The sequence below is a fragment of the Canis aureus genome, chromosome 36, assembly GCF_053574225.1.
Source record: "Canis aureus isolate CA01 chromosome 36, VMU_Caureus_v.1.0, whole genome shotgun sequence".
In the NCBI taxonomy this organism is placed as follows: Eukaryota; Metazoa; Chordata; class Mammalia; order Carnivora; family Canidae; genus Canis; species Canis aureus.
The window spans coordinates 18,213,657-18,335,552 of record NC_135646.1 but is presented as its reverse complement, the minus strand read 5'-3'; the positions used below and the strand labels follow the sequence as shown (position 1 = coordinate 18,335,552).

General features: G+C 38.2%; 2 protein-coding genes across 2 annotated transcripts; both read left to right on the top strand.

Moving 5' to 3' along the window:
* Positions 1-12,684: 12,684 nt before the first annotated feature.
* CTLA4 (cytotoxic T-lymphocyte associated protein 4) lies at positions 12,685-18,981 on the top strand. The gene is made up of 4 exons (XM_077885116.1): positions 12,685-12,971; positions 15,595-15,942; positions 16,415-16,524; positions 17,775-18,981. The coding sequence occupies exons 1-4, from the start codon at positions 12,863-12,865 to the stop codon at positions 17,877-17,879; spliced, it is 672 nt and encodes a 223-aa protein (XP_077741242.1). The 5' UTR covers positions 12,685-12,862; the 3' UTR covers positions 17,880-18,981.
* Positions 18,982-28,965: 9,984 nt separating this feature from the next.
* Positions 28,966-102,244, top strand: ICOS (inducible T cell costimulator). The gene is made up of 6 exons (XM_077884939.1): positions 28,966-29,147; positions 78,032-78,167; positions 93,844-94,179; positions 94,860-94,966; positions 95,969-96,053; positions 98,255-102,244. Exons 2-6 carry the CDS (start codon positions 78,110-78,112, stop codon positions 98,293-98,295), a joined length of 627 nt encoding a protein of 208 aa, XP_077741065.1. The 5' UTR covers positions 28,966-29,147; positions 78,032-78,109; the 3' UTR covers positions 98,296-102,244.
* The last annotated feature ends 19,652 nt before the right edge of the window (positions 102,245-121,896 follow it).

Here is a 121,896-nt window from a genome sequence, read left to right as displayed (position 1 = left end):
TGGGGCCTGAGGCTCATCAGTCTGTCGCACACCTTCTGAATAAATAAATATCAGGCTACTATCTACCTAGATTCCTACTTTTTGTACTCTACTCATTGTGTACAATCTCTTTTCTTTGACTCAGTGCTGTTACTTAAATCGTGTCTTGTGAAGGTTTGGCATAACTCACCATCTGATCCCTCAGGGGCCTGAAACTCAGCTGTAGTTCTGCCCTAGAAATGAATAATGAGAGAATCAGCCTTCTTCTCCACTTCCACTTACTTTGTGTGGCCATGGAGTAGGATCACATTGCCCACTCAAATCCAAGATGCCCATCCCTTGTTCTACTGCTGCCACCATTACTGAAAATGTTCTTGTATTCAAAGGCCTGTAGCACAATCCTTCCAACATCTTCAAAGGCAGTGCATATTTGTTGTTTGAGAATCTGATATCCCCACAACAACAATGTCCTCATTATCTGAGGAACGTTGGTCACCAAAACCAAGATATGATCATAAAGTAATAGGACACTGCATTTTTTCCCTCTTCCATAAAAATGAGAATTATTCCAAAGAGGCATCCCCAGGGATTTTCTGAATAATGTCAGTATCACTGGAAAAATACAGTCTTCCAAGATGACATATTTAAAGTGCTGCAGTTATTTGAATTTGCAGTTTTATGTATGCTCACATCCACATGAAGACAAAGCAATTGAACCTTTCACCACTGAAAGTTTTTGTTTTGTTTTGCTATTTAGCTATAATGGGCTGTGGGGAGTCAGTTAGCCTTACATTTTCTCGGGATTCTCCTTATGACACCTAGAGGCATCTTCTTTAGTGTAGAGCCTCATGTGGGAAAGTAAAGCTGAACTTCTTTCTCTTGTTTCTTTCTGCCAGGGAAGAGGCTGGGGTGGTTGGGAGCCTTCGACTGTACTCCTATAGCACAGAGAGAAAAGTACCTTGAAGTAGGAATATAATTCTGACAGAGAGGAATTGGCCAGATAATTTAAAAAATTTCTTAGAATTCATTCTTTGATTTTTCCGCCTCTGTACTCTCAAGAATGTATCTAATTTGTATTACTGAATATGGGAATTTCTAGGAATCTCTGATATCTGATTTCAACAGGGTTTCCCTGTGATGCCTGAAATCCATCTTAAACTGAGAGTGATCTGTTTGAATGATCTCCTTGGTGTGCCTTGTGTGATTTCTGTCAGTTAGAAACCAAGGACATGCATTTAGAGAATGCAAAGTCTGCAGTGGATATGAAGCCAGGCATATCTATCTGCATGTGAGGATCAGTTTCTCCTTTCTACAATGAATCAGAGGTCAAAAGATGGACCTTAAAGTCCTGATTCCCATATTCAAGATCTCAGTGAATTAGGGCCTGCATAGCTCAACAACATTAAATAAACTTATCTTCCTCTTCTAAAATTTACCCCCTAACATCTCCCTCCCATATTGATCACATAATCCATTTATTTGCATCTCCAATAACCATGCACATAATATTACTTATCTCTGGGGAAAGGAATGTTTTTCTTAATGTGTACAATATTTTTCACAGTATTCTAGGAAAATTAACAAAGAAGTGCTTCAGATTATTGTGATGCCAGTGAGGTAACAAAAGTAGAGAAGCTGATGGTACAATATGTTGCACTGGTAAAATTGCTTCTTTGGTTGATATTTCAGAAAACTAGAGTTCTTTTGTATACTCATCTTGGATTTCAAACCTCTGCTTGAGAAAGAAGAGGCTAAATTCATATCATATGGTCTTCAAACTTCCCCAAAACAGAAATGTTTAAGTTCTGATGAACTGATAGTGTTCTATAAATAAAAACACTTTAATGTTTATTGTTTGTAATATATATTTTTCTAATCACAAATCATACACATACATTTAAAAGATGGAAAGTAGAGGTAGATAAAATAAAAAAATAAAAATTCTATAATAATCATTGTTAGCATGCTACTATATTTAATTCTGCATGTATTTTCACTTTATTTTTACAAAATGAATCATATTCTAAATATAATTTTCTAACCTGCTTTTTCCATTTACATTTCACAAAGGGGAAAATATACAGATGAGAAAATTAAACTCTAGTGAGATTATATGATTATATGATGAAAGTGATTTCCATTTAGGTAGCATTAGAGCTACATCTACAATTCAAAACTCTGAAATCCCATGTAACCATTTTATGCATTTTACTCTTTATTTGCCATAACCAAATCTGAAACAATAAATCAGAATTAGAGTGTGAAGAAAATCTTATCTTCCCCTGATGTGTTTTAGCTTGGCTGAATGTTTGGTAGGAAACAAAGTAGTAAAGATCCAGAATTTACTGAAAATACCTCATAGAAAATGATTTGTAAATTTTACTGATTCGTTTTCAATCTTTAAAGCTTCAAATTGAAGTCTGCATGCAGGAAACAACCAGGTTTGAGGCATTGAATCTTGGTGACATCCCAAACTCCTATAAATCTATAAAAAAAAAATCACTGTCTAACCCAGTGTCATTGAAATATGGTTAAATCTAAGAGTTTCCTGGCTTAAGTTGGTGACTTAAAAATAAAAAACATTTATGCTGCAGTAACTTGAGTTAAAGACTTTTTAAAAAGGTTCTAGGAGTCTTATCAATCACAATCATTTTATTTGCTAAATTTAGTACTGAGTGACATTATCTGTACATTCTTTGTATAAAAACATCTAGTAGAGCATCTTTTTTGGGTTTTGTGATTTCAAGAGGTTTTTGGAATTTTATGAAAGTTCCACCCACAATCAGAACCAATGTTATCTTATGGCTGATTAATTCTGTCAGATGGGTCAGAATTGATATTTCTTTGAATATATGCAAATTATACTTCATTTAAAGTTTCTGTTTTGTCTTTCTCTCCTCTGTTTGCTTCTCATTTCCCTTCTTTCTTCTCATTTCCCTCTTTACTTCCATCCTCTTAAAATAAAAATCTTGACGATTTTCCCCCCAGTTTTTCTTTGCTATGGGAGATACTGAATTCAATGAATGTATTCGGATTTACAGAGTACATTCACTTACATAGACATTTTATGATGCTAATTAAAAGAAGGCCTGGATATCTAGAGAGAGTCAGAGAATTTGGAAGTAATTTATTTTTTCAAATAAAAACAGTGGTTACAAATGATAAGAAAAGAAATTGCATTTGCTCAACAATACTTATCACCATAAACTTACTGAATTTGTCCTGTAAATCAAAATAATAAATTCCAGTAACAAAGATTTAATTTTTTAAAAATCAACTTCCTTTAGCTTTTTTGTATCATGAATTAAAAATTTCTAACAACCTCATATGTTCTTCAGTACACATTTGTCTTTCTTATCCAAAGGGTGAAATGCAGGGCATGTAGTTAACTGATGCTTCTTGACCTGCTTATATTTTGTAAGAACAGGAAACAAATGTTTGTGGTATATTTTCCTTGTTGGTATTTTTTAACCAAATAACACAAATGGCCAGAATTAAGAAGTTTGCACGAAGGGTAGGAACCTCATATGATCTAATGAACTTAAATAATGTTGAGAAATAATCAAAATACAAGCAATGCATTTTTCAGGATTTTAAAGTCAATATCATTTCTGTAACATGATTCTCTTAGATAAGTACAGAAGCTGGGTTCTATGTATGTGCCAGACAAAAACGGAAGACCCGTTTTGTTTCAGTGCATTACTCTTACAGCCTTCAGCAGGTCCTGATGTGCTCATGTAAGTGAAATTATTTAGTTTCCTGCTCATGGTTGAGGCTCTGGGACAGAGATTTTCCTTTTAGAGCATAATCCATGATATGGGGCCTGCTAAGGAAAGCTGCTAAATGCAACCAGCTGCTCCTAAATTATATTCTCCTAAAACACACTTGAATAATACAGTTCACTGAGCCAAAATTTCCTACATGGCCTCTCTCCATCTCATTTAGTTATTCCACAACTGAGTAACCTGTTAGAAAATTGTGCCCAGGGAAAGGCAAAGCCAAATGATCCATATCTCAGATTCTGGCTGGTTATGATTCAGTGTGATGCGTGGTCAGAACTGTAGATGATGAGGAAAAACAAGAATGTTTCTCCCTTGCCTCAGCCAGTTAATGATGCATTTACCAGTTCATTCTTTTTATACTTGGAAAGAAGCCAACTTGGCTACAGACTTTGTCCAGATTACATTCAGAGAAGAGCAAAAAGCATGGCCAATACATATTGTAAGACCAACGGGATGCTTTCCAAGATTGCGAATGACAATTGAATCCATCAGTCTGACCATATTTGTGTGTGTGCATATACATATAACATAAAATTTACCATTTTAAACATTTTAAAGTATTTAATTTAGTGATATTTAGTATTCACTAAGTTGTACAACCATCATCACTACCTAATTCAAGAACATTTTTATCACCTGTACTCATCAAGTAGCCACTCACCATTCCTGCCCCTCCCCACAATACCTGGCAATCAATAGTCTGCTTTCTATCTCTAAGGACTGGCTTATTTTAGATATTTCAAATATATGGAATCATATAATATGTGGCCTTTCGTGTCTGGTTTCTTTCACACAGCACAATGTTTTTAAGATTCATCTGTATTGAAGCAGGCATCAGTACATTCATTCCCTTTTATGGCTGTGTGATATTTCATTGTGTGGATATAGCACATTCTGTTTATCCATTCGTCAGTTGATGGACCCTGGGGTTGTTTCCAGCTTTTGGCTCTTGTGATTGGTGCTGCTATGAGACCATAAGTTTTAATTTTTACTCAAAATTTTATTTGCTGATTTGTGTTTGTAGGCACCTAAAACCTACCAGGAAGTTTGGTAGCGCTGGGTTTCAAGTTGCAAACTTGCAGGAAATTAGAGCCAGAAGCCATGTTAGTTTAAGAGGTCTTGGGAAGATTGTGAAAGATGGTGAAGTCAAGTGAGAAGAGAATTTGAGTTAAGGACTCTAGAGCCTCGTCTTGGTTCTGCCACCAACAGGCTGTGCATGTGATTTTGCATAGATCATTTCACCCTCCAACTTGGGCCTTCGTTTCCTCATTTACAAATGGGAGAACAAAGCTCACTAATGTCTCTTTTAGGATTCAATGCTTGTAATAGGCTGTGTGAACATACTGTGTTCCTTCTTATCCACATTTCTCCACCATCACAACTGCTACTGCTACTGCTCACACTGCAAAGGGGTAAAGATGTTTCTTTTGTATGCTTAAGGTGTGAATATAACAGTTTCCTATGAAACGGAGGCGTGGAGAAGGTCATGGCCTGAAATCATTCAAATGCTGCAGTAGCAGTAGGTCTAGAAATAATACGGTTCAAAATATGAAAACAGTGATTGTCTCTGTAACCAAAAAACTGAAATAAGTGCTTGAGGCTGAGATTATACCAGTCACAAATATCATGGGGAAAATAGATCCTGTCAAATGTTTGACACTTCCAGTGCTACTCTGTAGAGAGAGCATGTAACTCTTTGGTCTTGGGTAGGTTATTCAGCATTAAAGAAAATTTGTAATCACACTCCAAGCTTTCCTACTGCTTGTGCTAAGGCGAGTAAACAGTGACTTGTGACATTTCTGCTTTTGTAAAGTAGAAATGATACTGGGCTAGCTCAACTTGTTCCAGATGGAAATCAGGTACACTCTGAGGGCACCATTCAAGTGGGGTGAGCTGGGGTGCGTCACAGGTCAAATATCAGACTATTTACCTTTCCTTTTCTATTTCTTCATGATGATAAAGAAATAAGATCTAGAAGCACAGGAATAAAATCGAAATGTGTGAAATGTGTGATTCTTGGCAAGTCAATGAACTTCTCAGCATCAGTTTTCTGGTCTGTAAAATAAAGAGGTCACCAATTTTGAAAACACTTATTCTCGTGTTTGATAAAGCTGCTCACCCCAATTATTCATGGCTGGCTACGTTGCAACAGGGGTGAAGGATTAAAGAATAAAATAGAATCCAACTTTAATTTTACTTTTACTTGTGGGAACCTAAGGAGATTGAGGGATAATGGCTAAAACAGAAATATAATAAGAAACCATTATAGATAAATAGAGATAAGATGTTCAAAAGATTTTAAATTATATAAAGTAAGGAACTTAGACAAATAGAACACAGATTCCCCCTACAAACTCCTTAGACCACAGTTGACTTTGTCATATATTCATTCAAAAATATTTATTTTCATCTCTACATAGGAAAAAAGCTCTGACAGGTGAGGATTAACCTTCAACTGAAACAGCTTCAACATTTCATTTTGTCATTCAGATCAGCAAATAAAATTTGGCTTCCCTGACACCTCTTTCCACTTTCCTCCCAGCGAGGGGACAATGTAGACTGAAAGGCCAACAGGAATTGATTCTATTTCCCCACAAAGGGGTTGTTGGAAGGTCTACAACTCAGAAGTATCCATTTTTACCTGATTTTATGATGTAGATGACAGTTCCTTAGGGATTGAAAATTAGTCTACCACGTTTATTTAAGTGAGTTCTTGTCCAGCCCATATTTTCACCCTTTAATGGTAATGAAGCTAAAATTTCTTTCCAGTCACTTTGCATATCATTTCCTTTCTCTTAGCTCTCTTTCGAAGTGAGATGATTGACAGGTCCTTCTTTAGCAATCACTTGGGTAGATGATTTTCTTTTTCCTTTGAAGTCGATTTTGAAAGGAGTTGTACTGTGATGAGCTAATTAGCACAAAAGCAGAGTATATAACCTTAATTAGGCATGATAATAGACTCAACGTAATGGGATGTCCTGAAACTGCATGCTATGCAAATATTAGACTTTTCATTCCTCCCATTACATCTGAAACCATCAAGCAAAGGATGTTTTGCAGTATGTACCACAGTCAATGCCAGGTGCATGTCTTTCAACAAAAGGTTGGTTTTTTGGGTGAACTAGCTGGGGAAAGGATAATATGAGGAGGTTTAGGGGGAAAATAAACTTAAAAAAACTGAAAAGTCCAATTAAGCTCAGAAAGAGCTTTAAAAATCCAGAGGAGTTATACAGTTAAGTAAAAATAATCCAATTACTCTACCCAAACTATTTCTCGTCTGGAATTCTAAACACACTTTACTGTAGGCATCACTGTAAATTATGCAAATCTCGAGAGATCATTCAAAGCCAGTAACCACTAAGAGTACTACAAAACCAGTCTGGGGTTTGCTCAAACTAGTAGGATATAGGAGGATAGCAATAGGAAGACAGTGAGGAAATGAAATCACAGTGAATCCTCAAGTCCTAATTTTAGCCAATTATTTTCATTTCCTTTACCACCAATCCCCTCCTTTTTTTTTTTTTTTCTTATTAGATTGGTAAAACTAAATAACAGAATTGACTTTCCCCTTTCTACCCTGAAATGAAAATATCCAAGGATGGAGTGCCCCTAGACATTTCAGAATTCAACCACTGAATAATTGAGAACTCACAATATATAATTCTCAGACTATGTCTAGAGTTGTGAGTTTTCAGAATCAAATAGCTTATTGGTAAGTTATTTGGTTTCAGATACTGATCGGAATACTGATAGTAGCAGATAGTGTGTATTAGAATTGTCAATCCCTAACTTCAGTCTGATGTACCATCCCTTCATTAGAAATGATAATGAAAGGGTTTATATAACAGCTGAAGTTTGAAATCCATAGTTTTCTCTGTATTTAATATATAAGTTAACATTTACTAAGCACACACTGCATTCTAGGCAGTTTTCAACATTTCATTGGCATAGTCTCATTGAATCATCACAGTAACTCTATAAGATAGCTAACCATAATTAGCTGTATTTTACAGAGGAGCAAGCTCGGGATCAGAGAAGTTCAAAAGCTATATCCAAGATCATATATCTAGTAAGCAGTAGAGTCAGGATTTGAACTCATGTCTGACTCCAGCCATGCTCTTCACCACTGTGCTGGGCAATTAGTGTCTCAGTCCCCTGATCGAATCCTTATCATTTTCCCCAGAGCTGGAAGTGAGATGGAAGAAAAAGAAAAAGGATTGAGACCTAAATTAAAATGGAGAAATTCTCCATCACCTGTTATGTACAAAGGAGACCCTAATTAGATGCTGTATGTGAGGGTGAAAGTATGAGTATTGTGGAAATAGAATTTGAAATAAGGGAGACAGAATTGCACACAGTTGACTGTAATTAATACAATATGTTATTACTGTACATGAGATAATAGGGAAAAAATAAGTACTAAAATGGGAAGGAGAGCAGGATTTAAATCCAGTTTTTGCCACTATCGGCTGTGGGGACTGGATCAATCAGGGACTTTGCAGGAAACAGGTAGTTCAAATAAGAGATTCAGCAAAAGGACTATTTTAACAGTTATAAGGAGGGTGAGGAACAGAAAACGTTAATGTACGCAGATGCTAGAAACACTGGAAGCTTGTCCACTCCCAGGGCTGAAAGGACCAAAGGAAGAAACAGTGAAAACTGGCTCATAGGAGGGGTAGGGGGTACCTGACAAGAGCTGTACTGTTACAGCCAGAGATAAGATCCTGGATCTGGGAGAGAGCAAGGAAGAAATACCCTGACCTCCTTCCCCTTGCCTTTGGATCTTCTTTGGGTACTTCCTATTTGCTGATCCCTCCCAGAAGCCAGTCTGCCAAGGAACCCAGTGGTCCACGGGGGTCTGTCTCCCAGGTGGAAAATGGATATAAGGAAGAGGGAATGGAGAATAGCCTTGAGCAAGTCACTTCTCTCTAAATTACATTTTGCTTATCTGTGGTATAGTGCCTACCATAACAATAGTGGCCTTATAATTTTTACTTTCAACTCTTTATTTCAATCTTAAAATAATTTATAAGAATAGTGCCATGAACACACAGATATACTCTTCACTTAGATTCATCAATTGTTAACATTTTGTCACTGTTAATTCTTTTTCTCTTTGTAATAACACAAACATACACACATAATCTTGCTGAGCCATTTGAGAGTTATTTGCTGACATCTTGTGACTTTATCCCTAAATACTTAAGTAAATATCATGTAAAAACAAGATGTTTCCCTATGTAACCCCAGTTACATGATCACACCCAGAAAATTTAACAGCATAATGTTATGTAATTGTCAAATATAGTCTATATTCAAATTTCCCAAGTGTCTCAATTAACAATTCTAAGTTGTTTATTTTTTTTAACTGAGGATCATACATTGCATTTTATTGTCGTGTCTCCTTAATTTCCTTTGATCTAGAACAATTTTTTAGGGTTTTTTCTTTTTTAATCTTTCATGATATTAACATTTTTGAAAAATTATAGGCCCATTCTAAAGGCCAGTTATTTTGCAGAATGATCCCAATATAGATTTGCCTAATTGTTTTTTCCATGATTAGACTCAGTTAATGAATGTTGTCAATCATACTACAGAGGTGTTGTATTCTCAGAATATTATATCTGGAGTCACATGACGTCAAAATGTCTCATCATGGGTGATCTTTAGCTTCAGCACTTGGTTAAGGAGGTATCTGCTAGATTTGTCTATTATCTTATCCCCTTTGTAATTATCAAGTAATCTATGGAATGATACATGTGAATATATCTTTGTCACCAACATTCTTTTTACCCTATGTTTTTCAAAATGAAAAATTTTTCTTGCTATTGCAGAAATAGTTTCATGGAAGTGTAATTAGGGTACCTGGCACTTCTTTGAAAGTTTCTATTTCAACCCTCATGCTTTCTTATATTAAACTGTTTTCATTCATTTAACAAATCTTTATACAGTGTTCATCTGTGAAGACTGGCCTGTGAAATTTTCATCAGTGGCTTTATGGTTGCCTAAACTAATGTCTTTCGCTTAGATCTTTCTCCTGTGTTCCAGACTATATTGGCAATTATTTTTGAGTCTTTTCATCTTACCATCCCTATAAACTCAATGTGCCCAAATGCAACTCATCATCTTCACTTCCTGATCTGCTCTTATTATGTTCCCTATTCTAGGAAACTGTACTTCTGTTTTCTCAATGACTCTAGAAATAAAAAGGACTCCTATTTCTTGAATGTCCAGATACTATAGTATATCTTTTATGCATGCTATATGAATTATCTCATTTAATCCTTGCAATAGCCTTGAGATATTGTCACTATTTTCTGTAGGACACTGGGCTCTGAGTCCTAGATCAACCTAGCAAAGCCTTCATGCTAGGCTTCAAATCTAGTTCTCCTTGATCTTAAATTTTTTGCTTTAGTGTAGTAATTAACAGCATCACTGGCTTCAAATCCTGGCTCTACCACTGACTATGGGGGATTGGATAGATCTCAAGTCTCAGTGCCTTGATTTTTTTCTTTCATAAATTGAGAAAAACCATAATCCCTGCCTTGTTGAGTTGTTTTGAGACTTGAGTGAGATAATATTGACAAACATTTGAACGATTCCTGGCAGCACCACAGTACCTTCCAAGCCATAAATCTGGTGTTCTCCATCTATTCATTTCTTTTGGATTAGTCCCCTCAGGGACTTTGTCATCACTGTTGTCATTGCCTTAGTTTTGACCAGGAATTGGCAAACCATGGTCTGCAGGCCAAATCCAGGCTTCACCTGTTTTTGTAAATAATGTTTTTTTAATTGGGGTATAATTGATATTGTGAATAATGTTTTATTGGAACAAAGCCATATCCGTTCATTATGTATTTTCTGTGGTTGTTTTCACGCTACAACAGCAGAGTTGAATAGTGGCAACAGGGACCATAAGACCTGCAAAGCCTAATATATTTACTGTCTGCCCTTTTATGGGCCAACTCCTGATTGCCTGGTTTTCCTGGTTCTATCTACTCCTTCTCCTGTGTAAGGGGGGGATTTTCCCTAGGATTTGAACTCAGACATGCTAATTTGCTCCTTTTGGTGCATTGGCCTTCAATGCTAAGAACATTAGCTTTCAACTATTGATTCCCATACTAGATTTGACCTCTGGCCACAACAAGTGCTTTATGCCCTTTCCAATCTTGACACATGTTATTCTTTTCGTCTCAATACCCACCCCTTGCTCTTGTCCTCATTTTTTTTTTTTAATTTTTATTTATTTATGATAGTCATACAGAGAGAGAGAGAGAGAGGCAGAGACATAGGCAGAGGGAGAAGCAGGCTCCATGCACCGGAAGCCTGACATGGGATTCGATCCCGGGTCTCCAGGATCGCGCCCGGGGCCAAAGGCAGGTGCCAAACCGCTGCGCCACCCAGGGATCCCCCGCTCTTGTCCTCATTAATAAGCTCAGGTTTTACTTTCTCTGAGACACACTTTCTGACTTCCACAGGCTAAACCAATGGCTTCTGCTCCTCTGTGGCTATGTGACATGCTTCAATTCCAGCATTTCTCTACTCTATCATGATCATGGGTTTACCTATCTTCCTCTGCTATTTCTGTAGGCTACTCTCAAAGGCCTGAACATACATTTTCCAGTTTTGTATCTTCAGTGCCCTCTCTGGGATCTGGCCCTTAGTAAGATCCCATGGGTTGCTTTTGCCTGCTAACATTTCAGCTGGGTTTGAAGGCTTATATAAGGTTGGGGGGAGGGGTATAAAAAAGGGCCTCAGGAGAAGCTCCCTGAGGAGCTGTCGTATTAGTTAACTGCTGGAGGAGAAGAAGGAGGATTGGATAAGATAAAGGGAGAAAATAGGCATTGGAACAACATGAGTAAAGTTGATGAGATCTGTAAGAGGTATGTTGGACAAAAAGAGGAAGGGGGCATGTGAAGAAATGCTGGAAGCCAGGCTAAAAAGAGAGGCATTAGGCCCGTATTCCACAGAGTGTCCTCTACTGTGCTGAGCTATATGGACAGTGGGAAATCATAAAGTGTGGGAATAGGCATGTTGTAACTGTCTGTTTGCCTGTCAGTCTCCTAGAAGTACCTTAAGGCATTAACTGCATTTTGTCCAGTCATCTTTCAATCTAAGTGCATATCCCATATCACTGGCATATCACAGGTTCTCAAGAAATGTCTCTTTCATTATTGAAGTACATGAAAACTCCTCAGTATTAAGCGAGGTGGTCCCCAATGTAGTATTCTCTTACAGTATGAACACTGGTCCTGTTTACAGTTTTCATAAATTTAAGAACTTCAGTCATATTTAACCTGAGCTCTTGGATTTTATGCTTGAAAAGTTCCCTTTAGAAAGAAAAACATGTCTCTCCTCATATGGAAGGTTTGAATCTCTTGGATCATTTTGGCTGACTTTTTTTGGACCTTTTCCAACTCTATTTTGTCTTTGTTAAGGCTTTTAAGAATACCTGAATTCTTTCCTAATCTGCAAGCCAGAGGCAAATTCATTTATTTCCCGTGATTTGGGTATTTTCTCTCAACAAAATGCTAAATGGAGCTTAGAGAAGTAAACTCTTATTTGTAAACCTGCCAGGGATGGTGAATGCAGGGCTTTTATTAATGATGTCTATGGACTAAACTGTCATGGGTCAAGGGCTCAGACCAGCAGCTTAGCAGCTTTGGAGATGTGAATGAAGTAAATTGGCTGGTTAAAGATGCCTAGATAATTGGACAAATTAGGACCTAGGAAGACTCCTGCACTCCAGGAAATTCTCCAAGTCTCCACTTATCCTCAAAGTGAACAAGAAGCTTCAGTTTCAAATTGAGTGCATTTTCCATCCATGGATTGGCTTGTTTTGTTCAGTTTTACTTTGAGTGTTTGAGGTTATCTTTTCGACGTAACAGCTAAACCCACGGCTTCCTTTCTCGTAAAACCAAAACAAAAAGGCTTTCTATTCAGGTGCCTTCTGTGTGTGCACATGTATAGTACATACCTGGGATCAAAGCCAGCTATATAAAGTCCTTGATTCTGTGTGGGTTCAAACACATTTCAAAGCTTCAGGATCCTGAAAGGTTTCACTCTGCTTCCTGAAGACCTGAACACTGCTCCATAAAGCCATGGCTGGCTTTGGATTCCGGAGGCATGGGGCTCAGCCGGACCTGGCTTCTAGGACCTGGCCCTGCACTGCTCTGTTTTCTCTTCTCTTTATCCCCGTCTTCTCCAAAGGTGAGTGAGGCTTTTGGAGGATGAAGGTGGAGGAGGTGTTTCTCCCACCTGTGTTTCATTTCTTTCAGCAGTCAAGGACAGTGATTTATAACCAAGCCAGAAGCCAAAGGTAAGACTCCAGTCTCCTAGCTCGGATAGCTCTGTATTCTAGGGCAGGCGGGGAACAGCTGGCAGCAGCAATAAGCAGAGATACATCTCATAGTGGAGCGCCAGGCATTGACGAGGAGCTTAATGAATATATCTGAGTTGGTTTGGGAGATGAGCAATTTCAGACATTTCTGTAAGATTGGAAGAAAATACTGTAAAGTTAAGTGACTTAAGAGAGGAAGGGTATCCGTAGCCCTTCACGTGTTTAAGTTTGGAATCAGGGTGAACTCAGGAATTTCCTTTTTGCAAAACATTGATTTAAGTGAATCATTTAAGTTTCTTTCCTACCCAATTTAAGATTTTAAGATCTTCTAATTCACTTTTATAAATGAATCGCTTGTTTAAAATTTAAGCCTTCTTTACCCGGTTCAAAGTTTTAAGGTCCTCAGTCAATTCTATAAAATAGTTGGCTAATTACTTAAAAAGAAAAGCAGTTTGAAATTGTAAAACAAACAAACAAACAAACAAACAAAAGAAATAAGGGGAGAAAGAAAGAAAAAGAAAGCCATCAGTCTGTTTGGCGTAGGACACTTAATTGCCATCTAACCTATCTGTGGACTTCAGATGCAGATTCCCCAGGTTTCAGATGAAATAAAACTCTTTAGAGGTTGATGCCAGGTTTGCTATAGGACATAAATGATGAGCATTCTCACTGAATTTCAACCTTTACCTCTCTCTAGACCATCTCCGTTAAGAAACCATGTAGTTTATATGAAATATCTTAGCTGCTCAAAAGATATTTGATGATTAAATTATTACCAGATAAGAAATATTCATATACACTTTCCTATTCTATATGTTTTGAGCATGTAAAGATTAAATACTCTTAGAAGTAATTATCTTTATTTTGTAGAAAATTTATCTCAACCTGTAACTTAGTTTCTCCCATTGAAAAATGAGTGTGACCAGATTTAGTGGTGATAACTGGGAAACTGCCTGAGGGGAGGACAGGATACTTGGGTCTTCAGGCTTAGCATCAATACAATAAAGACTATTGAGTGCTCTTATGGGCAGGTTCTAATGGAGGCTCCCAGGAGTTTATAAGCCAAAGGCAGATGTTGCAAGAGGTGTAATTAGTGCACAAAAAACTTTATTACTTTACTTGATTAAATACTGCAATGGAGTTATAACAGTGTGAAGAATGCTCAGAGGATGCTCAAAGGATCCTCTAATAGACAGGGATGATATTTGGGGAAAAGACTGTTACCTATCCAGCCAGGGCTGCTGGATTAACACTAGCAATGGCTGCTACCGTACTATTCTCTCTTCCAAGGACAGATGTTGTCCAGTGCAGGTACTTGGGAGAAAGGACTAGTGATAGAGTGATTTCTATAGAGTGATTTATACACTCTAGAAACTCAGACTGGAGTGATAGGTTGGGATTGGATCATGGAGGACATAAAAAAACACTTTGTTTTTGCAATCAATGGTATGTAAAGCATCAAAGGGTTTGAGCAGAATGAGTGACATGGTTCATCCGAGTTTTGAGTGTCACTGTGTGCTTGACTAGAGAGGGGCCAGGTTAGTTACAGGAAGGTAACTTGACACGAGGCCATCATTTTTTAGATGACACGAGCCTTTTTGAATGGAGAGCTGGCCTCCTTTGTCTTGTAAAAGCCAGAAGGAGAAAGAACAAAGGAGTATGAAGGTGTTCGAGTGAAGAAGGGAGAGTGGCGGAAGAGGTGGTGGCGGTGGCAGGGGAAGCCCACAGAAGTTAGCAGCAGGGTTGCCTCAGCCTACAGAGGAAACGACCTGGTACCCCCTGCTCTGTGGCTTCCTTCATTTATCAGCATCCCTCCCCCTGATAATAATGCCTGGGAATGTGGCAGCTGGCACAATGATCCAGGGTTCAGCCACTGTGGCTGATAGGGGTACAGGGCCAAGGAAAATGTAGGCAGAGGTTTGTGAGGTATGCATTGAGGGGTAAGGCAAGATTCTATACTTCAGCCTCTAAAATTTCCCTTACTACTCTTTTTAAATTTTATTTATTTATTTATTTATTTATTTATTTATTTATTTATTTATTTTTTTCCCCTACTACTCTTTATAGTTCCTGTAATTCTATGATAACCCTAGAATACCAGAGGTGGAAGGCACCCTGTTATCATCAAACCCTCCTTACTGTGTGTGAGGGAAAATGAAGGTTACAGGGGACGCATGACTTGCCCCCAAATCACATATTTCATGGGAGGGTCAGGCCTTCAGTTTGTCACATCAGTGTTCTTTCTGCTATAGGAAACTCTTGTCCAATAAGAAAACGCCTTTTGGAGTTTAGCTGGAAGATAGCCAAGAGATTGAGGGGACAGATGCGGGGAGAGGGAAAGGATGAGGAGTGCTTGTTGAAGGGAGAGAAGCGCTAAAGGTGAAGCTGGAGGGTACCCATCAAAGATGAACTTCTGCTAGCTGGAGATTTTGCTTGAGCCTGGTTGTGGGTGATCATGAATTTGCTGAGTTCCCTCTAATTTTCCTTTATTAGGGATGCATGTGGCTCAGCCTGCAGTGGTTCTGGCCAGCAGCCGGGGTGTTGCTAGCTTCGTGTGTGAATATGGGTCTTCAGGCAACGCAGCCGAGGTCCGGGTGACAGTGCTGCGGCAGGCTGGCAGCCAGATGACTGAAGTCTGTGCCGCGACATACACAGTGGAGGATGAGTTGGCCTTCCTGGATGATTCTACCTGCACCGGCACCTCCAGTGGAAACAAAGTGAACCTCACCATCCAAGGGTTGAGGGCCATGGACACGGGGCTCTACATCTGCAAGGTGGAGCTCATGTACCCACCACCCTACTATGTAGGCATGGGAAATGGAACCCAGATTTATGTCATCGGTGAGCAAAACCATATCACTAAGCTGACCATTTTGCTTTGCTGTCCTCTTTGCATGAATACAGTTTTGTTCCTTCAGGTGGTTCATTTTTAGGATTATGGAAATTCTTTTTAAGAATTCTTTGCCATACCACATATAGTCTGGTTAATATGGGTGTCAACCCAAACAGCATTCTGACTAAAAATAAAATGGTTTGGGGATAGTGTTTTTTCTACTAGAGGTTGGGGCCCTCATTCTGGAATGATAATCATCGTGAAGTTTATCAAGGCCTTGGGGCAATTGATAGGACATTCCTGGGGAAGTGACTCCCATTAGACAGACTTACCTGTGAACTAGCAATACTATTTAAAGGTGGACACCAAGGTTGGAAGCTCTTCTAGAACCTCTTCCTTTTCTCACCAATGGGGACGGGGAGTAGGGCCCTAAAGTTTAAAGAGTGTTTCAAGGAACTTCTGCTTTGTTTTCCGTCACAGATCCTGAACCTTGCCCAGATTCTGACTTCCTCCTCTGGATCCTTGCAGCAGTCAGTTCGGGCTTGTTTTTTTATAGCTTTCTTATCACAGCTGTTTCTTTGAGCAAAATGGTGAGTGCAGTGCTGACAACATACCACTTTGGGTGGGGATGCCTTCAGTGATAGCGACTGACCAAATGACGCTGTTGAGTTCAGTTTTCTTGAGATGAAGCAATAAATGAAGAACAGTGGTAAAGGAAGGACAGTGGTAAAGAACGCACTAGAACCCTTGGCATTGGCCTTTGAGGTTTCAGGATGACTAACATTTTAGATGAGTGTGTTTGACATTGAATGTTTGTGTGCTTCTGAACAGGGTTTCAGTTTGAGTAACCATTTGAATAACACAGGGCAGCTGTTTTGTTCTTTGTCTTCAAGACAATTGTACCTAATAACTCTGAAACATAAGATTAGGTTGGGCAAAATGCTGCTATAGAAGACCTCCTGGATGGATTTTATTCTCCCCCTTAACATCCCTCTACTTCCCCTGGAAGCCATCTCTTGGTGCTACCCTGCTTGTGCCACCATTATCAAAGCTATAGTTGTCCACACAACACCAGGCCGGGGCTTCCTGTTATCCAGTCTGCTCAAATGGGAAGTCTTGCTTTCCCCTCCAGCCCAGTTTTTATTTATTTGCAGTTGCTTGTGGAAGAGATGTAGGTATGGAGTTAGGGATCCTGTCAGGCTTTCTTTCTGATGGTCCCTTTCAACCGCCTCTGCCTATGGTTGTCTTTTTCACCACAAACTCTCCTTCCTTGCCTCTCTCCTTCTCTTCCTCCACCTCCCCTCTCCCCCAACTCAATTCCAAGATCCTCTGCTCAACTGTTCTATTGCTGTAGATTCTTCCTACATTTGCTAAAAATTGTCACAAAGAACAGTAGACTAGAATCTCAATTTACTGAGGTGATAAAAATTGGGAACTAAGGCAGACAGACAAAAAGTAATAAAGAGTATAGGAGGAGTGGAGATGAGAAATACAGCTCTAGAACAGAATAACTGAAGTTTATTATCTTATCAAGCTCTTCTCCTCACAGATAAGATGTAGTCATTTACCATCGATATTTTGGGTGTTCTTTCTAAAGCTTTCTCAAAGTCTCTTGCAGCAGTGAAAATGATTACTATTTTCCATCAATAGCACAGAGTGATTTATCTAAAGTGAATTATAAAAGCTAAATCAAGAAAATCTCCTGGGGCTTATAATTCTGTACATGTGCATTCATTTTTTTCCAACGGAGTGGGGACCAATATTTGTTGAGTCCTATTATAGCTAGAGACAGCTTCTGTATTTCTCAATAATAATTACTGCTTCTTTTTGTGTTTGGCAGCTAAAGAAAAGAAGCCCTCTTACCACAGGGGTCTATGTGAAAATGCCCCCAACTGAGCCAGAATGTGAAAAGCAATTTCAGCCTTATTTTATTCCCATCAATTGAGAGATCATTATGAAGAAGAAAGAATATTTTCCAATTTCCAGGAGCTGAGGCAATTCTAACTTTGTGCTATCCAGCTATGTGTACTTGTTTGTATATTTTGGGGGGGGTTTCATCTCTCTTTAATATAAAGCTGGATGCAGAACCCAAATGAAGTGTACTACAAATTCAAAGCAAAGGTGCAAGAAAACAGAGCCAGGATGTTTCTGTCACATCAGATCCAATTTTCGTAAAAGTATCACTTGGGAGCAATATGGGGATGCAGCATTAGGACATGCGCTCTAGGATATAGGTTAGGGAGTGGTGCGGTCCAAAGAAAGCAAAGGAGAGAGAGTCAGGGAGAGGATGATATTGTACACACTTTGTATTTACATGTGAGAAGTTTATAGCTGAAGTGACGTTTTCAAGTTAAATTTTTGTGCTATGTTATTTTTTCATAAATGTAAAATCACGTGAAGACTTTAAAAATACTCACATGGCTATATTTTAGCCAGTGATTCCAAAGGTTGTATTGTACCAATATATATTTTTTTATCTGATAGTATTATGCATGGGGGCCACATGTGCTTTTGTGTATTTGTTGATGGTTTCAATATAAACACTATATGGCAGTGTCTTCCCACCAGGGGCTCAGGGGAAGTTTTATGGAGGGATTCAGGACACTAATACGCCAGGTAAAATACAAGGTCACTTGGTAACTGGCTTGGAAACTGGATGAGGTCATAGTTGATTCTTGTAGACGTGTTGGGCTAAATTGGTGTTGACATGTGCTTTGGGCTTTTATGTTAGCTCCTTTCAAAGATTTGTAAGGGAGTCAAAACTGGTATATCTGATTTAACTCCATAGAACACCATCGTCAAGTAAACGGCTCATTCCAGGAGTCTTGGAGGTATGAACTTCAAGGAAGCTCTAGTTTCACAAGGGCCCCAATTCCTTGCTCATGGTTAATGCCATGGGCAGAAAACAGCAGCAGGTGGCAGAACAGGGTGATGAAGGTTTCCGAAAACAAACACTGTTGGTGTTTTTTTAACTCACTATTTTCTGTGAAAATGCAACAACATGTATAATATTTTTAATTAAATAAAAATCTGTGGTGGTCATTTTCCAGAGTTGTTGTTATCTTCCTTGTATTTGAATATTGTCTTTGAGGTTGCTTTTAATGGATTCATCCGGCAGTTGGTGGAGTCTCCATTATTATTAATACTGGGAACAAATTGACAAAAAGGCAAATAATGCTTCATGGGTCAGCTGCCACCAGCCATTACCTGCAAGCCATTTTTGGAAGGAACTGAACTCCTCCTCTGTCCTTTTGTTTCTTCACAACTATTTGAAATATAAAGCAGGTTTACTGCAGATAACAGCAGACCTTCAGAAGTCACAGAGCATTCTTTCTAGCACAAATTCTTCATCTCCTCTTTCTTGCCTACAGATTTCTCAGCTCAACTCCTGCAGTTGCCATGGCAACTCCTGTGTTGTCAATCACGTTCCTAGCAGCCATTTGATCTGCTTCCATGGTAAAAGGAGCTTTCCCTTACGGCTTCTCAATGGACTATTTCACACATGGGGGAGAAAAATATACCCATGGTCCTGTGTTGCTATCAGCTGACAGACCTGAGCCTGGCCCACTGAACCCTCTGTGATTCTTGGTTAACCAATGTGTGGCCTCAGTCTACTTGGTTTCCTCTCAAGTTTTCATATTCTTGACCTCTACATCCTGTTATTGTCTTGTGAAATGATTCTCAGTGTGGCCAGGGACCACCTATAACTGAATCAACTGGGTCACTTACTAAAAATGTTGATTCCAGTGCCTAACCTCAGATGCATTGAATCAGAAGCTTTGGGTTATGGGGCTCTCCCAACAAGTTTCCCAGTGCTTCTTATACTCATCAAATTTTGACAATCACTGGGTAGATAGCCCCCGCCCCTCTTGCTCACTATAGTGCACATGCACTCTCTCTCCCTTTTTTCCAGCGGGTGCTAACAAACAAATGAGACAGCACATAGTGAGCATTCCATAAAGATTTTTTAAATAAAAATGAATGTGTCTTTCAAAATACAGTAATCACAATTACCTAGAAGGAGCTCCTACTATGTTGAAGACTGTACCTCTTGCTCTCTTGGACTTTGATTAGAAGCCATGAAGAAACACACAATTTAGGAGCCCCAGTGGATAGTGTGATACTATTTCTACTTCTTTAAATATCTTTAGAGAGATAATCCTTTTCCATATTTGATGGAAAATTTAAATGACAGAGAGGGCCTTAGACAGAGGACCTCTCAGGTTTCTTTCAGACATCATTAGACAATGGACTACTTTGCATAAGGTTAATATCTCCTCTACTGCTACCTGAAATTCTACCATTAGCTATTGAGGTAAGCGTTGCCCTCTCTACTCATTATCAGTTTTGATTGTCTTGTTTTTTAAAAAGATTTTATTTATTTATTCATGAGAGAGAGAGAGAGAGAGAGAGAGAGAGAGAAGCAGGCTCTGTGCAGGGAGCCTGATGTGGGACTCGATCCTGGGACCCTGGGATCACGCCCTGGGCCAAAGGCAGGTGCTCAACTGTTGAGCCACCCAGGGATCCCCACATTATCAATTTTGAAAAAAATATAATCTTGCTTAAAAAAGTTTCCCCTGTGGCAGAAGAAAAGGGCAAGAACGACTGTGACTTGGGCTTCCACTCAAAAAGGAGAAAGCAAGTGGGGGAGTTTCTGGGTACCAAATGAAAGCCTGTTCTGATCCCCATTTTCTTATGAGGATAGATCCTTTACCTGCAGTAATCAGAGAGAATCACTGTTCCCAAATCAGAGGAGCAACTTTTTCAGGGCATGTCAAGCTTCATCATTATTGTCAATTCTGGCACCAGGGTCCTAGGGAAGCCCAAAGATCCCACTCATCTAAATAGGGCTTAGTTCACCACGGAGAGGAAGGCTGGGCACCATTACCCTTCTCTCTGGAACCACTGGTACCAGATAGGAATGTGGATGACAAAGGGAACATGGTAGAGTGACTAGTGCTGCCTGAGTCAGCCTCTACTCCTACCAGTTCCCAACACATATCTCTGCTCACCTCCCTTCTTCCAACATGGAACTCTCATTTCTGCCACTTTCTGTTTCCCTATTCCTCAGCTCCAAATATCTCCAGCCCTCATTTTCACATCCAACAAGACTCATCTCAAATTCTGCATCCAGCATCAGATCCACTGACATTTCAAGCCCACGTTGATCTCTCCCCTTCTGTTTCATAGCTATACTTGGTTTCATCCCTAATAATTTCAAATGTGCATGTCTTTTCTCTCTAGATTCAGTGGGAACTCCTCCAAAATAGGAATCATCACAGCTTTAGGCCCAGAGAAGATGCTCAAATAATGTATTGAAAAGTTGGGGAGCTAGGACGCCTGGGACTGACTGTCTTCTATGTAGAATCTGGCTGTGTTTTCTTGGTCTCAGTCTAATGTCTTGCTTATTTGATCAGCAGAACTATGTGTGGGTCAGTCTATCACTTGGCTGAAACCTTCAAGACTCTGGAATATGGACTCCAGCTGGCTACTCTACTTCACACATTTCGCTTTTATCTCAGTCCAGTCTTCCAATCTTTTTTTCTTTTATAATTTCTTTTGAGAAGGGAAAGGAGATGAATTCTCATTGTTACTCCCTTTCTCTTTTTTTTAAACCGTAGGTTGTTGCTAAAACTGACTATATTTTTACACTAAGGCTGAGCCTTCTTCCACCCTCACAGTGGATACCCAATTTACTTGAAACTGAACTTGCAAAATGTTGATGTCACTGTGCTGTAATTGGAGCCAAGCCAGTTAAGAAGTTTAAGAGTTTATAAATTTAAGTTATTGTTTTGGGAGGTCTCAAAGCAAAAGAGAAAATGGTTTTCTCTGGAAAGTTACTTCAATTGCCTCGCTTCTCTTTTGCACCTGGTTAGATATGTGACTCAGGTGCCTTGGGGGCCTTGTTTTATTTATTTATTTTTTCTTATCTTAGGTCAATTTTATCCAGTCTGACCAGCAAGATGACATACCCTGTTGAAGGAGAGAGAGGTAAGGTTTTTTTCCGTTCTCCTTTTTGTGACCTTGCCTGCAGGTTAGGATAGTAGTCTGTTGTAGGTAGGTTTGCCAAATTCAGCTTGCCACCCCCAAACAAAAAAAACCCCACAAAACCCAAAAAACAGGATGTCTTATATTTGATCTGACAACCCTATCAGCAAGAAAGTTAATACATCTAAAGTGGTGTGAATAAAACATTCTGGAGACCTCCCCAGAAGTTTCTGGGCAGGAATAGCCTGAGGGTTGCTGCTGTTTCCATTCTAACACATTTTCTAATTTTCCTGTTCCATTCCTGGGTGTGTGGGGGGCTGATACCCAGTGTTGCTGGGGGCTAATGGGTCCCACAAAAGGGACAGCCATTAATTTTCTAAATATTTTTCTTAGGAGATTTCAACCCCCTCTGGTCTATATGGTTAGAAGTCTGGCATTCAGACCCTTCTTGAAAACCTTTGCTTTCCAGGGTATACTCTAGTATAGCTATTTTTACATTTATTGTGTACAGTAATTATTTGGAGTATTTGGAAAAAATGCAGATTGAGGTGCCTCAGATCCAGAGCTTCTCATTTATAAAATTGGAAGCAAGATCTGGGGATTTAAATTCTCCAGTAAGTCTTTGGATCATATTTTTGGAAGCCCTGGTCTAACTCAGGAGCCTATCATCATAGACGATTAAGACTGGAGAAGGGATTTGGGAATTATTTTTACATTTTATAAGAAAATGAGGCTCAGAGACATTAGGTTTGATCAAGGCTGAGAATCAGGTCTCTAGATTTTCATATCAGGGCTGTGCAGTGGGTGACACTATGAAGCTTTCCACCCAGGGGCTGTCCTGCAATATCACCATTCCAGGCTACCCTAGAAAGTCTGCTTTTCTTCCCACCTCCACCCCAGCCACTTTGGGTGATCACTACCATTGTTTCTGGCCTGCTGTCAGCTGTATATCTTTTCTAGCTCTCCCTTAACTTTCCAGGACACTAGTGAGAGTTTCAGGTGATGTAGCCTGTCCTCAGCAAACCTACAGAAGAATGCTGCAGAGGAAAACAGAAAGCAAACCACTGCCAAGAGTTTGCCAGCAATACCAGCAGTATGCTGAGAAAGCTTCCAGATTCTGCGGGAAGTCATGTAACAACTCAGTGAAATGATATGTGCTCTTTTTTATCACACACAATCAGGTTGCCATAGCAACCAACAGTGTTTTAAAAACATGATATTAGTCCCACAAAAGAATATTATCTATTTGAACAAAAAGAGGAGACTCTCTCTGGGAGAAATTGTAGGAAATATGCTTCAGGAGACCATTTCAAATTTTAAAAAGCAAAACAAAATGATTTCTCGTGAACAGTATTTTTCCAAGGATGTTTCCTTTTTCTTCTTGCTTCACCTTGAAAATACTTTAGTCCATGCTGCAGTCATCCCACTTTAGCTTATTTTTTTCCAACTTGTTGAAAATGAGTCTTGCTTTCCTTCAAGTTAACTTGAAATGCAGACAAAGTTTCTAGCTTCCTAGAAACTTTTTTTTTTTCCCTCTGACACATCAAAGTTACCACTAACCATGACTGGACTTCGAAGACAGGAAGTTTGGATTTGTGAACGAAGAGCAGCATTCTTTAGTATTGCTCTCCTGTTGAGAAAGCTGCCCGTGGTGGATATGGTTCATAAGGTCCTTATTCTGAGTGAAGAGGGAAAAGAAACCAACTTTCATACTGCATAGGGGATACATCAGCTAAAGTGATTCTCACAGTGTCCCTGCAGAAGAGGTATTGCCATCATCCTCATTTTACAGATGAGAAAATTGAGGTTCATAAAGGTTTTATTATTTGCCCAAAGCCACATGCTAGTAAGTGGCAGAGTCAGGATCAGAAATGATGTTGAATTCCAAAGTCCACTTTCAAACAACCATACCTTAATTCTGGGGGTATAAAAGGAAAGGGACAGAATGGCAAGTGAGTGGGGATTGAGAGGTAGGTGAGTAAAGCATGTATCTTGGGGGCTACAAATAAGTGTTAGAATGAGTAAATACTCTTTGGACGAATGTTGTAAAAGGTTTTTGGGAGGTGATCATTATGAGATTAGCTGTAGCAGTTGAGTTGTAATCAGAGTGAGAGGAAAACAGGAAGTCGAAGACATTTAACACTGGACCTGTAGTTTCAAGCCACAGTTGTAGCAGTAGCTAATTTCCCATTCACCAGCACTGAAGTTAAGTGTAGCGACACAGCTGGCTGGTTTCAGGTATTATAGCTTCTCGCTCGGAAATGGGAGATGATGGGAACCATTCATTCATACAGCCCATGAGAAGAGTTGATCCTCATGCACCTGTAGTGTGCTCCCTGCAAATGGGGTCAATTCTGCATTCAAAACAGGCTGGTAATAGAAAGTAATGACCAGTGCAAGTCAGTAGGACCTACATAGTAGATACCTACTATGTATCTCTATGACCCTTGGAATGGGGCTAGTTTGTGAAAGAATACTAATCAGCCTGGAACAGAAGGGGAGGTTGGGGGTGGGAGTAAAGAGAAAGGAGAGTCTGAGTTGAGGTTGAGGGATGCTGGAAAATAGCAACAAGTCCCTTGAGAAAAACAACAGACAGAGGCCTAAGGATCGCCTCCACCCCAAACCAGATGGCAAATGAAGTGGGCCAATAATCTGGGGCCAAAATTATAGTGCAAGGCCCAAAGCCACAGGCCACATGGAAGATTGAGAGAAGCTCAGGTCAGAACAAGGGCACTGTCTAGCCACGATTGTGATGGAGGTGGCTACATAATTTCTACCAGAGGTCAGTGTGTGCGAAAGCCTGAGCCCCGAAACAGAAAAAGACTTTTCTTGCCAGGAGTGATATTAAGGGCAATGGTTCTACTCTGGATGGATGGTGATAGAGGCAGGTGTGTGTGGTGAGGGAGTAGGCACTGCACAGAGGTGAAAGCTTGTTATGGGAGAGCAGTGTCGGAGAGTATCACAAAGGAACTGCTAAGTGCTTTAAGCTTATACAAAGCTAAGTATCATGACTGTACTTGTGCCAATTTGAGTGTTTATAGTGTTTGTAATTTGTGCTTGAAGAGAAGGTTCAAGGAGGGCATGAGACATGTGTTCAAGATGTGAAGGGCTATTATATGAAAGAGGAATTAGATTTGCTGTATGGGCTTCCAGAACATTCAGTGCTAGTGTTCCACAAGGGCATAATGATAGAAAGGGAGATTAGCATGATTTTTCTTCCTATATGTAGACTTGGGTTCAGAGCCAGGCAAAGGACATTTTATTGGATCATATTGCGGATTAGCTCAAGGCAGGGCCACTGGATCCTCATCAACATTGGCTGGAGGGGAAGGGAAAGGATCAGGGCACTGGGTGGGGCAGGGGGTTGGGGATATAGACCTGATCGAGGGACTGTCTCCTGGCTGAGCAGACAGCTCTCCTATGGACTGCATCTGAGACTTGTGATGGGTGCAGGCTTCATTCAGGCAGGTGTCACTCCCCATGGAAGCTAACTTGGCAGGCGAGTGCCATAGCACAATGTGATATGGTAGGAAATATCCAAAGCCAGATGGTCATGGCTGTTCTGGAGGGTCAGTTCGTTCACAGTAAGATTCCTACAGCCATTTGGTAGCAGAGAGATCAAGATCCCAAGGCTGGGGGTGGAGGGCTAGGAAGGGTGTCAGGGAGAACTGGAATGCTGGGCAGGCAAACTGGGGCCAGAGTGCAGTTGAACTTCATAAATCAAGGAAGACCACATTCTTGTGGAATATTCTGCCTAGAAGAATGGCCATAGATTAGGTCTGGGATTAACCCTACACTGCTGAATGTTTTTCAGCACAGTTTCCCACGGCAATCACAGTCATGACACATGGCGCTCAAAACGTCAATGATAATCCCAGGGTTTGTAGCCTCTTCTCCCTTTTCTAAGACCCAGCTCCAATGTTCCTTCCTCTGTAAAGCCTTCCTAAACCCTGGCTTCACCATCACCATACTAGTCCTTCCCCATTAGCTCTCACCTCTCTTCAGTATCAACACTTGTGTCTTCTCCAGATTGAGCTCAGAGGGAGCAGTGGGAGAGATTCCTTCTTACATCTGTCTACCTCAACTTTATATGATTTCCACTTTTTCCAAATAACTTGCCCAGTATTTCATCACAACAAGTGGCGGAGATGGATTTGAATTCAAGTCAGTTCAAGGTGTTCCTTTCAGCACCTTGGCACTGGTTTAGGAGAACAAAGCTGCCTTTGTGAGCCTAGACAGACCTATGATCAATTTCATGGCTGCTCTGGAAGTGGAGTTCCCAGCTCCACCCTCAGAAATACATCTCTGTTGGTGTATTATATACACTGGGATCAAAGAAGTTTGGATGAATTTGACTTCTGACAATCATCCTAATACCTTTATTCAGTCACAGCTGAACTATCTCTAATTGGCTGCCTAGCCTTCAAATTTTTGCAAATCAGTTGTGTTTATGCCTAGTGAAACTGAAGAATTATTTTATAATCACACTCTCTGGAAAAAAAACTCAATGGAAATGTTTAATAAAAAAGAACGTGGTAGAAACACAATTTAAAGTCATGAGTTGGAAAACATGTGGCAAAATTTTTATCCACAGAACTCTACAATAGTCTGTGACCGTATGTGGAGATTTATAGTATTAAATTAGATAAATGCTGGTTTTTCTGTTTGCAGAACATAATAGAAACCTAATTGAAAACCACACAGCAATATCCTAAGACCAAATGTGATGTCTCTTCAAGGTCAAAATGCACGTGCAATGTAAAGAAAATCCTTTGCTTTGTCCTTGAACAAAAAGACCTCTCTGTTAATATTTGTATTAAGTACTGCATGTTTCTAAGAAAGTAAACATAATCATCCACTGTAAGTCTAACTTATATTCAAAACTGATGATAGAGACAAATGTGTAATGTACAAGGTTAGCCTAACTTTGCTTATATTCTGTTGTTTGAATGTTGTTCTGTACCTAGATTTACAAGTCTGTGTTCAGTCCCTTAAAAATACCAGTCACTGGTTTTTCCACAGAATCATGAAGATGAGTGAAGAAAAATTGCTTCATTCAAGAAAAGAGCATATCAACTTATTGTGGTCTGGAAATGAGAAGCTGGCTAAGGGTGACCTCCTGGGGTCCTGTGGAGTGAAGAACCACATCTGTACTTTGGAGTCCTGTTCCCAAGGAAATGTTTATGGAGGCCCAAAAGGCAAATTGTCAAGGGCAAGGGGAGCTGGGAGGCCCAGGTTCTGCTCTTGGCTCTGCCCCAGCAGGTTTACAGTCGCTGGAAGCCATTTCAGGGTTAGGTGCTGTTTAATAGTCACCAGGTTGCTCCAGCCCCAGCTGAACCCCTATCCCTAGAACTCATTCTTGTGCTGTTTTGTACTGATGTAATTTATGATGTAATTGTTGGTTAGCTCATGTAATTAAGTTTTCGTACATTAATATTCCTATCTCCCCAAATATATAATGAATTCTCTCAGGGATTTCTTTTACCGCATAGAGGCAGTGTGGAGCAGTGGTGAAAGTACACGCTCTGCTGCCAGGCAACTGGGCCAATCCTACTCAATACTGAATGTCCCTGTTTCCTCACTTATAGAACAAGGTTGCAGATTCAATGAGTTGGTATATATAAAGTGCTTAGAATGGTCCTGGCATAGGCTAAACACTATATTATGTAGTGATATAACTAGTACGTATGTTGCTACAGCGTGCTTTTATTATCTCTTTATGACCTTCAAAATACTTGGTGCAGTGCCTGGTACGGGACAGTTCTGTAGTTTTCCTGTTTGTTTTCTTTTATCTTTCCTTCCTTTCCCTTCAGCAAATATTTGTTAGGCAAATAAGATATATACTGGTTTAAATGGAGATGCTCATTTTAATGGCAATGTTGGGTGATTGAATTAACTATATCCATTAGTTAGTTCTTCTCCAGATCTATCCTCTATGCTCCCTGCTTTGCTATGTGGGGAGAAGCTGACATGAATGGATCACATCACCTGCATTCCTTGCTCTCTGGCTTTTAGCTAGTGGAAGGCATCAGAAGGTGATGGGGGTGACTGGGGTATTTCTTCCAGTCATCCCTGCTTTGACACAGCATCTAGGATAGAGTTGTGTCCTTCCTGGACTACAGCTCTGGTTGGGTGGCTCCTCTTTGTTTCTTGCTCTCACTGAACTCTGGTCACTATTTTTTTCCTTTTTTCTGTAAGCTCTAGGGAAAGTAAAGAATTTTTACTGTTGCTGGCTGCTGGGGATATCCGCTGTTTTCCCTTAATTCTGTCCGCAACTCTGTAAGTACTCCCTTTATTCCAGTTTCCTTAGCTGAACCATCAGAAGTGAATTTTCTTTAGTGCTAAGATCTTAACTGATACATCATATATCCTTGGAAATGTCCTTGTAGATCTCCATGGGAGTTGATCAGACTATCTCCAAGTTCCCTTTGGAGAGCTTATAGAACTAGCATTAGAATTCAGAGTAACCTTGATAAACTGCAGAGGCTTTCAGATACAAACAAGATGAATTTCAATCAAGAACAAGTGTAGAGAAGCACATTTGGGAGGAAAAATAAATGATTGAAATGTCAGGTGATAAATGCCTGGCTGTGTGTGAGTACATCAGCAAAAAGACTCAGGGATGAGTAAGCAGTACATGATGTTGCTCAAATTGAGTAAATCTGGGGGATATACACAGTGCATGATTTGTAGGAAGTGCAAGGCAATCCCCCAGAGTACCTTGTCACTGTACAAATCAGACCTGGGTGCTGTGATTTGATTTGGCTCAGTAACTTAAAAGAGAAACTTAAGAGAATAGAGACTCAAAGGCAGATTGGAGATGGAAAATGGCTTATACAAAGGTTAATTTCTTTTTTCTTCTTTCCTCCCTTTGTTAAAAGCCTGTAGGTAAAGAATTAAGGTGCAGTCCTCATTCATATGAAGGAACATCTCAAGTCCCTGTGCCCTGGATATGAACTATGTTGAACAAGTTGCAGCTTGGCTAATTTATGAGTATAACTTTAGACATAGATTGCAATGGTCAGGGATTTGTGTGTCATTAATGGGTTTGTCAGTGGTGATGGTAGGATCTTGAAACATTTTTTCACACTGCCCATTTTTTCAACTATAACAGACTGGACACTGAACAGTGACTGGCAAAGAATAGGTTTTCAATGAATATCTCTAGTGGAATGAGTACCTGACCGAATACGAAAACGGAGCTAAGCCTTTGAATGAACCTAAGGTCAGTATTAAAGAGAAACCCTCAAACATTTGGAGAGAATTGGAGGTAAGAACCTGCAACCTTCTTTTTTTTTTTTTTTAAGATTTTATTTATTTATTCATGAGAGAGAGAGAGAGAGAGAGAGAGGCAGAAACATAGGCAGAGGGAGAAGCAGGCTCTATGCAGGGAGCCCGACGTGGGACTCGATCCTCAAACTGGGATCCTGCCCTGAGCCAAAGGCAGATGCTCAACCACTGAGCCACCCAGGCGTCCCAACCTGCAACCTTCTACTCAGGAAATGATATAAGAGTAAGTTGTATTCTGGAATTCTGCATTTTTAAAGAACAAGCCTCAAGCACAAAATTGCATTAACAGATTCCTCAAGTGTCTGCAAGCAGACCTGTCTTATGGTACATGCCAGAGGAGGGGTTATGTAGAGCCGGACATGGGCAGAAACCTACATGCCTCCTTGGTGGATGACTTGGGGAGGAGTATGTCACTCACAGAGGGACAACCTAGGGCAGTGTCTAGGTGTTTCCCAAATGCTGGTTTCAAAGGAAAATATTCAGCTATTTTAGAGGACCGCTTGAATAGATTTGCTTTATATTTTGATGTTAAACTCTTTCAGTCCTTTTGGGTGGTAAAGGCCTGAATATAGTGCTTATTCCTAAAGCATGTCTTTTAAATTGCTATCTTGGTTTCATGATTGGTTCAAAAGGTGAAATTGCAAAGGTAACAGCATCTAGGGAGGAAATACTGCTAAGTAACAAAGACAACTAGCTCTGAGTCCCAGAACCCCAGCACTAATTAGCTGCCAGTTTCATACAATTCATTTAACTTCTCCAGGTGTGAATTTTCTCAATATTGCCCATTTGAAGAATACATCTGTTCTGAAAGCATTTTTATATACATTGCTGAAATGTAGTAGTGAAGGAAATGGTAGTTCCTTTGACCATCATAACTGCTCTAAGAAGTAGGTAGTGTCAGACTGGTCATGACTTATTTAGACAGGAAGGTCAAGGTTTAGGGATATTAATTAACTTAGTTTAGCAACAGAGCCATATTAGGCCTAGACCGTCTTCTGGAATGTTTTTGTTGTTCAATCTGTTTTCAGCTTTATTTTATGGTAGTATTATTCCTGTGATATATTTGCAAAAGAATGTAAATGTTAATATGTTGTCTGGTAAGGTTTAAAACAAGTAAAATGTAGTAAACACAGGTTATAATCACAGTATCTTCTTGCTAGAATGTTAATTTTTATTATTGAATGAAAGGAAAGTCATGTGATTTTTAAAGTAATGCTCTTCTTTCCCCCCTCTTCCCCACCTCTAAACCTCAGAGCTGTGCTTTCTGGAAAGAACTCAATACATAAGCTCCACAACACATTAGACTCTCAACAAATTAGACCGCACACTTGGAACAGTAAGAATGGGTTTGGTGAGGTGTGCTCATCAAGAGAGGAAAGGAGCACAATTCATTTCTGAATTGGTTATCGAATTCTTCTTGTAAGTGACACGATTGAAACTGCCAATTGGCTTTGCAACCTGCTGAGTCCATATTTCTACATCTGTGAAAGCTCAGCAAATGAGCTCTTCTCAGCAAAGCAAGAGGGTTTCACCAGCAAGAAATTTGATGAGGTGTTGCACCCTGTGGCCAACCATTTCTCAAGAGACCTCTTTCTGTTTCACCCTAATGAATTCCTTTATGATTGACAGGCAGCTTTACTCATTACTTAGATTTTCCTTCATGTTATCTCCTTAGCAAATCTGGTCACCACAATACTTTTTAAAAACACAGTCACATTACTATTATGGAATCATTCAACACTAGGGCCTGAAGTCATTCAGCTAAAGTCCCTTCTCTCATTCTGTTTTCCTATGTTGAACCTTTGTCAGGTAAACCCAACCATCCTCTTCATTTCTGTTGAAATAATCCATCAGGAAGTTCACTTAGTGCTATTCATAATCTTAGCCTCCCTACACTACAAAATGATGACTTCAATGAGAAGATGTTATACTAAAAACTATGATAACAAAGATATTAATTTCCTTTGAGCAGGAAGATTAGTCTTGTCATTTTTAGCGTTTGGAGATGAACAGAAGCATTATCCCGTATTCCATAAAGGTAAGGCATTATGCAAAGGTCTATCAATGTTTCAGTAATAAAGAATAGGAGCTCATCCACTTAGACTCAGTTTTGGGGTAGTCTTTTACTCTTTTGGTAACTACATCTTTCATAAAGATGTTCTGAGGAATAAAATGTATTTAATAGTTGTGTAGAGGGCAAAGAATATCAAGAAAAAATGTTATATGCTTAATTTTTTGGTTGTCTGGGTGTTTTCCTTCCTTCCAGACATTAAAAGTCTGTTTCAAAGACACACTTCTAATAACAGAACAGCTACAGCTACATGAATAAACACATTGTCCATCTAAGAAAACACCATTCAGACTGCTGAAAACAGAGCCAAGTTAAACAATAGGTGCATAGAACCAATAGAGTGGCATTTTGCCACTTACTGAATTACAAGAAACAGATGTGAGTTTTTTTTTTTAAAAGGGATGCATAGCTTGAACTTGGCCCATTTGTCAAGAATTAGCAAAAGGATTTCAGATTCAGGATTCAGAGAAAAGTCATGGATTCCTTTGTGTGTGCACGTGCATTTGATGATCCATCGTATGGTTTTATGGCTTTTCTCATTCAAAGATCCATGTATAATTGGAGATACTTCATGCTTTTGCTAGGCTAGGGTTGGGAAAATGAGGAATTTGTTTGGTACCACTTATTGCCACCATATTATCTATAATATTATTAACCACACATAGAATTTACTGGTCATTTTCTTACAACATAGTAGGGTGGGAGTCTGTTGGTCCTAACAAGAATTTCTAACTGGGAATTATAGCCTCCTTGCCATAAAAATCTACTGCTATCATAACCCCTGGTAGTCTGTTTAGCTTTAAGTCTCAGTATAAGAGAAGAAGGTAGAGAGAGAAGGGAAGAGATGAGCACTGGTTAGTTTTACTGAGATTTAGCCATGCATTGAGATTTCCTGGAACAGCTTCTACCAGCAAAGCTACACTTGAAAAGTCTTCAGCCACCTTCTCATTGATTATGCATCTAGTCGAAGAGCCTCAAATGGTCTCTGTCCAGCTGCAGAGTCAGCATTTTCTCCTGTTGCTGGTAGGTTGGCAGATAGGACTTTCTCAGACTGAGAATGGGGGGATGACTTCTGGGTCAATGGGGGTAAGCTTACATTCGATTGTTATACCTATGAATTTCCTGTTGACTGATAAAGAAACAGTAAGTGAAATGGTGATCATAAAGGCTGCTCTGTCCAAGAAACTTCAGGGAAAATGATGGTGAACTCATAACACTAAGAGAAGACTGACAAAGAACATGTAATTAACCTACAGGTTCTAGACCAATCATGATTATATCCATTGAAAATGGCATTTCTGGGCAGCCCCGGTGGCTCAGCAGTTTAGCGCCACCTTCAGTCCAGAGCCTGATCCTGGAGACCAGGGATCGAGTCCCATGTCAGGCTCCCTGCTTGGAGCCTGCTTCTCCCTCTGCCTGTGTCTCTGCCTCTCTCTCTCTCTGTTTCTCTCATGAATAAATAAAGGAAATCTTTAAAAAAAAAAAAAAAAGGAAAATGGCATTTCTGTAATACTGGCGAGTGATATTTTTATATTTGTGTGTGTTTAAGAAAAACTCATGAGAGTCTTCAGGGATAAAGATTTATAAATATTTAGTACTAGCTATGAACCAAAATGGTTTTAAATACTTGACATTGAATTATTTAATTTTCATATGATGAGGTAGGAACTTTTATTACCTTCACTTGTAAGATCAGAATTGGAGCAGTGGCATCACAGAGACACCTAAGATCTGTGTGATTGCGTGGGCATTAAGGGAAAAAGGACTATTTCAGAGACGGGGCAACTAATTTCAAATGACCTAACTAAGCTTGTGGAAGAGAATCTACACTAGGTAGTCTGAGGGCATTCCTATCCTTGTCCCAAAGTCAGAACCTATTTCTGATTTGTTAGATAAACTTGGATCCGTGACTTCTTTTCTTGTTGCTGTCTTTGAAATTTAGAGGCAGGAGGTTCTTGTTGGTCATTTAGCTTCTGCACAACTTTTTCTTTGCATTCTTCTAGGAGTGGAGTGGAGAGTCAAAACTGATTGCACTGCTTCATTCTTTTTGCTTTGGGTTTAATGTACACAGAAACCAGTAAAATCATCTGTGCAGGGAGCTAAATACAGCTAGGACTTAAAACTTCAGTAAGAAAGACAACCTCATTAGGATTGATACTGAACTAAGACCTAGCATCACAACCCGGCCATTTGTGATTGAGTATTAAAATCATGTCTCTTTCCTTTTTTCTTTCTTTATACTTCATGTTCCAAGCCCCATTAAAAAACATGTATTCTAAAATAAAGAAAGCAACAAAACAGAATTTGTGAGTAGTGAGTTGGTTCTTTGAGGCAGTGACTGTTAAATATTTGAAATGTGAAATCATGTCACTTTCAGATAAGAAGAGATGTAGAAGCTGTCATTTGAAAGTGGGTCTTAGCCAGGAGAAGAGAACCCTCTGCAGCAACAGACAATCCAAACGGCTGCCATTCAGAAGGTGTCTGATGCCTTTCCTAGGGTTTATCCTGAACTTCCAGTAGGGAGGTGGTTATTATTCAGCTATTGTTTAAAATACAACAATAATTGTATAAAAAAGGAGAAACTCAGGAGTACTTTTAGCACTATGAACTATAATGCAAAAAATAATGAAGACCTAGTACTCTTGAAAAGCAATTTTCAAATTCGGTTAACACCTGGGCATGCCTTGTTATAACACAGCTACCAAGGGTGAACTTCTCATTTCAAAATACAGCATCCCAGATTTCGCAGTGGTCCTAAAGTGTCAAAACTATTAATGCTTTTAGTTCCTGTAAAACCACATATATCAACTGTCTGCCTTCCAGGTCAGCTCTCTGGTGAAAATGATTGAATTCTTGCAGGCTAGATCTTTGGGATAATCTGAGGAAATGAATCTGGAAAAAGTATTATTAATGGCCTACTCTTAGATCACATTTTACTGATTTGAATGGTTTTCTTTCTTTCTGTATTCAAATTAGCACAATAAGATAAAAGAAGGGAGTTGTGTCAGTGCTTCATTAAGTATGCTGGACATTTAGACAACTAGCTAGCTAGCAAGAAATATTCATAGAATCTCCTGTATGCCATGCATCACTCTAGGTCCTTCAAGGATGTCTAATTCACAAGAAATACGTCATGAGTAATCATTGAACTCCCCAGTATTTTGGTAAATTCCTACTGGAGATGCTTGTACATGGCAATACAACACAACACCCTATGGATGTAGAGCAGCTATGAATCTTAGGGAGGGATAATGTATATTTCACTTCATTTTCTTCATTTTAGTAACTCAATTTCAGATTTTGATTTATGACTACAAGCTTCATTCTGCTAGGCTAGTGGAAAGAAATATTAACCTCAGTCCTTCCTGGGGTTTCCCCATCTCTCCCCAGGATTGTGTCACACTTTTGGATCTTGTAATGTTAAGACACTGGGGTAAGCTGTCATCAGGTTCTCCCACATCTGTCCAATTCCATTGCTTCTGTCTTCTTCACCCTTTAGGAAGAGTGGCTCCCAGCCATCCCTATGCTCAGCCTGGAGTAGGGGTATCTTGGGTGAGGCTGTCTCTGGTCCCTTTGGCCTGTGTGCACTCTATAGTCATTCCCTTTCTTTTTTTTATTTCTATAAATTTATTTTTTATTGGTGTTCAATTTGCCAACATATAGAATAACACCCAGGGCTCATCCCGTCAAGTGCCCACCCCAGTGCCCATCACCCAGTCACCCCCACCCCCCACCCACCTCCCCTTCCACCACCCCTAGTTCGTTTCCCAGAGTTAGGAGTCTCTCATGTTCTGTCTCCCTTTCTGATATTTCCCACTCATTTTTTCTCCTTTCCCCTTTATTCCCTTTCACTATTTTTTATATTCCCCAAATGAATGAGACCATATAATGTTTGTCCTTCTCCGATTGACTTACTTCACTCAGCATAATACCCTCCAGTTCCATCCATGTCGAAGCAAATGGTGGGTATTTGTCGTTTCTAATGGCTGAGGAATATTCCGTTGTATACATAGACCACATCTTCTTTATCCATTCATCTTTCGATGGACCCCGAGGCTCCTTCCACAGTTTGGCTATTGTGGACGTTCCCTTTCTTCTCTGCTGTCTTGCTGCTTTCCAGGTGGTGGCACCAGGGAGTGAAGTATTAGGTACCCACTACCACCGCCCCCCCACCCCCACCTACCTCTTTCTCCCCCTGACCCCTGGGGGAGTCTCTTAGGGTTGGGGGAAATCCTCTGTTCAGGCTCTTTTTTAAGCCTCTTTTTCCCTGAGGTCTTTTGTTAGAAAAAGGCAGAAAGACTAATGGGAGTAGTTCTGCCTTTTTCTCTGACACGTTCCAATTGTTTAGGATTGGATGGTTCCAAAAAAATAGTGGGCAATAATCAAATCGCCTGTGGGATAACTGGGAAAGTAGGATACCTTTTGGGAGGAAATGGATACAGTTAGAAAGAAGAGAGATAACATTTTTCTAAAGTCATTTCTCCTCCTACTTAGTGAAGATAGCACTGATACTCTGAGTCAGTTGTTCTAAGAAAGATGGTTGGAGATCATACAGTTTTATCATTCAATTTTCTAAAGGATGGAACGTTTATAACATTTTCCCCAAATTGTCTAATCTATATTTAGTTCTATGACAAGAATGGAACTAAACCCAAGCCTTTGGGGTCCTTGTTTTTTGTGTTCTCCAGAACATTCTTATATATCACAAAAATTAGTTTATTCTAAGGAGAAGAACAAACTGAAAAAGCACATCTTTATCAATGCCAATACAACACTATTTTTGTGGGTTTCAAGACAAAACTCTTTGCCAATATAACTAACTGTTCCTGGCAGTTTATTTCCAGGAACTGAAGATGTCATCTAAGGACTTGGATTGCACACAGTGAATCACCATTATGTTCTCAGGCTCAGAAGTCCAGGCCAGCTGCATGGCCAGATGGCTCACTGGTCCCAGTGGGCCTATCCTGTTGGCCTGAGAACTAGAAGCAGAACTGAGAGGGAGAGGGAGAAGGAGAGAGAGAGAGAGAGAGAAATTGTAGCCAGTGGCTGCTGCAGCTCCAGCTGTTGATATGATTCCAGATATGAACACAATGATGATCTGGCTGCCAAAAGAATAACACATATTCTGGCCAGAAAGAGAACTGCCAAGGATCTGATGATTTGCTTCAATAAATGTGTTGTGTCACAAGCATCCAGAAGACAAGTGAAGCTCAGTTGAATTCTTTCTTCAGTATTATTCAAAGGGATGCATTTTGTGATTTTTGTTGACTTTGTTATTCAAAGTATGGTTCATGGTCCAGCAGCATTGGTGTCACTTAGTGTTAGGAATGCAGAATGATCGGCTCCAACCCAACTGCAAACCCAGGGATGCAGATTATGCATTTTCAACAAGATCCCCTGGTGATTTACGTGCACTTTAGGATTGAGAAGCTTTGGAGGCAAATTAAGTCAGATTGTAGTACTGGGTCAATAGGATTGGGTAGCAAACTTGGCTGTGGACAGCATTGAGGGATGCAAGGAAAACCAGATTGAGAGAGGGGACCTGGTTCTAGACCCAGTTCTGCCACTTTCCTCAGTGTGATCCTGGAGAAATAACTCCCTTTCCTTAGGCATTGATTTCCTCTTCTATAAAATGGAAGAATAACATCTGACTTGTTTACTCGAGGATTATGGTAAAGATGAAATTAGATAATGCACCAAGAAAATGATCTGTAGAGTAGAATGCACTTTTCACACGCAAAAGGATGAAAATTGTTATACTTGTTCAGATATACTTAAAATGGAATTTGGGCTTTTTTGACTTTTGAAATGAGTCATAGCACGTTTAAGTCAATTATGATGAAAACATACATGACCAGCAAGAGCAGCCCGTGAATCAAGGAAACATACCCTCTGAACCATGTTCCTCAGATGAAATAGAATTCTGACTCATAAAAATGGATATAGTTAAGGTACTGTTTATGAAGTTAGCAGTGGTTCTTGGGCTCAAGCTGTTCATTACAACCACCTGGGGGATCTTTTAAAAACTATTGTTGCTTGGATTCCAACTCAGACCAATTGAATCAGAACCACCAGGGCTGGGACGCAGGCATTATATTTTAAAAGCTGTCCAGGTGATTCTAATGTGTAGCCAGAGTTCAGAACCACAGATGAAGTGCTCATTAGAACAAGTTGCTCTGTGCAATTGAACATTCTTGTCATGGCCAACTGTGGAATAAAACTAGGACAGGGAAATAGTTCTGTATTTCCTCCTCATGTCTCCAGAATCCCTCTTACAGGAATTCATTTTAAAATGTGAACTTGGAGAACTGAGAAAGAAGCCAGTGACCTCATTTTACAGCACCAGCAACTCTGAACATAAGACGTTGTTTGGGTTGTCTGCTATCATGTGATATGGCCCAGGTGGGGCATCACAGTTCTGGTTTATTAGGCTTTTATCAATGAGACCAGTCAACAGAGGGATGCTGAGAACTAAGGAATGGGCATCTGGACCAGAGGAAGCCCAGGAAAAAGGAAAATCTGGTTAGGAAAGGACTGAGGAATATGAGCCAGGAAAGAAGACTCACTTAAAGATTACCCAGCATTATTTGGGATGGCACAGTAAGTTACTTTGAAGCCAAGTAAACCTTCTGAGGCCTTGTGTCTCTGCTCTGGGTCACCAAGGACATAGACTGTTTTGCAGAGTTCTTATTTTTTTCACCCTAGGGACCTTTTCTGACTAGAGTTTTAGCTTAGCTGAGGATGTGATTGGCCTTTTTCACACCATTCCCAAGGAATGTGGTCAGAAAGCCTCCATCTTTTTAGTATAAGCCAGTTCCTTAACATGGAAGTGGTACTCCAAGAGGAGAAACCACAGCATAATGGTTGGATGGTCTCTATCACCTAAGACTCTTTGTCTTCTTTAGCATGAGACGTAGTGACATTGGCTATGTGAAGCGTCATTCCTTGTCTTACGTGTACACAAACAGATTTGCTTCAGTTTCCTTTTCCCCAGTCTTTGCCTATCCCTCCAAATACCCAATGAGTCCAAGATCTACTTGGTCATCCTTCGTCAATTAGCATTAACTTGTCTTTCTTGCAGAGGACCTCATTGCTTCACCCAACATCTGAACCATGCTGGTCAAGAATCAGATACTTCATCTTTCCCCTTTCACAACTGGTGCTGGCTCATGGCACCAAAAACAGTAGTCTTAGACCACGCAAAGCAGAAGTAGCAATACATCTTTTCCTGCTAAGGGTTATTAATTCAGCCTCTCCCACAGATCTTTTCTTATGGGAGTATCTGCCACTGGCTATTGTATGAAAACCAACAAGAATTGAGAGAAACATTTCATTTAAAGTCATCTTCAATGGAGCACATTTATTAATAAAGCAAAAAAAGAGGTATAGTTTATTTTTTTCTGTACCATTTACCTAGAAAAAAAGAAAAAAAATTGATAGATAAGCATCTATCTTGAGGGTTGTTTTAAAATGTAAAATATCATTAGTACTAGATTGCATATTACCTGTTAATATTTTTGATACTTTACTAATGTCTGGCACTTTCTTAGTAACTAGATTTAAAAAGTGTAGAGAAAAGAATGAGACAAATGTCTTTTTAAGTTTCCTCTATTTTTTCTTCTTGTCCTTTCCCCTTTCTCAATTTTGAGGAAATGTATGATGGTAACCAGAAAGGACAAACCATCTAAAGTCAGAAGAACAGCCTTACTTTGCAGCCAGGCTTATAAATTAATGAGACTTTGACTTAATTCTGAGTCCCACTTTCTGGTCTTATTTAAAAGACAGAGAAGATAGTTGTACCTACCACCCAATGTGATTGCGAGTTTTCAAGGTAGTAATGTCTTTGGCCTTGTCAGTAGTAATTTGTGTTTAAGCAATCACAACACAAGTGATTTTTTTCCCCCCTTATTTATAATTTATGCAATCATGTCTCCAAATACCAGAGCATTTAATTATTATTTTAAAACCCCACAAACCTTTATTCCCTGAGATTAAAATATGTAATATACCCATTTTAATGTAATCATATTGCCTGGAAGACCATTGGCCAAGATTCCTGACTCCATGCTTACTTCCTTTACTATTGTCTTCCCATGGCGTAGGGTCTGCAGTTTGCTCCTGCTGGTCTCCGAAGCTGTGTGCCAGTTACTGTGGTAGTGAGACTGCTCTGCAGAGGTGCATCCAGAGAGGCCAACTCTACTAAGCTGAGACTAATTCAGTTCCTGGACAATAGCCTAGACAGTAAACAGATATTGGGTATTTCTACCTCTGTCTCTTTCATTGAACTTATAGCCCAGTTCCAAATAGCTGCTTCCAGTCTTTCACTCCTTGCCACAATTCTGAAGGATGTCAGGCAACAAGACGCCATTTCTGGGGCCTCGAGAATCAAATGCCCTCTTTCTCTCTCTCTCTCTCTTTTTTTTTTTTTTTTTTTTTATTTGTCAGAAGGTAGAGAGATGAATTCTTAGGTAGGTGGGGGTGGTCACATGCACCCTTTGGGGAGGTTTCCAGGTACATTATTTGGTAGGAAGAAGGTTGTCAGCCTAGAAGGGTGTAACCAGATTTGATCTCCAAAGTGTGGTAATTAACCAACCTCTCTTTAATTTTTTAAAAACAGGATATGTTGCTCAGGTGTGTTACATTTGTGGTCTTACTGGGTGTTCTTAACATCGGTACTGGCACAAGCCATAGAAATAATGGCCAAGCCTCCTTCCTGTCTCTCGTTGGACTGTAGGCTACATAAGCCATTTGATGGCCTAAAAATTCACTAAAGATGCAGTCCAGGCAATGCGTTCCAAAATGTACTTTTCCTAAAAATAATCCCTGTTCATCACACAAAAGTTTCAGAGGAAATTGTATTTAAGGCCATGCATAGAACCTTCATTTTCATGAGGCCTCTCTTGATTTCTTTAGTCAGTTCCTCATCAGTCTTTCACTTCCCATTAGAAAGTGCTGACATTACTTCTAACCTTTTGCAAACTTACTACTCTATGCGACTTCTGTAGAGCTCCTTATTTTTTCTTCCTGTTATTTTGATTTTTGAACATTTACAAGGTGTTAGGTGTCAACACCAATTAACCCCAACTATAGGCCTTTAGTCTTTTCATAGTGGGGCTCCAAGATCTTTATTACAGCCATGAACAGAGAGCTCTGTGGTTTGCCAAAATTCCAATCATTAAGTAAGAGCTCCTCTTACACTCTATTTTCTATTATGGGTTTTCCCCCCTTTTTGCTCTACTACATTTGGGAGCACAAGACTTTGGGGAAATGAAAAATGGCTCCTTTTCACCAAAACTTGGGGGCTCTCATTTTCAAGAAAGACCAGAAAACTTGGTGTTATTCTCATAAGACTCTCTGCCTTCCCAGAATCCTCGTTATGATTTAAGAGTAAATTTCTCTAAGCCATAGCTTACCTTTTTCTTCTTTTTCCCATTTCATTCTTAAATGTCAGGATTTACATCTCAAATTCTACTGTAAATGAGATTATTATTTTAGCTCTAGTTTATCCACCTTCTTATCCAACTCCAAAAGAATAGGGTCAGGAAGGAGGTCTTCATACATTTTCTTTCCCTGGTACCACAGTCCTCCATAGCTTCTAGGCCAGAGGCAGTTGTCAAATGTGGATATGTTGGGGTCCACATGGGTACGTCTGCCTTCCTTTAACCCAGACCCAGAAATCTCACATATTTGGTCAAATATTATTCAGGTATGTCTGTGAGGTTGTTTCTAGATGAGACTAACATTTAAATTGGTAAACTAAGAAAAGATTGGCCTCCCTAATGTGAGACCTTTTCAATCAGTTAAAGACCTGAATAGAACAAAAAGCTGATCCTTCTACCGGTAAGAAGGAACTTTTCTTTCCTGATTGCCTTCAAACTGGAACATTGATTTTTTCTTGCCTGCATTTGAAATGTAACACTGGATCTTCTTTTGTTTCAAGCCTGCCAGTATTCAGACTGGAACTTTACAGTGACTATTCTGGGTCTCCAGTTACCTGACTACTTGTCAGTATCCATAATGGAGTAAACCAATTCTTTATAATCTCTCTCTCTCTTTCTCAATCTCTTCCTCTCTCAATCTCCCTCCCCCCATTTATCTCTTATCCTATTGGTTATATTTCCTTGCAGAACACAGACCAATACACAAATGTAGTGATTTTATGCCTGGATATAATAAAATCTCTTGATATTCAAAGGAAAATCTTGATTTCTAGGTTTTCATGTAAGTATTGTTAGAGACTTTGTTTTCTAGTATATAGACCTTGAATCATGTGCATATAGACTTGAATTCAAGACCTGCTTCTAATCTCATCTCTGTCATCAAGTAGTTGTGAGATTAGGGACAAGTTACTTCTCTCTGGGTTCCATTTTCTCATCCATTGTATGAAGAAATTATACCATATTATCCTTACTGTCTCTTTCACCTCTAGAATCCTATGGTTTTCAAAACTAAAGTAATTAATACTCATTCAAATCATCTTTATAACTTAAAATGTGAGAGGGGGTTGAAGAGGATAAAGAGAAGGACAGGGTATCTAGGGATCTGGAGAAACATCTGCCATCTTATTTCTTCAAGTATTCTCTTTATTGCTCCTTTCATCTACTCTGAACTCATCACTATCTGGATCAGTTGGAATTTGGGCTTTGAGTATAGGTAATTGGAAATGCTGTAACAGATTGGCTTAAACAGTGACAAAATTTATTATTATCCTACATAGCAGAAAGATCAGAGGCAGGATGGGCTCCAGACCCAGTGCAGTTAAGGATCTGGTTTCACTTCCCTGTGGCCTTCTGGTTCTCCCTTTTCTGTGTTGACTTATATGGCAAGATGGCTACAGTAGTTATTTGAGGGCAGTAGAGATGAGGAAACTTCTCGCAAGAGCCCCCAACAGATTTTCCCCTGTATCTCATTGGCTAGGTTTGGCCATGCTCTCTTCTAAAGCAAGAGGAATGAAGTTGTTATGATAGGCTAGATAGGGGGTTGGCGAACTATAGCTTGTGGGTTATATCCAGGCTGTGGCCTATTTTTATATGGCCCATGATCTAAAAAAGGTTTTGTACATTTTAGAAGGGTTACAAAAACAAAGAAGAATATGCAATAGGAACATATATAGCTGAAAACCATAAAATATTTACTATCTGGCCCTTTAAAGTGAAAGTTTGCGAACCCCTAGCTTAGATGAATCAGGATCTACCTCTAGAGCTGAGAATAGGGTCAGTTGTCCTCTGAGTTACATGAAAGGGAAGTTGGATATCTGAACAAAATTGAGTCCTGTTATAGGAAGAGAGAAATGGATGTTGGTTGTGTGGGCAGCCAACTGGGTCTGCAAACACCACCTCTTCTCAGCCTCTTCATTTGTCTCAGATGTGGGAGGTAGGTCTACACTGCCAAACTGAAGTACTGGCAATGATCTGCCAAATACAAACTCTGAATATACCATTTCTTCCCAGATGGGAAGTGTTTTCTGTCCTGAATGTTCCACTTTCTCTGTTTTTAAACAGATTTCCATGTAATGGTCAGCTCTTGTTTTTCCTGGTGGAGATCTTGAACAGACTATTTTCAGAACATAGATGCAGACATACTCTCCTAGCCACACACTCACTCACACATGTAAGCTGACACATGGACATAAAAAGAGATACCCACCCCGAGCCACTCAGAACATTCAATGAAACTTCAGGAAGTTAAATTTGTATACACTATTATTAGGGCTTTTAAAGGGAAAGGCTAATTGTAGTTCCTGGTTCAGTTTTGGGTAAGCACAGATTGTATTAGGATTAACTGAACCTGCATTTAACTGATACTTTTCTTTTTCTTTAATTAATTTATTTGAGAGAGAGAGCAAGAATGGGGGGGGGGCAGGTAGAGGGAGAGAGAGAATCTCAAGCGGACTCCCTGCTGAGCTTAGAGCCCAGTGTGAGGCTCCATCTCATGACCCTGAGTTCATGACCACAGCCAAAACCAGGAGCCAGAGCTCAACTGACTGAGCCACCTGGGAATCCCTAACTGATAATATTTCTAATTAGACACATGTGCTCTTTTCTGAGTCCCCTAGTATCCCACTGAGTGTAATCAGTTGTTAAATATATCCATAAGCTAAAGAAGACCCTGTAAACACCCTTTGAGAGTGCTGGTGTTTGAACATTGTTTATGACCCTAACAGAGCTTGTACTGGGGATTAGAATTCACAGACATGAAGAGCTGAATACTAATAAGCATTCATTTTCTTTAAGCCTGTTATTGACTTTGGCATATCATTCCATATTCTGCAGTTCTATAAATTCTTAAAACCAAGTGAGGACACTGTCATCACAGCCTCTGCAAAGCTGGCCAAGAATAGTGAGAGTGAAGCACAGCCTGGCTATGCCACCAGAAATTCATAGCTGAAATTTATTCTGCATATGCTTGGCATGCTGAGCAAGGATATGGTTTTCCTTGCCCTCTACTAATACTTTCAAGGGGAAAGTAAATAGTAAAGTACTTTAAAATGATTATTCATAAAGCAAAGCACCTTCCAGTTATTTGTTTATTCATTAAACAATATTTATCTACTGTACTGATATATGGTAGTTCCAGTTCTAGGCTCTGTTGATGCGGCAGGAAAGAAGTAGAGAAGGATTCCTACCCTCATAAGGCTTATATACTAGCAGTCTGGAAGTAAAGTTTTGAAGTTGCAGTATCTATATGATATTTAAAATATGAGACTGGATAAGATCACCAAGGAATGAATGTAGATAGGAAAGATATTTGCAGTGACTGAGGCAAACTAGCAACACATGGTAGGGTAGATGAAGAAGACACTGAGAAAGAGCAGCTTGTCAGATGGAGAAAAGCCAGGAGAGTTAGCTATTATGTAAACTAAGTGGAATGTTTCAAAGAGGAGAAAATACACAGATGCATCAGATGCTGACAGGTTGAGTACAATGAGGGCTGAGAATTAACCGTAGAATTTCATTACATGGAAGTTATTGTTGATCTGGTAAAAGCAGTTTTGGTGGAAGGGTGGGGAGAAAATATTTGACTGAAGTGTGTTCAAGAAAGAGTGAAAAGAGAACTAAATAGCCAGATGGGGGTGTTGGAGGGAAAGCTTTATAAAAGCATGTTCTATAAAGGATGTATTATTTATCTAGTCTTTTGCTCTTTTTTTTTTTTTTGCAATACCAAAATCATGACCATAATTGAAACATGTAGGCTGCTAGATAAAAATATTAACTTTCAACAATTCTCAAAGTTTTTTTTTTTTTTTTTATCTTGGAATTTTAGGCAAGGGTTGTATTAGGATACTAATTTGGCTGCTATACTAAAGGCCAAAATAGTAATGGAACAAGATAGAAACATTTCTCTCTTACTTAATGGTCTGAGTGAAAAGAGTCAATGATTTTGGGGATCTGGGATCCCTCTTTCTCTGCCATGCTGGACTCCTGGCTTCCATCTTGTGGTCTGTAATGGCTACTGTCAATTCTACCATGACTTCTACGTTCCAATAAGTAGGAATTAGGGAAGAGAGAAGAGTATATTGTTATTTATCTTTTTAAGGTATGACTTGTAAGTTGCACATCACCTTTCCTCACTTCCTGTTGGCCAGAATCAGTTACATTCCATGCCTATGTGCAAGGATGGCTGAGAAAGGTAGGCTTTAGTTGTGTAATTATGTGCACAGATAAATCTTTCTATTACTAAAAAAAAAAAGAAAAAAGATGTGTGTGTGGTGGTGATGGTAGTGGGGCAAAGACTGATTGAAAACAACTGAACCATGACTATAGAATGAAAACTTTATATTTTTTTCCTATATAGTTAACTTGAGCATAATTATATTTGATAAGTAATGAATAGTTTACAGTAGGGTTTTAATATTAAACTTCAATTTTCCCCATTAGGAATTAGCTATCAGGTCATGCTGCTCATTTTCTGTGCTACAACAGTTATTTTCTTATGTCAAGTTTTCATCTTATATTTCAACTTATAAGATGAAACTTATAAGTTTCATCTTTTGTATAAAATTCTTGTTTTCTGAAAATATATCTTTTTGTAGTATAGTCTACAAAATTCCTTCTGTTATTTAATAAGGCACAACTTCTCTATTTTTCTATCTTGAGATCTTTGTTACTTCTGACCATTGTTTCTTACTTCAGTATCTTCCTAAAGAACACTTCTTAACTCATTTTATGACGTAATATTACCCTAATACCAAAACCAGACAAAGATATCACAAGAAAAGACTACAGATAATATCTCCTAAAATAGATACAAAATTCTCCAACAAAATATTGGCAAACAGAATCTACCAGTATATAAGAAAGATTATACACCAGAACTAAGTGGAATTTGTCCCAAGAATGCAAAATTGGTTCAATATACAAAAATCTATCAATGTAATGCACCATATTAATGGAATGAAAGATGGTCTCAGTAGATGCAGAAGAGGCATTTGACAAAAATCTAATGTTCTTTAATAATACAAACATCCAACAAAGTAGTATCAAAAGAGAACCTACTCAATGTGATCTATGAAAAATCCTAGCTAACATGATACTTAATAGTGAAAGATACTTAATAGTGAAAGACTTTTCTCTTCAGAACAGGAACAAGACAAGGAAGTCTTTTCTTGACACTTCTAATTAACATTGTTCTAGAGGTTTTAGTCAGGGAAATTAAGCAAGAAAGGGAAATAAAAGCACCCAGATTGGGAAGGAAGAAACAAAACATTCTCATTTGTATGTGACATGATCATATATACAGAAAAACCTAAAGAATCCACAAAAAAACCTATTAGCACTAATACATAAATTCATATATGAGAATGGGTTGAATGTACTCAAAGCATGATGAAGGTTAGGAAGTTTGCTTATTTGGAAGAAACAATTACTTGCTGATGGGGGTTCAAACTAAGAAGACTCTGCAGATACACATACCAGGGTACTTCCTATAGCACTATGAAACCACCCTGTGCTTGCAGCATCTTGGGCTCTTCTGTTCAATTTCATGCTCTCAATAGAGTCATCTAGTGGTTTTCAAATGCCAGACCTACAAGGAAGAATGTTTTTCTTTGACAAAGTTTCACTTGTCTGTAGGGAGATGAGAAAAACACAATTGATGTAGTATACTTTTAATTCCATTTAAAGAACTGTCATTATTTTGAGAATGTATTCTTCCTAACATTGTAGTATCCAACATATTTTTTTTGTATGACTTTGTCATGGTAGTTTACACTAGGATCTTTGTTGTTTTAAAATTTTATTGACTTAATGTCATTACTTGGCAAAGTGAAAAGATAAAGTCCTCCATGGATTTATTTTTGAAAATTTACTTTGTGAAACTCAAGAGTCTGGGAACCACAGGTGGAAGCTATATTAGCTTAGCTGTGTTTACTATATTCTCAGGGCTGCATGACAACTATATTTTTGTCTTTTCTGGATAGCTCTTCCTTTTTCTCTTCCTCTTTTTAGTTAATCTAATATGGTTGTATTGTCAACTATTTTGTCTGTTATGAACTAGAAAATTGTTGGGGATGAGGGAAGAATGACAAAATAACTTGCAGAATTTGAGATTGCTTAACTTGGAGCCTTAATATTATTCCTCAGAGATAGAGAAGTTGTAATGCAGAGGGCATGGACCTTAAATATTTTTGGACATTAAAATAGGAAGAATTGGGTTAAAACTGTTGATCACATAGTTGAGCAATCTGAAGGAATTCATGAAATGGGGCCATCATTAATCTTGGAACAGCCTACCAAGATACAGCCTGGAGTTTATATCCTTTTGGAATGCTGGTCATGTGAGTTCACATCTGCCCAAGTCTCAGACACTGAAGAGGCCTGGTAACCCCTAGAGAATCATTCCAGCTATTTGATTGCAAAATATTCTGATGACCTATGTAAAATTCCTATATGATTTTTACATTATAAAATGTATGACTTTCCATCATAAGGAATTTTCCAAGCTCTTTAGGAAAGGTCTAGAAATCAGCACTGACCCCTGAGCTTAAGAAATGTGCTTTGACCAATGAAGTGACAAAAACAAAACAAAAAAAAGTATTCATAGTTTGAACTATTTCATTTTTAATGTTCTACTGACTTCAGTTATTTCATGATTATCTTATTCATAAAGATAAAAGCTGGTAAACCTGTGGGAAAGCCAACAAATTTTTGGAGGGCCTGAATTTTTTTTCCCTTGTCTTCAGTGTAGTGAAATAAATATTGGCATCTAAAATGTTATATATTTTTTCAACATTGGACTTAGAATCATAGCAAGGCGCTCTGAATGGCACCTTGTTTTGCATTTTTTTTAAGCTAAAAACCTGTTCTTAAACTTTCTATTCATGCTAGTAAAGGATTGAAGGCCCACAGGGGTTAACCATCTTGCTTAAAGTAAGGCAATTAGATTTAGAAGCCAGATTTCCTGAATCTTAGCTTACTTTTTTCCACAGCATCAAATTGTCTTCCTCAGGATTTCTGCTCTGGAAAGTAGACAGTATAGAGAAAGATTTAAGCAGGGTGAGAGAAATTATGGCCCACCTCTGACAGGCTTTTCATTTTTGATGATTTATTTTGCAGAAAGTGAGCTCTGGCACTGTACATTTCAACAAATGGAGTTATTTGATCAAACCTGTGTTCATAAAACTGAAGTGTTGGAGCCTGGGGGACTTCGGAGATTGTCTAATTGAGGAGATTCCAAATGATTCAAAGCTGTAGAACTCTTTCTTCAATAAAGCCTTCCATAAAAACCCACTAAAAGCAATTATAAGTGAAGCTTATCTCACTGAGGTAGGGGCAGGAGTTGGGATCTGTGCCCTGGTCACCCTTAGAACATTGTGCTCTGTAGTGAGTAGTTTCAACACCAAAGTCCTATCTTTGCCCCTCATTTTGCTCTGAGGAAATTGAAGACATCCTTTTGCTCTCTTAAGTTATATCCTCAAGTAAATTATTTAAAAAAAAAAAAAAACACTTATTTTTTGTCTCACAACCCTGAGATCATGACCTGAACCAAAATCAAGAGTCGGATGCTCAACTGGCTGAGCCACCCAGGTGCATCTATCGTTAAGTAAATTCTTAAGAAAAGGTGCATGAAACGCAAAAATCTGATCTCTTGCTAGTCTGAAAATATTTTTATTTTGCCCTCACATTCAATTAAGGATATGTGAGTTGAGAATAGTTTTGCTTCAGAACTTTGGAGGTGTATATTCATTGGCACAGGAGTCTGGGGCCATCTAATTTTCTCATTTCTTATGTGGGGAATATATTTGTTCCTTCTTTCTAAAGAGTTAGAATCTGATTTTAATTTTTAAATTTTCTTTTGCTGCATTTGGTCTTTACTATTTGTAATTATTTGTATTATGTGTAGCACACACACATAAGTTTGTGTATGTGCATGAATACATGCATTTCTTATCACCCTTAACATGTTAGTCTTCCATGTAGTCCTTACTTTTTGGATCTTATTTCACCGATATGTTTCTGCAGAGGAATGATTCACTTCCATAGTAGACAATGTTATTAACCTCCTCTCCTATTTCTGGAGATGAGAGTACCTTACTGTTGCTGTCCTAGAACCAACTTTAAAAAGCTACCTGAATCTTTTAAATAATCTACAGATTCAGAGGTATAGGAAGGGCAGATGCTATGAAAACAGGAACAATGTAGAGCTATTCTGAAGCTAGATTCTTAGCAAGGACAATTCTTCCTATTTCTATGTGGTTGTGATGGTTAATTTTATGTGTCTACTGGACCAACTTTACTAGGGTGTGGCTATTTGGACAAATATTATTCTGAGTGTGTCTGTGAAGGTGTTTTGAATGAATTAACATCTAAATTGTTAAACGAGGTAAAGCAGATTGCCCTCCCTTATGTGAGACTCATTCAGTCAGATGACTTGAATAGAACAAAAGGGCTGACCTTCTTCTGAGTAAGAGAGAATTCCTCCTGCCTGCCTGCTTTTGAACTAGGACATCTATTTCTTCTTGTCTTTAGACTCGAACTGAAACATCAGCTCTTCTTGAGTATAGAGCCAACTGGCCTTCAGACAAGAATTACATTGTCAGCCCTCCTGGTTCTCAGGTCTTTGGACTTGGGCTAGAGCTACACCATTGGTTTTCCCATGTCTCCAGCTTATTGACTGTGGATCTTGGGGCTTGTCAACATTTATAGTTGCATGAGCCAGTTCCATATAATATATATACATACATATGTTATACACACACACACACACACACACACACACATCCTGTTGGTTCTGTTTCTCTGGAGAACACTGACCAATACAATGATGTCCAAATTGACATTTATCTGTATGTTTTAACATTTATTTTGTCTCGTTGACTAGAATTCTATTAATTAGTGCCTCATGTAGTTTATCAAGCATTTCTCTTTAAAAAATAAAAAAAAATCCAGTTTCTAGTCCAGCATATAAGGAACATAGAAGTTGCCATTCCATCATAATAGCAAGCAAAAGTGCAACAAACTAGCAAACCAAAAGCTTTTCTTATATCTGTCAAAGCATTGAGGTTAGAAGGTCAACTGCTGTGCCTAAAATTGTAAGGCAGGCAGATACAGATAATCATGACTAACCAGAGCAGAAACACCTGACCAGAAACCTCTGTGGGAACCAGTGCTAGGGTGGGAAAACCTGAACTATAATTGATGTATTGGTGGAGGCTTGGCATGGACAATTGTGAGAGTTAAAAACTCCAAGGAGACCCAGTCATGGGTGGGGAGGGTCCCCTACAATTTTATGAGTTTTACCTCCAGGAGATCAACCAAGTCTCACAGTGAGTATTGGAGAAAAATCTTCTCATCCTGTTGGCACAGGGAGGAAAAACAGGAGGAGAAGAGAAGTGAAAATCATTGGAGAAGTTCGTAGTACAAAGGAACACATTACCATTTACATGAACACCTTTTAAAATGAAATACTTAGGTATATGGTATAAATCTAATAAAATATGTTTAAGATCTATGTGAGAGGGACCTCTGGGTGGCTCAGCAATTGAGCACCTGTCATTGAGGGCGTGATCTGCGGTCTCAGGATCGAGTCTCACATCAGGCTACCTGCCTGGAGCCTGCTTCTCCCTCTGCCTATGTCTCTGCCTTTCTCTCTCCATGTCTTTCATGAATAAATAAATAAAATCTTAAAAAAATAAAAGATCTATGTGAGAAAAATTACAAGGTTCTTATGAACAAAATCAAGGAAGTAGTAAATAAATGAAGAGATATTCCATTTTCATTGATAGACACGATATTGTCAAGATACCAGTTCTTTCTAAATTGATCCATAGATTCAATGATATCCCAATTAATAACTTAAAAAGTTATTTTGTGAATATGGACAAATTGCTTCTAGAGTTTGTATGGAGAGCTAAAGGATATAAAATAGCCAACTCAATATTGAAGGAGAAGAATAAAGTTGGAAGATTGACAATACCAGATTTTAAGACTTACAATAAAGCTGCAATAATCAAGACAGTGTGATATTGCCGAAAGAATAAACAAACAGATCAAGAAAATAAAATGGAGAGCCCAGAAATAAACCCACATTAATATAGTCAACTGGTTTTGGCAAGGAGCAAAGGCAATACAATGGAGCAAAGGTAATTTCTAGTACAAATTATGTTGAAACAACTGGGCATTCATTTTTTTTAAATTTTTTTTAATTTTTATTTATTTATGATAGTCACAGAGAGAGAGAGAGAGAGAGAAAGAGAGGCAGAGACATAGGCAGAGGGAGAAGCAGGCTCCATGCACCAGGAGCCGGACGTGGGATTCGATCCCGGGTCTCCAGGATCGCGCCCTGGGCCCAAGGCAGGCGCCAAACCGCTGCGCCACCCAGGGATCCCACAACTGGGCATTCATATGGAAAAAAAAAAAGTAAACCTAGATACAGACCTTAAACTCTTCACAAAAATTAACTCAAAAAGGAAAACAGACCTAAATGTTAAACCTAAAACCATGAAACTCCCAAAAGATAACATAGGAGAAAAACCTCCGTTATCTTGGGTGTGGCAATAACTTTTTAGATATACATCAAAGGCAAGATCTATGAAAGAAATAATAGATAAGATAGGTTTCATTAAAATTTAAAATGTCTGTTCTGTGAAAGACAATGTCAAGGGAATGAGAAGGCAGGCCACAAACTGGGAAAGAATATTTGCAAAAGACACATCTGATAAAGAACCGTTATCTAAAATATACAAAGAGTTCTTAAAACTCAATAAGAAAACAACGTGAGGGATCCCTGGGTGGCGCAGCGGTTTGGCGCCTGCCTTTGGCCCAGGGCGTGATCCTGGAGACCCGGGATCGAATCCCATGTCGGGCTCCCGGTGCATGGAGCCTGCTTCTCCCTCTGCCTGTGTCTCAGCCTCTCTCTCTCTCTCTGTGTGTGACTATCATAAATAAATAAAAATTAAAAAAAAAAAAAAAAAAAAGAAAACAACGTGATTTAAAAAATGGACGGAGACCTTTCCAGGGAAAATATACAGATGGCAAATAAACATATGACAAGATGCTCCACATCATAGGTCATCAGGAAATTGCAAATTGGGACAACAATAAGATACTACTACAAATCTATTAGAATGGCCAAAATCCGGAACACTAACAACACTAAATGCTGACAAAGATGTGGAGCAACTCTCACTCATTGCTGATGGGAATGCAGAATGATATAGTCACTTTAGAAGACAGTTTGACATTTTCTTATAAAACAAAACATACTCTTACCATATAAACCAGCAATTGGGCTCCTTTGTATTTACCCAAATGAATTGAAAACTTATGTCCACACTAAAGCCTGCACATAGTTATTTATAGCAGCTTTATTTATACTCACCAAACAAAAAAGCAACCAAGATGTCATTCAGTAGGTGAATGTATAAACTGGTACATCCAAATAATGGAATATTATTCAGTGTTAAAAAGAAATGAATCATCAAGCCATGAAAAGACATGAAGGAGACTTAAATGAATACAAGGGAAAACTATGGAAACAGTAAAAAGATTACTAGTGGCCAGGGTAAGAGGGGGGGCAATGAATAGGTATAACACGGAGGATTTATAGGGCATTGAAACTATTCTATGATGCTATGATGATGGATACATGTCACTAAACATTTATTAATATGCATAGAAAGTACAGCACCTATTATAAACTATGAACTTTAGGTGATAATGATGAGCCAATGTAGGTTCATCAATTTTGTAACAAGTGTATCACTCTGGTGTGAGATTTTGGTGGTAGGGGAGGTTGTGCACTTTTGGGAACCTGGGGTCTATGAAAACTTTCTGTACTTTCCAGTCAATTCTGCTGTGAGTTTTGAACTTACCCTAAAAAATAAGGTATATTAATAATTAAAAAATATGTATAAAGAAATATGTTTGGGATAATATGGGAGTTTTAGTGATTATTCATATTTTAGTGTGAATTAGTTTGGGGCAAATGTCTTTTTTCTTCTACCAAGGGGGAAAGTGAGCTTTAATTATGAGTAGGAAAAGGAAGAAGATGGTAACTTTAGGGCTTAGAGACATATAATAGTATCAAGCCATGAATGGGTAGAAATAGTAGGTGATAGGGAGTAGAGGAATTAAAATGGACCAATGTTAATTTTTTTCAGTTAAAAAAATTCATTTGCGTTGATATATGTAGGTTTATTTTTCTTATACAATTCGATTATTTGCATGTGTAATTTTGTGTCTTCCTTTTCAAGGGTCTCCTTAATTCCTTTTCTTGCCTTATTGCATTAACCAGAACTTCTAGAATCATGTTGAGTAACCAGAGAATGATAGAATTCCTAGTCTTGTTCCAACTTTACTTTGAATGTACCCAGAATTTTAATCTTAAATATAATGCTTACTTTTTATTTCTGTTAATAATCCAGGATTAGAAAAACACATCCATAACAGTAAAGTATACTAATAACTTCTCATAAATGGCTATTAACTTTTGTCAAATATTAAAATATTTTATTTTTATTTATTGTAACTTTTGTATGAATTTCTTAACTATTGGGGTGCCTGGGCAGCTTGGTGGTTGAGCATCTGCTTTTGGCTCATGTCATGATCCCAGGGTCCTGAGATTGAGTCCCACATCAGGCTCCTTGCAGGGGAGCCTGTTTCTCCCTCTGCCTATGTCTCTGCCTTTGTCTCTCTCATGAATAAATAAATAAATCTTTAAAAAATTTCTTAACTACTTTTACATATGCATATGCTTATACACCTGCATAATTTTCATAGATGCCTGAGTATGTGATGTCTGTATTTTTTACATTCTTACCATACTTTCTCTTATAACCTAGAGGAACAGTTTAAGGAGTATATCCTTCTATTTTCCACCCCCCAAATGATATAATTCATCACATATGTTCATTGCATGCACTCTTTTGGGTTTGGCTTTTCTTATTCAACAATATTTCATGGAAATGCCTCAAAGTTAAACAGATGTTACATTTTAGACTTGCCTCTGGTATTTATTAATTGGCTGTCCTTGGGTAGGTTAAGTAACCTTTCTGGCACAGGTTTTCCCACCTAAACATGAGGATAATTGTTCCTTTCTCTAAGGACTACTGTGAGAACCAAATGATATCATAGATACAGTACTAACACGAAACTTGGCGAATCCTAGGCTCTAAACCAAGTTTACTTGATTTCGTGCCCAGCAGTGGGAGAGCATTTAATTCCCTTTCTTTTCCCTTTAGGCAGTCATGGCCTTTGGCCCCGGTGATTTGTAACTCAGCAAATGCCTGAGCTCCTGCAGAGGGGCGGTGAGGGTGCCCTGTGGGGGGCTTTGGTTCACAGCAACAGTTTGGGAGCTCCTTGGTCTGGTTTTGAATCGGTGCTCCACCTCTCTGTAGTTACATTCATTACTCTGGACGGGCTTCTTAGCCTGTGCCTCATCTTCAAAATGGAAACAACAGTACCTGTCACACCTATCATGGGTGTAAATGGTAGGATGCATGTGGCACACCTGGAAGAGTGATTGGTGCACTGAAATAGGGATAGGCAGATAAAGTGAAAGGACACAGGTCTCAAAGTCCATCAGCTTATCTTTGCCGTGTATTGGTTGTGTGACTTTGGGGGGTTACCATGAGCCATCTAATCCCTCTAGATCTGGAAAATGAGCTTGCTTGAGAGTACTAATAAGGTAAGGAATGGTCAGTGGTGGCAGCATGTGCATTTTGTGCTCAGTGTGGGCTGCTTCCCTCCACCCCTGCCGTATACGGTCCAGCCTACTGTCCTTCACAGTTCTCACAATTCCAGACATGGACCTGCCAATGAACTTCCAAAGTGCGTGCTCTCAGGGAGTTGGAGCAGGCCTGTGTTCTGAGTGTTCTCTTCAAGTGGTTCATAACCAATCCCGGGGGGACAGGAGTCATGTCATGCTCTGTTCTCAGTAGCCTTTGCTACAGTTTTGTTCCCTTCTTGCATGTGGAAATATGCATTTTGTTTTGAGTTTCAAGAACTTGCAAGAGCAAGTTTATCTTGCTCTGTACACTGCAGATTTACTGCTGGTCAGGCAAGCACAGGAGGAAAACTATGAAGTGTGTCTGCAGTTAGAGAACAGAGAAATGGAACCAAGATGAATGAGCCTGGTAGATGCATATCCGTATCAGGTGGCTTTCTGATCTTCACTGGGATATTGCAATTTGCCAAGGACATCTCAGTTTCCTTCTCAGATCTCTGAGTGGAAGCTCTCCCATTATCCGCCAAAGCAAAACAAGACCAAAAAAATGCATAGGTTTTCAGGCAGTCATCTCATTCAATGCAAACACAAAATTCTTTCAACAGAACAATTCAAGGGAAGGAATCCCTAACAGGGATGTATCCGTCTCTTCTGGCTGAGATTTGCTTGCTTCTGTTGGCAACACGGGGAGTTGCTGAGTTAGCTTTATGGGCCTTGTTAAAAAGCAAACAACTTTCCTCTTCCACTGCATTGCACGCGTGCCTATTGGAATTAGTTGGTGGGGGTTTTATTTTATTTTTTAATTTTACGAGTTAAGTGTGATTCAGCATCACCCCCTAGTGGCGATATTTGGAAACTGTCGGAAGTAGTGAGGTATAAATGACTATTGGGGATTCAAAGCAGGAAACCTATAGAAATACCTATTTTTTTTCTTGTTAGCACCTAATAATATGAGCCACCCCGACACCCCCAAATACTTCTAATTACACAGAACTCTTTTTAACACTACTTTGTTTTTTCTTTGGGCAACCCAAATGAACAAATAGGAACAACTGCATGCCTCTGCTTTGGCCATCGGTAGGTTCCACAAGGGCCACACCCGTGCCTTCTCCACTTAAGCAGCACAGCCTCGGGAAGCAGTGGCCAGTTCTACTTTTTCATTAAAGAAGATTCTATCCTTCAGCCATTGGAGTGGGTATTGACGAACACAATGGATTCTGTATTTGACCACAGGTAGCTCCATTTGGGTATCACTTTCTATGCTATGGATGCCAATTATTTGCACTACTTGTAATAGGAATTATCCCAGCTAACCACAAATAGGTCAAATGCTTCAGTTTCTCAATCAGACATTCTAGATAATTAAGAGTTGCCTTATATAGTCCTTACATAGATGACTAGGTTTCCCTAGTCATCCCTTGGGACCTAACTAATTTTGTACTTTGTACTAAAATGACACCATTTTCTTCCTTCAGTAACTGAAAAGACACACCAGGGTCATCATCAATTATTATAAAACCCACTGATGGATGTAATCTCTATAGTATAGTACCAACTTTTGAAAAATTATTGAATGTGAAAAAGCTGATAAAATGAAACACTTCTGCAGTTGGGCCAACTGAAGAATATATAACAGAAAGAGTGAAATATGTGAATTCCAGCCTCCACCAGTTGCTATCTTCTTGAGCTTCATTTTTTCATATCTGCAAAAAGCTATGAGCATCAAATAAGACAATGTATGTTAAATTCTTAGCACAGTGTGTAGAAGCTTAAATAAACATCAATTCTCTGACTCTGATGCTGTGGCTTTGAGAAAGTGTAGTGGTTATAAGCCTGGACTCTGGAACATGCCAAGTAGAGTCTATGTAGTATCTTGGATGGATCCTGGAAACAAAACAAAACAAAATCAGTAGAGAAAAGGGGTAAAATGTGAGTATGATTTGTAGTTAATAGTGCTGTATCAATGTTAATTTTTTGGTTTTGAGAATTACACTACGGTTATTAGCTTGAGAGGAAGCGAGGTGGAGATTACATGGGAACTCTACACAATTGTGTAACTTTTCTGTGAGTCTAAATTTGGTTCAAATAATTTAAAAAGTAAAAAGAAACAGTAGAGGCACTTGAGTGGTTCAGTCAGTTAAGCGTCCACCTCTTGGTTTCAGTTCAGGTCACCATCTCATGGATCTTAGGATGGAACCTTGCATTGGGCTCTGTGCTCAGTGGGGAGACTGCCTGAGATTCTCTCTCCCTCTGCTCCTCCCACTTGCATTCACTCTCTCTAAAATAATAAATAAATAAATAAATAAATAAATAAATATCAAAAAATAGAGAAACAAGTGAATTTTTCTTTATTGTCTTATTAAACTCAATAAATCCAAAATATTATTTCAACATGGAACCAATATAAAATTGTTAATGAGATTTCAGGGTTGGGTTTTTTTTTTTTTTTTTTTCGCACGGTCTTAAAAAATCCACTGTGTATTTTATGCTGACAGCACATCTCCGTTTTAACTTGTCATCTTTAAGTGTTCGGTAGCCACATGTATCTGGAGGCTTCCATATTGGATAGTGCAGGAGTAGATGCAGTGATGGGATGTCACTCAGGGGCCCAGTGACTCCTTGGCAGCTTTTCTCTGGGGTGACACCTCTTCCAGCTCTGGTCTTAGGCCTTTACCCCAGGGCCCCCAGAGATGATTAGCCTCTAGGAGGGTGCTCAGGTTGACTAAATCTGGTTAACATTGTTTTCTAGTTTAATGAGAAAATGTATAATGTGTCAAGAGCACAGTTCTTTCTAAGGAATGAAATGCTCATAGCCCCAGTTCTCTCTAGAGGAATGGATAGCATTAATTTTAAGAGGTGTAAGAAAAAATGACTTTGGGTGGTATTTGGACATTAAATAACATTGACTCACAAAGTGAAAATGTTTTTTTCCATTTCAATTTTCATTATTTTTTATTACATCAAAAAACAAGTCTCATTTAGTCCCCTAATATCTTTAGCACATTGCTAACATATGCTAATCTCAAACTCTCTTGCTAGAATTTAATGCATTATTTGTTTCCATTTTATTTATTTTTTTCATTGCCTTTTTTTCTTGGCAATAGAACACTCTTTAAACTTTTTTATTTAAATGAAAGTCTTTCTTTTAATATTTCATTTGTTTACTTATTTTTAAGTAATCTATATGCCCAACCTGAAGTTTGAACTCAGGAGCCCAGGATTAAGAGTCACACGCTCTAACAACTGAGCCAGCAGTGCGCTCCTCTTTAGTTTTTTAAGAAAAATGATATAAGGTCAAATTTAGTAAAAACATAAATATTAAGATAATCATAGCCCAAGTGGCTTTGGGAAAAAGAAAACCAACAGAAACAAAACCAAGGATTAACAGCAACAAAATTGTCCCGTGACTACAAGAATGTTTCAAATTTTGGGAACTTGTAGATCAAATCTCCGTTCAGAAGGACCCCCTTTTATAGAAGTTCTAAGAAAACATTTAATTCTAGAAAGGCAGAATGGAGGTATTCTCAATATAACAGTTCCTTTGTTAAATCTTTCTCTAGAAAGATTAGTTTTCTTCTCACAATCCTCTGTTCCTCTGGCTATTGTCTCTCCTTTCCTCTTTTACTTTATTTCTCATCCCTGAGTTCTTTCTCTGTCCCCTCTCATGTTTTCCTCTCTCATCTCGCACACTCTGGCCAAAGTTCCCCTACTCCTCACCCACCAATCGCTGCTGCCTCTCCCTTTGCATGTCCTGCCATCTGATGAATCAGGGTGCTGCATTGGACACCTTGTGCTTTCTTTCCGGCTTCCTCTGAGGTTTTCAAAAGAGGATTCCTACACACAAAGGACTCTCCTTGGATATTTTGAATCCCTTTAGGGTAACTTTAACAATTTCTGGGTTCAAATTCTGGACAACTGGAGGGCACTATTATCCAGAGAGAGTCACCCTGCCCATGACACTCTAACTCTTGACTTCTCTTGGACCCAATGGGCAGGTTTTTTGGGTTATGGTGCACACTGTTTTATCTATTTTATGCACTGCTAGGACGGTACAATGAAACTTCTGAAATCTGGCCTGGATAATGTATGTCCTTGAAGGGTTGATATTATTATTATTTTTAAAGATTTTATTTATTCATGAGAGACACAGAGAGAAGCAGAGATATAGGCAGAGGGAGAAGCAAGCTCCCTATTGGGAGCCTAATGTGGGACTAGATCCCAGGACCCCAGGATTATAACTTGAGCCAAAGGCAGAAGCTCAACCACTGAGCCACCCAGGTGCCCCAGGATTGATAACATTACATTAAATTCTGGGGGTATTTAGGGAAGGCACTACCAACATGAAACTAAATATATCCAACAAGGTAGTCAATTTGAAAATGATTTAGGGGAAAGTCATGACTATTTCCCTCTTTCCCACCATTGTCATGGATGGAGTTTGATAGGCAGGAGAGAGTCAAGGAAAATTTTCCCCACTATGAGACAATATAAGAAAACCTTTCATTCCAGACCTGAAGGTGATGTCAAGTGCTACATTTAGCTCCTTGGACATCTCTTCTTTCTACTCACATTTTGCATGAGTTATCTTGTCTCTATATTCAGCTTTTGAACACACAATAAATGAATAGTTTTAACTTTTTAGTTTTTTTTTTTTGAATATGACAGTTTGAGCCAGAGAAAGTTGGAGGTGATTTTTTTAAAGGTCATGAAGCAACCCCTGCATAGTCAGAATGAACCCCACTGAGAAAGCTAGTGTCACATACACCTCACCCCCTCGCAGGCCCAGCTCAGGGCCTCTAAAAGACAACCTGCAGTAGTGACCAGTTAACCATGCAGGTCACAGTGGAGACCTGTGGATAACAGGAGAGATGTGTATTGTTTCTCTGCTGCCTTAATGCCAGCGGCAGCCAACACCTCTCCACCAATTAGATACTAGTAGAAGTACTTGACTTGTGTTAACTTACTCAATGCCCACAACAAGCTAATGAGGCAGGTACTGCCATTATCTTCATTTTACATTTGAGAAAACCCAACTCAAGTTCTGTCACTTGCCTGTGTACCTGCAGCTAGTAAGCCAGGGAAGCTTGCCTTGAGCCCAGAAGGCACGTGCAAAAGGCCTGTTCAACACTGTTCTTCACCCTGGCACCAGAAGTGGGTCTCTCTGGGTGGGGTACTGCTGCCTCAACAGAGTTTGCAGCCAAGGAGACTCTGTGAATGGAATCCAGTTTTCCCTTTTGGAATCAAGTTGCATTCCACATGAAAAATTACCAGGCACTGGGGGTAATAAATACCACATTTGAGAATAAGACAAAACTTCTAATTCATATGTATATGAAGGAAAAACTCACTCATATAGACTATCATTAAGAACATGAAGCCTCACTAAATTAAATAAAAATGAACAGCTCTGGAACTTGAAACTAAGAGACAGTATACAACAAATGACTCTATTAATAGAGTTTCTGTCACAGATGACATCCTATTTTTGAGCCTGAGGTCTCTAAAACCTAAGCAGTTTGGTTTTGATTTTCTTCGAGTTTGTTTTTTTAATCAGTCCCAAACCTATCTGACGCTTTAACATTTATTTCTAAGGCAATGGGTTCCCAAATACAAATTTCAAAAGAGAATTCTATTGCTTTTTTTTAATTTTTATTTTTATTTATTTATTTATGATAGTCACAGAGAGAGAGAGGCAGAAGCAGGCTCCATGCACCGGGAGCCGGACGTGGGATTTGATACCGGGTCTCCAGGATCGCGCCCTGGGCCAAAGGCAGGCGCCAAATCGCTGCGCCACCCAGGGATCCCCTGCTTTTTTTTTTTTTTTTTTTTTAAGTTCCACTATAGCTGGTATACAATATCCTATTAGCTTCAGGTGTATGTCATAGTGATTGGATATTTTTATACATTACAAAATGATCCCCATGATAAGTCTAGTTATCACTTGTGGGCATAAAAAGTTATTACAATATTATTGACTATGTTCCCTAAGCTGTATATTACATTCCCATGACTTATTACTTTTTAATAATTGCTATAGAAGCAGGAGGTATCCCGGTAGTCTTTACTCCTATAAAGAGAAAACAATAACTGTGATTGCCTGCGGCTCTTTGTTTTGTTCTCATTGCTGTTTAGACTTTCCCTGTTCATATAGGGCACTGACCAACAACAAACTGAATAGACCACTAATCCTTAGCAAGCAAATCCTGCAAATTAAAGGGTTTGGGTTAGGTCAGGATATGGGCTCCAGGAGACCCTGCAGTCTCAGATAAGGCTCTATGAATAACCTTTGTTGGAGTAGGCACACCTAGGGGCTGGGTAGGGAACTGATCTCCACAATCCAGGAACCTTATTGTACCTTATTTTTTACTGTTCACATCAGTTGAATTGCCAGACTGTGTCATCTGATCATTCTTGCACAGTATCATTGTGTGAGAAGAGAGTTCATATTAAGTCCTAAAATGCCAAGTCCTTGTTTTGAAATGGAGCTTTGTCCGAATATTCGGTGGGATGGGCAGTAGCCCAAATGTAGGTTAATTCCCCAAAAAGGTTGGGAGGTAAGTGCACTGACAATTTTATAGCCCCAAATGATGGATCTGATGGCATATAGTGATGAGTAGATAGGTAACAAAATGGCTTGCCCTAGGGTTTATATATACAGGTTTTAGCTTCATGATGATAAAGCAATGGAATGATATGTTTTTCTTGGTCTGTGAAGATGCTTTCTTTTTATTCTCCCCCAGAAGAGGAGTCTTTACTTCAGGAACCTTGGGAGATGGGTATATTAGTTTGCTAGGGCTGCCGTAATGAAGTGCTACAGATTGAGATAAATTTCTGTTGTTTATCCAATTTTGGAGACTAGAAGTACAAGATTAAGGTGTTGGCAGGATTGGTTTTTTCTAAAGGTCCATGAGGGAGAGATGTGTTCCAGGCTTCCCCCTTTGGCTAATGGATGGAAGATTTCTTCCTGTTTTTGCACAGTCTGCCCATCTGTCCTAATCTCCTCTTCTTATAAGGATACCAATTGTATTGGATTAAGGATCATTCACCTGACCTCATTTTACCTTGATTACCTCTTTCAAAGTCTTATCTCCAAATAGAGTCACAATCTGAGGTATTGGGGGTAGGACTTCAAAATACGAAATTTGGGGGAGACACAATTCAGCTCCTAACCATGGGTAACCCCATTTGTTCTAGGCTGATAGAGACATTTAGCTTTAGAGCTAGCCCTCAAAATTACACATTGAAAAAGTCTATCTTTGGTGCACAGTCTTTTTTCCCCCTGAATCCTGTCTCCACTGTGTTGTCACCATTTTCTTTAACCTTCTCAGATTCTGTGCCTCACTGTTCTATCTCCCTCTATCATCAGTGCTATCTCTCAAGAGAGAATCTGACTTGTCATTTATATGGTGGAACAATTTTACCTCAGGGCAATTTGCATGCTGTGTCTTCCCCATAATAGTGTAATGAAATGCTTAGTCTCCATTTAAAGGATATCCACCCAATAGTGAGTAGATCAGTAGGTGAGGGGGCAAGTGAGATGAATGTCTTCTCCTTGCCCCACCCCTAAAATAACAAGATGTAGCCAGACACTGACTAAATTCATCTCTTTACAGAACTGGTCCTTGGGATCAATGAGGTACCCTCACACACTGCACCCCCACCCCCAAACACACACAAAGGAAATAAGCAAACACAAGCAGGAGTAACTGAGAAAAGTTGAATAAAGAGACTATTTGCAAAGGTGTGAGCAGGGTTAAGAAAAACCAGTAAGGGATGGAGAGACATCCCAGGGCAAGCAAAAGCAGGAAGCCATTACCACCTCTAGTCTGAACGTCAAGGGGAGGGAATGCTTGCCAGAACTCAGAGCCATAGGAGTAGCTGTAGATGTGAGAGGGCAGTGGGACAGACGCTATGGTTTTGAAAGGAGGGAGCTTAGGGAATAGTCAACCTTCTTTCCTCCTACCCTGAAATCTTCTGCAGGTGCTCCCTTGGCTCAAGGCAAATGGAAGCCAGAGGTTGAGGAAGTCAATGTGGTCTCTAAGGTCAGCCTTCCAAAGCACAGAGCAGAGTGGGCAAGGTCCTTCTCACTCTAGGCATTTCCCCTGTTGTGGCATATGAGGAACAGTGAGAGCTGATTCCAGGCTCCCATTTTCTCCTCTCTACTCTTAATGATGAAATGACTCTGTTAATCATGGTCAGTTATTTAGTCCAAAAGTCTTGTTATACATCCTACAGCAATGAGTTTTCATACTGTGCCTTGAATATTTTATCAGCAGTGTCAAGATGAAGGAAGCAATTTCCCATCTGTGCAGACTTCGGCTGTTTTTGCCTGCCTAACATTCCTTATCTTTCTTTCTGGTAATAGCACCTTGGTTTTCTTTTAAGAGCCACTTTCTTTGGACTCAGTTCATGTGGTTGCGGTGGGCCTGATCTGGCCCCTGGACTCCAGGGCTAAGCACAGCTCTGTATCTCCTTTGCCATGGGATTATTTTTTTTAAAAGGCATGTGCCTCTCAGTTGTGCATCAGACCATGACTTCTGCTAGTGTTATATATATTTTAAGATTTATGTATTTGAGAAAGAGAGAAAGCACGCGCAAGTGGGGAGTGGTGCAGAGACAGAGAGAAGCAGACTTCCCACTGAGGACAGAGCCTGAGGTTGGGCTGGATCTCACCAGCCTGAGATTGGGACCTGAGCAGAATCCAGTATACTCAACCTATTGAGCCACCCAGGGCCCCTAGGCTCTATAAGCTGTCACATTTGTAAAGCTGGCAGGATGGTAGGATGTAAGCCCAGAGTTCATTAAGTTCAGGGTGAAACCAATACAGGAAACAACAGAAAGAAGATACAAATAAAGATAGATTTCTGGATCTATCTATACCTGAAGTTCTCTTGAACTTAAGTTTCATGAATCATAATTCCTTTTCTCTTCTTAAACCAATTTGGATTTCTGTCCCTTGTAATGGAAATTCCTAATATATTCTTTGTGATCTTAGAAGTCAATATTGCTTTACGTAGGGTTCTATATCTATTATTTATCATCAAGTGGTCTGGGTTCAGTCCTGTGCTTTAGTGTTGTATTACAGTGATAGGTGGATTAACAATGTTGAATGTACATTTTTTTAGCAGAAAAGTAAAATTCTACACAGACTATTAGCTGGCATGTTTTTGTGGGAATAGAAGCCACTTATCCATTGTAAAGGATACCACTTGTTTGATGAGATAATGCAGAATGAAGACATGGGCCATCTACAGGAATATGTAGCATTACTTTTTAGGTTTTTTTTTTTTTAATATACACAATAGCAACCAGGTTACTGGAACGATGAAAAAGATAGCACATTTAGAAGTTGCTCTTATTTCTTATACATCTTTAAGTTGCATTAACCATAGTCCAAAGCCGCCTCTTCTCAGTCTGAGGAGAAAAAGCAAAATCGCTCCTATTACCTTTTCTATTTGTTTGGCTATTATTCTCTGTCTGACCATACATAGGTTTTGGCTGTTTCTAGGACAAAATTTCAAACTCGAATAGGTATGTACCCTGGCACATAACTCAACACTAAACAATTAAAAGAATAAAAGTCAATCCTTTGGATGATTCTAAATGGCTATCCAGAAGATAAAACAACATCTGGCTGTTTGCAGTTGGTGTAGACATATCTTCATTTATAATGTGGATGTACATCTGCATATGGACTTGAGGGTCCACTGGAGCTTCAGTGGGGGCCCTGAACTGTTTGGAAATATTTGATAAAATGTATATTTTCCTGGGAGAGGTCACTTGATCTGGAGACTGTGTAATGTGCTTCAAGACTTGTGGTATTTATTATCAACTTGCCCTGAGGAAGGTTGAATCAGTGTTCACTACTATCAGCTAATGATGAAAGTTCCCATTTCCTATGTCCTGATCTAAAACTGAATATTAGATTTCATTTAAAATCTTTTAGACATTATTTAGTATCTTTTAAATATTATTTAAATATCTTTGCCAACGTGGTAGGACAAAAATGTAGTCTTGCTTTCCATCTCGTTTCTCTTCGCTTACTAGGGAGCTTGAACTTTTTTTCCTTGATATGGATTTTGAACTTTTGTCTTTCTCCTTGTGTGAATTCCTACTTGAGCCCTTTATCTACTTTATAAAGTGTTCATCTTACCATGAATGACTTGTAAGAAGTTTTATACATTGAAAATACTGGCCTTTTGCTATCAGAGTTACAAATATCTTTTCTGCCTTCACTGTTGACCTTTAACTTTAGATTTTTTTTTTTAAAGATTTATTTATTTGAGAGACAGGGAGAGCGCATGCACACATGGGACAGAGGGAAAGGGAGAGAAAGAAAATCTTCAAGCCACCTGAGTATGGAGCCCAATGTGGGGCTCGATCCCAGGACCCTGAGATCATGACCTGAGCTGAAATCAAGAATCAGCCACTCAACTAACTGAACCACCAGCTGCCATAACTTTAACTTCAACTGCCATAACTTTAGATTTCTGATGCATGAACATCTGAGTTTTATGAATTAGATTAAGGTTTTTCCTTTTATGTCTTATTTTCCTTTTGTTTTTAGGTTTAAAATACTTTCTTCACCCTGAGATCAAGCATGTAGTCATCTATGTATTTTTCCAAAAGTATCTTTATTATTTTTTTCTAACATATGATTATTAATTTAAAAAACATAACAGTACAATGAGGAGAACGTCTGAGAAATAATGATGAAGGACTTTATCCTTCTAAGCAGTTAGGATATACTTTTCTCATCCTAAATTTTCTCCAAATTCTTTTATGGTTTTTTAAAATTTAGTTTTGAATCAGGAATTTATTTTGCCATTTTATGTGAGGTTAGAGCCTCACATATTATTTAATGAAATAAATACATATGTAATGAAAAACACATATTTCCTCCACACCTTAAATTTATGTATCATTTTGCTAAATTCCTTTTGAGTTTCTGAATCATCATGTAATTTTTCTATTCGAAATTAATTTTTACATGATACTCTTAGGGAATTGGTAAACAATAGAGAGAGAAAACAGGGAGGACATAGAGGAAATCAATTCAGGCTAAACAATGGTATGATTGGTCTGGATAGAATAATTAAATATTATATGAAGTTATATACTCACACACTTTGCATGTATACATTCATGTTAAAGCCTTAAAAATGATCTGCTAAGACATTTATCAAGTACATCTCTAATTCATGCTCAGTCATTCCAGAATATCTTAGAATTAAATTTACAAGGTTGGTTTTAGATGTGGAGAGGCAATATTACAATCTCTGTGTTCTTTAATTTGGCCATACTAGGTAGTATAATTTCATTACTGGTAAATAAAAATCCTAAAGGAATGATAGACTTTTGATATAGGTGATTGGAGAGGACAACCATAACTATTCATTAACAGAATAAACTGTCTAGCTTAAGAAATAAGTTAGCAAATATTTATGCATTACCTTAAAATTTAAGTTAAATAAAAATAAAAATAAATTTAATTCAGTTAATGAACATATAATGTATTATTGGTTTCAGAGGTAGAGGTCAGTGATTCAGTCTTATATAACACTCAGTGCTCAACAGATCATTTTTTTTTTATTAAAGATTTTATTTATTTATTCATGAGAGACACAGAGACATAGGCAGAAGGAGAAGCAAGCTCCCCGCGGGGAGCCCAATATGGGACTTGATCCCAGGACCCTGGGGTCATGACCTGAGCCAAAGGCAGATGCTCAACCAGTGAGGCACCCAGGTGCACCTCACGTGCCCTTCCTAATAGCCATCACCCAGTTATCCTATTTCTCCATTGCCCTCCATTCCAGCAACTCTCAGTTTGTTTCTGATGATTAAAAATCTCTTATGGTTTATTTCCCTCTTTGATTTCATCTTGTTTTATTTTTTCCTCTCTTTCCCTATGACCCTCTGTTTTGCTTCTTAAATCTACATATGAGTGAGATCAAATAATTGTCTTTATCTGACTGACTTATTTTGCTTAGCATAATATCCTCTACTTCCATCCACATTGTTACAAATGGCAAGATTTCTTTTTTTGTTGGCTGAGTAGTAGTTCATTATATATATATATATATATATACATACCACATCATCTTTATCCATTCATCTATTGATGGACATCTGGGCTCTTTCCATAGTTTGGCGATTGTAGACATTGTTGCTATAAAAATTGGGGTGCTGGTGCCCCTTCAGATCACTACATTTTTGTCTTTGGGGTAAATACTCAGTAGTGCAATTGCTGGGTCATAGGGTAGCTCTATTTTCAACTTTTTGAGGAACCTCCATACTGTTTTCTGGAGTGGCTACACCAACTTGCATTCCCACCAACAGTGTATGGGGGTTACGCTTCCTCTGCATTCTCACCAACATCTGTTGTTTCCTAACTTGTTAACATTAGCTGTTCTGACTGGTGTGAGGTGGTATCTCATTGTGGCTTTGATTTATACTTCCCTGATGCTGAGTGACGTTCAGCATTTTTTCATGTGTCTCTTGGCCATTTGTATGTCTTTTTTGGAGATATGTCTGTTCATGTCTTCTGGCCATTTCTTGGTTGGAATATTTGTTCTTTGGGTGTGGAGTTTGATAAGTTCTTTTTAGATCTTGGATACTAGCCCTTTATCTAATGTGTCATTTGCAAATATCTTCTCCCATTGTGTCCGTTGTCTTTTGGTTTTGTCAAGTGTTTCCTTTGCTGTGCAAAAGCTTCTTATCTTGATGAAATCCCAATAGTTAGTTTTTGCCTTTGTTTCTCTTGCCTTTGAAGATGTGCCTCGTAAGAAGTTGCTGTGGCTGAGTTCAAAGAGGTTGTTGCCTGTGTTCTCCTCTAGGATTCTGATGGATTCCTATCTTACATTTAGGTCTTTCATCCATTTTGAGTCTATTTTTGTGTATGGGGTGAGGAAATGGTCCAGTTTCATTCTTCTGCATGTGACTGTCCAATTTTCCCAACACCATTTGTTGAAGACACTGTCTTTTTTCCATTGGATATTCTTTCCTGCTTTGTCAAAGGTGAATTGACCATAGACTTGAGGGTCCATTCTGGGTCTCTGTTCTACTCTATCGATCTGTACAACTGTTTTTATGCTAGTACCATGCTGTCTTGATGATTACAGCTTTGTAATAGAGCTTGAAGTCCAGAATTGAGATGTTATCAGTTTTGATTCTCTTTTCCAACATTCCTTTGGCTATTCAGGTTTTTTTTTTTTCCAGGTTCCATGCAAGTTTGGGATTATCTGTTCCAACTCTGTGAAATAAGTTGATGGTATTCTGATAGAGATCGCATTGAATATATAGATTGCTCTAGATTCATTTTGAAAATTCTTATGTTGTGTGGATTTGCTTCTGGACTTCAGATTCAATTTAGCTAATTCTTACACTCATTCTTGGGGCTCAACCACTTTGGCATTCCATATTCTAGTCCACTAATTGTTTTGGTTATTTTCAACTTATTTTTTCAAAAGAATTCTAGAATAATTTGGTAAGAAATTTCAAAGATCAAAAATCCAGTTGGTCTTTTGTTGGAAAAACATTATAAGTTAATTTGGAGAAACTGATATTTTTATTGGGTGGAATCTTTCCATTCAGAAATATTGTGTGCCTCTCCATTTATTCACATCTTTTGTTATATCCCTTGGTAAGTTACATAGCTTTCTTAATATAGACTGTGTATACGTACTGCTATTTTCCCTATACTTTTCTAAGCATTCATTTTTTTTCCCTGACATATAGAAAGCTACCAGCTTTTCTTGTATTTATTTTGCTTTTGGCTGCCTTACTAAATATATTAATCATAAACTTACTAATTAGAATGAACCTTTTCAGCTCATTCTCTTGGATTTTCTTGATAATCAACTACTTCAGGACACATATCTGATAAAAAGAAAAAAGAGAAACAGTTAAGATTTTATTTATTTGAGAGAGAGAGAGAGCAAACAAACAGGAGGAGCAGAAGGAGACAGAGAAGCAGACTCCTCACAGAGCAGAAAGCCTGATGCAGGTCTTAATCCTAGGATCCTGAGACCATGACCTGAGCTGAAGGCAGCAGATGCGTAACCAACTGTCACCCAGGTGCCCCTGTTTCTCCACCTAAAAAAATGTATAATATCACTACTTCTTTTAAATATCTTTCTGAATATTGAAAAACAATGGGAATAGTACCTTCCTCCAAACCTTGGAAGATCCCTTCATAATTAAGCATGATAATGTCTAGTGGTATGAGATAGAAACTTTTCATCAGGTTAAGAAGTATCCTCCCAGTTTTGATACATTAGTAGAGTTTTCTTTTTAAAAACCATGTATAGGTGCTGAATTTATTGAAGGTCTTCTCAGTATCCATTGAGATGATTGCATATTTATCCCCTTTAAGTTTGTGAGACATAGATTTCTTAATATTAAGCAATTCTTGCATTTTGGAAGTAAATCTTATTTGGCACATTATTCTCTTAATAAGTCACCTAATTAGGGGCATCAGTCAATTAAGTGTCTGACTCTTGATTTCAGCTCAGCTCATGATCTTGGGGTCCTGGGATCAAGGCCCTGGTCAGGCTCTGCACTCAGCGGGGAGTCTGTTTGGGATTCTCTGTCCCTCTGCTTCTCCCTCTGATCATGTTCATTCTCTCTCTCTCAAATAAATGAATAATTCTTAAAAAAAAAAAGTCACTGAATTAGATTTTTTAGTATTTAATTTATAATGTTTGTATCTATATTCAAAAACAAAATTGGCCTATGGATCTTCTTTGAGTTAACTTTGTTATTTTTTAGCATTATTTCAGTTTCACAAAATAAACTATGTTTTCAATCTTTACTTCTAGTGGTCTGAAATAGTTTAGAGAGCATGGGAGTTATCTACTTTTTGAAAATAATTGAACCACTCACTTGTAGAATAGTCTGGGTTCAGCTCTTTTGTTTGGGCTAGTTTCTTGGTTCCATCTTTATTTTTTTCTTCAAAGGTTATTAGTCTATTCAGTTTTCTATTTGTTTCAATTTTTTATGTCCCAGAAGATTGGCCATTGCAAACATATTTTAAAAAGGTACATGATATTGGATGTTGTATTTTTTTTTAAATTAAAATATCTCATCAGTATTTTTCTTTTCTTCTAATATTGTGCATGTATATTTTCTTTCCCTCATACAAAGATAGACTTGCTCAAGTTAATGATTTTTAAAATAAAAATAGAATTTTTATTATGTATAATTTGTTTTCTAATTCACTATTTTTTCTTTGTAAATATATATTAATTCTATGTCTCTATTTTTTAAAGGCTTAGTTTTTTTTGTATTTTTTATCTCGATCTAATTGATTAGCTCATTAGTCTTATTTTATTATTTAATAATAAAAAACAAATTATATGAATGCATTTTTTGCCAATAAGAGCTTTGACCACATCAAATATGTTTGTGGAAGTTGTGTTTTATCATCATTTTCCCCAAGTAGTCTATAATTGCAATTTACTATTACTCTGACCAGAATTATTTTAGAGATTGATTTTTGAAATTTTCAAGTAGACAGTTTTAACACTTAAACTTTTCTTACTAGTTTTTAATTTCATAGTGATCAAGGAAAGTGTATATTTTCTGCTTTTGAATTATATTGAGGGTTTCTTTGAGTCAATACACAATCTTTTTTTATAAGTATTCCAGATTTTTCTTCGGAAAAAGATATATTCTCTAGTAGACAAAAAGTTTAATATGTATGTAATAAATCAATCTTTATAATTTGTTACTCAAATTCTATCTTTAAACTTTTTACTTATTTGAACTATCAAAAAAGTTTCTCTTTCTGACACTTGTAAGAGCACTAATCTGAAGCAAGTATTATAGGAGTTCTGATTTTGACTCTGGCCTAGCTAATTTGGACAAAATATTCAACTTCTCTAAGACTCAGATTTCCATTCCTACAATATGGGAATGATAATAACTGTTCTGTGCAAATCATTGGTCTTTAACTGACAGTGTATGTGTAGGTGTCATGTTACCTGTACCATGCCATACAAGTGTAAATTAACACATTTTCTGTCTTTTATTATCTTTTACCTACCTTAATCATCAAGACATTCTGCTCTATCTTCTTTAAACTTTTCAGCTATCTCTGATTTTTCTTGCCCTATCATGAATCTAAAACAGCTACTCATTTGCCTTAGTTATCATCACTCATTTAATCTCCTGGTGATCACCATAGCCTTTGCAAGATCCTTGCCCTTCTCTTCTTGAGTGCACTCAAGACTGGGGAAAACTCTTGTTACATGTTAATTTCCTGTAGCCACTAATGTCTCCTTAGGACATGAAATAGTGCTTAGGAAATAAAGATGGACATTGATTTAAAAATATGAGATTACTTATATGTGTTAAATTTTCATTGGACTTTTAAAATAAAATGGTTAATGAAAGCTATAAATTACTAGGCTGTAGGATCACCCTGGGATTAGAAGGAGTAAAAATAGAGGTCTGGGCACTCAATACTGTATTGACTCAAAATCCCAATAGGATTTGAGGTGTGAAGATGTTGGACAGAAAGAACTTGTGAACATCTGACAATGATTTTCAGGTTCATTTGGAAAATAATTAGGTAACAATAGATATTTTTTAAAAAGAAGAGCAAATCAGAGGTTTCATTGGGCCAAAATGTAAATCTCATTATGAAGCTATCTAATCACTTTTGTCCTTTAGGTATTTTGCTTCCTTATGCTTAAGATAATTTCATAAGACTTTTACTAAAGAAAGGAAAAAGTATTGCACACACATGTACAGTGTTTAGTTATTCCCATTATGGAATGATACATGGTCACAGGAAAAGATTTCAAAAGTGCAGAAAAGCACAAAGGAAAAACAAACATTTGTTTACAAGCAAATTAATTTCTGGCACCTATTATTTCAATTTTTTATATATGCTTTGTATTTTTTATTCATAAATTTTCATATAAAAATTTAAACATTAACTTCATATATATGTAATACATATAACTTGCTTTTTCCACTAATTGTATCATGAACATTTTCTCATGATTCCATGGAATCTTTGACTTGTACCTCTAGTAATTATACTAGTGTAATTGACAGTGTGGGACTCTGCAAGATGTGTTTTTTTCTTTTTTCTGGCTTAAAAGATGAACGTTTTTCTTCTTAAAAAGAAAAAGCAGATTTTCAGTTTATGCCAGTAGGTGTCATCCGTTCACACAAAGCACAACCCAAGGAACCTAATGTAATTTGACTTAACCTCCATAATTTCTACCAAATTCCAGTATTGTATTTTAGCTACCTTTGCCCTTAGGGTGCTAGGAAAGAAAGAAAGAAAGAAAGAAAGAAAGAAAGAAAGAAAGAAAGAAAGAAAGAAAGAATTTTACAATGGAATAAATTTTGTAAGCTTGAAGTTATTTTACCTCCTAAAAATGCATTAATTACTGGGAAGAAGTTATTAAAATCTTACTCTGAGGGGATCCATGGGTGGTGCAGTGGTTTAGCACCTGCCTTTGGCCCAGGGCGCGATCCTGGAGACCTGGGATCGAGTCCCATGTCGGGCTCCTGGTGCATGGAGCCTGCTTCTCCCTCTGCCTGTGTCTCTGCCTCTCTCTCTCTCACTGTGTGCCTATCATAAATAAATAAAAATTAAAAATAAAATAAAATAAAATAAAATCTTACTCTGAGTAGCCACCCAAAAAAGGTCAATGATAATTGCCATGTTTTCAGAAAAAGAGGGTCACCAATCTTGATCCTGTGTTTAAAATTTGAGATGTGTCAAATATAATGAAGTATTTTTAAAATATCAGAAATTTATGGAAAAAAGTCATGAAATTTAAATGCTATATGTAGTAATTAGATTTTTGGTAGCATGAAATAGTTCTTAAGAGCTTTCAAATCCATTAGTTTTTGACCCTCACAAGAATCCACTGAGGTTATAAAAAGTAAACTTCTGTTTAAAGAAGTCAGGGGTCTTTCTTGGAGCCACACAGCTGGTAAACAATGAAGTAAGGTCTAGAACAAGAGTCTTCTTACTGCATATGCATATGTATATGTATATGTATGTATTGCCAAATGAGAGTTATCTTTTAAAGCGGAGGTTAAAAATTGATAGTCTGTGGCCAAACTGATTGGATCTTTAAATATTTTTTTTCTGCCTCCTTTAGTGCTGGCTCACACTTTATTTTAAATTTTTAAAATAAGTTGCAAAATTTAAAAATCAGAATATTTCCCCACAGCTAGACTCGGAAACGTATTTGGAAAAATCCAGCAGATATAGCTATATTGGACTCTTATTTTATTGTAGCAGCGTATAGGGGGATCTAATCAGCTGCTACTCCTATGTGCTCTTGAACTTGCCGCAGTTTCCACCACTCCCTATTGCCTCATACCAGGTCCCCTTCATTCATTTGTTCCATCTGTCTGGCCCCTGTACGCATATGAGCTTGTGAGTCTTTTGAGTTTCAGTCTTTTGGGGAAGATTATGTACTCATTTCAGCAATGCTATTATGGTTCAAACATTTGTTTTGATAGCTTTCATAATCACATTAAGAGCCGCAGAAGAGACATGGGGCATGTATTTTAACCCATGTAATTTTCTGATTGACATGGTGTTATCTGCTTAATCACTTAGGTGGAGTATATAGAAGGAAAGCAGAGGACTGAAGCTTCAATTCTGGGGAATATCAACATCAACACTTAGGAGAACAGAGACGTAGGAAGAACTGGCAAAAAAGTCCAAGCTGGAAGGGATCTAGAGATGATGAGTGTTAAAAAGAATACAGGAATGATTTTGACTGTATATGGGGAAAATGAGGGGCTTCAATGAAATGTTTGAAGTTGGGAGGCTAAAGGTTTCCTTCTAAGTGTTAGACTTTATTCAACACAGAATAGGTTAAACATATGTGAAATAGTCTAGAGTTTAATGGTTCTTGGCTGTGATAACTCAATCAGGAATGGGTGGTACTATTTCAAGATGAAGTAGTATGACATAAAGGAGTATATATAGCATCAAATGATGCAGAGATGTCAAAGAAGAGAAGAATGAGAGTGTTGGTTGGAGTTGGTATTAAGGAGCTCATGGGTGGGCTCAGGAAAAGGAGTTTCAATGGAATGCTAGAGATAAAAATCAATCTACAGTGGATTCAAGAACATCTAGGAAGTAGTGATGAGTAGAGACTGAGCGTGGACATCTTCTTCCTAAGAAAGAAGAAAGAGCAACAGATGGCAGGGGTTGCGGGGTCTGAGGAAATGTGTTTGTATGTATTAAGGACTGGAGAGATCCTAGCATGTTTTTAAATGAAAGGGAGGGAGCTATAGGAAGGTGGTCCAGGGGCAAAAGATGGAACTGAGGGGACAAGAACCCTGGAGGGGCTAAAGGGAATGAGATCCAGGGAGTGCTTTATGATATTTTGAGCAGTGGCACTCATCAGGATGAAGGTCTTGTTTGCCAAAGTGACTAAGTTGGGCTATTTTTGCTAAAAATATCAATAAATCACTAGATAGTCACATCTTACACTGACTGTTTTCACTATACTTGGAAATGTGCAATTAGTTTTCTCAGCTTCATGAATTAATAACTTAAATGAGAAATTATTTTGTTGTTAAAATAGAATGTCCTTTTGTTGGTTTAGAGATGGACAAATGGTCAAATAAGAGATAAATCAGGATAATTATATTTATTGAATTAATTTCAATGTGAAATACAAACATCTTGATAATTTTCTACTCTCAAATTATGATTCAAAGAACAAAGTGTTAATTGATGATTGCTCCTGAGGTAATAGTGTTCATTCAAAAATTAAGAATTCTTCAAACACTCATTCATTCAACAAATAGTGATGAAGCATCTACTATGGCCCAGGCATTGTGTTGAGCATTATAGATACTGATGCAAAGAAGCCATCTTCTTCGGACTCTAGTTATGGAAGTGGTTGGTAGTAAATGGATCAGGAAAGGGCTTATTTGATGAGTTTATGGGTTTGTAAGCAAAGGCTTGAAGAATGGTAGGATTCATGCTGGAGAATGGAGGCTAGGGTAGCGAGAAAAGAGAGTAGGGACAAGAAGAGGGCCCCCAGCAATGGGAGGAAGAGTAGCTTAGGGAATTTGCAGAACATGACATCATTCAATATGGCTGAAGCATTTGATGAGAAGGAAGAGAGCAAATGCGGCAAGAAATGAGGCTAAATTGGGACCCTATTGTAAAACAGCTTATAACGAGTTTGGGCCTTATCTAAGACTAACAGGAAGCCAAAGGAGGGTGCTAAGCAGGGAAGCAGGGTGAATTAGATTTACATTTTACAAAGATTACTTAACTCTTGTTGGAGTGTGGAGACAGAAACGGGGCACGTGTGGGGATAGAAAAATCAGGAGAGATGGTGGAGACCTGGTCTAAAGCAGTGATCCTGACAAGAAAAGAAGAAAAACAACATGGCAGACAGCCAGGAAGTAAGATAATAGGGCTCAGTGGTGAATTCCTGAGGGGCAGAAGGGGCTGACCACAGGTTCCTGGATGATTTAGTGACTGGAGGGTGGTGCCACTCAACAACAGAGAGAAGCTAGGAGGAGAACCCATCCTGATTAGGGTGAACACTTCTCTTTCAATGTTTTTCAACTTGAGAGTGGCAAACCAAGTTTAGGTGAAGTACAGATAACTTTGCAGGTGCTTTTTAAAAACCTCATTGTTTGAGCTCAGTGGTTCTTCTCCACACGCAAGTATTGCCTTCAGTAAAGTTTCAAGCAAAGCAAAAGAAAGATATTCACCTGTGGAACTTCAAAAAAGCAAGCCCACAGCATCACCAAGGCTGGTGCCCGCAAAGCAAGGAATAATAAACATCCCATTTTTAATTTAACAGATTTTCCATTCCCCGCCCTCACCCCAGGCATCTGCACACACAAATCAAAACCCTCTTAAGTCATGGAATGAAAAAAATGAAAAAAAAAAAAAAAAAAAAGCAAACAAAAAGTGCTTCCTGTGGTGTGAACGGAAATTGTTGCCCAGTTTATTTTCCAAGCACATGAACAGTAGTTCTGAATATTTAAAACCACAAGTAATCATATTCTTAACTGAGATTTTTGAGAAGAGGTGGTGCGGACAGGATCACTCATAGTGGTCTTTGACATAAAGTACATTTACTTTGAAGTAAGGCCTGCTCCCCTTCAACATCAGTTATCACCAAGTGTCTTACAAACAGAATTGTGTTGGTTGGGAAAAAGCAAACAGATTCAGAACAAATAAATATCCCTACCTAGTTGAACTAAAGCCAAGCCATACCATCACATGTGTTTTTGCCCCTTGAGATAGAAATTGCATCTAAATTTTATTAGGAAAACTCTTTTGCATTAGAATATTTTTAGAACTTCATCTAGGATCTAAGTACCCTTCTTCCACCAAAATATGAGGCCCCCAATTCACATTGGCCAGTAATTTCTGGCCAGATAAATGAAGACTAGCATGTGAATATAGTGTGGTAATTAAGAGTGTGGAATTAAGTTTCTTTCTTGTTTGTTTTTAAGATTTGTTTATCTACTCTTTGAGAGAGAGACAGAGACAGAGAGACAGAGTGAGCAGGGGGAGGGGCAGAGAGACAGGTAGAAGGTCCTGAAATAGATTTCCCACTGAGTGGGGAGCCCGCTGTGGGGCTCCATCCAAGGGCTCTGAGATCATGACCTGAGCTGAAATCCAGAGTTGGTTGTTTAACTGAGCCACCAAGGTGCCCATGGAATTTGGTTTCATTGTCTGGGTTTGACCTGACTCTATTACTTATTGACCATGTGAGCTTGGACTTCATTACTTAATCACTCTAACTCTCAGTTTTCTCATTGTGAAATGGGAATAATAATGAGATCTCTGTCACAGAGTAGTTGTGAACATGGAAGAGATCATTCATGTGAAGCACAGTGTCTGGCGTATTGGTATGTACTCAATAAATGTTCATTAGATTCCTGCCCTATTGTCCTCTGCAGAACTATATCTGAGCTCTAGAATTTGTGGTAATTTTTATTGGATGAAGTAAGAGCTCTCTAGACTTAGTTCCAGAGCTAGGCCACAGCAAAGTTAGAAAAAGTCAATTATTCTACACTGCCTCCTTTTTGCTGGGAAAGGATTCAAGTACGATAACAATGGATCTGGAGGCATTTCCTCTTGATGCTGTCAGGGATCATAGTGGAAGGGAAAAGAAGGAAATCAGGGTAATAGGTTCCCAGTGGTCTTGGTGGCCCATTATTTCTCTCAAGTTAGCTCAACACCTCAAATAGCGTCTTTTACACTATTAAGGCCTAGGAGCCTAAAAAAGGTCACTGGGGAAACAGAGATGTAATGGAATCACTGCAGGATCAGCCTCCTACCTTATCTTTGGAACCCCTTGGCTCTGGTCCAGTATCCCATATTGCTCTTCTAGAGCCCCAAATCCGGATTCTACTTCAGAGCCTGGACATTGGACTGAAACTTTGGTTGCCCTGACATCCTGATTTCAGCTTCTCACCTGAATATCTCCTCTGCAGGCTGATAGTTGGTCTTATCCTGTCTTCCCCATAAACCCTGGATCCAGCATCTTAGAAGCTGGTTCAGACTTTTAGATGGTTGGCTTGAGTGGCTCTACCTGTTTTGGTTAAGAGTGAGAACTCTGGAACCATACTCTTCAAATCCTAGCATTCCCACCTGCTATTTGACTTGTGCCAGCACTTTACAACTCATGGCTCAGTTTTTCTTATCTGTAAAATGGGAAATACTAATTTCCCCACCTCATAGAATGTCCCCACCTCATAGAATGGTTAGGAGAGTTAAATGAATTACCATATGTATAAAACATAATATAAATACACATACACAAATAATCCAGGTTAATATAATATTAGCTATATTCTATTCTATACATAATATATATTATTTTACATTTAATTTTATGTACACTTTACATTAAGATGAATATTTCATATAAACACTTATGTACATACAAATCTACTTATTTATATTATTATTGCTATTGTTGTTATTGTCTGTTCTATTGCCCTGCAGAGATGGAGACCATGGGTAGGCTTTTCAGCTTTTTTTGTTTTCATCTGCAGCTATAGGTACAGAATTCCTGGTTTCTACAGACTCTTCTGTAATATGCAGAACAGAGTTTAGGTTGGATTAAAATAGATTGCATCATTTGGAGAATTACCATCTACAGTGAATGTGATGTAAATATTTCTCTGATTTCTGTGTTGCTCTTCTTCCAGATAAATCTGCATTTCAATTTCTGTAAGAATTCCCTTTATTTCTTATCCTGTTTCAAAGGCTTTCTATCTCTGGAGCAAATAGCAGAAGATAGGTGTCAAAAACATGTTATTTATCATGTGGCTATTTTTAGAGTTTGTTATTCCCCAGTAACCATTGATTCAGTGGAGTGGGATGGTTCTGAAAATAGGCATGGTCTCTTTCTCTTGTTTTATTGGAACCACAATGAGGGTAAAGTTTCTCTCTGTTTTCAAAATTATCAGCAATCCATGGATTAAGCTGAACCCCCCCGTAAACCATAATGCCGCTCCTATCGCCACTGACATCAATCGCAAGACACCTCCTTGCCTTAATGGTAAGTGTGACACTACATAAACCCTCACAAAACCCACTTCCTTTCCAGCAAATAGAAAACAGTTGAGAACATGAATTCACTGTCAGCTTTGAACACTGGAGGGGATTGCATCTGTTTTCAGCAAACATGAAGTCAGACCTCTGGTATTTCCTTCTCTTCTGCTTTCAAGTTGAAGCCCTAACAGGTGAGTGGCCCATCGATTATTTTTTATTAAGTTATGATTCAAGTGAATATTAAAAAACCCAAAAGGTAGAAAAATCAGGCACCCAGTAGAAGGTATTTTTGTTTGTTTTCTGTTTTTTTTGTTTTGTTTTGCTTTTTTAAAAAAATTTAATTTATTACTTATTTATTTTTTGAAAGTGGGAACAATTGCAGAGAAGTCCCAAGCACTTGGCGCTGGGCTTTTGTCACCATGTCACAGCTGATGCCATGGAGTTTGTACTGCTTCTTTTGATATTGTGTTTTTTAAGATGAAGAAAAATGTTTCATCAGACCATTAAAATTTTAAATTACCTGCTTGGAGTTACCTGTTAGTAGATAAAGTAGAAGAGCGGCTTACTATTCTCAGAGAAAGATGAAAGGCAAAATGACTTGTGTCAACTGAATGAAGGTAAAATAGTCGTGACATCTGGGCCGCGAATTCTTTTAGAAGGAGAAAATAAAATGGAAACACTTTGAAAAAGAGGATTTTGATTTTAATCTTATCTGGGTGATCTCTTGTCAGAAATGTCCAGGCTGCCACAGAGTTTTTTTTTTGACACTAAGCGTCAGGGTCCCTCTAAAAGGCCAAGGAGTCGTGGACACTATAAAAAGGCTCCTAAGCCCATGGAGACATTAAAGAAAAACAAACCAGCATTCTGAAGTCCTCAATTCTCTCTCTTAGATGGTATATATATCAGACTATTTGAAGGGTTTAAATAATGTGACCTACCACTAAATTAAAAAATGTGTTTCTGCTGTTTCTTACTTGGTATATTTTTGTATTCCCCCCTCCGCCCCCCCCCCCCCCACTCTGAGCCATGTTCTTGAGGCTGGCACAAGCAAAGTGAAATTATATGGACTTGGAAAGTTCTATTAACACTAAAAGGGAAAGCAGAACTCTAGTAGACATAATCTCATCTAGACACACATTTTGCAGTGGTACAAAGAAATAGATTTTACTTTTCTCTCCAAAGAATTAAAAAGCAATAACAGATTGGTCAAATCTTTCATCTCGTAGTAGTTCAAGGTGATTCAAATGCTCTTAAGAGGAATGAAGAGTGAACAATTAGAGTCTGCTTATAAGTTCCAAAGTCAGCTTGGGGCTACTTGCTTGTTTATGCCCTGTCTACAACCCAGTGAGATCTTTTAGTGGCATGAACAACAAATGAATAGCTTTGGAATTGATATTCATTTATTTATTCATTCACTTATCCATTCATTCATGCACCACCAAGCACTTGCCACGTAGGAGGTACTATGCTAGCTGCTGTGTGTGCAATGATGAACAAAACCGCATCAGTCCCTGCTCTCAGGAAGCTAACTGAATGGTTGGAAGAAAGACATTAATTAAATAATCCCATGAATTAATAATAATTACGGACAAATTCAGAGAATGTAACAAAGAAGCCTCTCTAGACTGGGTGGATATGGGGGAGGAGTTGGGGAGTGGTGTTCATCAAAATCTTTTTTGTGGCAGTGCCACTTGAATTAAGATCTGAAGGATAAGTAGGAATAAATGAGGGGGATGGTGTCAGAGGGGGAAAAACATTCTGTACCAGGTAAAGAGGAAGGGCAAAGGATCTATGGCAGGAGGAAATGAAGTAAGGTCAGAGAACTGGAAGAAGGTAGAAATGCCTGAGCATGGAAGGAAAGGGTTTGGAATGGTACAAGAAGATGCTGGAAAGAAAAGCAGAGGCAAAACCATTCAGGCCATGTAAAGGATTTTGGATTTTTTCCCAAGAATATTGGTACAAGTCATTGAGGGTTATGCTGTAAAAAGATATCCCAATACGCTAAGCCCATATGGGCACTTACGGTTGATAGTGTGTTTATTATCAGTTTGAGATTTGAGTTAACAATCATGTTTTTTTCTGTGGAAGGATAGATCCAACCTAGGTAGAATTATTTCAAGTTACTAGACTAACCTGATGAAATTGTGCTTCTAGAATGATATTCGTCTTAGGCTCTTATAGAATAAAACCAACGTTCACTGTTACCACACAGAAAGCTATGCCATGTGATAAGCCATTTTTTGGTTTGAGGGATAAGTGACTAAATGGAGATTGTAAATTGCTAATGGTCTCCATGTTCGAAATACCATCACCATGCATTTATCCAGCACCTATCCATTCTTCAGAGCCTACACCAAGCACATGCAAGTCTTTTCCTTTTCCTTTGCCATCTTTTTAATCCTCCCAACTAAGTAGGCTTTCTCATCCCACAAAAAGGTTAAGTTAGTCTTACTTTCAGTTCATGTTTAAAGAATCTCAGACCAGCAAAGGCTAAGTGATTTGTTACATATAATTTATGGCAGAACCAAGAGAGAACACAAATGTAATGTATCTGACTCCAATATTCACATTCCGTCCACATTGTGTTGAAGTAGCAAGACATATAATGTTAAAGGGGAGAAATTCTCAGTGTTGCCTTTAGTTGGTGAGTTAATTGGTTGGAGATCTTGGTGATTTCTTAACTATTACTCTCAGTGTAAAATTTAACAAAATCATATTCTCAATGATTCTGGAACAATAGGAAGCTCCTCTTTGTAAAAGGATCTGGAAAAAATTTGAACCTTTACCAGTGTTTAGAGGACCCTCTTTTTACACGTAATGGGCACTGAGAACCATGTGGGTGACCTTATGATTTCTAATTTTAGGAAGACTGCTCTGAGAGCAGAGTGGAGGCTGTACATGAGTAAGAGTGATAGAAGTCAAATGGTGCTTAATAAATGTAGGTCTCATAATGGGTTCTGGGAGGAGCTGGGAGGATAACCTTCAAGTTCTTTTTGAGCCTTGCTTTTATTTCCCAGCCATCAAATCCATGATTCCTAAATCCCATCACCTTAGGAAAAACAGCCCTTTGGTGTCTGCGGATGGGCCCCTCCTTAGAGCTCAGAGGGAATTCTGTGGGATCTGTTCCTCCCACAACTCCCTTTAGGTACTCATGTTGGGTTTTTAAAAATCCAAATTGTTAACTTTTGTCCCCCATAGATGAATTCAGGCCATTCCCATTCAGTGTGATAAGCCTGTACTTGATTTTATGCCTTCACTGTTATGTTTATTTCTATTTATTTTCCTTTGCTATTGTATCTTTTTTATTTTGGTTGGCTTCTTTTAACTTCTCTCTTTGCCTCTGTAATTTGGAAGGTTGACTACAGTTCTTAACTGAGTAAGTCATTATGTTTGGAGCACCTTGAATGTCTATTTATTATTGGCTTAAAATAAATAATGACAATGGCCTTGCCTGATATGCTGACCCCACACTCCTCCACTGACCTGAGAACTTCTGAAGGTGCTTCCTGTCCCATTCTCATGCTTTCCTGTTATTGTACCCCTGCCCCAATCTTGGGATTTGTTGAAATAATAATTGAAGATCATTGCTAGTTTCCTTTTACAGTATTTCTCTTCTTTTAAGAATCCCTTCTTTAGACTTCCTTCACCTATTTTCAGTGATAGCATCACTCTTACCATCCAGTCCTGTCCTGTGATTTCTGTTCTGATATAGTCATCAGGAGATTTCCATTACTTTCTTCAGATACCCTGGACTGTAAATTCCAGCACAGGTAAAGAAGTCTTTCTTTTAGTCTGATACGTGACTAATATCTTTTCTGGGAATAGGATTCCTGGGCTGAAGTCTTTTCCCTTAATTGTCTGTGGATCCCCCTCCACTGTCTCCTGGCTTCTAGGACTGCAGGTGAATAATTCCATGCTCATCTGATTCTCGTTAATTTGTAAGTAACTTAAAAAAATTCTCTAGGATCCTGTAAACTACTTATTTCAATATTGGAATTCAGGAGTTGTGTCAAGATATGCCTAGCTCAGTGAAGATTTTCAGGAACAGTTTTTGGGACTGGGTGAGACTTCAATATGTGGACATGAGAAGTTTTTTGTTTGTTTGTTTGTTTTTAAATTTGTCCCATAGTTGTTTAATCTTATGTTTGTCTTTTTCTCTTCTTTCTAGGCATACCTATTATTCTTTCAAGTCTATTATTCTCATGTAAGATCTTGAGTCCCTTGTTTTCATCATTAGTGGCTTTCATAACTTGCCATTGCTATTAGCAACTTCCTCAGGTGAAATGGAATATTATACCTTTGTTAGCAGGATACTCCCATTTCCTGGTAGAAAAAGAATGTAGGTGCATAGAGAGGACCTAATTCTTATCTTAGTAGAATGAGACTGTAGGTACACTGTAAGGTACATAGACTTCTTTGACTTAAAAAAAATGGCCTCAATATTCACAGTTGTAAACTGTGCAAAACCCACAACTTATGCTACCTTCCTATCTTAAGGATATGAATTTTATATGTTAAAGAATTTATTAAACTTTGTAAATTAAACAAATCAAAAATCCTCTGTTTCCTTCAATACCCTAGCTAAGGTTCACATTTACTTCATAAAAGGCATTTTTTATGTTACTGCTATTCTAATAAATTGGATCTTTCAAATGGCACTTTTTGGTCATCTTAAGTAAAATAAGACCTTTGGCATTTGAAACCTTAGGAAAATTTAAAAATATATTTTGGAAAGTGGAACTTAATAACATGTAGAAAATATATAATGCAAATGAAAACTGTTAGTCAAAACGTGATTTTTTTCATTGGTTCAGCATGTGAGGCTGATCAAAACAGACCAAGATTTGCGAATTTAGAGTCAAATGTTGGGAATATGGACCTCCTCTGGGTCACATATAATGTATTGATGCCTGCTTCTACTTTGCTTGAGGAAAAGCTAAGAAAAATTAAGTTGCCTTTAGGGAGGTTGACAGACTCAAGAATTTTGGTTCTGTCAACCACTCATTCTGATAGAATCTTTTGTTTGTCTGAGCCATAATGACGTAAGCATGGCACCTTCAACAAGCAATTGGAGATCACTTAAATGTAGTGTTTTAATTTGAGAAATCCAACTTTTTGCAGCCAACATTTTTATTTTCCTAGAACTCAGCACCAGAAAAAATCCATTCATGGAAAACAATAAACAAATAAAATCTGTAATGCACTCACAATTAAAGTTTATTTTGTACTATGTAGGTCTAAAGCAAAAAATCTCATAGTACCCATTTGTACTTATTTAATGATGAAAGTGTATGTGAATCCATGTTTTTACATGTCTCCAGGCAGATAAGTTTCAAAATAACCATTAAGAATTTAGACCTTGTCAGAGCAAGGAACTAGACTGTGTTGCAGATTCAAATACATAGGGAAGCTCAACACATATGGTTGATGAATGAGGATGTCTAGAGAAATGAGTGTGTCCAGCACAAAGTAATTTCATATGTAAGAAATTATTTTATATATTTTTGGTGTATGATAACTTCTCAAATATGTGGCATCAATGTAAATAGTACTTCAAGTACTCGAGACATTAATATACCCAATACACTGGAAGGAAAGAAATACATGAATATAACTTCCCAAACAAATTTAATGTTAAAAGATTCTTTTTTTCTTTTCTTTTTTCAGCAAGTCTCTTTGGCTTCTGTGCCTTAGCTTCTAAAAAATTAAGGGTTGGACTAGATTATTGGACTAAAAGACTCCTTAAGAATATAGATTCTGGTCTCAGACTGTCTAGGTTCATATTATGGTTCCATCACATATTAACTCAATAATCTTGGGGGCAGTTATTCAAGCCTCAGTTTCCTCAAAATAGAAAATGTTTCCATTGAAATAGAAAATCTGACATAGGGATCCCTGGGTGGTGCAGCGGTTTAGCGCCTGCCTTTGGCCCAGGGCGTGATCCTGGAGACCCGGGATCGAGTCCCACATCGGGCTCCCAGGGCATGGAGCCTGCTTCTCCCTCCGCCTATGTCTCTGCCTCTCTCTCTCTGTGTGTGACTATCATAAATAAATAAAAATTAAAAAAAAAAGAAAATCTGACATAAAAGGCTGTTATGAACATCAAATTGTATATTTAATGCAATGCATTTAACACAGTATCCAATGCAAGAGAAACTCTCAATGCTTACAAGTTGTTCTATTATTATTTGGAAGCTTTTGAAGACTTAACTATTTATTTAACTTCCTGACCTATTAGGCTTCAGAGAACTGGCTGGGCATCATTCAGTTTACGTCTTTGCCTTTGGCCTGGGAAACAAGTGTTCTCCAAAATCCAGTAAACAGAATCTCTTGCTCTACTTTTCTTATTCTTCTCTTTAGTCCACTATGGGACATTTGCCAACCATGCTCAGCCTCCATGTTTTTCTAAGCATTCATTTATTTCATTGAGCTTCTAATACATTCCTGGTCCTAGATGACCATACTACAGTACTTATCCTTGTGAAGCTCAGGTTTAAATGAGAAAGACAGACAACACAATTATGATCCAAGCTGATATGCATTATAAATATATTGGCATAAATAAAGTGTTATTGAGAGTATAGAGATAGGAGTCTTTGGAGTCTTGGAGACCAATCAAAAATGATTCTTAAAGAATGAATGGGGGTCTCTAGGAAGATAAAGAAGTACTAGGATATTCTAGTTTATGGGAACAGTTTAAGGATGTGAGAAGAATGACCAAAAAGTTTAGTACAGCTTGAACATAAATGGCTCACAGATTGTGAAAGGAGTTTGTGTCAAGCTAACACAATTTTTTTTTTTATCTCATAAGCCACAATATAATAGAAACTTTAAGCTGGGAAGTGAACACAATTTTGGGAGCAGCATGGAGGATGGACTTGGAAGGGGAGAGACTGTTCTTGAGAAGGCCAGTTAAGAAGATTCTACAGATGAGGGAAGACATAAAAGGATCCTGGATTGGCAACAGAACTAGAGAAAAGCAACTGAATTCAAGAGATGTCTTTGAGCTAGAGTCAGCTAGAGTTGGTAGCCAGTTGGATCAGGAGACTCAGGGGAAGGGGTTAGACTACTGACTCCCTTAAATGAAGGCATTTGGGTTTGAAAGTTCAGGTTGGAAATGTTACTCTTTATCTATCAGAAGAAATCAGATAGAGGTGTTGAAAGGAAATCGGAAATAAGGGATGGGAGCCAAGGGAAGGGGTGGCTGAGATAAAGGTGTGGGTTACTGGAGTAGAGATGAGAGCTGGAGCCTTAAATGTAGCAAGTTCACCCAGCCAATGCCTTGTTTATGTGCCCAAAGGGCTTTACCTGGCCGCTGAGGGATGGGAAGTAATGTGGACACTCTTGGGTGCCAATAACATTCTTTTTCCCTCTCCTTCTGTGGTAGAGACTTGGGTTCATTTAATCTCATGTGATTTCCCTGGTAGGACAGTTTCAAATCAATGACAATGAATTAACTAACAAAATAACTTGTTTGCAAATTAACTACTTCATGAATATTGCTACAAAGTTTTATAACCTATTTGGCATTCTTCCATTTTCAGGAAGAAAGTTTTTACTAGAAGAAAATCAGGCTTCCATTTTTTCCCTTATTATATAGTAAGATGCACATTTTAGAGGACCAAGGGTTATTTTACCCTATCTCCCACCACCCCACAAAGTTCCTTGGAGAGTAGAAACAACTCATACATTTAGTGTGTGTGTGTGTGTGTGTGTGTGTGTGTGTTTGTATGCTCTTATGCCTTTTTTATTTTCTCCTCACTTTTCTTCTTTACATTTTTGTCTTTCTTTTCTATAAATGTTAAGAATTTAGATCAGATTGGGCTTATTTTGCCTATCCTCCTTGCTGACTTCAATCAACTCTTTAGAGTACGGATGCCTTTGAATAGTAATGTAAGCATAGAAATGATGCATGTATAAAAATCCATAATCAGGATTCTTAAAGTTTTAGCCAGTAGATTCATAAGAAATGACAATGCTTCTAAGAAAGGTGAAAAAAAAGTGGTAAATGCAAATTTTTTTTAAAAAGCCAAAATTTCTTAGTGTAGCAAAACCTAAATAAACATTGCAGTTTTTAGAGCTTCACCTCTTATGTCACATTCATGAGCTGTGCTAAGCTAAAGTTTATTGTTTGATTACAGAAAAATATGTTTAATAAGCACTATCAATAATTGCGAACTCAGGAGATCTTATCTTTCTATCACTCTGAGATCTTTGTGGAGGTTTGTGGTTAGAAGTCTGAATTGAGGAGAATGAAATTGAATTGCTGATCTGTCTCACATGCTGCAGTTGTGTGGGTTTTCTAACATGTTTTTGCCAAAAGGTTTTCAACTGGGGCTAATATAACTGCTTATAAAGAGTCCTGGCAGGATGGGTTCTAGCAACACCACCTTATACTGAAGAAATGGAATATTAAAAGAACCAATTTACAAATAAACTCTTCTGAGTTTATAATTCTCAGGTGAATGATCTTTTTTCCCAGGTTTGTTTATTTTTAATACCCCCCGCCACACACACTGCCCCTGCCCTATGATACAAATGTTCTTATCCCTTAAACAATTTAGAAACCTAAAGAAATCACCTAATATAAAGATTCTGAACTTACTCTTGAAGTAAGTAAGGTTATAAAATAAGGTTATAAAAATCATAGTTAGCAGCGGTTAACAGGTTTGAACCTCTATTGAGAAGATTGTACCCTTTAGACATGATAGTCTGTGATTAAGAAGACACAGTACCTGTTTTCTAGAGTACTTATAATCTAAAGAGTACCAGAGGTATATAGATATGATAGCAAAACTAAGACTAATACTTAATATTCAGATTTTAAGACCCATCACCAGGACTCAAGAGAACATATTCTTATTGTGTTTTTAATAATATATTAAATGCTGAAAGATACAACATGGCATTTTATCACAAGTCACTAACATGCTGTGATTACAAACTATCTGGATATATTAGAAAAATCACTGGTCCAGGGGCCCGTGTCGTGGCCATACATTGGGAAAATTTAAGGAGTATGCTCTCTGGAGGATCTAAATAATCAACCAGGCTTAAACTTGTCCTCTCCTCTATAGATAAAAAACAGTTAAGAGAATCATCAATCATCTAAACAAATCTTTATGAACCCAGTGAATATTTACAGATAAAGAACCTGTGTCTTTGAAACTCAGAATTTTCATTAGAATCTGACATTTCATTTCAGGGGATTGATTGATTAACTATACATTTTGCTTGATTATACATTTGCACATACTTGTTTCCAGAAGAAAGGCAACTCATGGGATCATGTCCCAGCTATGAGCTCTGTTTAATCCTGGGCAAGCCACTCACTTTTCTGCCCCCATTCTATCTTGGTAAATATAAATATAAAATGAAAGGCTTAACTGATCATTTCTGGGAGCCTTTTTGGTTTTTACATTGTATTTTCTATTCATCCCCCCCAGATTTATAACATCACTGAGATCTACATATTCATTTATTCATCTGTCCATCCATCCAATAAATATTTATTGTGACTTAATACATACTAGGTGCTATTGTAGATACTGGGATGGATTGGTAAATAAGATCAACAAGGTGCCTGATTTGAAGACTGATATTATAGTGGAGAAGTCAGACAATAAACAAATAAATAAACCAGATAACTTCAGAAATTGATAAATACCTTATCTCAGGTTATATGATAGAAAATTCCATTGGGGTGTATTTTGGATTGAGCAGTCAAGAAGTAAGAAGAAGAAGTAAGAAGCAGTCATGTGAAGATTGGAGAGAATATTCCAGGTGAAAAACTGACATATTCAACAGCTGCTTATATTTGAGGGATAGAAAGAAGAGCAGTATGACTTCAGTGTAGTGAGTGTCTGGAATAAAATGATGTTAGAGAAGTGGGTAGGTCATGTAGGCATGGACACCAGGCTAAGGAGTTAGGTTTTATTCTAAGTGAGATGTATGTTTTATAATCAGGGCAATGACACCATTTGTGAATGTTAGAAGATCATTCTGGCTTCCCTGAAGAGAATAGATAGTAAATGGGCAGGAACGAGAACAGAAATTTAGGAAACTCTTATAGGCCTACAGAGAGATGATGCTGGTTTGGCCCAATTGAAGTTTAGATGCAGGAGCAGCGGATAACTACCAGACATAAAACAGGTATAGGAAATTAGGCTTTCTTCCTGTAAACAGATTTTAATGTGATCCTTTAAGAGTCTATAGTAATCATGAAGTGTCTAGCCTCATGTGGTTGCCTGCTTCCATTATACTTCCCATGGTTGTTGCTCGTGCACTTCAACCTTAGAGTGAACCCAGAATCTTTCATGCACCCAAGAAGTTGTATGACCTTAGACAAAAAATCTAACCTGTTTGGGTCTTCAGATGTCTGTACACAAAAGAATTAGACTTGCCGTATAATTTCTAAGTTTACAAGGTCTGATTGTTTTTGATGCTGGGTGGAAGTTGAATCATGTTACAGGAAACACAAACGTGAAGGAGGTGTTTTTGGGGTGTCTAAAACATAGGCAGTGTCTATGAGCACCTATGAGTACTGGAGAGGGAGATGGGATGTTAGGGAAGGTAAGTAACATATCAAAGACTATGAGAAGGGATATTTTGGAGGGTGATTTTATATTAAGAGGTTGCACGTGAAAAAAAAAATGAAGCTGAGAGAAAAGAAGAACAAGGAGAGGTTGATTGCTGAGGCTAATACAATTTTTAACTTGTGGTATTGTCAGCGGAACTGACCAAACAGACCTGATACTTAACCAAAACAAACACTAGCTATTAAAATGGGTGCTAGGATACTAGCACTCTTGATTGAATGTTAGATTTGGAGATGAGAACATCCAGGGAGGGTGGAGAAAAGATTCTAGCTGTTTCTGCAGTTATAAGAAACTAATATATTCAGGTTTCCCTTAAATTATCTGCCGTCCACTTAATGCTTTAGCCCTGGCTGTAGGGACGATCTCCGTTTGATACTATTTTTTTAAATGTCATCAAAGTCTAAGGAGTGTTTATAATTAGATATTTGAGCCTATCTGTTCTACAGGTGCCAAAGTAATTATGAAGCAACTAATTTAATATCGTACCTGGTTCCTTTAATTGAAAACATTCAAATTGCAGGCTTAGAGTTGTCAAATTGTTTTCCAGATGAAAAGCTTAAGCTATAGGTACATACAGAAGCCAGGTGTCTTATCACTACATTTAATAGTAAGAAGATCACCTAGTTTTTAGATTAAAGTTTTTAGATTAAATATGAAAAAATGAACAGGTTAGATAGTATCCAGCAGACAAGAGACTCTGGAATGCCCAGTTACTCTTCTGCTGTCAATGGCACATGCCTTTGGCACTATCACTCAAGAAAGATGTAGGTAATCTTCCTGCCCTACCTAAATACTTTCACAGGCAATGTGAATGTATCATTCATTTTTGTTTCTCCTGATTCCTTGGAATATCCCCATAAGATACTGGGCCAAAGAGAATTATGGGAACAACAACAAAGTAATAAGCTTTCTAGATTGTTTGCAGTCTCATCTGGATATGTTTTGATTATGGATCCTTAGAGAGTAAGCGTTGGAAGGAACTTTATGTTTTGGTCTTACTTCTTCAATTCACAGATGAAGAGACTGTAGTCCAGAGGGGTACCAGAGTCACAGACTTGCTCATGGCAAGGCCAGAATTTTCCTCTTGTTTCTTCTTCTTCTTCTTTTTTTTTTTAACATATATTTTTTAAAGATTTTATTTATTTATTCACAATAGACATAGAGAGAGAGAGAGAGAAGCAGAGACAAAGGCAGAGAGAGAAGCAGGCTCCATGCCAGGAGCCCAACGCCAGACTCGATCCCGGGACTTCAGGATGGCGCCCTGGGCCAAAGGCAGGCGCCAAACCGCTGCGCCACCCAGGGACCCCCTTCCTCTTGTTTCCTTGGGAATCACTGCATTGCACTTCCACTACTCTGCAGTGCTACTACATTTCATCTTATGTGAGGTTGTGGGTCATAGTGAGGGCACAGGGCAGAGAAGCGAAGCTGCTGACAAAACATCTTCAGAAACACAAGACAAGCATCTCTGTCTACATGTTTATATGGGGGCCACAGTCACTTTTGCTCCAAGATCTCTTTGTGGTTTACTTGCTGTCATTCTAAAGTCCTTGGGAAATGTGCTCTGAACATTTCTAAAGAAACTGAGAACAAGCTCATTGATTTTATCATCAGCTGTAGACTATAGAGACCTAAACATCAGAATAATAGTCATGCAACATAATTTAATTTCAGATAAGTCCCCAAGCAAAAACAAACAAACAAACAAAACAAAAAAACAAAAAAAACCCACACAACTTTCCTTTTAATCTAATGTAGACTACACCTATGCTCATGCTCAGTTCTGTCCTTTTTGCCTTTTACTTTAATTGTTTTCTCTATTTTTTTAAAGCTTTTTAAAAATTTTTTTATTTATTTATGATAGTCACACAGAGCGAGAGAGAGAGGCAGAGACACAGGCAGAGGGAGAAGCAGGCTCCATGCACCGGGAGCCCGACGTGGGATTCGATCCCGGGTCTCCAGGATCGCGCCCTGGGCCAAAGGCAGGCGCTAAACCGCTGCACCACCCAGGGATCCCTTGTTTTCTCTATTTTTAAAGTGAAACAAGTACTATTTTCCTTATATATGCCTAAAAATTTTTTTTATCCTAGAACAAAACATCTATACAGAAAGGTGAAAATAAACGTACAATTTAATGAATAATTATAAGGCATTCTACCTTACTCTCATAATCACCACAGCTCAAGAAATAAGGCACCCAGAAGCCTTCCCACCCCGGTGTTTTCCTTCCTGATTCCAACACTTCCTTCCCTTTATCCCAAACCACTAGACTGCATTTTGTGACGTCCACTTAGGTTATATGTGGTTTCTATTCTTTTAGTCATTATGCACGAAATAACATGCATGCATCATTTATCGAAGTTTCTCATTACATATACCTTTACTATTTTTCACTCTACTTTTTATTGTTAATGTTGAGATATCACCCGTCAATCTAATAGTTCCTTTTTTGAAGGTCATCAGTCTCTTTTCTCTGGCAGCTCTTAGGCTTTTCATTATATGTCTAAACGTGCATACTTTAAAAAAATTTGCTTTTGATTTGTTGGGATTCTTAAATCTGAATGTGGATTGCATTTCAAATAATTTTTCTAACCTAATTTTCTAGTTCACCAATTCTCTCTTTAGCTCTAATATGCTTTGAACCTATCCATTGACTTTTAATCATAGTTTTTTTTTTTTTTTTGCCAGTTCTAGTTGATTCTTTTTCAAATTAGTTGGCTTTTTTATTAAAGTTTCTTGTGCTTTTAGATATTATTACAAGTTTATCTTTTATTTATTTATTTTTTACAAGTTTATCTTTTATTGCTTTAAATGCAGTAAGTTCAATTATTTATATTGGGGATCTGATAATTCAAATATATGGTTTTTTGGAGGGTTTTTGTCATCAATTGTTTCTGTTGTTTTATTTCCTTGCATGTCATTGTTTTTAAATACTATTTGCAGATAGGATTTGAGGCCAAGATGTAAATCTTTTCTTCTTGGAGTAGTTTTATTTTTACTATCAAAAGCATAAGGGTTAAAATAATGATCCAAAATCACTGTAAACAAAATTCAAAGATTTAGGTTTTCTGGACCATTGAAGTGATTTGAAGGTGAGCTATAATCTGCATGAGGGCTGGTTTTCTTCTGCCTTAATGTAGTCCAAGAAGGAAACCCTTTGAGATCCCAACTTATTGAGAAGAGGTCTTCGAGAGGCTCTTCTACTAGATTTCTCACTTCACAGACTCTGGGAGTTGAGACACGAAGACAAAAGTTTGAACCTAGCAGAACAGCAAATGCTCTCAAAGTAAAAGCAACTTCTAAACTCTGCTCTCATTGCTCTGGGTTCTGGTTCTTCAAATTTAACCTACCAATTTCTCCTCTTTGTGAAATCTTATTAAGCCTTTTATTTGTGGGTTTTTTTTTTTTTTGAAATCGTATTAAGCCTTTTAATAATATTTTTGGACCTTTTGTTCAGCATTTTTGGTTGTTTTGGTGTGGGAATTTATTTGGATCTGGGCTGCCATAACTGAAAAATTAGAATACTTGTATGTATTTTCACAACCAAATCCCCAAGTTGAAAATATATTTCCCTTATAATATAAGAGCTATAAATTAAAGCCTACAGACATTAAGAAAAATAACTATGCTAAGTCTTAAATAAAATTATGGCAACTAGTGCAAGTAGAGTTGTGGCAAATGAATCCACCTGTATAATGCTAGTCCTCTCACAAATTGGAGTTCTTTCAGAAAGCAATATAACAATCCATAGTGTTGTAATCATGTTTAAACATTTTGGCCATATGTCATAAAAGCAAAATGCTAAAAACAACCATAGTATTCAACATTAGTGAAATGCCTTAACAAATTATATATTAATATTATGTCCTAATAGTCATTAAAGAGGATACTTGTGACAACTATGTAAAAAATGGAACATTTATGATTTACCATTAAATGACAATAGCAGAACACAAAATAATATGTTTTCTCTATAAAGCATATATCTGGAAGGTAAAGAGCAAATATACATAAATGGCATTTCTATTTTACTGTAGGGGTGGGCAAGTTTTTTTCCCCTAAACATTTGTTATACCTGTTATATATTCTTTTCAGGAATAAAGACAGATTCCAAAACTGAAGCAAAAAAACTGTCACGCTAATAGTTTTCCCAAAAAATTTCAGTGAGAAACTTTTATATTAAAGAAAAAGAAAAAAGGAAACAGAGAGCAGTTTGAACTTATAACCCAGTAACTCAGAATATGCAAGTAGGCTAAGACCTTTTTCCGTTCCTTTTTCATGTGATCTCTATGTAGCTTCTAAAACACCTTTGGCTTCCTATAAGCTTAAATTTTATTGAAAAAAAAAAAAAGAAGAAAAATTAGACAAAAATCTGGGGTGTTAGTGCCATCATCAGATCTTGATTGAATTCTCAGTAGATCAAGTTCAGAGAAAACATTTCTATCATTTGAAGATGATTCATTTGTTGTTTTGCTGTCAGGAGGGTATAATATGAATATGTATTTATATATAGTTCATTTTTAGTATAAGCTATTTGCACTTTTTAATGTTTTTTCACTAAAAAACATCATCATTCCCAAATCTCATCCCAAATCTTCCTTTTTTTGACTAAGTGCTAATCTTCCTTCAATTTCAATTTAAAAAAAAACAAAAGTACATTATTTGATTCTATAAAACAAAATTAAAACCCAACCCCACCATCTTTATTTGAATAGCACTCCATTCCTAGCATTAATTAGGGTGGTTTATTATGTATTTACCATCTGTCCCCAATATGAAAGGGCAGGTACCATATCTGTCTGATAATACTATGTAAATATACTATTTAATATATTACATATTATATATTCATATACAACAAGCCAATTTCTGTTTAGGTTTTTTCTTCTTTCTTTTTAAAAAAATATTTATTTGAGGTAGAGAGAGAGAAAAAGAGAAAGAGCTCATGAGCAAGGGCAAGGGCAGGGGGAGAGGGAGAAGCAGATTCCTCACGGAGCAGGAAGCCTGACACGGCGTTGGATCCCAGGACCCTGAAATCATGACCTGAGCCAAACACAGATGCTTAACCAACTGAGCCACCCAGGTATCCCCTGGTTAGGTTTTTTTCAGAGGCACAGTTTTATTTTTGTCATGTTCTTTTTTTGGTTGTAAATTCTTTCATCTTGGTGGAATAGTGGTGACTGAAGAGATTTCTTTTGTGTTCACATATAGTTATTAGAGTAATATCTTCTTAAAAGGTCACTTTTGCTTTGTTTTCTTCCTTTTTATCCAGGAGAAATCAATGATTCTACCAAGTCTGAGATGTTTACATTTCACGATGGAGGTGTACAAATTTTATGCAAATTCAATGCGATTGTCTCGCAATATAAAATGGAGTTGCTGAAAGGGACAGAAGTACTCTGTGATCTCACTACGACAAAGGAAAATGGAAACACAGTGTCCAAGAATCCGAAATTCTGTCAATCTCAGTCATCCAGTGATGGTGTCTCCTTTTTTCTGTATAACTTGGACAGTTCTCATGCCAGCTACTATGCCTGCCAACTGTCAATTTTTGATCCTCCTCCTTTTCAGAGAAAAAATATTAGCAGAGAATATTTGAATGTTTATGGTAAGACATTATTTTCATTTTTCAGGCTTAAGAGGGCATTTGCATTTTAACAACTTTTCTCACTAATGAAAACAAGTAAATAAGTGCCTTTTGTAGAGTTCATTTTGGTGAAATTGATGGCAATCATTTACTATGAAAATATGCGGGGGATTAATAATAATTAATATTAATCAGTAATATGCAATTTGATCATGTAGACTACTATGTCAGTCTATGTCTTTAAAACACATATGCCATTAGAAATCAGAAAAAAAAAGACAAATTACCCAGATCCATAGCCTAATGGCCATTGCCTCTATTCACATAAAGTTTAAAGTTTTGATTTGTTCTGGGGTTTGTGGAATGAAGTGAGATGATTGAAAATAATAGTTTTATACCATTACCATTCCTACTTACTTTTCTGCAAAAAAAAAAAAAAAAAGACGGAAAAGTCCTTTCTATTAAATTCATTTGTAAACATATGTGTCCATAGAGTCCATAGAGTCTTTTAGGTTTGAACTTTTAAACTCTTGCTATGGTATGATGTTATTTATAATGTATTGGATTCCATGATTGTGATGAAGCCAAGCTTGCTTTGATTAAATCACTTTAAAATTTGGTAAAAGAACTTGTGATTCAGCACTGAAAGAGGAGATCGGATTTTCTCAGTTTTCCCTTAACATGTCTCTTTTCCAACCCAGAATCACAGACTTGCTGCCAACTGAAGTTCTGGTTACCCATAGGATGTGCAGCTTTTGTTGTAGTCTATATTTTTGGATGCATATTTCTTTGTTGGCTTACAAAAAAGGTGAGTGATGTCTATTTTTTCTTGCATTTGCTTTGTTGAAGAATATCAGTATTTACTCATCAAAGCACATATCGCTCTAGCCAGAGTAATTTGATTAACACAGACAGTTTTTCTTTTCCACAAGATATGTCTACTAATTAAACCATTAACTTGGCAGAGAAGCTTATTTATTTTACAGCTGGTTCAGCCTAAAAAAGGATTTGATGGCTTACAGAGAGAGCTGTTATTGTTATTACTCAAAAAAGATAGAGGAGCTAGGGCCAAGAAAGGATAAAAAAGGACAAAGATTGAAACACAAAAATAAAAAAGTAGATGCTTCTAATTTCTAAGAATTATTACATGCAGGCTGCACATTTGATTTTAAGTTTCCAGAGTCAGGGCAAAGATGAAACAACCAGTTTTAGGTTTCCCTCAACTTGTCAATTAAATAATCAGTGAGAAAGTCTTATAAGATGCCAATAGTAGCTGAGAAGGAAATGGTCAGCTTCTTCCTATGATAAGTTGCTAGGACTCTGTTTTTAAAGAATGCCACAGAAAATCTAGGGAGATAACTCAACAATGACAAAACAAACTCTCTCCTGGGGGATATTCTTCTCAGTCTTTCACAATACAGATTCTCAATGAAAAGAAGGTACACCATTCTGTATATTGTACCAGTATATCCACAGTGTGATCATTGGCCAGATCATGGAATTTGGAGAGAAAAAGAGAGAAGACAGTGAGATAGGGCCCATGACCTAAATCTACAGAGAAAGGAACAATAAAAACAAAAATGAGGTGGGAAATTCAGCAGAAGCCTCTTTATTTAAAATCCTTTTCATATTGTTTTCCTACTTAGTTGCAGGTCAGGAGCCTGAGCCATATCCTAACACTTTTGTCACTTATCATTTCAATGAGGAGTGAAAAACAAAAACAAAAAAAAACGAAAAACAAAACAAACAAAACCAGGGATGGAGATGAGGAAGAGCAGATGACAAACCATGTTTTTAACTTTTCTTCCAGAAATATCGATCCAGTGTGCATGACCCTAACAGTGAATACATGTTCATGGCAGCAGTGAACACAGCCAAAAAACCTGGACTCACAGGTACCACTCCATCTGGAGCTTTGGGCAGAGCAGAGTGTTCGTCACATTAAGCCTGGAATTTTATTTTTTTTCAAATTTTAGTGGAAGGGCAAATGTCTCAAAGGTCCAATTTTAGATTTTCTGTGAAAATTTGACTTTTCACTTTAAGTTTGTGCTTTCTGCAGTACAATGAAAACAATAAGTCTATAAAACTCATTAAAAATAAACAAGCAAAAGATTCATAAGCTACTGGTGTATCAAAGCAGTTTACTAATTGATACTTCAAAAATGGGATGATTCTAAGTCTTCCTTAGTAAAAAGTTCTTTAAGTCATGTGATGAACATTTATTGGGTATCAATGAAGTGCAAATTATTGAGTGAGGCATGGGAAATACACAAACAAATGTAGGAGGGTTTTGGACAGAGATTTGGAAGAGAGATCTGGGCTGGTGCTCCCTGGGGGAAGGAGTTAGAGTTAGGGAAACTGGTGTTAATCTGATGGAAAGAAGGTGCAAGTTCAGAGAGTCTGGATAATTGCACAAGACTAGTTCGGTGTGACTTTGACTTTTTCCATTCAGAATGAACATTGTCAATTTAAGGGTCGTTAAGCTGAGGAGCATCTAGAAAGTTTGAAGCATCTCTTGTGGTTGGAATGAGATGAAGGATGTAATGAGATAGAAGCCCCTGAATTTTTTGCCACCATTCAGTGGTGAGATGACTATATAAAGGGATATAAACAGCCTCCGTAATCTTGGAATTTGAAGCATGGGAAAGGAGCTAAATGCCCCTTCAGTCTAACTCCTCATTTCTTTGGGTGAAAGAAATTGATGCCCAGGGTATTTAGTGATTCCTTTGGTCCCCTAAAGATTTCCTACCATAGGGACATCTGGGTGGCTCAGCGGTTCAGCATCTGCCTTTGGCTCAGGTTGTGATCCTGGAGTCCCCGGATCGACTCCCACATCAGGCTCCCTGCATGGAGCCTGCTTCTCCCTCTGCCTGTGTGTCTGCCTCACTCTGTGTCTCTCATGAATAAATAAATAATCTTAAAAAAAAAAAAAGATTTCCTACCATAACTTTGTCACTAGCAAAGAGCTTATGTTTCATTGCTTTGCTTTTGAAAGAACAACAACCACCACTTTTCTTTTAATATCTGTGCCTGTAATAATGTGTCTGTTTTAGTTTGGATCCCTGAGAGCAGACCATGAGTCAGAGACTTGAGTATAAGTAATTTGTTAGGTGACTCCAGGAAAAAGAGGTAAAGGAACAGGGAGAGTGAGACAGGCAAGGAAGAAAAGCAAATGAAAGTTGCACTACTGAGATCTCAGCTGGAGACCACAGAACCTCTGAGAAGTGTTCAGAGGTCTCCCAGAGTTGTTCTGAAGGATAAGTGGGGTATCTATTTACTGGCTCCCATCCCCACTAGCTTGGTGTTGCCTTTGGGGCTCATGAGCTTTCTCTTGTGCATCCTGGAGCAATGCTCTATGCTTGAAACAGTGTTTTACAAGTCTTTAGAGAAAGCCCCAAGGTGGAAAGCAGAAAAATGCATGGTGGGGCTATTGTGCTAGAATGGACACCATGTGCAGAAATGTCTATCCCGGCTGTGGTTGAGATGAGAGGTCGGCAGTTTCACACCCCACCTACCAAGTACAATAACTGAAAATAGCCAGAGTGTAAGCTTCTTGAGTGTAGTAGGGTCTCTCCTCTGTATTCTGAAACCACTATGCATACACAATTCTAAGCAGGACATGCCTCAGCACCAATATCAAATATTTATTGTAGGATAATTATGCACCATAGTACCATGCTGAGTAATCTGTGTTGGGCAGAGGGAGAGGGAACTCAACACAGTCCTTGTCTGCAGTCTGTAATGTCATTGGGAAAGCTGATGTGTTTGCATAGAGGGTGGAATCATGATAGAGTGAAAAGTACTCAATTACTTGTGAAGTGTAGAGTTCAGGTAAGGTCTATTACGAGAGTCAAGAGTGGGCTGGGAAACACTTTATGGAAAATGTAGAACGGGTGCTGAGTCTTGAAGCATGAAGAAGAGTTTGGATGGAGTGTGTGTGGAACCTGGCGCTAAGTCTTGAAGCATAAGGAAGAGTTTGGATGGTGTGTGTGAGTGTGTGTATGTGTTTGTACAAGAGGCAGATGAAAGGGACAAACTTGCTGAAGGGTAGTGGAATAGAGTGCTTTTAAAATTTTTATGCTACATTTTGTTACAGGTGTGACTCATAATTTGGAACTCTGTGGCACCCAGGCATGAACCACGTTGGCCAGTTCCCTCCGACCTGAAGTACAAGACTCCCACATATCCTGGACCACAGAGTCAGACTTGATTTGAGTACATATATCTTCTGTTGGTGTTTTGTTCAATCTGGACCAGTGACTATATCAGTCAAAAGGGATTTTAGCAGGCTGCTTTGGTACTGTTGGGTTATCAAAACATCTTCTTGCAACTAGTTATAGAAAGCCCAGCTTGTGTCTGTTTACCAAATAGAACTCACTGGGATGGAATTCCTATCTTCACATCTGCTTCTAGCAATGCGCCAGACAGTAAAACAAACACATCTACAGATATTTTTTAAGAGATGCCAAGAGTCCTGAATCTGCAAGGCAAATGGGTAGCCAAGGGTCAGTATCTGTCTGCATTTCACTAACAGACTACCTCTTCTTCCCGTAGAATGACCATTCCTTTTTATTCAGATACTGGAGGGAAATATTTCAAAGTAGTAGCTATTTTATTAGTGAGGCGTCGACGAAAAACGGTGTTATTATAGTATATTAGTACCCGGTACTCTTTTTAAATTTTTTTTTAAGTTTTTTATTTATTTATGATAGGCACACAGTGAGAGAGAGAGAGGCAGAGACACAGGCAGAGGGAGAAGCAGACTCCATGCACCGGGAGCCTGACGTGGGATTCGATCCCGGGTCTCCAGGATCGCGCCCTGGGCCAAAGGCAGGCGCCAAACCTCTGCGCCACCCAGGGATCCCCCGGTACTCTTTTTAAACTGCTGAACCCCAGTCTCCCACTCCAAGAGTTTAGATGCCTTCATCTGCCTTCAATTTTCCTTTTTAAAATAGTCCTACATGATTACTTGACAGACATTCGGAGTAGGGAGCTAGGTCTACATTCCCCCCCCTCTACTTCTCAACAAAACACAAATACTATATATTTAGTTGCAGCCTAATGAATATCATTTGCCTATATTCTCCCTATAAGAATATTTTTGCTCCAGAAAGACATCTTATTTTCCCAAATTCAGTTAAACTGATTTATTTTGTTGACTTGTTTCTACCACATTAGTGGTAGAAAACATTGCCCAGAATCAGGAGTGACTTTATTTTATGATTCTGTTTTTTACCATTATCTATGTTTTCATGGTGCTATTAATAACAAGCCAGGCTGTTCCTGGAGATCATATTAAAATTGCAAACAAAAAAACCCCAAACCATCTTTCACTGTCAAGCATTGTCTTGGAGGTAGAGCCAATGATCCATTCAGCAGAAAGCTGTAGTTCCGGAAGGTCACTTCTAAACTATAGCCACGCTGACCTCTGGGCTTGACAGGTTGAAATGGCCCCATCAGCCTGGAGCAGCTATCAGACGTGGGTGGAATTCCAAGGGTTAAGAGGCTCCCCTGAGCCAAGGACAGCCAGCTGCTCTTCTTCCCAGAGGCTGAAGTTATTCTGGGGGCCACAGTGAGTCTGCCTGCATTTGTACTTCCAGAGTCTGGGAAAAAGCACAAATGTGCCAAGGAACATCAGCATGATTCCCTCTCCTAGAACTCATTCAGCCTGGACACTGGCCCTGGCCCTTCCGGATAGTCTTTCTTTGAATACAATTTGCCTGGAAAGATTCCTAAATGTGTGTAATATGTGATTAGTCTTAGTTGCAATATTTTCTCACTTCCTGTTTGCGTGCCCAACACTTCTGAAGCAGCCAATGTATGTGCAGCAACATTTTTAACTTTAGGTTAAATGAGGTTATTGAGTAGTTTTAAAATTTGTTGGTACCTGCTTATAGTTTACTTTTAAAGTGAGACCAGATATGTCATTATGCATACTTATATTGTTGTAAGCATGTGTAATGCTGGATGTGTACAGTACAGTACTGCATTTGTAATTTGAATCAAGTATGGTGTTCTCTTTCCAGCTGACTTGGACAACCTGGTTGGCTCTGCAGAGATGTTGCCTGAGTTGTTTGCAACTTTCTGGGCGGTGGGAGGTGGTTGGAATGGGGGAGTAGAGCCTTCATGTGGGGTCCACCTGGCTTGGTTGTCCAAACTGTGCTTTGAAGCATCCTCATCCTCAGCACTGGACATTTCAAAGTGAAGTATTAAAAGATACAATTTCTGTGAAATAAAGACTTGTTTTAAGAGGAGCTACTCATAAAATAGACTTTAGCAATAGTAGGAACCTAAGGAATAAATGTTTGATATTCAGCAACTGAAAATACCTCACCGTGTTTTCTTGGGGGAAGAAAACGGTTACCTTAGCTGTAGCTGGCGCTTACAAACTTGACCTTCTTGAAAGGATTCCACTGCTTAGGACAGTTGTTCATTTTTTCTTTTTCTTTGTTAAATATTGAAACAACCACAGACTTATAAAAAAGTTGAAAGTCTAGCAGAGAGACTCTTCCTCAGTGAGTTTCTGGCCTCATGCCCTATTCACCTCTGAGCAGTGTGCATTTCCTATAGACAAGAACACTCTTTTCTCCATAACCACAATACAACCACCAACATCAGAAAATGTACACAGCTACATTGCTGCCATCTCATCCCCAAGCCGTATTCAAGTTTGTCCAGGTGTCCTCCTAATGTATTTTATAGCAAAAGATTATATTCAGAATCTCCCTTTGTAGTGGTCATATCTTCATGCTATCCTTCAGCCTGGGCAGTTCCTCAGTCTAGACTTGGATGGCCTTCGCTCTTGAATATGACAAAGAGTTATTATGTAAAATACCCCCTTTATTTGGGTCAGTCTGATGTTTCTTGATAATTAAAATCAGGTTATCCATCTTTGGCAAAAATAGCCCAAGAACAATGCTGTGCATCCTGTCAGGTGGCTTACAATCTTGATTTGATACATTACTGATAATGTTCATTTTGATCTCTTGACTAAGGTGGTATCTGTCAAGCTTCTCCACTGTAAAATACTCTTTAATTAGTTAATAAGTAGTTTATGGGGGTACACCTGGGTGGTTCAGTGAGTGAATGCCTGCCTTTGGCTCAGGGCATGATGCTGAGGTCCCAGGATTGAGTCCTGCATCGGGCTCCCCACGGGGAGCCTGCTTCTCCCTCTGCCTGTGTCTCTGCCTCTCCCTGTGTCTCTCATGAATAAATAAATAAAATCATTAAAAAAACTAAGTAGTTTATGGGGAGGTACTTTGAAATATTCTTTTTTTTTTAAAATATTCTAAATCTTCTGTTCCTTGTCAAATTTTCAATTTATTCATTTGTTCATTTTTATCTGTATGGTTTCCTGTTTTATTCAAGGGTAAAGATTTGTTACTGTCATTATTTTTTACAATATCCCATTCCAGGCCAGCGGGAGCCCCTGTAAAACTGCTTGTGATGTCATTCTACCACATTCTCAACATTCTTTCAGCACGTCCTTGCTTTCTGGCAGAACAAGATACTCTAGGCTAAGCTAGTGTTTTCCTATCCCAGTGCAGGCATCAGCCATTTCTCCAAAGAGTCCTGCTTTCTTCAAGTAGGCAACAGTTTTAGAAGCCAAGATCCAGGCATTAGTAAATGCTCATTACTATCGGGATTTCCCAGCTCCTAGGCCCTTCAGTGCACAGAACTAGGACACACACACAAACACACAGATGTAAATGTGTATGCGTGTATAGGTGTAGATATGCCAATATACATGTATGCAATATTCACATTTATTATCTGAGTATAGTTGACACGCAATGTTACATTGGTTTCAGGCATACAACATTGTGATTCAACAAGTGTGTACATTATGCCCTGCTCACTACAAGTGTGGCTGCAATCTGTTCCCATACATCATTACAGTATCATTGACTATACTCCTTATGTTGTGCCTTTTATCCCCATGATTTATTCATTTCACAAATGGAAGCTTCTATCTCCCACTCTCCTCCACTCGTTTTGCTCAACTCCCCACTCCCTGCCTTCTGGCAACCATCAGTTTATCCTCTGTGTTTTATCATACGTATATTTAAATATAGATGTAAATGTGTGTATATTTGCATATATACCTATATATGTACATATGTATTATATATGATATGTACACATACACCCACACATACATTTGTATCTATATTTGTTTCTGTATCTATCTATAGGATGTTGAAATACACAAAATCACACCTATGCCTTTAATTCCAGTATAACACTTCAGGGTTCATTCCAGATTTATATCTTTCTATTCTTGGCCCTCTCAGGACAGTGAGAAACCTGACTCCTACCATCTTTAGGATGTTCACTTATTTGCTCAGTCTCACAGTATGAATCTCCCATTTTGGTTGGGCCCCGTCCCTGATGTGATAACCTCCCTACTCTGCCCAGGCTCTGACTCGTCAATTCCAGGTTGCCCAAGCCTAGCATCAGTCACTGAATTCTGACTCCTTGCACTGGGCTCTCCCACTTCATGGAGGTCCTTCTCACCATGTTTGGGCTCTAACACTCCAGGATGGGTTATTCCTCCAACTTCAGCTTGGGGCCACAGTGGCTCCCCTGCACTGGGGTGGCTCAACTTTGTCAATTCCAGTTTCTTTCCCATTATATCCACCCAAAAGGAGCTGAAAACCATTGGTTTGTTTACTGATTGGTCCACTATAATAAGCATATCCACCAAGAACAAACCATACTTGGGAGTCATTACAGTCTGAACTCCTGTTAAGAGAGGACTCAGTTGCCTCACTTAAGCCAAGAGCTTACCCTATCCTTTGTACCCATCACTGTGAAATAAAAATGTTTTCTTGCTTTGTCTGGCAGGGCCTTCCAGAGTCCTAAAAGAAGTTGACATTAGTTTTTAATGGCCGTTTACTTTATTAATGTGGGAAATAGGCTAGACTTAATGAAATTATTTTGGGTCAGAGTTTCCCCTCTAATGGAAATCAGGGCGGGGATTTTCTACTTGCCTCCATCCCATAGTATATATTAAATGCTGCGGGGTCCAAATTTATTTCCTAGCAACGGTCGAGAAAAATGGCTATTTCTGGGAAGCACTTCTCTTTTAATATGAAGAAACCAAAGTGAATGAACATGAGAAATATGGGAACCACTGATGCCTTCCAGTTGAAGCTTGGATCCAGTCTAACTTTTCCCAAACAGAGCTGTGAGAATAAATCTTATTGGTATGTGAGGACTCAAGGAGTGATTTAAAATAATCAAAGTGCTTCTTTATCCTTCTCTTCCTTGTTTAGCCCACTCTCTCACCTTAAAGGAACAACTACTTTATATTGAATTCTGGATTTCAAGCAAACTGTTACAGAATTCCAACTGTCCAGATTTTCAAATGTCTAGAATAATCAGTTTTATATGAGTGAAGGCAAGGTCTGATGTTTCAAATCTGATGACAAGGAAAAGCATATATAAAGTTCAATGGAACAACCACAGAATTTCCAAGGATCCATAGTCCAGCTGCATAGATAGTCTGAAGAAAAATGATTTCTCGTGGTTACCTTCTGAGTGGGTATCAGAAGTAGACTAGAAACTGTTCTTTCGGCTTTTGACACACTGCTTATCTTTTTCCACTTGCTTTACCTCACCTAACCCAACTTCCCAAACCTAATTTCCATTCCCTAAACACTCATTCTCCCCTCTTATCTCCCACTTTCTGCCACCCACCAAGGAAGACTGAAGAGGTTAAAGAAGAAGGATCTGTGGGCAGCAAGTAGAGGAAAACCTTTATGATGGAAGATTTGTCAGTTCCAGCTTCCTTCTCACTCTGCTTCCTCCTCACCATACCCCCATCTCCAAGCCTCCTGCTTGCCCTCCAGGGCCAGTGTTCTCCCAACACCCCACTGACACAAGAGGCACTGGTGTAACCTCCTTCCTTCTCCAAGTTCTAGCCACATTTGAGAAGCTCTGGCCAAAAACTGTTTTCGAATGAAAGGATCACCAAAGATGAGAGCTAGATCTCGGAGTTCTGGGACTCATGCCTCCTCCTTTCATTTTCTACTAAATTCTTTGAGTTTATTTACATCTCTACTGATCACCATCTTTGCTAAAATCTGAGAGTTATGCAGATACTTCATCACTCCAGTGAGAAATAACTTGCCAGCCCTAACTTTGGTCTCTAAGCATTCTGAGTAAGAGAAATGGTTACTGTCAGTCACTAAAGTTTCAGAGTCCTACCCTATCAGGGTCTATGATTTACTCTGATACCACAACTCCAGCCTGTGTGATCCACTTATGTAACTGTTAATCTTCAGGTTCTGGGCCTGCCACTGGTTTGGATATATGGAAAATATATAATAAGCAAAAATGAAAAGATGTTCAGCATCATATTTATCAGATAATGAAAATTAAAACTACGATAACACTACTCACCCACTGGTATGGCTAAAATTGAAGTATGGAGATGGATATGGAGCAACTGGAACTTTTATTCATTGCTAGTGGGAGTGCAAAACGGTAAAGCTGCTTTAAAAACAGTTTGGCAATTTTGTATGAAGTTAAGCATACTCCTACGATATGATACACATTCCACTAGCAGGAATCTTTCCCAAAGAAATGAAAATATACGTCTTCACAAAAACCTATATGAAATGTTCATAGCAGCATTATTCATAGTAACTGAAAACCACTAAAATATGTTTATTGATGATGATGATAAAGCTTATGATAGCTTTACTTGTAACAAAGAAATGATCCATTTAAGCATTAGATTTTTTAGAATCTCAAGAATTTACAGAATAGAAGAGAAAAATGACCTCTGCCTAAGACGTACTCAATGATTGAAGAATAAAATGGAGAATAAAGTTCTACTCAGGGATCCCTGGGTGGCGCAGCGGTTTGGCGCCTGCCTTTGGCCCAGGGCGCGATCCTGGAGACCCGGGATCGAATCCCACGTCGGGCTCCCGGTGCATGGAGCCTGCTTCTCCCTCTGCCTATGTCTCTGCCTCTCTCTCTCTCTCTGTGACTATCATAAATAAATAAGAATTAAAAAATAAAATCTTTAAAAAAAAAATAAAAAAATAAAGTTCTACTCAAAGCCTGGAACATCCAAAAACTGAGGGAAGATGGTAATGCTTTGAGGATATAAGCAGAGAAATCAGTTTTCACTAGACTCCTAGGAAGAAAATATTCTGACACATTCATAGGAACTTCTGTTTAGAGATCTACCTAGGCTAAGACTCTGGCAGACAAAAAAAAATATGTAGAGAGTAGAATAACATCTTTTCTAGGAAATGGGTTTCATAGGCTCAATCAATTCTACCTCAGGAGGTAGGGGTAGCAGCCAGTGGGTCATAGGACTGAAAATGCTTGCTCGGAAATGGGTGTAAAAATGATGGTCTGAATAGATACTGTGCTAGGTATGGCGCCAGGCACCAGAAACGAAAGACTTGAAGGGGAAGTGGAAATAAGATCTTGTGACTGGTACAGTAACCACTGTAAGTTTCTACACTTTCTAAGAAGGCTACGATGTCTTCGGTACCTCTCTCTGAGAAAAGCTCTTGGATGCTATCAGATTTTCGCTCAAATATGATATCGACCTCTTGGGAGAAATTAACCTCTTGTGAGAAATTTCTCCCAGTTGGGTTTAATCTTACAGTTATAAATTTTAGATAATTGACAAGAGTTGTAGCATCCTAGAAAGACTAAAATTGAGACCTTCTCCTTCTGACTTCCCTCTTTTCCTCAGTACTACTGGTTTGCTGCCTTGATCTTTGGCCACATTAATGTGGGTCTAGACTAAGGTTGAGTTCAGAAAACAGTTTTCACCTGGGAAGAACTTTCTAGGAGCTGGGTTTTTGTCTTATTTTAAATTTCGTGCGTGTAGTGCTACTGCTGTGAATCTGGGTGTGTCTTTGGGTTCTTTAAATGTTGGGGAACACAAGAAATTATGCTCATTTTAGTGATAAAAATCTCAGGCAGCAGTGGTTGAACAAACCCAGACTCTACCAGATATCTGAGCCTAAGTCCTTTCACTGAGCCTAAGTAGAATAAGAACTGTGGAGAAGGAATTAAGGACATTAATTTTTTCACATATTAAATTATTTGGATTCTAACTTGCAAGAGAATTTAATCTTTGGACTTCAATTTCCTCTGGGAATTTCAGAATGGCACAGAGTTTATATGCAAATCTCAGGCACCTTTATGTTGCTGCAAATTTATTAGTGGAATATGTTAGTGTTGCTATTTAATCATATTGCCTAACCTCTGGTGAGCTATATTGGGCAGTGTAGTTGGGTATAATTTGGGATGGGAAATAGAAGAGGGAGCAAATTCTTAGCTGTGGGTACAGTGTAGATTTGGAGTTAATCTAATAAATGTACTTTTGGGAACATTTTTATGCTTCCTACCAGTAGTCACAACGGAGTAACAAAGGAGCAGTATGTGGTATTAAGGAAGCAGCCCATGAAGGTGAAAACAAGATTGCCTTGATGAACAGCTGATTTCCTCTTTTTCACAGGATCATCACTCCCTTGTTTGTTATAATTCATGGTGAATCCGAGAGAATAAGAGAAACAAAAATAAGAAAGGATGCAGGAACCCTTCCTTATTTTTTTTTCTAATATGAGGTCTTTAGATAACACCCATGTCTTTTACCCATCTTATTTCTTACTCCACTCCTTATGATAATAAGAGAATCTATTAGTCCATGTAACTCCATTTGACAGTTGATTTATTAGAAAGTTCGAAGAACTGGGGTGCTAATTCTTATTATTTGATCATTTTATCATATTATTTTATTATCAGTATGAGGCAGAGATCCTAGGTAGTGTTTTATTTTGCAGGTCTAAGCTTTTCCCTTTGGTGGGCTTTTTTAAGGTCTAACTGGGGTATGGATGGGAGCCAATATAGTAGAAAGTGTCAGAACAACTTTTTTATTGTGTAAATTGACCACATACTCCACCCCAGTTTTCATAAGAAGTTTAACATTTTTTAAAGATTTTATTTATTTGAGAGAGAGAGAGGGAGAGAGAGGGAGAGCAAGAGTAGGAGGGAGGGGTAGAGGGTGACAGAGAAGCAGACTCCCCAGTAAGCAGGAAGTCCAATGTGAGACTTGATTCCTAGCCCCTTGGATGATCTGAGCCAAAGGCAGACCTTTAACTGACTGAGCCACCCAGGTGCCCATAAGTCTAACATTTTGATCTCCATTTTTCTGACTGCAATTGAGAGTCTTTTTTGTAATTGTTTTTTTAACTCAGGTGAGGAGTAGAATGTTATTTTGGGGGGATTCTCTCAAACTAGAAGCATCAGTGCAATATCACAATGATAGTAAAGATAGTTTGTTGGAGACAAGGCAGTGATCTGAGTTTGTATGAAAATAGTGGGAAACAGCTAGGAAATGTATCTGGCCCCAAACACGAATTTATTTTTTTTTAGCAAGTATGAGAAGCATTGAAGGTATTTGAGCAGAACAGAAACATTGCCAGAGATGGGTTTTCCAAAGAGCAACTTAATAGCAGTACGCAAGTTGACTGAAGACAGATGAAAGGAGATGACCAAGGGGAGAGGTTAATGGCTGAGGAAACAGGGAAGAAGGAATGATAGTATCATATAGGTGTAACTTGGAAAATCACCTCTATTGAGGGTGAAAGGAGTGCAGTTGTCAAAATAATGGATTTGTTCAGCTTTGGAAATTTGGAGCAAATTTTAGCAAACTTTTTCTGTAAAGGTCCAGATAGATACATATTCTAGGCTTTGTGAACCCTACAGTCTCCATGGCAACTATTCAACTCTGCCACTGTAGCATGAAAGCATAGCTAATATCTACATGAATGAGCAAAGCTTCGTTCCAATAAAACTTTATTACCTAAAACATCCAGCCCGCAGGCCATGGCTTACCAATCTCTGGTTTACAAGATTATAACACCAGAGCTGGTTATTAAACTATTTACTTTGAGCTCCAAACTCACCCTTGTTCCCTGCCCTGGGATGTTGGGACTGGGACTCTGCAAAGCATATTTCTGTTTTCCCAGCAGCTCCCTATGAAGTCTGGAGCAGGGAGAAAGGACACACTCCTTCCTGTTATGCTTGCTGTTTCCTGTCAACTCATCAGCACAATGTTCCTTCACCTTGGCAGCTGCAGTTGGTTCTGGATTTCCAGTTTGTTCTCATACTCCCAGAACCAGATGTAATAGAGCTGCCTCAGAGATACCAACATCAGCCATCTGGTAGCCCCTCCACAGGAATTTGAATCTGGTATCATGAGGAACCTCTTCTGAGATCCTAAGGCATCAGTACCAGCCATGCGGAGCTCTCATTCTCCAGATCCAAGAGTCTAGGTCCTAACAACCATAACCTCTTCCCTCTGCTCTACCAGTACTACAAGTGGTAGTGGCTTCCTGCATTAACTATCTTTGTGTTAACCCAAAATTCCTTTTTGCTTTCTCTTTGCAATTCTCCAATGCCTGTTTAACTTATTTCTTGTATTAAATTCTTTCTATTGAAATAACTGGTATGATTTCTGTTTCTCTGACAGCATCCTAATATAGAACATTCTGTGTAGAATAGGAATATACATAGGAATATAGATAGGAAATAGGAGAAATATAGTCTCAAAGGGGTAGAGGTTGAGTCTACTTTTAGAAATGATGAGTTTGAAGTACTGACAAATCACTTCTAAACTTCTAGCTGGCAGTTGGATATTGGAAAAAGTCATGGATATATTATTCATATAAAGGTGCTATTTCTATGAGTAGACATAAATAATTAGGAAAGTATAGCTAGAATGGAAAAGATATAAATGGGAAATATCTTCATTTTAGAGAGAAATGATGGGGAAGAAGGAAAGACAATGAACAGGACAAATAAATAATTGTCTTAGAGGCAGAAGAAAAACCTGCAGAATACAAGAATTCAAGAAGGAGTTTTAAGAGGAAAATTGCACACCTGCACCCCAATGTCCACAATAGCCAAACTGTGGAAGGAGCCTCAGTGTCCATCTAAAGATGAATGGATAAAGAAGATATGGCCCATGTATACAATGGAATATTCCTCAGCCATTAGAAATGACAAATACCCACCATTTGCTTCGACGTGGATGGAACTGGAGGGTATTATGCTGAGTGAAGTAAGTCAATCAGAGAAGGACAAACATTATATGGTCTCATTCATTTGGGGAATATAAAAAGTAGTGAAAGGGAATAAAGGGGAAAGGAGAGAAAATGAGTGAAAATATCAGTGAGGGTGACAGAACATGAGAGACACCTAACTCTGGAAATGAACAAGGGGTAGTGGAAAGGGAGGTGGGTGGGGGGAAAGGGTGACTGGGTAATGGGCACTGAGGGGTGCACTTGATGGGATGAGCACTGGGTGATATGATAATATAATGGCAAATTGAACTCCAATTAATAAATAAAATAAAATAAGAATAAACAGTAACATTTAAGAAAAAAAAAGATTTGTGTGGAATCAGAAAAGATCCAGAATAGCCAGGGGAATATTGAAAAATTAAATGAGAGCCAGGGGCATCAGAATGCTGGATTTCAGGTTGTACTACAAAGGTGTGATCACCAAGACAATGTGGTAACGGGCACAAAAACAGACACATAGATCCATGGAACAGAATAGAGAACCCAGAAATGGGCCCTCAACTCTATGATTAACTAATATTCGACAAAGCAGGAAAGACAATCCACTGTAAAAAAGACAGTCTCCTCAATAAATGGTGCTGGGAAAATTGGACAGTCACGTGCAGAAGAATAAAACTAGATCATTCTCTTATACCAGACACAAAGATAAACTCAAAATAGATGAAAGATCTAAATGTGAGACAAGAATCCATCAAAATCCTAGAGGAGAACACAGGCAACACCCTTTTTAAACTTGGCCACAGCAACTTCTTGCAAGATACATCTATGAAGGCAAGGGAAACAAAAGCAAAAATGAGTTATTGGGACTTAAGATAAAAAATTCTGCACAGCACAAGAAACAGTCAACAAAACTAAAAGACAACCTACAGAATGGGAGAAGATATTTGCAAATGACGTATCAGATAAAGGGCTAATATCCAAGATCTATAAAGAACTTATTCAACTCAACAGCAAAGAAACAAACAATCCAATCATGAAATGGGCAAAAGACTTGAACAGAAATCTCACAGACGAAGACATAGACATGGCCAACATGCACATGAGAAAATGCTCTGCATCACTTGCCATCAGGGAAATACAAATCAAAACCACAATGAGATACCACCTCACACCAGTGAGAATGGGGAAAATTAACAAGGCAGGAAACAACAACTGTTGGAGAGGAAGTGGAGAAAGGGGAACCCTCTTACACTGTTGGTGGGAATGTAAACTGGTGCAGCCACTCTGGAAAACTGTGTGGAGGTTCCTCAAAGAGTTAAAAATAGACCTGCCCTATGACCCAGCAATTGCACTGTTGGGGATTTACCCCAAAGATACAGATGCAATGAAGCACCGGACACCTGTACCCCGATGTTTCTAGCAGCAATGTCCACAATAGCCAAACTGTGGAAGGAGCCTCAGTGTCCATCGAAAGATAAGTGGATAAAGAAGATGTGGTTTATGTATATAATGGAATATTCCTCAGCCATTAGAAATGACAAATACTCACCATTTGCTTCAACGTGGATGGAACTGGAGGGTATTATGCTGAGTGAAGTAAGTCAATCGGAGAAGGACAAACATTATATGGTCTCATTCATTTGGGGAATATAAATAATAGTGAAAGGGAATAGAAGGGAAGGGAGAAGAAATGAGTGGGAAATATCAGAAAGGGAGACAGAACATAAAGACTCCTAACTCTGGGAAACGAACTAGGGGGGGTGGAAGGGGAGGAGGGCGGAGAGTGGGGGTGAATGGGTGATGGGCACTGAGGGGGGCACTTGACGGGATGAGCACTGGGTGTTATTCTATAAGTTGGCAAATTGAACACCAATAAAAAATAAATTTATAATAATAAAAAAAGAACTTATTCAACTCAACAGCAAAGAAACAAACAATCCAATCATGAAATGGGCAAAAGACACGAACAGAAATCTCACAGAGGAAGACAGACATGGCCAACATGCACATGGGAAAATGCTCTGCATCACTTGCCATCAGGGAAATACAAATCAAAACCACAATGAGATACCACCTCACACCAGTGAGAATGGGGAAAATTAACAAGGCAGGAAACCACAAATGTTGGAGAGGATGCGGAGAAAGGGGAACCCTCTTGCACTGTTGGTGGGAATGTGAACTGGTGCAGCCCCTCTGGAAAACTGTGGAAGTCCTCAAAGAGTTAAAATAGATCTGCCCTATGACCTAGCAATTGCACTGCTGGGGATTTGCCCCAAGGATACAGATGCAGTGAAAAACCGAGTCACCTGCACCCCCAATGTTTGTAGCAGCAACGTCCACAAAAGCCAAACTGTGGAAGGAGCCTCGGTGTCCATGGAAAGATGACGGATAAAGAAGCTGTGGTCTATGTATACAATGGAATATTCCTCAGCCATTAGAAACGACAAATACCCACCATTTGCTTCGACATGGATGGAACTGGAGGGTATTATGCTGAGTGAAGTAAGTCAATCGGAGAAGGACAAACATTATATGGTCTCATTCACTTGGGGAATATAAAAAGTAGTGAAAGGGAATAAAGGGGAAAGGAGAGAAAATGAGTGGGAAATATTAGTGAGGGTGACAGAACATGAGAGACTCCTAACTCTGGGAAAGAACAAGGGGTTGTAGAAGGGGAGGTGGGCAGGGGTTTGGGGTGACTGGGTGATGGGCACTGAAGGGGGGCACTTGACAGAATGAGCACTGGGTGTTATCTAAATGTTGGCAAATTGAACTCCAATAAAAGAATACATACAAAAAAAAAAAAAAAAAAGAGGAAGGTTGCAAATAGAGGCAAATCCTACAAATATCAAGGGAGATTTCTGGTGACTTCCCAAGGGAAGTTTCAATAGAACAGTCAAGTTAGAATAAGAATTGGTAGGAAATATGAGGTCACTAAGTTCTTTTTTTTTATGATGATAAAAGGAAGATGGGTGATTATATGGAGAGCTACAAGCCTAAATTTATCAAATCAACTAATTAATTAAACGAGGAAAGCTTGAAGTTTTTACGTAGAGAAGTTATTGGTGGTGAGGGGTAATGGAATATGCAAAGAATAAGGGAATAAATAATATGTCGAATACATAAATGGAAAATGGTAGGTAAAAATAGATGGGACAGAGAATCCAAATGATACAAAGAAAGTACATCTCTTTCTCTGAGGTTCAGATAAATTGCGTATCAGGAGGATAGAAGGTGAACTTGTTTTGAAAACGGGAGCTGTCCTAATTCCTTATTCCTGTCTTAAATAATGGGACCAGACATGTTTTCCTATTCCTATGCTAAACAGTGCTAAGACAAGCAATAACCAAGGCTGCTTGTTTAGGGAATACATGTTCATGGATGATGAAACCATGGACCACCCTGTCCAGATCCCTCTGCTCTTGCTGCAGGTGAATGCTATTGGCAAAAAGCCTTTATCTGTCATCCCTTCAGAGATGGCCTCAGCTGCAGAGGGCTGCCTTGCCCATTACTTCCTTCCAGAGGTAGCCCACGTCCAATAATGTGGTTCAATGTGGGACATTTCTGATGCCTCATTTTATAAACAGAGCTCCCTGTGGGGATTTCCTGAAACTAGAGATCACAAGCTTGACTTCTCCCCCTGGCCACTCTAGGTTCCTCTCCCTCTTATTGCACAGCTGTTGATTTTAAGCATCACCTAGTAAGCATCCTGAATATTAAGTGGTGCCCCAAAGTCTGCTTCACAGAAAACCCAACCTACAATGCCAGCTCAACGGTTTACTTCAGGACTTGCTTTAACATCCATGCCCCGTTGTACCTACCAAATCAAGTTATTTTGTCATAAACTCAGCCCAATCTCATCCATTTTCCTGCCTTAGAGACCTTGCCTTAGAGTCAACCAGCCTGGGCCCTAAAACTCTATAGATAACTTGTTTCAATTTTCTATTTTGAGACTGGCAAGGTGATGTCCTTCCTTACTTAAATATGTTTAATTAACTAATTAGCTTAGCTTTGCTTGATTAACAGGTTTTACTGAGGGTCTTCTGGAGAACTGATATCTAAGAATTTTCATCGGATGTCATTATCAGTATTCCTATTTTAGAAATAGGAATTGTACTAGGAATAGGAACCGGTAGCTTCAGGGGAAGAGGAAAAGTTTAGAAAACATGTTTTGCCTAATATAATAAAGAATCAACTAAAAAACCCTACATTTTCTGTCTGGACTTGGGATTTTATAAAGAATAATGATCTCCTTGGGATGGAGAGATGGTGGGAGATCTATAAACTTGGGCTCAGATAACATGGCATAGGACAGTCGATAGCTACTATCTTCCTTCACAATTGGTGTTCCCAGAAGTTCTTATCACTCTCATGGAGCACATTGGGCTCTGGTGAAAGTGGAGTCCCTGGTATCTGCTTAGACTCATTAATGTTTTCCCTTGGGTTGGGATGGCCCCGATTCTGAGCACTTTCACCTCTGATTTCCTCTATTCTCCTAGGTTTCTCATCCCACCTCCATCCTCTGCTGCTTGTAGGCTTAGCAAGAGATGCTTGTGGTCAGAACAAGTTTTTCTTTCTTCCTTCTATAAAAAATATTAGTAGGAATTTGGGAACACAGAGAAAAATACAATAATTTTCCCTCCACATAATCCCAAGTATATCATAAGAGCAATTATATGTGAGATTAACTTTAATGTGTTCAAATAGGATATGATATAGTGAAGTACAATCTGTTTTCTTGCCTTCTATTCTATTCTTAAAGTACTCAAAGATGGATCCTATATAGGTATTTTTCAGTAATTATCCTCTAGGATGTGCTTATTTTTGGAAATGTAAACCAGTTTATTCTTGCCATTTATAGCTCACACTATTACTGAATGCCTGCTAGGACAAGCCTACCGACCCACTCATGATACCATGTTATATCCCTGAGATGGTTTGTAAACTTCTTCTCTGGTTCTCTTCTTTAAGTCAGATGGGCCTAGTTTTTTCCTTTACCTGACTTCCAAAAAATGGTTTCTATTTGTCTTTTTTGAAGCATTATTGGTAAAGGCAGAGGTGGGACATTAGTTAAGTTCAGCCCACAAAAGATCCTTAACTCAAATTACCAGCCTCTTAGTTTTGAAACTTTTGAAGTTTAGGCTTATTTGAAGTCATTTGGGTTTTCCCCTCCTTTTATTATCTTCCTTATCAACAGCAAACTCTGGTGCCTGGAGGCACTAAATATTACCATTTGAAGCACCCCACCTAACTCAAGTCTGCTGGGCCTGTGAAAAGCACCTTGAAGCTGGCTATGGGCCACCTGGAAGCCATTCTTACATAGAGGTGTTGCAAAGGTAGGACACAGTACTCAGATAATGAGACTAGGTTCAGGTGCCTATAATCTAGAAACTGCCACCCCCACAAAGAACAAAACAGAAGTTTTTGCTAAGCAGAATTTGCTTTTCTAAAGAAGTGGTACTTTGTGTTGCTGTAGATCAAATTAACATATGAATCTTTAAAAATGACAAACCTGAATTCAAAATGACACTTAAAAAAATACATTAAGACACATTTTTAATTGCATGCTTGAAAGAAAGTTCATAATGTAGTTATATAATTTTCACTAATAATTTGTCTAAAATTAGTCAATTTTCTATTCTTATAATCATGAGTTTTTTGGCTTTCACATCTTAGATCTCTTCATTTCCCCACGTTATCACTAGCTTTGCGTTTTCAAGTTTCTTTGTATTGCCACTTTCATTGTCACCAACTTCTTTGTACTTAGGCAGAGGAAGCCAGGAGCATGCCATGGGTGAGCCTGAACTGAAGCTCAGGGTCTTTGCCAATGAGACCATTGCATTCCATAGAAATGGGATTACACCCAATTCCCTTTAATGCTAACCTTTGCACATAATTTTTCCTATTATCTGAAGCATGTTGCCTTTTGTCTGTGCATTTATCTTCACACACTCAGTCCTTTCACTGCCAGTTGAATACACGTGAGGGCTCATTTTTCTCGTTTACAAAATAGTTTCTGAAGTCTCTACCTCTACAATTTTACTATTCTAGCATTTAAAAATCTTTAGCTCCAAATCCAACACTTAAATTTCAACATTTCTTAAAATCTTTCTTGGTTCTAATTCCCCTGGAATTAGAACACAGAGTCTGTGTTGTTTTAGTTCAGGGCTGCAAACTTGTATTTGTACTCCCAAGGTGATCTTTGTATGCAAAAGTACCATAATTATATCGGCAAGAAGAATTCCCATTAAAACACATTTTTATAAGATTTTATATTTCTTAAAGCTGCACAGTCAGGCTTTTTACAATTTATTTTTCTTATTTCTAGGAAAGTCCTAAGGCTCCTAAAAGTCACTAAGGAAATCACCCAGATCATAAGATATTTTCTACTTCCATCTTCTACCCTTTGTTGACTTGCTCAGGGAAAAGGTAGTCTTCAGATTTTACGTTATTCTGAAAGTTCCCATTTTCCCATTTTTAGTATTTTTATATTGTGACTTTTATGGGTTTTCCCCCTGGAAAGTTAGATGCGAGAAGGGGGTTATCCCAATGAGAATGCGTACAAGGGAATGACTGCAAATTAAATAAGCGGTTTTATTTGTGGCAATCCTACATGGCAAATATGTTTGAATTAGCAACCACCTAATTCTTAGGTTTACAGAAAAAGAATATATGCAATACAAGCTTTGAAAAAGTGATTTCAAAAGAAAAAGATCTTTTAAAATGTTATAGATGATAGTCAAAATGCTTCCTGGACTTAAATAGCAATTACAAGTGAGTAATTTCAAAATCAGAAACATTTGGATGAAATTTCTCACAAAACATAGTAGAGATTTTATAAAGAATATTTCAGTGTAATCACTGTCTTTTGTCACCAGCTGCCAGACTTTTGAGAATTTATAGTGATTTATGCTTCATTGGAAAAACAACAACAAAACAGCATAGTCTTCCTTTTGAGTAAATTCAAAAACTTAGTGTAAGAGACAAAGCATTTTAATCTCTCACCCTGTTAGACCCAAAGAGATCATGGCTGGCAATGGGGAAACAGAGGAGAGTATCTGAGCTGTGTAACTGTACAGGGAGCATATGCATATTAGAAGAGTGAGAGGAAGCTATCCAGGACTGCACAGGTAGACTCACACGTTGCATCCAAGGGTAAGAGTAAGTCAGAAATGTCTCAGCAGATGCAGAAATCAAATAGGATGTTGAAGGAATGCCTATTTTCCTAAGAGTTAACGACCAGGGTGGGTAAATGCAGATTTAGAAAAGTTGTTTGAGAACTCTAGTATCTGGAGGAACAAATGGCCATAAATGAATTAAAGCTGACAGAAACATAAGTATATTAAATAGTATGAAAATGTGTTCACATGGAGGTCCAAACTAAATCTGAAGACAAGAAAGTTATTCACTTTGCTCTGCTCCTGATTTGGAGCTTTAAGTTTTTCTGCCTAACTTCTGACAGGACTATGTTTATTTAGCACCTACTATATGGAAGGCACAAGGAATAGAAAACACATCAGATTCAAGAACAACTGTGACTCTTGAATAGTCACAGCATTGACCCATTGCTCTGTCTTCCCTATCTCTTTACTAGTCCTTTCCACCCAACACCTTCTTTATTCTTTCACTGGCTCCTTTGCCATTTCTTTTATTTCCGACTTTTCTTTCTTGATATTTAATATATTCATGAAAATTAGTCTATTTTCCCTAAAGAAGAGGATCACATTTCCAAGTATTTGGATATTTTTCTCTGAATTTCTCTCCATCACTTCATACATTACATGTAAATTATTCAGTACTGGGAGAGGGGTATAAAGGTGAGAATGATATACATTGAAACATTCATTTGTTCATTTATCCAATAACCATTTATTGAGTGCTTAGCAAGTACTAGACATTATTTGAGACACTGGAAATACAGAAATGATTAAGATGAATTTCTTGTTCTTAACAACTCACAGGCTAGAAGAGTAAAACACGAACACTTAAAGGCCCCAGAGACTTATGTGATACTGTGAAGGGCTAGCAAATGTGTAGAATTGTTGAAAAGTACTTTATTGCCTAATATCACTCCTGTCTTCATCTTACTTTCATATCTTTTGCTAAGTTTCAGAATATATTTCACTTTGCTATATAGTGTTTCTTTGTACAAGGCATTATGTCCTTTTATTTTACATCCTTGTGTATGATATGAAAACATAAAATTAATAAGAGTCCATACTGAAGAATGTTGATTTTTGAGGTAGGCGTTGAAAGATGGAGTTCAGGCAGCAGGAAGGAGAAAAAGAAGCAGAATATACAGTATGTACAAAAGCACAGGGAGATGAAAATCTTGGAGTGTTCAAATAATGGTGGGTGGTTTTTTGTGGGATCATAGAATATTTGGAAAGAAATGGCAGGGGATTTCTGAAAGAAAAAGAACTGGTCATACTAAGGAGATCGGCTCTTATCCTATAGAGGATGAGGAAATATAAGGGATTTTAAAGGAGTAGGGGGGCATGTTCTGCTCTGTGATGGCAGAGTGAGAAAGGTGGGTTGGAATGAGGGACACAAAAAATTAAAAGATAACTGTCGTGAGGGCGTGGACTAAGGCAATATCAGTGGCAGTAGGTTATTGCTCAAATAACCAATTTGAGCAATATTGAAGGAACAGAGTGGTAGGCCTTAAGGAATGATTGCACATAGCCAGTGGGGGGAGAGGAGAGGCAGGCTTTCATTTAGATGGCAGATGATGTCCTTGTTCTCATAGATATTGACTACATGGTCCTGGGAAGGAACTTCAAATCTTTTGGGATAAGAAGGCATCAGCACATGAGAAGTGAGTTAGCAATTGTTTATCTTCCCTCACAGTTTGCAATGGCTTACCATGCTCTTGTTTGATAACCTGTGAATGATGTCTCAAGGCAATGCGTGATTGTCAAACAAATGGTTACAACATGAGGGCTATGTGTGGAGAGATGGTGGCATGATATGACAAGAATTCTGAGCTATCCAATAAGAGGACATAACATTTGTAAATATTTATGCACTTAACATGGGAACACTGAAATATGTAAAGCAAATATTAACAGACCTACAGGTAGAAATAGACAGCAACAGGATATGATAATAGTAGAGAACTTCAATACCTCACTTTCATCAATGGATAGATCATTCAGATGGAAAATCAGTAAGAAAACAATGGACTTAAAGGACATGTTAGACCAGATGGACTTAGACATTTACAGAACATTCCATCCAAAAGCAGCAAAATATACGTTCTTCTCAAATGCACATGAAATATTCTCCAGGAAAGATCATATGTTAGGCTACAAAACAAATCTTAATAACCTTAAAAAGATTGAAATATGAAGCATCTTTCCTGACCACAATAGTATGAAACTAAAAATCAATTACTAGGACAAAACCAGAAAATTTACAAATATGTGCTTAAACAATATGCTATTGAATAACCAATGGATCAAAGAAGAAATCCAAAGAGAAATATATTGAGACAAATGAAAACAGAAATATAACATGCCAAAACTTATGTGATATAGCAAAAGCAGTTCAAGAGGCAGCCTTATAGTGATAGATACTGACATAAGGAAATACGAAAGATCTCAAACAACCTAGCTTCACACCTCAAAAAACTAGAAGAAAAAAAAAACAAAAACAAAGCCCAAAGTTAGTAAAGGGAAGGAAATAACAAAGATCAGAGTGAAATAAATGCAATAGAAACTAAGAAGACAATAGGAAGGATCAATAAAACTAAGAGCTGAATTTTGAAAAAATAGACAAAACATTAGCTAGACTCACCAAGAAAAAAAAAAGGACTAAAATAAAGAAAATCAGAAATTAAAGAGGACATGTTACAACTGATATCAGATATACAGAGGATCATGAGACTACTATAAACAAATATATACCAAAAAAATTGTGCAACCTAGGAGAAATGGATAAATTTGTAGACACATACAATCTTCTAAGAGTGAATCATAAGGAAATAGAAAATCTGAACACATTGGTTACTACTAAGATTAAATCAGGAATCAAAAGCCTCAGAACAACAACAACAACAACAACAAAAAAGCCTAGAATCAGATGGCTTCATTGGTAATTCTACTAAACACTTAAAGAAGAATTAATACTAATCTTTCTCAAACTCTTCCAGAAAATAGAAGAGGAGAGAGCAGTTCCAAACTCATTTTACGAGGCCAGCATTACTCTGATAGCAAAACCAGATAAGGACACTATAAGAAAATTATAGGCAAATATCCCTAATGAATATAGACGTAAAAATCCTCAAAATATTAGCAAACCAAATTCAACAACACGATAAAAATACCATACACCATGATGAAGCAGGATTTAGTCCAGGGATGCAAGGATGATTCAATATCCACCAATAAATCAATGTGATATACTACATTGACTAAACAAAATAAAAATCATATGGTCTCAATAGATGCAGAAAAAGCATTTGACAAGATTCAATATCCATTCATGATAAAAACTCTTAATAAGGTGAATATAGAGGGAATATACCTCAACATAATAAGGCCATGTGACAAGCTCACAGAAATCAATGGTTAAAAGCTGAAAACTTGTTCTATAAATCAGGAACATGATAAGGATGTCCATTCTCACCACTTTTCTTCAACACAGTGCTGGAAGCCCTAGCTAGTGCAATTAAGCAAGAAATAAAAGGCATCCAAATTGGAAAGGAAAAAATAAAATGTCTTTATTTGCAGATGACATATTATATATAGAAAATCCTAAAGACTCCACCAAAAATCTTAGCATAAATGAATTCAGTAAAGTTGGAGGATACAAAAATCAATATATAGAAGTGCGATGAATTTCTATACACTAATAAACAATCAAGGAGAAATTAAGAATCCATTTGAAATTGTATCAAAAAGAATGAAGTGTTGAGGAATGTATATAACCAAGGAGATGAAAGACTTGTGCACGAAAAACTATAAGACATTGAGGAAAGAAATTGAAGAAGACATAAAAAAATAGACAAATATTTCATGCTAATTGATTGGAAGAACTAAAATTGTTAAAATGTCCATACTACTCAAAGCAATCTTCAATGTAATACCTATAAAAATTCCAATGACTTTTTTCGTAGAAATAGAACAAACAATACATCAAAGACAAATGCCATATGATTTCACTCATATGTAGAATTTAAGAAAAAAAAAAAAAACATGGGGGTGGGGGGAGGAAAACAAAAAACCAGACTCTTAACTGTAGAGAACAAACTGTGTGGTTACGAGGGGAGGTAAGTAGAGGGATGGCTTAAATAGGTGATGGGGATTAAGGAGTATACTTGTGATGAGTACTGGGTGTTATAAGGAAGTGTTGAATCAGTTAACCATACACCTGAAACTAATATTACGCTGTATGTTAGGTAACTGGAATTTAAATAAAAACTTAAAAAGAAATAGAATAATCCTAAAATTTATATGGAACCATTAAAGACCTTGTAAAACCAAAGCCATATCAAGAAAGAACAACAAAGCAAGAGGACCATCTTTTCTGATTTCAAACTATATTATAAAGCTATAATAATCAAAACAGTATGGTACTGGCATAAAAACAGCCACATAGATCTGTATAACAATATAGATAGCCCAGATGAAACTCACAATATACGATCAATTAATTTATGATAAAGTAGCCAAGAATATATAATGGGGAAATATCTTCTCAGTAAATGGTGCTAGAAAAACTAGACAGCCACATATAAAAGAATGGACCACTATCTTACATCATACACAAAACTCCTCTCAAAATGGGTTAAAGACTTGCATTTAAGACTGGAAATCATAAAATTCCTTGAAGGAGACATAGGGGATAAACTTCTTGACATTGGTCTTGACAATGAGTTTTTGTATTTGACACCAAAAGCAAAATAATGAAAAGAAAAAGGAAACAAGTGGGACCACTCCAAACTAAAAACCTGCTACACACACACACACACACACACACACACACACACACACACAATGGTAGCCTAAAGAATGGGAGAAAATATTTGCAAATCATATCTAATAAGTGGTTAATATCTCAAATAAGTAAGAACTCCTATAAATCAATAGGGGAAGGAAGGAAGGAAGGACTGCGGAAGGACCCTTGGTGTCCATTGACAGATGAATGGATAAAGAAGCTGTGGTCTATGTACACAATGGAATATTCCTCAGCCATTAGAAACGACAAATACCCACCATTTGCTTCGACGTGGATGGAACTGGAGGGTATTATGCTGAGTGAAGTAAGTCAATCAGAGAAGGACAAACATATGGTTTCATTCATTCGGGGAATGTAAAAAATAGTGAAAAGGATTAAAGGGGAAAGGAGAGAAAATGAGTGGGAAATATCAGAGAGGGTGATGGAACATGAGAGACTCCTAACTGGGAAATGAACAAGGGGTAGTGGAAAGGGAGGTGGGTGGGGGTTTGGGGTAACTGGGTGACAGGCACTGAGGGGGGCACTTGACGGGATGAGCAGTGAGTGTTATACTATATTTTGGCAAATCGATTAAAAATATACAAAAAAAGGAAGGAAGGAAGGAAAGGAAGGAAGAAAGGAAAGGAAGGAAATAAGGAAGGAAGGACAATAAGAATAGAAATAGAGAAAGAAAAAGGAAATCCAATTAAGATGGACAGAGGATCTGAACAGAAAT

Coding starts and splice junctions, on each gene's coding strand:
- CTLA4 (XM_077885116.1), top strand. CDS start 12,863: ATGGCTGGCTTTGGATTCCGGAGGCATGGGGCTCAGCCGGACCTGGCT. Junction 12,972..15,594: donor TATCCCCGTCTTCTCCAAAG/GTGAGTGAGGCT, acceptor TTCCTTTATTAG/GGATGCATGTGGCTCAGCCT. Junction 15,943..16,414: donor AACCCAGATTTATGTCATCG/GTGAGCAAAACC, acceptor TTTCCGTCACAG/ATCCTGAACCTTGCCCAGAT.
- ICOS (XM_077884939.1), top strand. CDS start 78,110: ATGAAGTCAGACCTCTGGTATTTCCTTCTCTTCTGCTTTCAAGTTGAA. Junction 78,168..93,843: donor TCAAGTTGAAGCCCTAACAG/GTGAGTGGCCCA, acceptor CTTTTTATCCAG/GAGAAATCAATGATTCTACC. Junction 94,967..95,968: donor TTTGTTGGCTTACAAAAAAG/GTGAGTGATGTC, acceptor CTTTTCTTCCAG/AAATATCGATCCAGTGTGCA.